The sequence below is a fragment of the Dermochelys coriacea genome, chromosome 16, assembly GCF_009764565.3.
Source record: "Dermochelys coriacea isolate rDerCor1 chromosome 16, rDerCor1.pri.v4, whole genome shotgun sequence".
Lineage (NCBI taxonomy): Eukaryota > Metazoa > Chordata > Testudines > Dermochelyidae > Dermochelys > Dermochelys coriacea.
Window position 1 is genome coordinate 492011 of NC_050083.1, and position 125814 is coordinate 617824.

The following is a 125814-nucleotide window of genomic DNA, read 5'->3' on the forward strand; positions in this document are numbered from 1 at the left end:
GGTAGTGCCCCATTCTGTGCTGAGAAACAGGCCCTGGGACCCCAATGACATGGCCCTTCTTCCAGCCCTCCTGGGTCCCCCAGATGGGAAGTGACCTCTTCCCCCCCAAGACCAGGGATGCTCATAATGCCACGTGACCATTGTGCACAGAGAGCACGTGGCTCCCCCAAGGCACGTCTTGCAGACTTGGGCCCATCAGCCTTCCCCTGTTTTGCCATCACTAATCATGGGGCTGGGGACAGAGAAGCAGCAAATGGGTCCCACCTTCTGGAGCCTTCCTTCCAGAGCTCAGCCGCTGAGGAGATCAGGGAGGGAACGGTCTAGTGCTGCTCTGGAGAGCCAGGCCTGGCATCAGCAGGTCTAGCTCCACCTGCCCCGAGTCCTACAGCCTCCGATTGCAGTCCTACACCGTGGCCATCCCCCCTCCCCGCAAGCTCTGCCCACCACTGGTCTCTGGGAGGGAGGTGAGCCAACACCACCAGCTCTGAGGAGCTGAGCCTCGCTGATGTAGACAGATGAGGATAACCAGTGAGATCCCAGAAGTCCCATTGCTACTGGCGACCAGGGCAGGCTTTGAACCTCGGCCCATGGAGGTAAAAGGCCAGTGCTCAACACTGAGTCACCCTTCAACTGCCCTCACACTTCTCGAGAGAAACGTGAGTAAACAGCCACCAGCACAAACTAGCTGCACCTGGGAGACAAGACAAGGTGGTTAAGCTTGTAGGTCAAGGTCTAGAGTGGGGACTTACTGAAATCGTTACTTACTAATTAAAATGGAGAAGCAATTAACCAAATGCCCTGCGCCCAACGCAAAGCAGCCAACAGCTACATCAAGAACACCACTCTCCCCCCTGCATGGCTAGCTCCAGCCCATAGCTTTGGCAAGAGTGCCTTGCTCTCCCCTGCACCGCTGGCTTGGGGCAGCAGTAGTGCCCCGAGGAAATCAGAGCCTTAGCTCAGAGACGCACATTTATTTTCAGCCAGGACCCGACAGGGCTGGACAAATGGCCCCAGCAGACCACTTGCAGCTGACCAGGCAGGCAGGATGGGGCTCACAAGTTCTCCAGTCACATCGCTGATGCATGCCACTTGGTTTGTCCCTCCCCAAACCCAGTGACAGGAGTGGGCCTTCCCGGACCATGCCTGACTTGCGCTATCAGCCTGCAGTCCAAGAAGCCAAGATTGGAGCAGCCACTTACATTCAGAACCAGCCCCCTCTATGTCTAGCTAGCAGATCCAACCTGACAAACAGCTCCTTGCCAGCAGACCCATGGGCCCTCCCCCTGCAATGGGAGCTGGGTTAAAGAGTGTGTGTGTGTGTGTGGGGGGGGGGGGTCGGGGGGGAGGCAATCATGGTTCTCCCAGCATGGTCAGCTGCTAAGGGTCAGATCTCTCTGGTGCATGGTGCAGGACGGTGAGGGCTTGGAGCAGTCTGGGTGTGAGGGGCTGGCAGGGTTCCCAGAGAATCACACGCTTGCTGCCAAATGCTTGTCCTTTCCCAGCAACAGCACCCCATGGAGGAGCTCTGGACTCCCAGGTGCACAGGTCCATGCCGAAAGGGAGCTACTCAGAGCACAAAAGGAAGCTACTGACTGAGCCAGTCTCTTCTGGCTCAGAGGAAACAGTGTAGTGAGATCACGTTGATGAAGGCAAAAATACATTAGACAGGCTGCGGATGGGCTTCAGCCCCACAGGTGTCTTGGGAGCACACAGACAGAGAGGGCCGCGCAAAGGCAAGGGAGGCAGAAATCCACCGACACTCAGGGGGACTTGAGACATCCCATGAGTCACTCAGCAGAGTCCGCTTCCATCTGCATAGCACAGGGGATGACTGCAGGGGTTACTGTGGGGGAAAGAGGGGTGTTGCTAGCCATGCCTACAGGAGCGTACAAGAACATTCAACCCCAGAGTTACCACCTGAGGACAGGAGGGGACTGCACATTCCAGTCCTCCCCAAAGCAGCCTCACAGGCTCTGAGCCAGTGCAAAGTGTACACATCACATTGGGAGAGGTGGTTGATATACTGCGGCATGGGGATGAGCAGATTTGACACCCACCCAGACCTCTGAGGAGCCTCGGGCAGCGGGCATTCCCAGCTGATGGCACCTCCAGCCCCAAGAGCCCAGCAGCTGCTCCCTGGCTATCTGCTGTGGAAGATGCGGACGCGCTGCACGATGTCTTTGCGGCAGAGGGGGCAGATGCGCAGGGCCTCGCAGCACGTCTGGCAGCAGCACACGTGGCCACAGTTCAGGAAGATCATCTGGGCCTGCAGAAAGGAGGCAGAGCAGATATGGGGTTCATACTGCTCCTGCCCCGTCCACCACACAGCAGAAAGACTGGCATACACAGTCACCCGCTAGGCCTCGCAGCACCCTCCAGGTAGAAGAGCAGTGTCATTCCCCTTTTACAGAGAGGAAACTGAGACACAGAGTGGGCCTGTGAATTGCCCAAGCTCACCCAGTGAGTCTATGACAGAGCTGGGACTAGAATTCAGGTGTCCTGATCTTTGGTCCCTTCCTCCAAGCACCGCACGTTCCTATTGAAGTAGATCCAGTGTCGGGCCCAGCTTTCACTCTCCTATGTTCCTGAATACACTGAGCAAAGCAGGGTTTGCAAAGCAGAGAGCTCAGGCATCGCCACTCTGGAGAGCTGGAGTTGGACAGAGCCAGTCTGCGGGGATCAGGGCTGCCGGCAACCCCTGCCTGACCCTGCATCTTGCTCTGTCCCATTTTCAGGGATAAACCCAGGTGAAAATTCAAATCTCTCCCCCACCCACCAGGTGACTGATCCTACTCCCCCGTCTCCTGCTTGTGAGCACCCCTTGGAAGGAAGCCAAGGCGAGCAGGGCCAGCATCTCCACTCACTGCTCTTCTCGGCAGTCTGCTTGGCAGCCCAGGGCTGTGCTTGCAGACATGATGAGGACACACTGGGCTCCTGGCAAGTGCCAAGGATCAGAAGTAGCTCCCTACAGCAGCCAGCTGTTGAGGCGGGAGGTGGGTGTCATGTCAGACTCCACAAAGGGAGTGATGAGAGGGCCCTGCCCCTGGGCTAGGAGGCTGATCCCAGCCAGTAGGTCAGCCTCCGGGAGCTCCCTGCTGAACACTGCTGCCCAGCTGCGGCATTCCAGCCAACAGTCCCTTCCCCGGCTCCAGGATCTCACCTCCTGATCCATGCAGACCACGCACTCGGACTTAATCTCGTCCAGCTCCAGCTGGGGTACAGAAGGGAGAACTTCCTCAGGGGGGGCGCTCGGTTCTGGGGCTGCAGGGACCTTGGTCTCAGTGCTCGTCAGCAGCTCTGCAGTCAGCAGGAGAAAGCATGAGTGCCAGCACTAGCCTCCTCTTAATACCAGCCCCCACGCCAAGCAGCATAGCACAGAGCCCGGCCATCTGACTGGCGGGAGGTTGCAGCGCTCCCTTCTCTAAACAACCGGCTCTGCAGCTCCTCCCTGGCCTGCCTCTTCTCCGGCTCCCACTCAGCCCTCCACATCCCCCCCTCCCCCTTGGGCTGTCCAGTGCCTGCACAGAGGTGCAGCCCTTCAGCCCAGAGGGCTAGGAGGCTGCTCCAGACTGAAGGGGACCAGGAATTTTACAGAATACCGACATCCAGCAATGAGGCAGAGGAATAAGTTGGTGGTACCTGGGATTGTTTTAGCCACAGCCAGGATCTCCTGGGCTCGCCTGAGGATCGCACGCTGCAGGCCAGTTTCTGTTATTCCAATCTGCAGCACAAGGAGAAGCCAGTTAGCTCTGAGAGGCCAGGGCTGAGAACAGGACACACGTCCTGGGCAAAGCTTGTTGGCTTCATGCCGCAATGCCTTGGGAAGCAGATGATGCCTTCTTGCATCTCCACTAGGCCCTGGAGCCAGAACCAAAGCGTTTCTTGGCATGGGCCAGCAAAAGGCCTGGAGTGCACTCAAGGGAGGATGAAGGTACCAAGCCAGCTGTACAGATTCCTTCCCAGGAGACGCTGCAGGAAGTGGCTTCTGAGCAGCAGCCGCCGTTTGGTAAGGCTCCCTGTGTCGGGGGACAGGCCCTTGGAAAAGCACCCAACCGGATCTGGCTCATGGGACTGCATGAGGCACTCCATCCAGCCCCCCCCCGCCCCCGCAGCGGTACACACAAAACCCAACAGGGCTTCCCCAGGCTGCCGAGGCCCAGGGCCATGGCAGGATCAGCTCCTGGAGTGCAGGGCAGAGGCAGGGAGTGGCACTACAGAGGCATTTACCATCATACCTTTGCCAGGTCGCTGAGGGTCATGGTGCTGAGCATTTCCAGCGACAGCCGATGATGGGCAAAGATTGGTACGTACTGTTCAGCTGACAGCTCAATTAGCAGGTTTATCAACTGACTCTCCAAGCCCTCCTCCTGCAAAAGACAAGGCAAGTCGCAGCCATCCCCCAGCCAGGAAGTGTGCAGGGTTCAGCCCCCGGGTCAGGGTGAGACCCCGTTCCAAAGCCACGTCAGAGGAACAGGCACTGCTCCCAAACCGGCTCTCTAGGCAGTTACTGATTAGAAGCCTTCCTCACAGGGTATGGCTGCTCCCCAAGAGATGCTGCACCCCTGGAAGCACCCAATGCATCTGAGCAGCATTTGCACCTTTCTAGTTTACCTGCCACAACCCAAATGTTCCATTTCTGGAAGAGTGAAACCAAGGGTTTGACAGTTCCCATTCTGGCAGGTACCTGCCCTCCCAAAGTGCTTTACAAATGCCAGTCGATATGCAAGCCAACAGGGATCAATTCAGCCATTGCTGAAATCAGGCACCTCTGCACCACTCCAGCAGTTATGTAATAGCGCATGACACAGGGCAAAAGTCATGGGCAGGAAGTGAAAAGACTCTTGCATTCAACTGAAATTGCAGGGGGATTTGGGGAAGCTGAATGCAGCTGCCTGAGCTGGAGTTTGGCTAAGACCAAAATTCCTATTCTTAAAATGGCTATCAGTGTAATCATCACCAGGAGCTAAAAATTCAGGGCAAGGCCCATACCTCTGGCCACCCAGCACCCCCCAATGCCATGCTGAGCTATTGGCTCACTGCAGGCTCAAAGGGAAGAGCATCTCCTCCTGACAGCTGCACTGGGATTTCTGTGGAGATGCTGAGCAGCCATAACCCTGCGCAGGGCAGGGAGGTCTAGCAATGCACTGCACAAGGGGATCAGAGGGGAGCAGATCTGGCAGCGTTTCAGCCTCTGTGATGACATTGCTAATGGAACTGCTCTCCAGCCGAGCACGTAGGCAGGGCAATGGAAAGTGCTTGTTTCCGGCTTAGATTTGGGACAGCGCCTAGTACCATGGCCCCCAGCACTACCGCAATCCCAGCAATACCCCTCAGTGACCTGGAGTTTCAGTGAGAGAGGTTTCTGGTTCAGCAGGCGCTGATACTGGATCAGCCAGTAGTTCTCCTGCTTCGTTTCACTTTTTGCCTCCATCTCGATCTGCAAGAAAAAGAAGGTGAATTAGAATCCGGACTTTAGGGGAGTTTGAATTACAGACCCAAAGGGGAAGCCAACAGCACAGTCAGCGTGGAACAAGCTCAGAGACACCAACGGTAGCTCACATTGCCATGGAGAGCCAGGGCTGGGCACAGTCAGACCTTAACGGCCTCTTGGGACTGACTGCTTTGATTCCCACCTCCCTCCTCTTGCGCACCCCCAGGACTCTCCATCTCCCTCTGTCTCCACCCTCCAGGCACCCTTGTCCCATGCGCTGGGACCAAACTGCTAAGGGGCTGCCAGTGGCTATGGCTCAAGAAGATGAAGCACATCGGCAGACCATGGATACTGCATAGGGTCTCTGTGTCCTCCTCCCCTCCTTCCCTACCTCTCCCCTTGAAACAACCACTGCAATGGTCGCCATTGCTCTGGCAAGGAGGGAGGATGCATGCTGACCTCTGCCAAACAGTGCCCACACTGGTCCAAGGACACTAAGATCCTGATCCAAAGCCCTCCAAAGTCACTGGCAAGGCTCCCATTGACACTAACGGGCCCTACGAGCACAGAACATCATGTCCCTCATCTCGGTCCCCTTTTCTCCCCATGGCCAAGCACACCCATGGTCACCCCCCACATGACTCTGCGTAGATCAGGAGCAGCAGGCAGTGCCATTAACAAGTCCCACCACATACCAAAATTTGTTGCAGTTCCTCTTCCCTTTGCTTCTTCTCCTTGAGCAGCTGTTGCAGCATATAGCTCAGGGCTCGGCGTTGCTCTGTGATCATCTCCTGCAACAGAAGCAGAGGCAGCCCTGTCTCCAGACCACATGGAGGCTATGGCAGGGGTGCAGCTGCAGAGCTTTGTCCCTCAACCACACCCCACAACCTCCAGTGGGCAGAGCATTTATTTTGCTCAAATACTCAACCCAAGTTTTTGAGCTGTGTCCAACTGAATCTCAGCAAAGTTGAGCAGACGCCCAATCCAGCTCTCAGGGAGATTTCTGCTGGGGCCCAGGGGTCGCTGCCATGCGCATTAGTCCCAGTAATGGCAGTTCCCCTGTTCTCAACGTAACCCTGAACTTGTCCATTACCCCAGTCCCACCACATGCTGTGCAGAGCAACCAGACTCACTGAGGCAGCCCTCCGCCCATAACCCACCTGCACACTCCAGCTGGAGACTCTGCCTCGATCTATAGCAATAGGAACATCCGTATTCCCCTTCCTTATCTGCAACAAGCCCACAGAGGCTGAGCTCTGCAAGCCTGCAGGTACCCAGGTGGAATGGGACGGGCCTAGGCAACAGCATCTCCACGACCTTGGAGATGGTTGGACTCCTCGAGATCTCATGAGTATCAGATAGAATCAGGCCCCAGGGCAGGGGGCTTGTTTGGTTTGATGGAGCTGTATGTCATGGGGCTGGGATTTGATCTTCATTCTGTTGTATAAAAGAAAAGGAGCGAATACAGACTAACACGGCTGCTACTCTGAAACCTGTTATTCTGTTGTATGCTGCCCTGAGCTTGTGGCTGTGGGGAAGGGGAGGATGCTGTGGAGGTGCAGTCATCATTGTAAACCATTATCAAGGACAGTGATGACAGCAGAACAGCTGGAACACCCGTTAGACATTCCAAATCACAGCGCCTCTCGCTGGCCACGACAGGTGCAGAGGTTTATCCCACATAGCTCTTTGTTAGTTTGGAGGAACGTACAGTACGGTGAAACCAACAGAACACTGGAGCTGGACATTTTAGATGGCTGGGACCAAGGTGCCAGCAACCTTATTTGGAGCCAACCCCCCAGAAGAGGCCCGGGTAGCAGAGAGAAGCTCTCATCGAGCATGGCATTGACAGAGCTCAGACACATTGCTGGCCGAAATTTCCTGTGACAGGAACAGAGGTGGGTTTTGATCTCTGCTCTTGTGTAACTCTTGAGGGGGTTATGTCTCAGCAGAGGATTTAGTAACAAGAGCCTCCTAACTGAGAGTGGTGCAGCAGCAGACTGTGAAATACCCGCTGACTTTGTCTCTCTCCCAAAGGGAGGTATTAGGCATGGGACACCAGCCACACAACCCCTCTGTCTTGTGCTGATCTCATTTGGAGAAGACATTTCCTTCGACACAGAACTGTTGTGTTCACGTTTGTTTGTAACTGTTGATTTCTTTCATTTCCACAGAGACACAGATCCAGGATTCTGTGAGCAAGAAAGGGCTGGTTTGGAGCACAGAACCAATCAGCTTCCCTGAAGGTCATAAGACAACTACCCTGGAGAAAGCCACCTGGAAAGCACTGCTGGAAACATACCTCTATGAGCAATCTGCTCCCACCCCCCCACCCCTGGCTGTCCCACTCTAAGTGGCTTGACTCTCTCCCCATTTTCTCAGGACAGGGTAAGTAAAAATTCTGGAGGCTTTAGCCATTGATGCACAGCTCAGAAGCAGCAGCTTAGCTCTCTCATGGCGAATCCAGCCTGGTGCTCCCCTCCCCACATGGCCAGCTCTCCTTGGCCAGTTATTCAGGCCTTCTCTTAGGTTCCCCACAGCCCCTAGGCATGCCCAGTGCACCCACTTCACGGAGGCCTAAGATCAAGCTGCTACCAGGGGAGAACATTCACACACAGTACTGATTCAGGGGGTTTAGCCCCTTGGTGCATGTGTGGCTGGAGTGCAACCACAGAGCTCTCCAATGTTGCTCTCCAACTACCCTGGCTGTTTGTGGCGTGCACAGACTGCAACTCGCAGCAGCTGGAAGGGTGCTCAGGCCAGTCACTGTATGATGGGACCTGGCATCTCTGCAGGCTGCACTTTGGTACTAAAGAAGGTGGCAGCTGCAGTCTGCTCCACTTGATGCACATCTAGTGCAACAGTTGGGCTTCAGGCGAGTTCCTGCTGCACCCCATTTTGGCAACTGATCCTGCATTAAGGGTTCAAGACAATGCATGAGACTACTGTGCTATGGGCTTGTTTATAACCACGCTGGCTAATGGGTTACCAGGGGAATGTGGCTCAGTTCTAGTTTCTAAGCAGTCGGTGCTAAGAGTAGCTGACAAATTAGGGTCTAGACACAGTCCCTGACACTTTACCACCATCCCTGGTACTGCCATAGTTTGCTTACACTCCAGCCCCATCTCATTCACTTGGCCACAGGACTGCCCACTCTTTCCCCTTGTAGCCGCTGCTTGGGACTAGCTGCGCCATGATTCTTGGGCTGCGTATCAGGGTGCATAGGACATGCCCAGCTCTTAACAATCTACTCTGAGCTATTTGGCAGCCTTCCAGAAGAGAGGGAATTGCGACTGGCTTGCTTCCCCCAGGTATAATGAGCATGGAGGGTTCCCTACCACCAGAGGTCAGTTACTGGGGTGTTTTATGACTAATAGCATTTACAGTCACACATACCGAGTAGGTGGCAATCAAATCTCATGCTTCAGGGTGTCAACTGATCAGTCCCAGGGTCAGGAAGGAACTCCCAACCCCACCCCACCACTTAGAGTATTACATGGCTGCTGGGTGTACTAAGCAAACTATATTCCTTTGACACATCAGCTACTGGCTACAGATACCAGACTTACTGGACCAGTGACCTGAACTGGCAAATCCTATGGGGTAATTCACATAGGAAGACAATTCCTGCAAAGGCACATGGAAGAAAACTAAAGCTAAGCTGCTTTAACCCAACTTGAGCTCCCTCTACAGCCGGATGAAAACTCCCCTTGGGATGGGAGGCTGGCTGGGCAGGGGGGATGCTGTCATGGCTTTGGAGACATGGCTTCGAAAGGAGGACGAGGGAGGTGTGGGTCATTTTTGGCAGATACTTAAATAAATTAAAATTCGAACAAAACAATGCAAGAAAACATGAGATGCTTGGCAGATGCGTGCTAGGAGAAGCTCCTTCCCTTCCCAATGAGCCTGCTTGTGCCAAGTTTTCAAACTGAAAATTACTTAAGATCTTCAGGAGCAGCAGCAATGTTTGCAGAAAGCAACAGGAGAGGGGGAATTTGGGGAACATCCCCTTCTGACTAAGCATGAAACTGCCTAGAAACTGCAAAGAGCACAGGAAGTGAGCAGAGCTTCTGAGACCCCCAGAGTGAAGGTAAAGGGTAGAAGAGGGGGCAGCCCAGAGCCCTACATACCTGCAGTGTCTCTGTGTCCAGTTCTTGCCTCTTTAACTCCAGCTGTGTCAGCTGCAATAACTCTGTTTCTATTAACTTAATCTAAACAGAAGATGAAATAGTTTTTTACTGACATTTGAAATGACTTTTATTTAGCTGCTTTAATGCTGGCCCTAACTGCACAGCTAACCTCGGGGAGACAGGGGACTGGACTGTGCTTTGGAAAGCCTGTTGTCTCCCTTCATTCTGTCAATTCTCCAGGGCCAAGTAAACAACCCACAAGCTAACTTGCACTGCCTGCATGACTGCGCTGCCAGCTGCTCGTGCTTAGTCGCTTGCCTGATGCTAACTAGCTGTGTTCCAGCCCCCAACAACAGAAGGCATTTTATGTGCCTGTCTCTAAGCACCTTCTAACCTACGGCCTGGAAGTGCTTTGCAGTCAGTTGGTTCATTCGAGCCTCTCAGCCAGCCTGGAAAGTAGGGACACATTAACTCTGTGTTAATTCAGCTCCTTAGATTGTAAGCTCCGTGGGGCAGGGCCCACCTCTTTGCTAGGTGTTTGTACAGTACACACAACACTTGGCTTCTAGGTGCTACTACAATACAAATAACAGATACTATTGATGGGAAAACTGAGGCACAGAAAGGCAAAGTGACTTGTCCACAGTCCCACAACAAATAAGTAGCAAAGCCAAGAACAGAGCCCAGATAGCCTGTAGCCCAGGCTTGTACTTGAACCATTATTTTATCTGCTGCTATACGTCCCATGACCATTCAGGAAGAACACCCTTGGCATGCAGCTGACTGCTCCGGAGGCATCCTAACTCTCCATTAGGTGTACAGCATGCCAATGGAATGCAGGGAAGTGGAGGCCCAGGAGCGAAGCGTTTAATAAAGAGGTGCCCAGCAGTGAGACCTGAAGGCCAGACGTCCCAAACACACCCTAGGACCGTAGACCAAAGATAAGCAAACTGACCATCCGCAAGGTTCTTGTTGCTGGTGAACTCCAGCAACGGAACCTTGCACGGAAAGTACAAGTTCAAGCAAAAAGCACATTTGTGTGATCTGATCACTGACTAGGTCCATATATATATATATGTGCAAATTAGGTGCAGCCTGTGGGCTTCCCACAAGTTGCAAAGACTGGCCCTGTTTAGCTCATTATAGCAAAGCAAAGCCATTCAACTTCTCCTCCCCGAGCTCCTTTCCTAGGGTCAGACGGGGGAAAGCCTGGAGCACTCCGCTGAGAAACTGGCCAGGTCCTCTCTGTCATTTAACCAGAGGGGCATCCCGGTGCCGTGCTCCCCAGAACTGTCTCCACTACCCACCCCCAGTAACATGCTTCATCTTTAACAAAATGGAGATCAAACAGCAGGTTGGCAACAGAAACAAATAATAATGAGCTCATGCCGCAATGTGCAAGTCTAATGGTCTGGATGGAGATGCAATGGATTCTTATGGAGACAGCAGCCCCGCTCACTATGCAGCCTGTCACATGGCAGAGGCCTGGCTCTCTCTCGCTCATCCCTAGAAGCCAGTGCAGGATTGCTCTCTATGACCCATTCTCACACGCTTTGGCCAGTCGAGTTTCAGATGACTCAAGTAATGGGGATTCCAGCATTTCCCTTGGATCTATTAGACCTCACTGCCACTCCATCATGGTGGAGAGAAGTGTTGTTAAATCAAATCAGTGCTGCCTGACACTTTGTGTTACACAGCCCTACAGAAACAGAAGGGTGCTTGGTTTTCCTCAGACCCTGCGCTACATACGCAGCACAGCAACTTTCCTTGCAGTGGTCTCACCACTCAGATGAACAAGCTGAATCTTTTGTTGCTTCTGTTCTGCCAGTGCCAACTCACCTGGTTCCTGATCTGCCGGTGCAAGAGATCCTTCTTCACCTGAAGGGCTTCAAAGGCCGCTTTCTGCATTTCACTCTACGAAACATTACATTCTGCTTAGCCCAGGATCAAGGCCCAATCATGGGGATGCAAACACACAAGCAACCCTCACTACACTGAAATGATCTGATTTACAAACACTTCCCTGGTGCTCACCCCTGCAGAACCTGCATGCCTTCTCACAATCCCAAGAAACACAATTGCCCCACTTTACAGCTGGTAAACTGAGGCACAGAGAAATTAAGACCAAACATTTTTAAAGCAGGTGTTAACAGCTGGGGTCTGATTTTCCAAATGCTATCAGCAATCTGCAATCAGTGAGAGCTGAAGGTGTTTAGCAGCTCTGACAGTCAGGCCCACAGCATCTCTCCTGGGCACCCAGAGTTAGTGGTTGCCTTGAAAACATTGGCCTGAGTCACTCGAGATCACCCGCCTCAGTCACCTGTCTTTGCTCCCCATGATCTCCACTGCCTGCCCTTCTCTCACAGATGCCTCAAAGCTTCCTGCTGGCTCTCTGGGTAGAGAGCAAGTCATTACATAGCTTCCCTTTAGCCACTGTAGCCATTTATCCAGATCGCCAGAGATTTCTGCACCCAACTAACTAGTTTTAACAAGGCTTTAGAACAGTCGATGTGCTTGTCATGTCAGCTCTGTTCCCCACTCCCATTACAACATGCACTTAGCTTCCCTGATCACAAGCCTACCTCCTGCAGGATCTGACTAGTGGCCTTGTTCTGATCTAGCTGTTGCCAAGCCAGGATTTGTTGGAACTTCTGATCCATCTCTGCCAGGCTGCAAGAGATACATCACCAAGGGATTATTACAGGGTCTCAGACTGCAATGCAAATAAGAGGACAAGCTGGCCATGGAAATGAACCCAGAGAAATCCAGGAATGGGGACTTCCTAAAACATGAGAGTTTATTAGTGAGCATGGACAGCCAGAGCTCTCATGCTGTGACATTAACCATCTCTTGGCAGGTGTGTAAACTCCTTCCTACCAACCAAACCTGGCCGATAAATGAAACAAAAACAGATGCACAACTTACTGGTGCACCTGCTGTGAGTGACTCAGTGTCCATGCCCAACAGCTCACAAACATCACAGCATGGGGATCATATTCCCCGGATGTAAAGTGTGGCCTCTGCTCCGAGAGAGGACTTTGTATAAATAGTCCCATGAAGTGCATTGCCTCAGTGATTGCAGAGGAAATGGTCTCAGATCTCAAGTACAAAAAGATGTCCCAGTGGGCCATTTGTACTGTCACTTTCAGAGCAGAACTGCGCTGTAAGTGCAATTGATTGAAGATCAATGAGAAAACTGCTCTGGCTGCTTTCAAGGGACAAGAATCAACATTCTGATTCTTTTCCTCTCCCCAAAGCGCCCCATGGATTCCAGGTAGCATGGAGGACCCCAAAGAGCATTGTGCAACTGCATAGCAGTGAAAGTGACTACTCAAAAATGAAATGACTGGTTTCATTTCACCCTCCAAACCAAGTGAAATGTAAGAAATAAAATAAATCATGTTTATACTGTTCTTTCAGTTCTTACTAATCCAGAGCATTCCTAACACTCGTATTACTTGTGTTTAAACCTAAGAGCTCTATCTTGGTGGCCCTTTTGTTCTTCAATCTTTAGTGTTGCTGTTTGCTGTTAAATAGCTGTCGTGCTCTGCTCCAGAAATGGCTGCAGAGATCCGTGTGTGTGTGTGTGTGTGTGTGTGTGTGTGTGTGTGTGTGTGTGTGTGTGTGTGTGTGTGTGTGTGTGAATTGTGCTGGGGCCCTTTGGCGTGAAAGGGGCTCTATAACATTGTTACCAGTCACATTGCTCTCTCAAGATACCTGGAGCAGGCCTGGTTCACAAGGTCTTGCCGGCGAGATTCGGAGGTCATGTAGATGAGCTTGTTCTTGTAGCTCTCAGCCAGCATTTGTTGCATGGCAGCTGGGAGACACAAAGAGGAGCCATTAGTGCTAGAAGCAAGTTAACTCTGTGTCAAGCATTGTTCCTGCTCCCCACTCAGCTACAAGAACTTGCTAATATTGGGGTCCCCCCTCCAATTTTTATTCCATCCCTGTTTCCATGTAAAGCTGTTTAGAGAGGAAAAGTAGCCAGCTGCACCCTCCCAATGGGCAACCACTGATCAGGGCTCGATGAGAGGCCTGCCAGGAGGGTGCCCTGCAGAGTCTGCTCTGCACAGACAACACGTTCTCAGCCTCTGCAGGGCACCACCCCAGTTTCAGCTCCCCAGTGGCTGCTTGCAGGAGCAGAGTCGCTAACTAGTGGTCTCACTGGGCTGCAGGTCTGACCTCCCCACTGCAGCCTGGGGCCTCCATGCAGCTGCTGAAGAGAAATAGAGAGATGGGTGAAAACTTTGCCATCCCACTAAAGCAGATTTAGTTCACTGCTTCGAGGATTGAAATACCCACAAATAGGGACTGAGGCAGGAGACTGACTCTGAGATAGCTTCAGCTCAGATGTCTCTGTCGCAGCAGTGCATGCGCTTGCTCCTGCACACGCACATTTTAATCCCAGCAGCAAATGCCAACAGCATACGCGAGACGTGTGTCTCTGTGTAACGAGTGCACACACTGGGCTGCTTTCCAAACCTCAAAATCAGTTTCTCCCCCCCCCCCCCCTACAGCAGAGTTGGCTCAGCTGAATCCAGGCAGCACCCCCAGCCCCACCCCCACAAGGTACAGTATTTACCCATGGTAACATTTATGCAGGTCTGAGCGCTGCCTCATTCACCTGGCTGGTTGCCAGTTGTAGCTGGTTTGAAAGTACAAAGTGCTATGTGTGTGCTGGGGATTGATCCCCTGCCAGATCTCTCACTGCTCTGGCCATGGCAGTGGCCAGAGGGATGTGTCTCCCTTGGGATTAGTGGTGCAGTGCAGGAGGGTAATGGATCAGCTGCCATCCAGGGATCCAGTGCTAGCTACATGCCTGCTCACACCACTATTTCAGGCAAGCTATAGCTGTAAGAGTCATGTGTAGCCAGGAGCCACTCCCAGGAGGATATGGCCCTCCCTGCCTTCTCTCTCCCAATCCCCCAGAGAATACAGCCCTCACAGCCCTCCCCCCAATGATACAGCCCTCTCAGTCCCCCCCATCCCCAGAGGATATGGCCCTCACAGCCCCAACCCGATTCCCAAGAGGATATGGCCCTCACAGCCCCCCCCATCGCCCAGAGGATATGGCCCTCTCAGCCCTCCCCATCGCCCAGAGGATATGGCCCTCTCAGCCCTCCCCATCGCCCAGATGACTACCACAGCCCCCTTCCCTTGGGCTTACAGGCCACTTCCTTTCTGTGTAGCTGCTCTGTCTCCTCCTGCGTTACTGCCATCAGTTGGTCCATCCTTATTCTAGGAAAGAAGCAGGTCCATTCAACCACTGCTTCCACCACAGCCACATTTCACTCTTGCCAGCGAGCCATGCCCTCTCCACCCTCCTCAAAGCTGCACCCTAGACATAAATGGCTGAGTGATTCCATCCGGTCACTCATCCGTGTAAGCGAGAAATGCCAGGAGGAGGCCTGGAGAGGCTCAGGAATCTCCAGCCGCAGGCAGGACGCTGCCTGTCCATTGAGGAGGGCGCATACGTTGCTCACAGCAGGGCCAAACCAGAGGGCATTGCCAGCGGGCTGGCTGCCCTTGGGAAAACCCAAGGGAGTAAGAAATAAGTGAAACAAAATACTTCTATGTACTTCTAGTTGCATCCGATGAAGTGAGCTGTAGCTCACGAAAGCTTATGCTCAGATAAATTTGTTAGTCTCTAAGGTGCCACAAGTCCTCCTTTTCTTTTTGCGAATACAGACTAATACGGCTGCTACTCTGAAACCTGTCAAAATACTTCTATGAAACCTCTATTCCTTTCCCTAAATTGTGAGCCCCTCCTTTTGCTTCCTGTTCTCTGGGGTCCTCCCATATACACACCCTGTCAAGGTTCCTTCCCCACTCTGAACTCTAAGGTGCAGATGTGGGGACCTGCATGAAAACCTCCTAAGCTTACTTTTACCAGCTTAGGTTAAAACTTCCCCAAGGTACAAACTATTTTACCTTTTGCCCTTGGACTTCCACTGCCACCACCAAACGTCTCACCGGGTTTATTTTTGAGAAAGAGTTGTTTGGAAACGTCTTTCCCCCCAAAATCCTCACCAAAACCTTGCACCCCCCTGCTTGGGGAAGGCTTGATAAAAATCCTCACCAATTTGCATAGGTGACCACAGACCCAAACCCTTGGATCTTAAGAACAATGAAAAAAACATTAAAATTCTTCTTGTAAGAAATTGAATTTAAGAAAAGGTAAAAAGAATCACCTCTGTGAAAACAGGATGGTAAATACCTTACAGGGTAATTAGATTCAAAACATAGAGAATCCCTCTAGGCAAAATCTTAAGTTACGAAAAGACACAAGACAGGAATATCAATTCCATTCAGCACAGTCTAATTTCTCAGCCATTTAAAGAAATCAGAATCTAACACATATCTAGCTAGATTACTTACTAAGTTCTAAGACTCCATTCCTGTTCTGTCCCCGGCAAAAGCATCACACAGACAGACTCAGACCCTTTGTTTCTCCCTCCCTCCAGCTTTGAAAGTATCTTGTCTCCTCATTGGTCATTGTGGTCAGGTGCCAGCGAGGTTATCTTAGCTTCTTAACCTTTTACCGGTGCAAGGGTTTTTCCTATGGCCAAGAGGGATTTTAAAGATGTTTACCCTTCCCTTTATATTTATGACACACCCTCAGCCTCTAGGTTGCCAAGGACTCTGTATCTCTGCCTTGCTATGCACATCCATGGCACTGCATAAACAAGGATGGAGGTGATCAATGTCCCTAAAGTGCTCCACCCAACGGCGCAGCACCTTCCCGGAAACCCTCTGCCCTACAACAGCCAGCAGATGTATCTGGGTCCTCTGAAGGGAGATGCCTCTGACCCACATTTTAGGGCTTCAGGAGATTGCATGGATCTCCTCTTTATGGGGGAGAGGTCAATTTTTGCATTGGAATTACAGACTGTAACAGACTGGGGCCATCTAGCTTGGTGTCAGGTCTCTGACAGCACCCAAAGCACATGCTTCAGAGAGAGATGTAAGGAATCAGTTCTGGTCTCCCATGTATAAAAAGGATGAATTCAAACTGGAGCAGGTACAGAGAAGGGCTACTAGGATGATCCGAGGAATGGAAAACTTGTCTTATGAAAGGAGACTTAAGGAGCTTGGCTTGTTTAGCCTAACTAAAAGAAGGTTGAGGGGAGATAGGATTGCTCTCTATAAATATATCAGAGGGATAAATACAGGAGAGGGAGAGGAATTATTTAAGCTCAGCACCAATGTGGACACAAGAACAAATGGGTATAAACTGGCCACCAGAAAGTTTAGACTTGAAATCAGACGAAGGTTTTTAACCATCAGAGGAGTGAAGTTTTGGAATAGCCTTCCAAGAGAAGCAGTGGGGGCAAAAGATCTATCTGGCTTTAAGATTCTACTCGATAAGTTTATGGAGGAGATGGTATGATGGGATAATGGGATTTTGGTAAGTAATTGATCTTTAAATATTCAGGGTAAATAGGCCTAATCCCCTGATATGGGATATTAGATGGATGGGATCTGAGTTACTACAGAAAATTCTTTCCTGGGTATCTGGCTGGTGAATCTTGCCCATATGCTCAGGGTTTAGCTGATCGCCAGATTTGGGGTCAGGAAGGAATTTTCCTCCAGGGCAGATTGGAGAGGCCCTGGAGGTTTTTTGCCTTCCTCTGTAGCATGGGGCATGGTTGACTTGAGGGAGGCTTCTCTGCTCCTTGAAGTCTTTGAACCATGATTTAAGGACTTCAATAGCTCAGACATGGGTGAGGTTTTTCATAGGAGTGGGTGGGTGAGATTCTGTGGCCTACGCTGTGCAGGAGGTCGGACTAGATGATCAGAATGGTCCCTTCTGACCTTAGTATCTATGAATCTATGAATCTTGCAGCAGGCAGACAAGGGATAATCTGCCCCCACATTACGTCTCATCCTGATCCTGAAGAGCGAGATACTGTTTCCCTGCCCTTCCCATACTGTTAGCTGTAACAACCGTGGGTATTCTGGTTATCCTCAGAAATGTTCACAGCCTGGTTAGACCCTGAACTTTCTGCTGAGCCTGCCAATTATTGCCAACTGTGGATCTGGTTCTTGTGGTGTGGATTCCTGCATCACCAGGAACCAGGCCGAGGCCCACCAAACTCATTGTACACAGGCCACCTAATGGCTACCAGATGCAAACAACTTTCCATCCCTGCTGTCTTGAGCTGGATTCAGATGCATGGCCTAGAGGTGAACGAGTCCATTCCTCCACCCCAGCCGCTCACCCTTGCCCAGAGGAGCCTAGGCAGGGCACTTACCTCTCGTTCTCCAGGGATTTCAAAAGTTCTGAACTTTGTTTCTGCCTAGAAAAATAAAGCAGAAGGTTTTTACTGCAGAGAAAGGCATCCTTAGAATCATAATCATAGAATATCAGGGTTGGAAGGGACCTCAGGAGATCTAGTCCAACCCTCTGCTCAAAGCAGGACCAATCCCCAACTAAATCCTTCTCCCCAGGGAGTGGAGTCCTCCCTGAGCAAGCCCCATGCCGCTACCACCAGCCCACTGACTTGGCCAGTGTCCCTGCCTCTGTGCTGGTGGAGCTGTCAGCTGCAGCCGGGGTGCAGTTCTGCTATGTGGAGGCAGGAGCTATATGAACTCCCCCGCCACTCCTCAGGGCATAGGCACGGAAAAGGCAAGGGGTGGGGGACACTGCCTCTGGGTAGATCTTCCCATCCTCAGCCCCGGGGGAGCCACTGGGAGGCCAATCCCATGACTGGGGGAGTGGGGGTGGAGCAGGATTCCTTCCTTGTACCTATTTTCCCAGGGCTTGGGCTAGGTGCTAGCCAGAGGATTTACCCCTTGGAGCATGGAAGAGCTTGGCAGCCTTCCTTGCTGTTGGCAGCCTCATCATATAACTCCATACACCACACACACTAGCTGGCGTTCCCCTCTCCTGCAAAGCAAGAGGACACAGAGTTCCTGGAGTACAGCGCCTCTGCGACATTTCCCTCCCCTCAGCGTCTGGGCTCAGCTCAGCACCAATCCGTCTGCAGCTCTGTGCTGAGCAGACTCAGGCCAGGCAGTGGAAGCTGGGACACTCAGAGTGCAGCAGCTTCCACGGTGGCCCAAACTCTTCTGTTCAGTTATTTGCACCAGGAATTTTGGGAGAAAGTTTAGGTTTGTCCCCCATTGGCTAAACACATGTGATCATGCCGCCCTCCAGTGGTCAGCCCCAGTGATAACAGCGGCCCGTGGCTGATTCGCACCTAATGGATTTCACAGAATTCAGACTTTGAATGACTACTATAGTCCTGTCGCCCGTCAGACCTCCAAAAACTTTGCTACAGCCAGAGAAGAAGCAGAGACTAGCAGGGCTGGGAAATGAACCCAAAGCTCAGGTCCCCGCCCGGTGTCTTAAGCCTAAGGCCAGCTCTCTGGGTACAAGGCCCAGAGACACCGTGTAACTGTGTCCACACTAGGAGCTTATACCTGTAGAAAGTAGGACATCTTGGATGTATGGACAAGGCCTTAGGCATGTTGTCATAAAAATAAAGGGAAGAGTAAACACCTTTTAAATCCCTCCTGGCCAGAGGAAAAACCCTTGCACCTGTAAAGGGTTAAGAAGCTAGGATCACCTCGCTGGCACCTGACCACAATGACCAATGAGGAGACAAGATACTTTCAAAGCTGGAGGGAGGGAGAAACAAAGGGTCTGTGTCTGTCTGTGTGATGCTTTTGCTGGGGACAGAACAGGAATGGAGTCTTAGAATTTAGTAAGTAATCTAGCTAGATATGCCTTAGATTCTGATTTCTTTAAATGGCTGAGAAATTAGACTGTGCTGAATAGAATGGATATTCCTGTCTTTGTGTCTTTTTGTAACTTAAGATTTTGCCTAGAGGGATTCCCTATGTTTTGAATCTAATTACCCTGTAAGGTATTTACCATCCTGATTTTACAGAGGTGATTCTTTTTACCTTTTCTTACATTAAAATTCTTCTTGTAAGAAATTGAATTTTTTTTTTCATTGTTCTTAAGATCCAAGGGTTTGGGTCTGTGGTCACCTATGCAAATTGGTGAGGATTTTTATCAAGCCTTCCCCAAGCAGGGGGGTGCAAGGTTTTGGTGAGGATTTTGGGGGGAAAGACGGGTGGGTTCCAAACAACTCTTTCTCAAAAATAAACCCGGTGAGACGTTTGGTGGTGGTAGTGGAAGTCCAAGGGCAAAAGGTAAAATAGTTTGTACCTTGGGGAAGTTTTAACCTAAGCTGGTAAAAGTAAGCTTAGGAGGTTTTCATGCAGGTCCCCACATCTGTACCCTAGAGTTCAGAGTGGGGAAGGAACCTTGAAACATGTTGACTAGTTTTACCCACAGTCTGTACCAGGAAGGCTGTGGGATAGAACGTGCCTGCAAACAAGGATTCGCAGCATGGAGGGTTTCCCTTGTGGTTGTTCTCCAGCCTCGTCCCTGCCCCACCACAGGGATTCACCCTCACTGCTCAGTCATTTCTGTGCTGCTTGGGGAGTTTGACTATGGAAAAACCTCAGAGAAATGGACAGGTCATGAACAGCGGGTCAGCGCAAAATGGGACACAGAGAAATAAACACGCAGAGCTGACTGCAAGGTGTCCAGGGAGGAGGCCAACCTCTGATTCTCCTCCAGCAGCTTCTGGATTCGGCTGGCAATGCCCTGCTCCATTTGCTTCAACTGCTCCAGCAGCTTCAGGTGCTCTCCTTCCAGGTTGCGTTGATGCTTCGTCAGACCTTTCTCCAGCCTCACCTGCTCCTGTGGCAAGAGGAAAAGGGAAACTAGCAGAAGAGAGAAGTGACAACTCTGCTGGGCTGTTCCCACAGCCCATGAGAATTACTGAGGATGGTGTTTTATTACAAGTAGCTGAAAGGTTCCAAGAGGGTGGATAGGGATCCTATCCAGAGCTTACACCGACACTGACAGAATCACATGAAAGCCAGAGACACTAGAGAGAGCAGAGACATGCTAGGCCACCCCTAGGCCAGTGCGAGGGGCCAGTGCAGGACTGTCCCTGCAGTCCCTGAAACGCCCTTTGGAGAGTCAAAAGGAGAGGAGAAACTGGAAATAAAAACAACAGAGCTGAGAGAACCCTGTCAGTGCTGCCTCTGGGGGGCCCCTCTGTATGGGTGGGGCCCACACGTCGATACATGAAATGCCTGTTCTGAAAGGGAGCAGGTGGGCAAGGGTCAAGTCTGTCCAGAGCCAGACAGATGGACAGCCCTGATCAAATGCACTCTTCAGCCACAGGCTGGGTGCCAGAGCCTCGGGCCCCAGCTGATGTACCTTCTTCACAGTCTGCAGAATCTCCTCCTTCTGACTGCTGCTCTGCTGAAGAAGCTGAGCATGCTCCCTCTGCCCCATGTCCAGGCGACGCTCGAACTCCAGCTTCTCCAGCATCTTCTCTTCCTGGCAGAGGAGCGAGAAGCAGAGTGAGGGTTGGGATCGGCAGCCTGCAGGCTATTCCCCTGTTCAAACCAAGACCCAGGCTGATAAAAACAGTATCAGGGAAATGAGATCCCAATTGTACATCCTGGCTAAACCAGGCAGGGAGCTGGAGTGCTTAACTAGAAAAATCTGGCGATTCCTACAAAGAAATCCAAATAGCATCAAGAGGAAAATGCCATGCTACTAACATTTCAGCATGGTCAGAAAGTCAGTTCACACTCCGTGAGCTCAGCCTCTCCTCCAGCCCCACAACAGGCTGTAGGGAAGAGAGAGCTGCAGCAAGGTACTGTTAGCCTGGCCAGGGAAATCCCTAGGAGCTCCAGAATGCCAGCTGAGAAGGCCGTCAGCAACAGAGTCAGCCAGTCAGAAAGTCTGAGCTGAGGGAGAGGGAACTGGGTGACACACAGAGTGAGTGACTAACAGAGGTCGGCAGTGCTGATGCAGAACATTCATGGAGTTGGCCTAGCAGCGAGGACAGGCAGAGGTTTGAGAAAGGGGCAGGAAATAAAGTGAGATTTCACTGGGGAAAACGAAGCCAGTCAATGCATCAGAGGAAAGAATCCCAGAGCCAGAGGCTCAATGAGAGGTGGAAGCCAGAGGCACAGTAATGTCAGTCCTGGGGTGACAACTGACAGCAAATCAGCCCTCTGGCTGCAGAAAAGATCACGGACATTTTAGCTGCATGTACAAAGGAGTGGAGCAGCAACAAGGGCTCTCACTACGGCTGCAGGTCCATTGGTAGAGCTATATGGTAGGAGGAAGGGGGTCAGGAACAGCAACTGCTGTGGGGCAGTACTGAGGTACCTCAGCAGAATGGGGCCTAGGGCTGGAGTAGCAGGGGGCTACAGGTCAGGACGCGGGTCCTCTGGCACAGCTGTGTGGATACATTTACACACTCTGTCTGGATCTAGCCAGGCACTAAAACTCCTGAAGCTTAGAGAGTAGAAAAGAAGTGAAGAAAGTGTCTGGAGAGCTCCAGAAAGCATAAGCACTAGAAGCAGCCCTGCTTCTTCCACATGGAGATGGACATATGCTTAACCTGAACTGGGATTTCTCACACAAAAATATGCCACGGCTGCCAAAACAAACTGATTTGAAAGGAAGACAACTAATGCATGTCAGGCAATTCCTGCCTTTAGAGACAGATGTGGAGTGTGTGTTCTGATGCCTCTCTCACTCAGAGAGTGGGGGGTTGCAGAGCTCCAGATTTCAAGGCATTCAGTGCTAGTTTGCTCAACTGGACAGAAAGAGAAACGAGCACACTCAGAACTCCCAGAAAAGGCCACTGCAGGGATTCTTCCTTACCTTCCTCTTCTCATAATCCAAGAATTTGTTCTGAAAAGTAAATTAAATTGTTAGGAGAGAGGAATTTAATCAGGGGAACCACATACTGTAGATAATGTTAGACCACTCCATTCCCTCTTCCTCAGCTGAGCTGTGTCTACACTACCACTTACATCAGTATAACTTATGTCACTCAGGGATGTGAATACTCTCCCCCCGAGTGACATAAGTGCCGGTATGGACAGCGCTATGTCAGCAGGAGAGCTTCTCCAACCAACATAGCTACCACTGCTTGTTGGAGGTGGCTTAATTATAGAGTGGCTACCCTGGAGATTTTACAGCGGCGCCATTGTAAGCTCTCTAGGGTCGACATGGCCTAAAGCCTGGTCTACACTTAAGTTAGGTTGACATAGCTACAGTGTTTCACACTTGTGAGCTCTGTAGTTACACCGACCTAACCCCTGGGATAGATGCAGCTAGGTTGATGGCAGAATGCTTCTGTCCACCTAGCTACTGCAGCTCAGGGGTGTGGATTACCCAAAGAGACAGAAAACCCCTTCCGTCACTGTCGGAGGAAGCAGCATAGCTACGGCACCATAATTGTGCTCCTGTAGCGCAGACATGGCCTAACAATCTGTTAAAGGGACAGCAAGATTAAAGAGGAAATGGTTCGACACACAGTTGCTGTTCTGAGAGCACGCTGCCCCTTCTCGGGCACACTTGGGAGAAGCACCCATCCCAGCCAGGTGCCACTGAGATTCAGAACCTGGTGGAAAGGAGTATGCTCTGGGGCCACTGAAGATTCAGGGCCAAGTCTGTAGGAGGTGCCTCAGTTCCCTCCACCAGTCCCCGGGGCCAGATTCTCTTCTCACACTGGTGTAAATCAGGAATAACTCCATGTATGTGAAAGGAGCTACACTTTGTGCTAAGAAGGAAATTCAGACCCTGAGTCACAGAAGAGCCCAACTCCACAGAAGAGGTGGGCAAGGGCTGTGAACATGCAGAGCTCCCCATCTATAAACCGGGGATAACAAGGCTCACCCCCCCTTTGTAAAGAGCCTGGCAACCTAAGAATGTAGATATACCATAGAGAAGCTTAGCATTATTGTTATATTTGTACAACTTGCAGCTGAGCAGCCAGCTTGTTACTTTCGGGTTCTCATGCCTTAGGACAAGGCTGCAATGTCGGGATTGTAGATGCCATTGAAGGAAAACTGAATACAAACAAATCTCTTCATTTATTACAAAAAAATAAATGAATATGAGGGTTTTACAGCTATCTACTTTCAAGCAGTAGTTTTCCCAGCTAAGCTCCCAGAGGGAACCTGTAACTGAAAAGGTATCTAGCCCTACCCAAATAGCTAAAGCTGGTCCAATGAAAAAGCTCTTCTACATGCAGTCCTGTACAGGGCTGACCTTGCATGCCCCATACTATATCTAGAAATCTGGGTCCTCAGTTTACAGTACCACGGCTCATCTAAAGCCAATGCCAATTAGTTACCATGGAAGGGTTTGAGATGTTAGAGGCAGAAGCTGATGGGCCAGGTTCTGCTCTCATGTAAATCTGTTGACCACAAGCAGTGATTCTGAATTTACATGGTGGTACACTGGGCCTAATTAGGCATGTTGCCCCCAAATGAGAAGCAAGCAGTGGGGCATGCTGGTTTGCACACAATACCCCAAGTGAGGAAAGAGTTCAAATAAAACACGGTATGGCTTATGGGAGAAGGATTCTCAACAGATTCTCCTGGCACACTTGCCACATGGCATCAGTAGCTAAGCAGTATCAAAATGAGACCTACAAGGGCTGACTCCACACTTCCTGGGTGGAGCTGCAGGACTTCCCATTCTAAAGCCTGACCTTCGAACAGGAAAGTCGCCTATATGGCGCCTTAATGCTTCCATTGAAGCCCCTTGGAGAAAACTCAGAATTCCCTGGTATTGCAATACTGGGCACACACCACATTACACTCTGTGCATCCCTCTAGCTATCCTGCCTCCTTGCTTTCAAGATGCTGACCTAAAATGAAGGTAGTGCAGGAAAATACTAACATGAACATGTGCTCTTTGCAACTGGCTTCCAGGGCGCTTTGCACACCCTGAGCAGCAGGGCCATGGTGATAGAGCTGTGTGCCAGGGCATCAGGGCTCCGCCATCGACTCACTCCATGACCCGAGTGCCTCTGTTTAGCCAAAGGATGTAAGGATGATGCTTCCATACCTCCCGCGGTGAGAGATCCTGACGGTTAGTGAACTAAGGGCATGGAAATCTGCAGATGGAAGGTGTTGCAGAAGTGCAAAGTGCTGGTATTCCGCTCTGTATGTGGCTGAGATCCTCACCTGCCACTCACTGTCTTCCTCCATGTATTTATGCACACGCCTGTTGACACCATCCACTGATGTTTCTCCTCCATCACTTTCCAGCACCGGAAGCAGATACTGGGAGGGAGGGCAGTATTTGATTCCAGACTCTAGGCAAAGCACACAGAGCCACCCAGTTACACAGCACATGGGTCAGGGCTGGCCCAGGGAGACTCTGCTTCCAATCACAGTCTCTCACTCCCCACCCTCTTAGAGTGCCTGAAGAAGCTCACTGATCCCTGAAGCCAGCTAGGAGCAGGCAATGACAGGCTCTGAAGGGAGTGATGTGACTTTGTTCTCACCTAGGAAGATTTCGGCTGTGATGAATGGTCTCAAGCACTGGGATGGGAGAAGCATTATTGTCCCCTTCACCTTAGGGACAAACAAGGCTACTAGGCATCACCAGACCCACTTTGGGCTGCATGGGGATCAGCCGAGGGGGAGATTACTGTAATTCCGACTGGGAGCAATGTTACAGTTCTGACTCTTGCCCTAATCGCTCTTATCGCAGGGAGTTTAGCTGAAAGTCTGACTGGGCACTTCCATTTAGCACCCCCCATATTGGCTATATAGCTTACATGCACAAGCAGCACTTCCTCCCTTGCCCTCTTCTCATCTAGCAGGCTTAAGTATTTGTGTTTTAATACCAGTCCCTTGTTCTTCTCCCAGGGCCTCCAAGCCCTTTGTGAAATAAGCCTGACATCCTCCCGTGGGGAAGAGAAGTCATATTGTCCCAATTTTATGGATGAGAAACAGAAGACATAGAGACTGTGGCTTGTCCACAGTCACACAGAGTCAGTAATGCAGCCTGGAATAGCTCTCTGGACTCCCTGCACCTTGATCTCTCTCAGGACGGACCACTACAGAGTCCTCGGGCAGGTGTAAAAAACCAAAAGGGTTTTATCGTGCTGTTGCCCCCTTCAGGCAAGGCAATACCTGCAGACACCGGCTTCTGCAACTGCAGGCAAGTCATCAGTAGCAAATCAGAAGAACCATCCTGCATTGGGCCCACCTTCCCGCAGGAAGGCTCTGGCAGCCAGCTGTCTCTCAAGCTGTCTGCAGCCCCAGCCAGGCACCTCTCAGAGTGAGAGCTGGAAGCCTGTTCTCCATCCCAGTCATCCCTCACTGAGCTGTGCTGTTCCCCTGGAAACCCTCCCTCCAAGACTGTCGCCTATTGTAGGTGGAGTGGAGCAGGGCTGACTGAGCCCACAGCAGCTCATTAACCCTTTCCTGGTCAGTGTGGGATCCACGTTCGCCATCACACTCCCACTCCTATGCTTTAACCACAAGACCAATCTTGCCCCTTTCAGAAATTGGTCAGCAATTTCAAGAAGCCAGTAAGAAGTCAATACCCATCCCGTAGCTCATACTCTGGCTGTCTGCCAGCTACGGCTTACATGCTATCTAATGTATCTGCCACATGAGCAAAATGCCAATCAAAAGCTCCCCGAGGTACCAGGTACAGCCCATGAAGTACCAACCCCCTTTGGAACATCACACCTTCACAGACACATTCCTGATTGGCATTTAGCCCCAGGTACGCTGTGCAGCAGACCCTTGACCTTTCACCCCCATCCACAGGCTGCTCCCCTTGCTTACCTTTGCACAGGAACTGCTGGACAGACTCTGTGCCAGCACTGCAAACATCATATGGCGGGTACGTCATGGACGAAGCATCCAGCGTCAGAGTCTCCAAAACAAAAAGCACAGAGCTCCAGCTTTCATTCACAATCTAACAACCTAGACAGAGTCCTGCTGGCTCAAAGCCAGGGGGTCAAAGCAGCAGAAAAGGAGGGTTTCACCCTAGAGATTGAACCGCCATACTTTCATTGCACCCCACTATAATTGAATGGCAGAATGTTTCTGCACTAGCAGGTATCACCCGCAGTCAGCATGATCTCACATTTCCTGCGTAGAGGATGCCATTCTGTAGAGAAAAATGGCATCATCCGCACAGGTAGGGTGTGTTCCAGCTCCGCTGCAACTGTGTTTGTCACCAGGGACAAGTAACAGAGTCACCTCACTGCCTCGGGGCCCCTTGCAGTTGCCTAGGTTGCGGGTGCCTAACACTGCCTCACGTGCGCAGGGGTTGCGTACCTCCAGTGTGCGGATGTGAGCCAGCGCCTGGGGCAACTTCCGCAGCAGGTTCTCACTGACATCAAGGGTGCGCAAGCTGCGCAGGTCACCCACGGTAGCAGGCAGCTCCTTCAGCTTATTTCCTAGGGAGAAAAGGTCCTCCCTCCATTACCTAGGCAGAAAAGGTCCACCCCCCCAAATTAGTCCACCCCGCAAACTGATCCTTCAGAGAATTCACTCCTCTGAACTGCAAACCCCTCAGCTGCCAGCTAGCTTGGTATTTTCAATACATTGACTTGAGATTACACTGGTCTGTGCATAAAAATCACTTTGTCCCTACATTATGTACCATACATGAAGGGATCTCAAAACTTGGTGCAGGCTCAGCACATTTTAACACAGAGACCAATATAGACTCCTCCCTCATAGTCAAGATCGCTCACCAACTGTGCCACATAACATCCCTGCGGTCACTACAGCAGTTGCTTCCCTGGGAAGGTAACAGTGGGACACAGCCAGCTGGAAGCCAACACCATGTGACCAGCCAGCCCCTTACAAAAGATATTAGGAGGATGGTTCCTGGCCTAAGAGGCTGACTAGCTACAACCCAGAACCCAAATGTACCAGGTTAAGGACTCAGTGGATTGAGTGCAAGGGGCTTCACAGAGAGGCAGGGCTTGACCCCTAAACAGAGGGAAGGGACTCCAGGCTTAAGGGGCAGCATGGAAGGAACAAAAGTGAAAGTGGGAGAAAAACCCACAAAGGGAATTCAGAAGGCAGGAAGGAACAAGAGGGGAGCTTGAGGAAGGGGGGGAGCTGGTCAGGGCCTGGGAGGGGAGAAGGAGAACAGGGCACTGGAGGGAAGTGGAAGCCAATCGAGGAATTCCAAGAGGGGAAGTGCCCAGGGCTGAGCAGCTAGGAGAGAGGAATTTTGGCAGCAGTGTCCAGACTGGAGAGAGGCCAGATGGGATGAGGGTGTGGGGCAGTGAGAATGTCACCACATGGGTAAGAGCAGGGGAGAGGCTGGGGTATTGAGACTATGGACAGCCACAAATGACAAGACTTGCCAACAGCCACAATGGGGGTGGGGAGCCTAATGTGACAGCGAGGCCACATGGGGAACAGATGGGGAGGAAGCCAGGAGCAGGCACAGATACCCCCAAATAGCCAAACTGCTGTTCTTGGTCATTTGAGTGATATCAGCCCTGACAGCTACCTAGTTCATAGAGAGACCTAGTGTTTGGGCTTGCGGGACCTCTTGGTTCCAGCCTGTTTATTAAACTGCACAAACTATACACATAGTCTGGTATGGCTAATGCTTTGTTGTATGCCTGAGCTGGCCACAGGTAGCTAGGTCATCAGGGCCTATCCTGACAGCCCCAGCCTGAGGCTTACCAAATCAGCTATTGCTAAGCACTACAACCTGCTGGGCAGTTCAGCATGCACAGAACCTCCTTCCTCATCACACTTTCTGAGACATTGAGTCTGTGAGTACATCTCTGCAAAGGGGGAGGGTCTCAGAATCCAGGCTCCAGCCCGAGCGGGAACATCTACACTGCTAGCTTTAGCCCTGCAGCATCAGCCTGAGTCAGTCAGTGGACCCACGCACTGAGACTTGCTGCCGTGGGTTTTTTTTTTTTTTTTTTGCAGTGTAGACATACTCTAAGAGGACTACACACGGTGCTGGAACATCTTAACTCCGCTGCAAAGACATGGGATGGGAGGGAAGGACACTGACTATTGGCCTGTGCATCTAAGGGGAAAGAGGCCAGGGTTTCAGCTGAACACAGCAATTACCTAAGCACACACACCCTCCAGTCCCTTCACAACGTTCCCTTTATCAGAGTGTTCTCGTGGGTTCTCTTAAGCCTGTGCTGCTCTGTAGGGACGTTGACCCACTGTGGCCAAGCCAGAGATACAGGCTGGCAAATCCAGGAGAATTACTTGGCTGCTGAGTTCTGGTGGGCCAACCTTAAAGCTTGGCTAATGCAAGCTATTTCCAGGCAACCACTTCTGTTTGTTACAATACCTGACTTACCCCTTTGCTGCTGCACACCCCTCTCATTATCTTGCTTCTATACATAGTGTCAGAGACAGGTTTTCTGAGAGCTTTCTATATTTATAGCCCCTCACTTCTCTTGTTGCAAGGAACTAGGCTCACAGCAGAGTCTAGCTCTTCCCATCCCCACACCAAAAACATTGTCACAACTAAACCAAAAAGGGGGGTATTTCAATAGCCTACAGCAGATCTGCCAATCCTACTGCTTCCTGGCCCTTTCTACTAGCCTAGAAGAAAACTGAACTGACATAGCGCCTGGTTCAGCACAGGGGGATTTCACAGGAGATCAAGCAGCAAGAGGTATGTCAACCTGTTTGAGAAACAACCCCAGCACTCAAATATTTAAGAGTCATCTTCTGTTTGCCTGACTTCTCCTGTCATGTCAGTCACCTGTATTCAGAGTTGCTACATGCGCTCCAAAACATAGCACTTAGTAGAGAAGAGTTTTATGCCTGAATTTACACAAAGGAAATTTCCACACAAAAACTTTGTTAACAAAGGGTTGAGTGTCAGTGGGCTTTGTACATAAATAACACGCACACAAAATCGAGGAAATGATCGGTTAAGGTGATAAATAGCACATGTGATCTACATCCCCTCATCCCTGAGAGACACCAGCATACACAGCATTCCCACTCCCCTGCCCTCCAGTCCTCCTCCTCCTCTGGCCTAGCACCGCTGGCATCTGCAGAGGCAAAGTCACCAGGCAGGTTGAGGTTACCTTTATTCTCTGACTGTATTTCCCTCCACAGATGCAGGATCCCTGCTCTCCTCCCCTCTGTGCTTGGGAGATTCAAGGGATGTATAATCTAAGCCAGGGTGCCCAAAGTGCAGCCAGCGTGCGAAATATAGACCGGGGAGCTCTAAAATGCAGATGCCCATTGCCCTCTCCCTATAATTACTGGTCTGAGCAGGCAAAGAACCATTATTTGTAATTGCTGGAGAGACTGAACTAGCAACAGTTTCTGGTCATCTAACGAGGAAGATACAAGGACAAGCAAGAGCCATAGGTGTGAGAGTTCAATATGGTTTTAAAATATGTAAATTACATGCAAATTAGGAATTGGGAAATTGTTACTGCTGTTCTTCTGGTGGCCAGCCTTAGAAAAGTTTGCCATACCTTTCAAATTGAGGGTCTGGAGCTGGGCGAGGTCCCCTATAGACCGTGGAATAAATTTTAAGAGATTCCTTTCAATGTTTAGGACCTAGGATATTGAGAGAGAGAAGATATTCAGGCGATTCATTCCGTAAGCCTCGGAACCTCTGTTTGCTTATGCTGTGTAAGGGTGCCCATGAGCCCAATGGGTTTAGGAACTGCTGTTCGGGTAACAAAGCTCTTGGAAAGAGCCATTGGCCAGTCACTCAGGGAGACTTGGGATTCTGCAGCTGACCAGAAGATAAGAGCACAGTTTTGGCCTAGCTGGGAAGAGCTGTTTTTGGAAGCTCCCACTGAGTCACTTTAAGAGGATTTATCAATTTGCAGTCCCTAAGGCCATGTCTACACGGACAGCATTGCAGTGGTGCAGCTATATCGATACAGCTTGCCTGCTGCAGCGCATCTGGTGAAGACATTTTATGCCGATGGGAGAGATCGCTCCTGTTGGCATAATAAAACCCCAAGAGCATCATAAGCTATATTGGTGAGAGAAGCTCTCCCGCTGACATAGTGCTGTGCATACAAATGCTTCTGTTGGTGTAACTTGTGTCACTCAGAGATGTGTGGAATATTCACACTGCGGAGAAAAACATAAATTTTGCGGACACAGGCTGTAGTGTAGACATGGCCTAAGGGTCTCGCTTTGCTAGTAAGAGACCCTGCAGAGCTATCCTTTAGGACCAAGACCCAGAGCATGTCCAGTTACTCAGAACAATGGTGATCCCCATTCATTGGTGAAAGCAGAACACAGAACTGAATCCAGATGCAGCAAGTGGAAAACAGGCTGACCTTCTGCCATGGCTCAATGCCCATCTTTTCCCTTTATTTGGACAGAAAAATAAGCCAGCTATGATCAGATGGGCGCTATATACTGACACATAGGCTGAGGACCCACTAACCCATAACAGTCCATGGCTGTCCCAGACTCCTCAGAGTTACTCTTGGGGGACAGACCAGTCCTCGCTTACAGACAGCCCCCCAACCTGAACCAAATACTCTCCAGCAACCACACACCACACAACAAAAACACTAACCCAGGAACCTATCCTTGCAACAAAGCCCGATGCCAACTCTGTCCACATATTTATTCAAGTGACACCATCACAGGACCTAATCACATTAGCCACGCCATCAGGGGCTCATTCACCTGCACATCTACCAATGTGATATATGCCATCATGTGCCAGCAATGCCCTTCTGCCATGAACATTGGCCAAACTAGACAGTCTCTACGCAAAACAATAAATGGACACAAATCTGACATCAGGAATCATAACATTCAAAAACTGGTAGGAGAACACTTCAACCACTCTGGCCACTCAGTAAAAGACTTAAGGGTGGCAATTCTGCAACAGAAAAGCTTCAAAAAACAGACTCCAACGAGAAACTGCTGAGCTTGAATTAATATACAAACTAGATACCAATAACTTGGGTTTGAATAGAGACTGGGATGGCTGGGTCATTACACATATTGAATCTATTTCCACATGTTAAGTATCCTCACACCTTCTTGTCAACTGTCTAAATGGGCCATCTTGATCATCACTACAAAAGTTTTTTTTCTCCCGCTGATAACAGCTCATCTTAATTAATTAACCTCTTACAGTTTGTATGGCAAATTCCACCTTCTCTGTACGGGTATATCTATATCTATATCTATATCTCTATCTATATATCTATATCTATCTTTCTATCTTCTTAAAAAGAAAAGGAGTACTTGTGGCACCTTAGAGACTAACAAATTTATTTGAGCATAAGCTTTCGTGAGCTACAGCTCTCTCGAAGTGAGCTGTAGCTCATGAAAGTTTATGCTCAAATAAATTTGTTAGTCTCTAAGGTGCCACAAGTCCTCCTGCTCTTTTTGCGAACACAGACTAACACAGTTGCTACTCTGAAATATATCTTCTTACTGTATGTTCCATTCAATGCATCCAATGAAGCGGGCTGTAACCCACGAAAGCTTATGCTCGAATAAATTTGTTAGTCTCTAAGGTGCCATAAGTACTCCCGGTTTTCTTTTCTTGGGGGAATTCATTGCTAGCTGTTCTGGTGCCACAACAGCCTCTGCTGGGCAAAGGTGGAACTGCAGTACTTCGGGACAAATGTATTTTCTGCTGGAAAAAAAAAAATTCTGTGGAACACATGACTTCTGTACATGCATAATACAGCAGAATTCCCCCAGGAGTATCAGGGCAGGGGTAGTCAATTTTTTTTTTTTTGTGTCAAGGTCCAAATTTCTTGGCCAGAGTATAGTCAAGGTCCAGACTCCAGAGAAACATTTTTCACACCACAAGTGACCCTGTTCAACACATACAATGCTGTGTAATACGCCCAGGGCCTATATTGTTAATGAACTGCATAACCTAAAAATAATCTCCAGGAAAGATGTAGTAAATTAGATCTGAGACTTTGAGAAAGTACATAGATAAAATATCAGCTGCAAATATTAGCACTAAAACATTTTCAGACAACGGTTTTAAATTTGAATTTGTTTTGAGTTTACAAGGAGTATTACATTTGGTTTGTCAAATGAAATTATTGTAGGCATATAACCCCCGATTGCTCCCCCAGCTTCTCTCTCCATACCCCCGATTAACCACACCCAGTTTAGGGTTACCATATTTCAAAGTTCCCAAAAAGAGGACATGGCCAGAAGGGGAGGGGGTGCTGGCAGTACAGTTGGGGGTGCTGGAGGGAATATTTGGGGAGATAAGGGAGGAGTGTGTGTACTAGAAGGGGGTAATTGGGGAGTGCTGGAGGGGTGTGTACTGAGGGGATATTTAGGGGTGCTGGAGGAGTTACCTGGTTGGTGCTGGAGGGTCTGTGTACTGGGAGAGGATTCGGGGGGGTGGGGGATGCAAAAGGGCTGTGTGTATTGGGAGGAGGTATTTGGGGTGTTGGAGGGGTGTGTGTGAACTGGGATGTGGTATTTGGGGGGGTACTGGAGGGAGTTCCTGAGCGATCTGGAAGGTCTCTGTACTGGGAGGGGTATTTGGGGGGGTGCTGGAGAGAGTATTTGGGGAGTGCTGGATGGGGCCCCTGGGGCCTCACTCTCAAGGTGGGAGGCAGTGTTGCTCCGTGTCATGGTGTCAGAGTGGCTGGTGCAGGCCTGGGACTCAGTGCCAGCCCATCAGTCAGTGCTTCCCTGCCTCTGCCCCTCTCCAGGGTGGGGAGCCGGGGCCTGGCTCTGAGGCCCTGTGGTTGAGCAGGTGACCTGGCTGAGAGATGTGTGGCAGCTCCGCTTACCTGGTGGGCTGGGTGACCCAGCTCCCCACAAGCCCCCAGATCGCCTGCCAGCTCCCTGCCCAGAGAGGCTCCCGCTGCTCCATTCACTGAGCCCAGATGCCAGTGCCTGCTCATTCACCCGTACGGCCACTCGCTACATCCCTCTGCTGCTGCCAGCTGGTGGAGGATGGAAACTGGTGAGGCTTCAGCTGCACCAAGCAGCCGGCTGGAGACACACCTTGTCCCGCAGCCTGGCCCAACCATCTGCCCCTGATGGGGAGGCCCCAGTAGCGTTGCTGGGGGGGGGAGCAGCTGCTCCCCCTCTGAGCACAAGTGGCGCCTTTTTAATTTATAGGCGTCTTTTTAAATTTTTACTCACCTGCACAGGCCTTCGCGTGCTCCAGCTCAGCAGGGGCCTTCGCGCGCTCCGGGTCCTCAGTGGCATTTCGGTGGCGGGGGCCTTCAGTGCCGCCGAGGACCCGGAGCACCGCCCAGTGAGTAAAAGCGGGTGGCACCTCCACCTAGCTACACCGCTGGGAGGCCCTGCTCCCCATGGATCCAGCCCTGCTTGGCTTCAGCCCATCTGACCTTTACAGTTCACTCAAAAGTGTCTGGATTTGGACCTTGGACCACCTTTTGACTACCCCGGTCTAGGGGCATGAAACCCAGCAAAATCCTCTATCAAAGCTGCTGTAATCAGAATTAATTTTGTTAGTTTATTCATACAGCACTCCTCACTTAAAGTCATTCCAGTTAACGTCGTTTTGTTAGTGCAGCAAAAATGATGAGGGGTCTGGAACGGCTTCCATACGAGGAGAGATTAATAAATCTGGGACTTTTCAGCTTGGCAGAGAGACGACAGAGGGATATGACTGAGGTTTATAAAATCATGACTGGTATAGAGAAAGTAGATCAGGAAGTGTTGTTTACTACTTCTCATAACACAAGACCTATGGGTCACCAAATAAAATTAATAGGCAGCAGGTTTAAAACAAACAAAAGGAAGTACTTCTTCACACAACACAGTCAACCTGTAGAACTCCTTGCTAGAGGATGTTGTGAAGGCTAAGACCATAACGGGGTTCAAAAAAGAACTAGATAGATTCATGGAGGACAGGTCCATCAATGGCTATTAGCCAGGATGGGAAGGAACGGTGTCCTTAGCCTCTGTTTGCCAGAAGCTGGGAATGGGTGACAGGGGATGGATCACTTGATGATTCCCTGTTCTGTTCATTCCCTCTGGGGCACTTGGCATTGGCCACTGTTGGAAGACAGGATACTGGGCTAGATGGACCTTTGGTCTGACTCAGTAGGGCCATTCTTATGTTCTTACATTGATGATCAACTAGAGAACATGCTTGTTTAAAGTTGTGCAATGCTCCCGGATAACATTGTTTGGCAGCTGCCTGCTTTGCAGAAAGAGCAGCTGGTTGGAGCAAGCTGGTGGGGGCTTGGAACCAGGGTGGACTGGCAGCCCCCCAGCAGGCTATCAATTGCTGGGCAGTTCAGGTTTCAGAGTAGCAGCCGTGTTAGTCTGTATTCGCAAAAAGAAAAGGAGGACTTGTGGCACCTTAGAGACTAACAAATTTATTTGAGCATAAGCTTTCGTGAGCTACAGCTCACGAATGCATCCGATGAAGTGAGCTGTAGCTCATGAAAGCTTATGCTCAAATAAATTTGTTAGTCTCTAAGATTCCACAAGCCCTCCTTTTCTTTTTGGGCAGTTCAGGTGTCCCTCCCCCCACTGCCGTGTGCTGCTGCTGCCCTCTGCCTGCTCCCCGGAGCCTCCTGCTTGCTATGCGAGGGTTGGGGGAAGAGGGGTGCTAGTGTCAGGGTGTCACTCTCCCCCCACTCCGCCCCCCATCTCCACAGAGTGGGGGAGAAGGGGAACATGACAGGGCTCGGAATGGAGGGAGCTTGCTGGCAGCAGCTGCCTCAACTTGCTGATCTACTTAAAAAGGCAGTGTACTTAGAGTGGGCCTCGTACTTAAAAGGGCAATGCGCAACTCTCTCTCTCTCTCTCTCTGCCATGCTGTTTCCCCTCCCTCCATTCGTGCTGCCTTGTAGAGTGTGAGGCTACATTAACAATGTGTTAACCCTTGAGGGCTCAGCCAAGTGCTAGTTCATCATTTAGCAGTAAGGCATTCCCTGGGACATATCCCACCCTCCGATTCCAATCACCTCAACCAAGCTTCACAATCATCATTGCTGTGTACAGTACTAAATTGTTTGTTTAAAACTTATACTGTGTATATGTGTGCGTGTATTATATTATATTATATTATATATTAATTAGTGTGTGACAGGGTCAGGCCAGATGACAGGAAAGTGATCCTTTTGGGATCCCGGAAGTGGGTGGGCAAATCCCGCCTACTGCTAAAGGATCGCCCTGCCAGCCTAAGAGGGGGATCCACAGGACCTGGACACCAAATAAATCTGGGGGACATCTAATGAAATAACAGGGACAGGAGTGTGGTCAAAGGGTCAAACGAAGGGAACTGGACGGACACCGAGCAGAGCACCCCGGACAGCGCCCACTGCTCCTCAAAGGCGTCAAGAGAGTCAGTGGACGCCATCCAGAGGAACTCTGCCTGGAAACATGAATGGACCGAGAATTGGAAATAGGCCCCACAGTCACAGGAGACTCCATCAGAAAACCTCCTCACTCTGGTTTTTATAGATGGCCATTTTAGCTAGGGCCAGGAGGAGGCTGACCAGCAGATCCCGTGACTTTGTGCAGCCGCGGATAGGGAGTGTATAAATAAGAAGGTGAGGGGAAAAGTGAAACCAAAAGCATAATAAAATATTGGTGAGGAGCCGGAATAGGGGCTGCAGCCTGGCACACTCCAACTATATGTGAGCCAGGGTTTCCCTCATGCCTCACGACAGGTGTCTGGGATGGGGTGAACTGCGCCAAGTACATGCCCATGCTCACGGATCCGTTAAGAAGCCGCCAACTGATATCCCCGGCAGGCCTCGGGCCCAAGGTGGAATATAAGCTGGCCCACCGGGGCTCCTCAGCCTCCAAAGGTGGCAGGAGGTCCTGCCATTTTGTATCGGGGCGGGACACGAGGACAAGGGCGGGAAGGGTATGGAGCATGAGCGTGTATAGATGTTTCCTTGGCGCGGTCTGGAAGCAGAGCAGCTCCAGCTTGTGGAGTCGGCTCACGGTGAAGGGGTGGGGTGGGGTGGGGGGGGTTGGTTGGGTCCACGAGGCTGGGGCCCAATGAAAAGGTCCGGCAGGCCTGGGGTGGAGGGTGGGCGGGGCGCGCCCTCGTGTAGGACCTGGTTGAGGTAAACCCGAGCAGCAGGCGGCAAAGCGGCCTTCATCTCCTGAAGTATGTGCCAGGGAGTACGAGGTCTGGAGAGCCCCATGCGCTTAGCGAGCGTCAGGGGATCCAGTCAGTCTCCCCGGTCGTAGTCCAGGAGGTCTCCGACTCTTGTGACTTCTGCCAGAACCAACCTCTGGCGCACCGAGGGGGACTCCGCCACCTGCACGCGAAGCTGGGAGTTGTGGAGTAGGGGCTCTGTGAGGAGATCTGCCCCCTTGGTGGTCGTTGAACGCAGTTTCCAGGTCTGGAGGAGATCCTGGTAAAAGACCGGCAGCCGGAGAGATCTCGCGGAAGTCCTCTCGGATGGAGATAAAGGAGCTGTCGTCGTATCGGAGCCCTTGGAAGTGGCGCAGGAAGGCATGCGCCAGTATGCTCTATGACAGACTACCTGCACCATAAAGGAGCCTCTGCAGGGCCAGGAGGCGGAAGACATGGACCTGAGTGTGCAGACACTTCAGGCCCTGCCCTCCCTCCTCCTCCAGGGGTAGATGGAGAACCCCTATAGGGACCCAGTGCAGTCCTGACCAAAAGAACTCCAGAATCGACATCCGGAGGTTGGCCAGAAAACCTGAGGCCGGGACCAGGGTGTTGAACCGGTTCCAGAGCATGGACAGGACTAGTTGATTAAGCACCAGCGCCCTCCCTCGAAGGGAGTGGCACCGGAGTAGTCCTGTCTAGTTCCGGAGCCGCTCTATGAGCCCGCCCTCTAAATTGTGCCACTCCGGCGGAGAGGGAAGCGTGGCAGAAAGGTAAACGCCGAGATGGAGCGCGGGTCCACTGCTCTACCAGATGGCCTGAAGTGCGGATGGGAGGGAACTCGCCTGCCAGCCGTCCCGAACCACCAGGCCAGAGCTCTTGACCCAGTTGACCCGGGTGGAGAAGGTTGCCGAATAGATGGCCTGGCAAGCCGCCACCTGCGCCAAGTTGCCCGAGTCCTGGACCACGAGGAGCATGTCGTCAGTGTGCGCCGACAGGACCAGCAGCAACTCTGGCTCCCACAGCACCAACCCTGTCAACCTCCTGCGGAGGAGACAAAAGAAGGGCTTGATCGCCAGAGCATATAGCTGGCCCGAGAGGAGGCACCCCTGCTGTACTACTCGCCCGAAGCGGACCGATTTGGTCAGGGTCCAGTTGAGCCTGACCACTCTGCGGAGGCATACAGCGCCCAGAAAAAACCCACAAACTGGCCAAACGCTTGCAGAGTGCTTAGGAGATACCCGTGATCCACCCTGTCGAATGCCTTCTCCTGATCCAAGGACAGGAGGACGAACGACAGGCCATCCCAACACCCGAGTTCCAAAAGGTCCCAGACCAGATATAGGTTGTCAAAGATGCTGCGGCCCGGGATGGTGTAGGTCTGGTCTGGGTGGACCATGTCCGCCAGCACGGATCCTAGCCGCAGCGAGATGGCTTTTGCCATGACTTTGTAGTCTGTACTGAGGAGCGAGACGGGACGCCAGTTTCGTAAATCGTTGAGGTCCCTCTTCTTCGGCAATCAGGCAAGCACGGCTCGCCTGCACGAAAGAGGGAGGACCACGCTCTGCAAAGACTCGGCCCAGACGGTGACTAGGTCTGGGCCGAGGATGTCCCAGAACACACGGTAGAACTCCACAGTCAGCCCGTCCATGCCCGGAGATTTATTGATGGGCATGTGATGGAGGGATTCCAAAAACTTGGCCAGAGTGAGAGGCAGCTCTAGGTGGTCTTGGTCGCCCGCGCTGACTGTAGGGAGCTTCTCCCAGAGCACTCTGCAAGCGTTAGGATCGGTCGGATCTGGGGAGAAAAGGCTTGCATAGAAGGCTCTCGCCCTCCCACACATCTCCACCGGAGCCATGAAGGGGGTGCCGTCTTCTGCCCGAAGGCAGGTGACGTGTTTCTTGCCCCCCTCCTTTTCTCCAGGGTGTAGAAGAAGCGGGAGCCGCGATCCATCTCCCGAAGGAGACGGATGCGGGATCGAACAAAAGCACCCCAGGCCCGATGGTCCTCGAGGGCCCGGAGCTCCTCCCGCTTCTCCCGGCACGCTCTGCAGAGGGGTAGATCCTCGGGGCTGGCGACCAGATGCCTCTCCAGCTCTAAGACCTCCCGTTCCAACTGTTCTATCACCGCATCTGTCGGCTGGCGCCCTGGGTGTAGTCACAGCAGAAGAGCCAGGTGTGCACCTTCCCTAGGTCCCACCACCGCCGCGCGAGGGAAAGGCACGCCGCTGCCCTCGCCAGGCCAGCCAGAACTCCCAGAAGGACGTCACGAAGCCCGCATCCTCCAGCAAGCTGTTGTTGAAATGCCAATAGGCCGGCTCTGGCCTCTCCGCGCAGAGGGAGGCCGTCACGGTGGCTAAATGATAGTCAGAAAATGGGGCCGGCCGGATGCTGGAAGAGTGGGCTCGTGAAAGATGGAAGAATGATAAATAAATGCGGTCCAACCGGGAGTGGCTCGACCGATGGGCCTCCACCCGGACAAAGGTGAACGTGGAAGTGTCATCCGGGTGGTGGTTGCGCCAGACGTCCACCAGGGAATGGAGTTCGACTATCTCCTGGAGGACGGTGACGGCAGCCGGGCTCTGCTTGGTCCCGCTTCTCGAGGGTGATGTTAAAGTCCCCTCCCAGGACCAGGCACTCATGAGGATCCAAGGTGCCGAGGAAGGCAGACGCCTGCTGATAGAATTGCAGCCGCTCCTGGCTCGATGTCAGGGCACAGACGTTAACAAGGTTGACTCTGAGCCCCTCCATGCGGACCCGGAGGTGCAGCAGGTGGCCTGGCACAGCCTCGGCGACCCCCAGCACCTCGGGCCGTAGGTCGGGGGAGAACAGGGTCACCACTCCAGCCGTACGAACTGTGAGATGGCTAAAGTAGACCCTGTCCCCCCAATCCAGCCACCAGCTGTCTTCAGTGGTTGGATCCGGATCCGTCTACTGCAGGAAAACCACAGAGTACCCCCCCTCCCAAAGGAAGGAGAGCACCTGGGACCTGCGGAGACCCATCCTACAGCCGCAGGTGTTCAATGTTGCGATGGTAAGAGGTGCCATGAGGAGGGCTGGGGGGGATCCTCGCTGACAGGGACGCTCGCGGCTCCCAACGGGCCACGCAACAGTCCGTTACCTACCCCGTAGGCGAGTAAGGAGTCACGGAAGAGGCGGACCCGCTCGTAGGCCGCGGCGCCCTGCTTCCCAGTCCTTTTACCCTCCCCCATGAGGGCCCTCGTGGCTCGAAGGATTTGATGAAAGTCCCCCCCATCGCTGGAGAGCAAGCTGTACCTTGTTGCAGGAGCCACGGACATCTTCTAAAAACTCCCGCAACTCCTCTCGCAGCGCAAGAGGGTGTGGGGTTACGGTATCCTGGTTACTCCCCAACAGGGCCCTTGGTACAGCCCCGTGGCCCACCGAGATGGGCAGACAGGGTGCGGACCCCCAACGGGGCTCCTGATGGGCTGGAGCCACTAGGCCCACCTCAAACCCCAGGGCGATAGGGGGCGGCGGAGGGAGGATAGCTGGGGCTGCTGGAGGGGCCCCACCCCTAGGAGGGATGGGTAAACACAAAGGCCACTCCCTGGAGGTCATCTATTGGAAAAGGGAAGGAGACAGCCCCAGGGGCGGCAATAACATCACGGGAGGTGGACGGGATAAGGGCAGGGGCAGAGGCGAGATTCTGGGCTTCAGAAGCCAAGCAGCTGGATGGTGGCACCTCCCGATCAGGCTCAAGGGTTGAGGGGGCGGGGAGGAGGCTCTCAGCGGGGCACAGGCTCTATGGTGGATTCGGCAGCCACAGCACCAGAAGGTGGACTATCTTCTGTAGGGCCCCCGCCCAGGAAGGAAGTCGATTGCTCCACACCAATGAGGGGAGGAGAGACGTGGCAGCAATAGAGGTCACCCAGGTGCCCGTCGCTGCTGGTGCCCCAGCGGGGGTGGTGACAGGTGATTCGGCAGCAGCAGCGGAGGTAGAGGATTGGGGGGGTGACGGAGGGGCAGGCGGGGGAGGAGTAGCTGGGGCTGCGGGAGGGGCCCCACCTGTCTCGTCCCCCAGCATCGTGAGCGGGGAGGGAAGGGGAGACAGCAGAAGTAGGAGGGGAAAGGGGAAGCAGGTCGACCACTCCTCCCCGCTAGGCTGCAGGCACGGGAGAAGGGTGCCAAAAGGGGTGGGCTGGATGGGGCGCAATCAGGGGTTGGGGTTAAAAACCAACAGCAGGTAAAATTCCGGCTCCTCTAGCTGCACTAGGGTGGGGGGGGATACAACAGCATTGGGGGTGCAGCAAAGAGGGTTGAAACTAAAATGGGGAGTGGCACAAGCGCATGGGAGGGGGCATGGGCGCACGGAGCAAGGGGCTAAGCGGCCTGGCGTTAGGGTAGGGAAACCAAGGGGCTAGCTTCACAGGCTGGGTTGGGGCAAACAAAGGCTGCAGAGGGAAAACGGGTGGGGCAAGCAAACAAACTGAAGTTAGTAAGTGGGGCTGGGGCAAAATGGGGGGTAAAGCTGCAAATGGGGCAGGTTGCAAGGGGAAAAGCAGTGAGGTGGGTAGTCCAGGCGGGGCATGTGCGCCCACATGTGCTTGCACAAAGTCTGTTTAGGTTGGCTGCTGCTTCAGGCCCAAATGGTGGAATCAGGGCGTGGCAAGCCAAGCAAGCAGCTGAGACCAGAGGCAGGAGCCGAGACAGATGGTAAACAGCCAGTGGGAGTGGTGGAGGGGCCAGCAGTGGTGGTACTGGTGGGGATTGGGGGGGGGACACAGATGGATTGGGAGGCAGCTCCATGCCACACCCCCTGTGTCCCTACAAACACAGTCAAGACCCCCACCACAAGAGCACAGTTCAGAAGTTACTCAGTCTTAAGGTCCCCTCCACGGTGGTCTGCAAAGTCTCTAGGTGTTCCCCCACTGGTAGATGGTCCTCTCCTTCTCCACGGGGCTTCAGCAGACTCTGCAGCAGCAGCTACAGGAACTCCAGGTGGTGGTCCAGGCAGGCAGAAAGGACCCCTCTCAGGGGGTGGTGGCGGTAGTGTCCACAACAACAACGGCTGGGGCTGGGGCCCCTCACTTCCCCCCGCTGGGGAGCGGGCTAGCGGGCTCTCCCCCCCAAGGGACTGCAGTTGGAGCAGTAGCAGCACCTGAGGGTGGGGAGTCCAGCAGCCGGCCAGCAACCAGGTAGCAGAGAAAGGGGGGAGGGGGTGTCTGGCCTAGCCAGGGGAGCAGCTGGAGCAGCAGCAGGGAGAGCCCAGGACTTAACAGCAGCAGCCTTCTCCCTTCTTCTCCCTCCAGGCCTGTGGGCTATAGGAGAGTGTTAGAAGGCAGATACATTAGCCCCAGGCTAAGTAGGTCCCTTTTCCCTGGCAAGGAAACAGGGAAGGTTCCAGAACAATCAGGAACTTTCTGGAAACAATTAAGGCAGACAGGCTGATTAGAACACCTGCAGCCAATCAAGAAGCTGCTAGTATCAATTAAGGCAGGCTAATCAGGGCACCTGTGTTTAAAAAGGAGCTCACTTCAGTTTGTGGTGCATGCAAGGAGCTGGGAGCAAGAGGCGCAAGGAGCTGAGAGTGAGAGGCGTACTACTGGAAGACTGAGAAGTAGAAGCATTATCAAACATCAGGAGGAAGGTCCTGTAGTGAGAATAAAGAAGATGTTGGGAGGAGGCCATGGGGAAGTAGCCCAGGGAGTTGTAGCTGTCAGGCAGCTGTTCCAGGAGGCTCTCTAGACAGCTGCATTCCACAGGGCCCTGGGCTGGAACCTGGAGTAGAGGGTGGGCCTGGGTTCCCTCCATTCCCCCCAACTCCCTACTGGATACTGGAGGAGTTGAACTGGACTGTGGGTTCCACCAGAGGGGAAGGTCTCTGGCCTGTTCCCCGATCCACTAGGTGGATCATCAGAGACTGCGGGGATTGTTCTTCCTTTCCCCATGCTGGCCAGTGATGAGGCTAACTGAGTGAAAGGCAGATTTGAGCCACGAAAGTGGCCACACTGAGGGCTGCCGTGAACCTCTGAGGCAAGAAAATCTGCCATTAAGCGCAGGACCCACCAAGGCAGAGGAGGAGCCAACATATAAAAATATAGTCTTTTGTCTGGTGAAAAAAATTCCCTGGAACCTAACCCCCTCTATTTACATTAATTCTTACGGGGAAATTGGATGCACTTAACACTGTTTTGCTTAAAGTAGCATTTTTCAGGAACATAAATACAATGTTAAGTGAGGAGTTTTATCTGGCATCTCGCAATAATAGAACTAAGTCCACATACCAGGCAGAGGGGACCTACAGATCAGTCAGTAACTTCCAAGAGGGCCGGTCTATCATCATTAGCATCTACACATTAGTCAGTCACTGCTTAGTCTATTTTTCATTAGACACTGCAACCATTATTCCTTGCCTGGACTACTGTGCGATCTCAGTGTTTACTAGGGGAGGCTCTTATCTAGCCCCCCAGTCAAAGCACAGAGCAAATTCCCATCCCCTCTCAGACTGGCAGATGCCAATTTAGTTCTTCCCCATCTGGAAGATATATCCCAGCCTGCATTGCTAGAGTGCCACTTTCCCAACAGAAGGGCAGAGCATACGACCCAATCAGAGCATGCTTCTGGGGTCTCAGTTTGTTTACATAATGGTCCAATCCTACCCTACCCATGGAGACCATCTCCCTCCTCCACAATGCACAGGTTCCCATGGTCTATGAAACAGGGCTCCCAAAGTCACTGCAGAGGTCAGGTCTCTCACAGGCTGCACAGGACATGTGTCCCCTCCATATGTACAATACACACATACATTAAGTCTTGTAATGCTCTTCCTCATTTCTCAGGAGACAAGATCCCTGTGCTCCAGTGGGTTCCCATCGTGGAATGTCCTAGAGCAACAGGGAGTAATGAACTCCAGTGCTCTCCATGGCAAGGGCGCAGAGCTGGAGGGGAGGACTAATCTTCTTTCACCAGTGGCAACAGGATGTCAGAGTTACAATAGGCACACTAGAACTGTCGCTCCCGACTCATTCCTGTCAATAGGAGCTGCAGAACCTGAGTATTTCAGGAAGGAATTGGACTGGAAACTGCAGCCTCTCTATGCCTCTGGCACATGCTTGGTGACCTGCTGTGAGTGGTTTGCCAGCCGTTGCCCTAGCCTGAAGGCCAGTTATAGCAGAGTGGTGTAAACTGGCACCAAGGAATGCAACGGGCCTGCTATGCCCCAAACTGCCATTTTCAATGCTATTAACTTGGCTCTTGGGGAAAGACAAGTGAGTGATAAGGATCCAGCAACTGACAACTGTCATTTAAAATATTAGTTAGCTATTTAATAGCAATACAAATCAACCACGCTGTCCTAGAACAGATCTTAAAGCAGGTACCCAGGACACAACCCACAAACCCTTTACCTGGAGATGTGTCAGCTGGCCAATATCATCAGGAAGTGATGTCAGCTGGTTGTCATGGAGATCTAAAACCTAGGACAGGAGGAGAAGATTCTGTCATCAATCAAGCTTGTGGTGAGGTGTCACATCATAAGCATAGAGAGGAGTTACCCACTGGTGAAAGTCAAACTGCCAGGCTGCAACTTTCAAAGGGCCCTAAGAACATCAGGCATCCAATTCCTATTGACTTCCGGTAGGGGTTGGGCACCCAACTCCTGTCAGTAATCCATTGTTCTGCATGTCCAGCAAAGGAAGGACAAGAAGTAATGGGATCAGGTTGGACCTAGGGATACTTAGGTTAGATATTAGGAAATGCTTTCTAACTCTACAGATAGTTCAGCACTGGAACAGGTCATCAAGGAAGCTTGTAGAGAATCTCTGTCACTGGAGGCTTTTAAGAACAGCTTGGACAAAAAGCTGTGAGGGATGGTCTAAGTTTACTTGGTCCTGCCTCAGTGCAGGGGGCTGGACTTGATGAACTCTCCTGATCCCATCCAGCCCTGCATTTCTATGACTCTACACTATGAGTTTATGTTGGAGTCCACACAACGAAGCCATTTTTTCGGACATAAAGGGCTCTTAAAACCAATTTCTATACTCCTTCCCAATGAGGGGATTAGCGCTGAACTCGACATCGCCATTTCGAATTAGGGTTAGCGTGGATGCAATTCAAAGGTATTGGCCTCCGAGAGCTATCACGCAGTGCACCATTGTGACCGCTCTGGACAGCACACTGAACTCAGATGCACTGACCAGGTGTACAGGAAAAGCCCCGGGAACTTTTGAATCTCATTTCCTGTTTGGCCAAGTGAGCTCATCAGCACAGGTGACCATGCAGTCCCAGAATCGAAAAAGAGCTCCAGCATGGACCAAACGGGAGGTGCTGGATCTGATCGTTGTATGGGGAGAAGAATCCATGTTATCAGAACTATGTTCCAAAAGACGAAATGCCAAAACATTTCAAAAAAAATCTCAGAGGCCACGAGGGACAGAGGCTACATCAGGGACGCAACACAGTGCTACATGAAACTTAAGGAGCTCAGACAAGCGTACCAGAAAACGCTCCAGGACAGAGCCCCAGACATGCCGCTTCTACACTGAGCTGCATGCAATTCTAGGGGAGGCCACAACCACTACCCCACCCCTGTCCATGATGGGACACTCTCCGCCGTGGCTGAGGATTTTGCAGATGGGGAAGATGAGGAGGACGATAAGTTTGGGGAGAGCACACAATACTCCTCAACAGCCAGGATCTTTTTATCACCCTGACTGAAATACCCTCCCAACCCAACCAAGCCAGAGAAGGGACCTCTGGTGAGTGTACCTTTTAAAAAATAATACGTTATAAAAGCAAGCGTTTAATGATTAAGTAACCCTGAGGACTTGGGATGCATTCGTGGCCAGTACTGCTACTGAAAAAGTCTGTTAATGTGTCAGGGGATGGAGCGGAAATCCTCCAGGGACATCTCCATGAAGCTCTCCTGGAGGTTCTCTAAAAGCCTTTGCAGGAGGTTTCTGGGGACAGCAGCCTTATTCCCTCCTCCATGGTAGGACACTTTACCATGCCATGCTAGTAGCAAGTAATCTGATATCATTACATGACAAAGCTTGGCAGCGTATGGTCCCGGTGTTTACTGGCATTCAAGCAACATCCGTTCCTTCTCTCTCTGTGCTCTCCTCAGGAGAGTGATATCGTTCATAGTAACCTGGTTGAAATAGGGGAATTTAATTAAGGGGACATTCAGAGGTGGCCATTCCTACTGGGCTATTTGCCTGTGGGTGAAAAGAAATCCTCCCCGCAGTTAGCCATGCGGTGGGGGGGGGCGCACTGGTGCTGAGATGTTCACGTTTGGCTAACAGGGATCTTCCTTGATACCAGCCATGCGGTGGAGTGAGGGGTAAAGCGATCATCCCAGAGAACTGGATGGGAGGGGAGGGGGGCTAGTGTGGTTTCTGCTGCTGCACGTTAACAGGAAAACCGCAGCACTAAATGGTCAACTCAACGTGCTTTGCTTGGTATGGGAGAGGAGGACACTGCTGTTATGAAGACTGCAGACGTCGAAATACTATGGCTTACCATGGCCACCTGCAAGCCGAATTCCGTTGCCCGGAACTGCGTGTGTGATCTCTAACACCAAAGCCACAGGCACTCAATATTTTAAGATGCAAAATGCGACCTTGTACCAAAATCACATGTGCTACGTAATGTGAATAGCGTTGTCCACTGTGGAAGAGTATAGCCATTGTTCTGTAAAATGTATCTTAAAATACTTCACTCCCTTTTTTCCCCTCCAGCAGCTGCAAACGTTTCAAGCCTCCCTCCTCTGTCCCAAAGGCTACCTCAAATAAGGCGGCGAAAAAAACGCACACATGATGAAATGTTCTCTGAGCTCATGCAGTTGTCCGGCACTGTCAGAGCTCAGTAGAATGTGTGGAGGGACACAATAGCAGAGTACAGGACAGTGGCCGATGAGACTGCCGCTGCAGCCCGTTTAACCGCCCTCCATCCTCCCCAAGTTCCATAGCCTCCCCACCCAGATGCCCAAGAACGAGGTGGGGGAGGCTCCACCCCTGTGGACCACTCCACCCCTGTGGACAGCCCAAGCAACAGAAGGCTGTCATTCAACAAGTTTTGAAGTGGCCTTTTCCTTCCCTCCTCTCCCCCCGGTCTACCTTGTGAGTTATCTCCCTACTTTTATAATCAATTAATAAAGAATACATGTTTTTTTAAACGATAGTGACTTTATTTCCTTTGCAAGCAAACTGTGATTGAAGGGGGGAGGGTGGGTGGCTTACAGGGAATTTAGAGGCAACCAAGCGGGGGAGGAAGTTCATCAAGGAGAAACAAACAGAAGTGTCACACAGTACTCTGGCCAGTCATGAAACTGGTTTTCAAAGCTTCTCTGATGCGCAGCACTTCCTGCTGTGCTCTTCTGACCGCCCTGGTGTCTGGCTGAGCGTATTCAGCAGCCAGGCGATTTGCCTCAACCTCCCACCCCACCACAAACGTCTTCCCCCTTATTCTCACAGAGACTGTGGAGCAGACAGCAAGAAGCAATAACAGTAGGAATATTGGTTTCACTGAGGTCTGAGAGAGAGTCAGTAAACTGCGCCAGCTACCCTTTAAACGTCCAAATGCACACTCTACCACCATTCTGCACTTGCTCAGCATATAGTTCAACAGCTCCTGCCTACTGTCCAGAGTGCCTGTGTACGGCTTCATGAGCCAGGGCATTAAGGGGTAGGCTGGGTCCCCAAGGATAACTATAGGCATTTCAACATCCCCAACAGTTATTTTCTGGTCTGGGAAGTAAATCCCTTCCTGCAGCCGTTTAAACAGACCAGAGTTCCTGAAGATGTGAGCGTCATGAATCTTTCACCAACATCAACGTGGAATGGCCGGGAAACGTCCCTTGTGATCCACCAGTGATTGCAGCACCATTGAAAAAGTACCCCTTGCAGTTTATGTACTGGCTGCCCTGGTAGTCTGGTCCCAAGATATGCGTTCTGTCTATAGCCCCATCACAGTTAGGGAATCCCACTGCAGCAAAGCCATCAACTATAACCTGCACATTTCCCAGAGTCACTACCTTTGATAGCAGCAGCTCAATGATTGCGTTGGCTACTTGCATCACAGCAACCCCCACAGTAGATTTGTCCACTCCAAATTGATTACCGACTGACCAGTAGCTGTCTGGTGTTGCAAGCTTCCACAGGGCTATTGCCACTCGGTTGTGAACTGTGAGGGCTGCTCTCATCTTGGTATTCTTGTGCTTCAGGGCAGGGGAAAGCAAGTCAAAGTTCCATGAAAGTGCCCTTACGCATGCAAAAGTTTTAGAGCCACTGGGAATCATCCCAAACCTGCAACACTATGCAGTCCCACCACTCTGTGCTTGTTTCCTGGGTCCTGAATCGGTGTTCCCTGGCATAAGCCTGGCCCAGTAACACCATGATCTCCAAATTGTCAGGGACCGAGGTTTTAGAGAAATCTGTGTTCATGTCCTCATCACGGTGCTGCCGTCGCCTCCTCGCCTGTTTTTTCAGGTGCTGGTTCTGTATAAACTGCACGATAATGCGCGAGGTGTTTACAATGGTCATAACTGCTGCGGTGAGCTGAACGGGCTCCATGCTTGCCGTGCTATGGCATCTGCTCGGGCAATCCAGGGAAAAGGGCGCAAAATGATTGTCTGCTGTTGCTTTCACAGAGGGTTGACTGATGACATTTACCCATAACCACCTGCAACAAATTTTTGGCCCCATCAGGCATTGGGAGCTCAGCCCAGAATTCCAATGGGCAGTGGGGACTGCAGGAACTGTGGGATAGCTACCCACAGTGCACCACTCGGAATGTTGACGCTTGCCACGGTATTGTGGACACACACCGCTGAATTAATGTGCTTAGCGTGGACGCATGCACGCACTCTACTTTATACAATCTGTTCCCAAAAATCGACTTCTGTAAAATCAGAGTGCTTTCGTAGTGTAGACATGGCCAAGAAAATCCCAGCCACTACAAACAAATGGATTCACAGTAGTGCCAGTGACAGGAGCTCAACAGCCCCCAGATGGTAAAGACTTCCTGCCACTGCCTCCCGGGGATGAAACTGAAGGGGTGAGGGTCAGTGAAGAAGCCTTTACACTTAGCTGCCAGTCCCTAGAGGTGAGAATCAGTTTGATGGGTAGAGGGTTTATTTGGTTTACTCTGCATTTTAACCCTGAGCGAATGCGAACAGAGACATTGTTACAGGCTCACAGATTACCTTCACAGTTATGAGATTCAGGAGACTGCAGGACTTTGGAACCAGAGATGTTAGATTATTTGTATGAACAATCAGCACCTGAAGAGAAAAATAATATTGGAACAACATCACAGGAGATATTACAGCCTGAACAACCACATCCCTGTGGATTTCATTCTGCATTCAATTGTTTTATTTCTGTAAGGGGTTCAGACCTGATTAGATTAAATATTAAATAAAATATTTATTTGCATGAGTGGAACTGGCTGCCACAGGAGGCCAGAGTCAAATATCACAGCTGAATTTAAACAGCGATCTGGATAATTTTCTGATCAATAATACTTGAGGTCATGCAGGCTAAGACAGCAGGAAATTTGATTCTTTCTAAGTTAACTCCTGTAGGGAATCAGCAAGAATTCCTACACAGATTCTCCTGTGACAAAGAGGCTCACTGGTGGTTCATTACTCTCTGACAGCAACTCCTATCAGGCTTGACAAACTCACTACACCCAACATATTGCTATCATAGTATTTGTCTGTAAAGAAGGTCTGTCATAAACATGGAGGGATTTTATGCTACCCTTAGCTCTTTTACCTGTAAAGGGTTAAGAAGCTCAGATAACCTGGTTGGCACCTGACCAAAAGGCCCAATAAGGGGAGAAGATATTTTCAAATCTGTGGGGGAAGATTTTTGTTTTGGGTTTTGTGTGTTCTCTCCGGAGACAAAAGAGAGACCAAGGAAGTAATCCAGCTCCTACTGAATGATACATTTAAACTTACAGAAATAGTAAGTAATAGCAAGGAGTATTTTTTGTTTTAGCTTGTGAATTTTCCCTGTGCTAAGAGGAAGGTTTATTCCTGTTTTTTTTGTAACTTTAAAGTTTTGCCTAGAGGGGAATCCTCTATGTTTTAAATCTTATTAGCCTGTAAAATTATCTTCCATCCTGATTTTACCGAGTTGTTTCTTTGACTTTCTTCTTTATAATAAAAGTTCTGTTTTCAGGAATCTGACTGGGGTTTTTAGTGTCCTAAAAACCCGAAGGTCTAGTCTGTGCTCACCTTGTTTACTTTCAAGCCTCCCAAGGAAAGGAGTGAAGGGCTTTGGGGGATATTTTGGGGAAACAGGAATTCCAAGTGGTCCTTTTCCTAAATCTTTGTCTAACTCATTTGGTGGTGGCAGCGATACCGTTCCAAGGACAAGGAAGGATTTGTGCCTTGGGGAAGTTTTTAACCTAAGCTGGTAGAAATAAGCTTAGGGGGTCTTTCATGAGGGTCCCCCAATCTGTACCCTAGAGATCAGAGTGAGGAGGGAACCCTGACAAGGTCATTGCCTTCTATGACGAGATAACTGGCTCTGTGGATAAGGGGAAAGCAGCAGATGTGTTATTTCTTGACTTTAGCAAAGCTTTTGATACGGTCTCTCACAGTATTCTTGCCAGCAAGTTAAAGACGTATGGACAGGATGAATGGACTATAAGGTGGATAGAAAGCTGGCTAGATCGTCGGGCTCAACGGGTAGTGATCAATGGCTCCATGTCTAGTTGGCAGCCAGTATCAAGCAGATACTCAAGATGCCTCAAGGATCGGTCCTGGGGCTGGTTTTGTTCAATATCTTCATTAATGATCTTGAGGATTGCGTGGATTGCACCCTCAGCAAGTTTGCAGATGACACTAAACTGGGAGGAATGGCAGATACGCTGTAGGGTAGGATAGGATACAGAGGGCCCTAGACAAATTAGAGGATTGGGTCAAAAGAAATCTGATGAGGTTCAACAAGGACAAGTGCAGAGTCCTGCACTTAGGAAGGAAGAATCCCATGCACTGCTATACACTAGGGACCGAATGGCTAGGCAGCAGTTCTGCAGAAAAGGACCTAGGGGTTATGGTGGACTAGAAACTGGATACGAGTCAACAGTGTGTCCTTGTTGCCAAGAAGGCTAACGGTATTTTGGGCTGTATAAGTAGGGGCATTGCCAGCAGATGGAGGGACGTGATCATTCCCCTCTATTCAACATTGACGAGGCCTCATCTGGAGTACTGTGTCCAGTTTTGGGCCCCACACTACAAGAAAGGGAGTACTTGTAGCACCTTAGAGACTAACAAATTTATTTGAGCATAAGCTTTCGTGAGCTACAGCTCACTTCATCGAATGCATCCGATGAAGTGAGCTGTAGCTCACGAAAGCTTATGCTCAAATAAATTTGTTAGTCTCTAAGGTGCCACAAGTACTCCCTTTCTTTTTTGCGAATACAGACTAACACGGCTGCTACTCTGAAACACTACAAGAAGGATGTGGAAAAATTGGAAAGAGTCCAGCGGAGGTCAACAAAAATGATTAGGGGACTGGAGCACATGATTTATGAGGAGAGGCTGAGGGAACTGGGATTATTTAGTCTGCAGAAGAGAAGAATGAGGGGGGATTTGATAGCTCCTTTCAACTACCTGAAAGGGGTTTCCAAAGAGGATGGATCTAGACTGTTCTCAGTGGTAGCAGATGACAGAACAAGGAGTAATGGTCTCAAGTTGCAGTGGGGGAGGTTTAGATTGAATATTAGGAAAAACTTTTTCCCTAGGAGAGTAGTGAAGCACTTGGAATGCATTACCTAGGGAGATAGTTGAATCTCCTTCCGTAGAGGTTTTCAAGGTCAGGCTTGAGAAAGCCCTGGCTGGGATGATTTAGTTGGGGATTGGTCCTGCTTTGAGCAGGGGGTTGGACCAGATGACCTCCCGAGGTCCCTTCCAACCCTGATATTCTATGATTCTACGTGAGGTGTTAAATGAAAGCTTATAGCAGCAGTCCCCAAACGAGGGACTGCAAAACAGCTCGGAGAGGAGGGATGTGGACAGGGGTAAAGGTGCCAAGGCTGCAGCCAGGGGTGAGTCTGGAGCTGAGAGCAGGTCCGCAGCCCAGCTGCGGTGGGGGTACCAAGGTTGGGGACTGGTGTGGGGCCGTGAGTTGAGCCACGCCAAGGCTGAGGCCAGGGCCAGGCGTGGGTCTGGGAGCCGGGGACGCCTGGGGGCGGGACGGCATTCCCTCCCTGACCCCATGGCAGCTGGCCCAGGCTCCACAGCACCTCCCGGACGTTTCTCCATGCCCCCATAAGGGGATGCACCCCACACTTTGGGGACCTCTGGCTTATGGTATACTGGTCATCATAAGCGTTGTGAGATGTATATATGGATGATAACTAAGAAGCTGTATGTATGTGCTACAAATGTGTTCACCACGTGACCAGGCAGGGCTGATGAACAAATGTGTCCCAGAAACAGAATGTTGGTTTACATCAGAGACCTTGGCAGGCAGGTAAATCAAGCAATTCAAAAGCCAACATGATGGGAGCTGCATTTGCATGTAAGACAACAGGAAAAGCCAGGCTGACCGGGGAAGCAGGGAGTGTGAAATCAGCCTGGGAAAGCACCGAAAACTAAAACCACTGGGAGGCTGTCTTGGCTCTGGGGTCAAAACAATGAGTTTTGAGGAAATATAAGGAGAAACAAAAAGACGTTTTGTTATCCATGTCCCTGGCAGAGGGGAGTGATTCATGACCATTTTGGATCCTGGTTTTGACTGAAAACCAGCAAGCTCTGCAGACAGACTTTGAGAGTGAGAAAACTGCTTTAGCCAAAGGACGGTAGCCTGCTAAAGTTTAGTCTCTTAGAAGTGTGTTATACTTTTAACCAATTCTGTTTTCATTACCTTTATGCAGTACCACTTAAATCTCTATCTTTGTTAATAAACTTCTCTTTATTTTATCGTAAGTACATCTCAGTGCTGTAATATTAAGCAAACTGTGAATCCTTCGTTGAATCAAACAGGCTGGTGTCTGCAGTGTCCCTTTGGAGATAGCGAACTTGGTAATTTCAGTGAGTGTCCAGTGACGGGCTGGATACTGCAGGGAATGCCTTCAAGGGGGATGGGAGTGCACCTAAAGTTAACCGGCAAGGCAAAGCAAGGCAGAGCTTCTGAGGAGATTGAGTGGCTACCAGACTAGAGTGACAGGAAGCTGACACCATGTTTAGCACCAGCAAGTCTCTCTCTTGCTAAGGCAGGGCAGTAACAAGATAACAGAATCCTGGGTGCCTCAAGAAAACATCAGAACACCCTCTATGTATAGCATTGCACAACTGGTCAAGTGCATTAGGGACAGAGATTTCACCTTCCTCTGAAGCATCATGTAAGCCCATATACGCTACATAGGCACTTCACATACTGTAATAACGCTTAGTATTTAGACTTCTCTTACCTCTTTTTGCAAAACTTTACATGTTGCAAAAGTGCCATAAGGAATCTGAAATCAAGCACAAAAATAGCCCAATATATCACAACAATACATTGCAACGTGCCATTACTTTAAGCACTTCTAAAGTATCCATCCACAGGACTCAACAATCTGCTTTCATTAAAAACCAAACTGATACTAAGATTACTGTCTCTGTCATTAGTCAATAGCTGGTCCCAGGACCCAGCACTTCACTGCACTGCTGTAAACATCAACCAGTGGCTCTGGGCAGCACGACAGGGACTTCAGGCTAACAGAGAATATGCTGCTAGGTCTGGACAGCTGTCCAGGACTTGGGTAGCTTAACAGGCAGCGCACAGATCCCTCACAAGGCCAGGCACATTCTCAATGAGTCACTATACAAATGGGGAATCCCAGCAGGTCTTTGTAACTCCCAGCACACACCCTGGCCAAATGGGAAAGGGGAGAGGACAGATGCCTTTACATATGTTGGTGTTCCTAGTATGGAAAAGGTGCAGAACTACCGTCTTAGGCCACAGAGAAGACTTCCCAAGAAAGGGGCAGAAGCCCCACACTTCAAGAGATGAACTAGACTGAACAAAGAAGGAATAATTCTGCACGGATAAAGCGATGACAGATAAAGTGATTCATCTCTGTCTCCAGACCAGCAGTCTCCAACCTTTTTACACCCAAGATCACTTTTTGAATTTAAGGGCAACCCAGGATCTATCCCACCCCTTCCCCGAGGCCCCTCCCCTTCCCCAAAGCCCAACTCCACTCACTCCATCCCCACCCCCAATCACTCACTCTCCCCCACACTCACTACCACTTTCACCGGGCTGGCGTAGGGGGTTGGGACTCTGGCTCTGGGCTGGGGCTGAGGGGTTCGCAGTGTGGGAGGGGGCTCTGGGCTGAGCCTGGGACAGGAGGTTGAGGTGCAGGAGGGGGTGAGGGGTGCAAGCTCTGAGAGGGAGTTTGGGTGCAGGAGGGGGCTCCGGGCTGGGGCAGAGTGTTGGGGTGCAAGAGGGGGTTCAGGTGCTGGCTCTGGGAGGGGGGGTCAGGGCTGGGGGTGCAGGAGGAGGGTCAGAGTGCAGGAGGGGGTATGGGGTGCTGGCTCTGGGAGGGGGGTCAGGGCTGGGGTATGGCCTCCCTCCAGGCAGCACTTACCTCCAGTGGCTCAGCGGTGCAGCGTGGTTGCCACTAAGGCAATCTCCCTGCCTACCTCAGCCCCATGCCACTCCTGGAAAGTGCCAACACGCCCCTGCTGCCCGGGGGTGGGGGAGCGGGTGGCACGTGGCTCTGTGCATTGCCCCTCTCTGCAAGCATGGCCCCCACAGCTCCCATTAGGCACAGCTCCCCATTCCTGGCCAATGGGTGCTCTGGGGGTGGTACTTACAGGCAGGAGCAGTGTGTGGCGGGAGACCCTCGCCCCCGGGGCCATGGTAGCCGCATCTGGGAGCAGCCAGGGAGCCTGTCTTAGCAGCAGCTCCGTTGCACAGCCAGAGATCGCAATCGACTGATTGCGGGATCAATCGGTTGGTGACCACTACTCTAGTCTCAGAGTTATAACGACTGGCGTTCTATACTGGGAAGGAAATGAGAGAGCTGGACAGGTCCCCTCACTCTGCAAATCACATACCTCAGAGAGTTCACATTTAGATATATCAAGAACGTCATCAGCACCAGCTTCTTTTGCCTAGAGAGAGAGAGAGAGAAATATATGTGCTGCACCTTTAGAATGCTAAGAGAGAAAAGTGGCCCTCTTGCTGCATGCTGGCTAAACTACCCTGCTGACCTCTCTTTAGAAATGTAATCACAGCTCTTTGCTATGGCCACCCCAATCAAAGGCCAGTATTAGATGCAAAGTATATTCCATAGCTATACTTGCAGCCCTGTTCATGCAACCAAGAAACTAAATTCTACAATACAAACATTGTTTGTGCAGAAAAAGTGAATTTCTGCATCAAGAGCAGAGATGTCACTTAATTGTGCGAGAAGATTTTAACAGAGAGCATATGAAAGTGTTTTAGTGACATAATTCCCAGTTCTCTAGGACTGGAGATAAATAGATCATGCCATGAATGAGAGGGAGGCTCTACTACATAAAGGGACTACTGTAAAAATGGCACCTCTTACTCCCTTTGTGCATTCAGAATCAGATCTGCTATCTATGGGAACAAAAGTAATTGCTGCTGCTCTCTATTCCTGCTACAGGGCTAACTCAGTTGCAGAAAGGGGAGCTGGGGTTCATTCCTTCTTGCGTAAAGCAGTTATGTTCCAGCTTGTAGCACTTGTGCAACCTGTTGCTACCACTAAAGGCGATAATTAGGTTGCACCAGGGAGCGTAACTTGGCCTCCCGAAATTGTTATTATTAGTGAAGCTCATAAGATGGAAAAAGTCTGGCTTGACTTGGAGCCCAGACTGAGTCTGCAGGGCTGGCAGTTAGAAAAAAAAAAAAATCCTTTCACTTGGAGACTAAGCACAGCCCCTATGGCAATAATCCTGGGACAACAAACACCAGACCCCACAGTGCTAGTTTTACAGACACTCTTCCAGAGCAGACACACACTTTGGGCCTGACCCTGCACCACTGCAAGCAATGGGAGTTTCACCATTCACTTCGAAGGGGGCTGGATCAGGGTCTTCAAGTGCATAAGCACCTAGGCCCTGATCCAGAAGGATATTTAAGTACATGTCTAATTTTAAGCTTGTGAATAGTTCAACCGACTCAAAAGCTCTATTGTGCTTATGCACCTTGCTGAATTGGGGCCCTCAGACAAGTTTCAAGGAGCAAAAAGTCAATTCTAAACACCTATGCTTTATCCGTGAAGGTGGAAGTTTGAATGAATTTTAGGGTTGGTGGATTGACAGACTGATAGCCCTGGAGACCAAAGTTCCTATTTATTTCCAGAACAGGTACAGCCCCAGCAAGGAAGGGAAAGCTTCCCCTTTACTGCCCCACCAATGTGCCAATCCTGACATGGTGCGACCATATCTGGGGCAAAAGGGTAAGTTCACTGTCCTTGGCCTCTCTGCTGAGATTGTCAACAAGGGGGCCAATAAGTGACCATTTTTGTGTATTTTGTGACATGTACACCTGTCCCACCAGGAACTAGCCAGAGACGCCTTCCCTGCAAATTCATTTCACACAGTCTACTGAAATGAAGGCAACTTACATGAACTTAAAAGTGAAAGGGAGTTATGATGGGGAACCCGACAGAGGCTAACAACAACTGCCAAGCCAGTCCAATTAGTTGATTGGACTCTGAACACATGAATCACTGTAACGTTCAGACTCAAAAGAAAACCATCACTTTCACTGGTCAGGCCGCTGGGGTTACTAGGAAGAATTAGAAGCAGCTGCAAGTCACAAGGGCAATTCTTCATAACACTCAGCATCCTCATCTCTGAGCTATTAAAAGATACAATGACTAGTTGGAAGAAGAGTTCTTCTAGTCCTCCGCAGCTTCTAAGGTAAATTACATTTTGGGGGTCTAATCATTTCCACAGTAACGACTTCAGGGAGTAGTATCATTAATACATATTTATTCATTCCTGTTTTCACCAGACAATTAGGTGTAACTACTGTTATTAACCCGGGTAGTGAAACTGATGTCATGCAAATACATGTCAGAAAATACAGGGGCCAAATTCAGCTTTAAATGAAGTTTTAGTGCAGAGCAAGATGTCAGGAAGAGCTTAGAGAAGTGGAGCTTATGCATCATATTAGTTTAAAATACACGCATTGGATGCAGGCATCCAAAGCAACATTTGATCCTTTGGCTAGATAGTGTCTCTAAACTATTAAAATTATGAATAGGGAAAAAAGTCTAAAACCACTCATCTCTTCTCAGTTACACCAGCTACTTACATATATTCATACAGTGCATAAGGCCTTTCATCTTGAAGCACTTTGCTGTCTGCTTAAATAGGAATCTATCTCCCACTAGCGAAATGTGGCTGCCTCTGGGGTAGAACATGGCAGCCACCCTATGCCAGCACCACTCCACAACTACTTTTAGAAGTGGTGAAAAAACTACTCGGGGATGGTTTTAAGGAGGCAGAATATAAACCAGGGGACAGACCCTCAGGTGGTATAAAGCAACGTAGTTTCATTACTTCAATGTAGCTATGACAACTTATACCAGTTGAGGATCTACCCCAGCTGTCCTAGCCAAATCACAGTGCAGGTAAACACCTGGACTTTTATTCATTATTATTTGCACTGCAGTAGCACCTAGTAGTGAAAGTGCCATAGGATCTGTAGTTACCAGTGGTAGGGAGTTCATCTTAGCATCCTTATCCAAAACAAGGATACAGAAAAGGGAAAAGCACCATCCCAAAGCTTACCAGGCACATTTGGTATTCAAGGCGCTTCCGGGCCGCATCACTGGGTTTCCTTTTACGGAAAAACAGCAGCATCTTTCACTTTTCACTCCAGATCTGTCTCAGTGGCAGAAAGCGATCAGCGTAAACAAAGGCAGAAGAGGCAGGGAGTGTACCTAACAGGTGTTGACAGGGAGCCTGGGTTAAGGAATTGCACTCTAAGTAAAAAGAAGAGAAAATCACCATCCCTGAGATTGTCCTTGTTTAGGCTCTGATTCTGCCAGATAATCCCCAGAAGTCATCGGGTCTCCATGTTGGCACAAGGATTAGAGTGCCCAATTGGGTGCTTATTTTGCATCCAGGTAGTACCTGCCATTACGTAGATTATTTTATGCTTTTAAACCCCACCTTTGCCTTGTGCTAATGTAATACTTTTCAAGCACTTGCTTTTTAGACAGAAATACAGAATACTTCTCCAATTTTAATCACCTAATACTTTTGCTTAAAGCATCTAGCAGTTTAAAGCCCATTTTCAGTTGGCAGACTTTTCAAGATATAATCACTTACATTCGGACCTATGTTAACACAAATGAACCTAAACTTTGCCCATAAAATAAGAGTTGATTGTCACCGCATTAGTCATATGCGGTGGCATGAGCTGCATAGACGATAAATTCCAAACTGCAGTGCCTGGAGCACAAGCCTCTCAGCTTAAGCTGGAGCATTGATGCTGCGACCTGTAGTTTTTGCAGCACAAACCTTGCCATATTAAACACTAGGGTGGCCTTGTTACACCGAATTATGGACTCTGTGGGACACATTTGGCCAATCCTGAATTAACCAGCAACCATGCAAATAATACTGCAGTCATGTAGTACAAATAGCAATAAGATGAGAGTGCTGTTAGCACACCAAGACCATTCCTATCTTCAGAAATGAGGCCTGCATGAACTAACCTGCACTAGGGGTTACTATTGTTTGGAGATAATGTACCAAAAACCTCAAAGAGCTTTGGGACACAGGGTTGCAAAGCGTAACTGAATGGTTCTTTCTCAGATGAGCTGTGACTAGGACTATATATTACTGAGGTATTACTATCTGCTATACTGACAGGTTTTAGAGTAGCAGCCGTGTTAGTCTGTATTTGCAAAAAGAACAGGAGGACTTGTGGCACCGTAGAGATTAACAAATTTATTTGAGCATAAGCTTTCGTGAGCTACAGCTCACTTCATCGGATGCATTCAGTGGAAAATACAGTGGGGAGATTTATATACATAGAGAACCACACTGTATTTTCCACTGAATGCATCCGATGAAGTGAGCTGTAGCTCACGAAAGCTTATGCTCAAATAAATTTGTTAGTCTCTAAGGTACCACACGTACTCCTTTTCTATCTGCTATACATGACCATGGCAGATGCTCCCTCTGATGGGACTGTATCACAGCAGCAGACATTATTAAGATTTATAATATGAAAAACAAAATAATGACATTAAGTTCATGAAAAATATGGCAGCTTTCATTCCCTCAGAATAATATTAAAATGGAACAGTCCAGCAGCCATAACGAAACTAAAAGCAGCTTGCACTAGCTGCAGAATGAGAGAATTAGGAATATTCAGCCAATCTAGATCTGGCTGTTTGAATGGCCCCTAGTGCTTTATAATAGGATACTCTACGTAGAAATTCACACACACACACACACAAAATGGTACAGGTCCATTACAAAGGTTTAATTGGCTGATGTTGGGGTAGCTGCATAACTCACAAGAAGTGAAGGCATAAGTAAGTCAGGGAAGGCAGGGTTTCTTTATGCCTACAGTATCTCCACGTATATTTTGTATATATCAAACACTGTAAAAGTGTTTGCAAGATTTTAGATTTCTAAAAAGATACAATTTTCAAGGCCTTTCACCTACAAAGGTAGGCTACTGTAGATTATATGCGCCCAAACACGCAGAGCGTGTTCAGTGAGTGAGGACACTTGTGAATAATACATTGTAAAGACCTCTAAACATTAAAATAGTTTTCTGACATAACAATGAGGGAAGTGGAAGGTCTGATATCTCAGATCCTTCCAGGGCTAGAACTGGGTGCTAGGCATCCCAGTAGAAAGTGAAGACCTGGTTCTATCCCCAATCATTTCTGAGACATGGACCCTTAACTATGCCACTGCTCCAAGACTGAAGATTGTTGTGAAGGGCAGGATCAGCAGTTTAGAAGGAGAAATTTCAACTGGTTGTCTGGCAAATTAGGTCCTTTAAATGGCAGCTGCTTGGAAACTGCTTGGAAATTCAGGAAGTCATCTAGCAGATGTGGGTTAGCTGGCACACAGCACATGACCTGGGTGCATGATAAAAGGAGCGTATTACATGGCTATCATTTTTCAGGTGCTGTGTACATGAAAGCTATCTCATCACTATACTATAGGTGGAGTTGGTAGTACTGTCTATTAATGTTGCCTAACACATCCCATTATAACACTCTATTTTCAGTTGCTTATAGTTTTGACAGATTTCAACCATTTAAGGTAAAGTTCTCCATGCCAGGTGTCTGTCTCAGACTGAATTATTTTTGAAAATTTCAGCCAAAATGGTTCAGCCATTTCCGAGAACACCACTAGGGAAAAATAAGTCCTTCTGCAATGTTTAAAACAAAATATCTGGCAATCTTTTGATATGCTCTAGTGCTTTGGAGCTGGTGACATTCAGCAGGGAGATGGCACATTGCTGACACAAAGGTATTTTGTCTTCCGTATGAAAACCCACCCAAACATGACTGAGTTATTCGCCTTTGGGGAAAAAAAAAAAAAAAAAAAAAAAATCATCACAGTTCACACAGGCTGAGCATGCTCCATCCTCTCGCAACTTCTACCCATGACCAGATTGCGCTTGTGCCATCCCCACAAAGTGACTGCATGCATCACTGCAGGGCTACAAAGGAAAAGCTGGACTTTACCTGTAATTACTGCTCCAGACTGGGGCAGAACAGGTCAATGGAACTGAAAAACAGGGAGCCGTCTCTCCTGTGTTCTCAGAGACGCCACCACCACCACCCCCCCTCGCTGGCACCCAGGCCGTGTGGAGGACGAAGCTGCTTGATCCAAATACAGAAGGGACAAAAGCTGGATCCTGGGGATGGGAAAGGAGTTGACTGGGGCAAGAAGTCTAGTGAGACTGGGAGGGGAACAGATTGTGACAGGAAGTTAGGGAGAGAGTAGAACTGTCTGGGCAAGAAGCTAGACTGACAATCAGGAAGGAAGGGGAGGCTAGGACTGGTTGCGCAGGGAGGCTGGTTGGGCAAGAAGGCTTGCAGCTGGGGTGGGGAGCATAGGCTGGAACAGCATGGAGAGGAGGTGACCAGCCCTCTGTGAAGAAAGTGGTTCAGAACTATTCAGAAAAGCTGGATGAGCACAAGTCCATGGGGCCGGATGCGCTGCATCCGAGAGTGCTAAAGGAGTTGGTGGATGTGATTGCAGAGCCACTGGCCATTATCTTTGAAAACTCATGAAGATAGGCGGAGGTGCCGGACGACTGGAAAAAGGTTAATGTAGTGCCCATCTTCAAAAAAGGGAAAAAGGAGGATCCTGGGACTACAGGCCAGTCAGCCTCACCTCAGTCCCTGGAAAGATCATGGAGCAGGTCCTCAAGGAATCAATTCTGAAGAACTTAGAGGAGAGGAAAATGATCAGGAACAGTCAGCATGGATTCACCAAGGGCAAGTCATGACTGACTAATCTAATTGCCGTCTGTGACGAAATAACTGGCTCTGTGGATGAGGGGAAAGCAGGGGATGTGTTGTTCCTTGACTTTAGCAAAGCTTTTGACACGGTTTCCCACAGTATTCTTGCCAGCAAGTTAAAGTAATATGGGCTGGATGAATGGACTACAAGATGGACAGAAAGCTGGCTAGATTGTCAGGCTCAACGGGTAGCGATCAATGGCTCCATGTCTAGTTGGCAGCTGGTATCAAGTGGAGTGCCCCAAGGGTCGGTCCTCAGGCAGGTTTTGTTCAATATCTTCATTAATGATCTGGAGAATAGTGTGAATTGCACCCTCAGCAGGTTTGCAGATGACACTAAACTGGGAGGAGAGGTAGATACGCTGGAGGGTAAGGATAGGATACAGAGGGACCTAGACAAATTAGAGGATTGGGCCAAAAGAAATCTGAGGAGGTTCAACAAGGACAAGTGCAGAGTCCTGCACTTAGGATGATAGAATCCCATGCACCGCTACAGACTAGGGACCAAATGGCTAGGCAGCAGTTCTGCAGAAAAGGACCTAGGGGTTATGGTGGACGAGAAGCTGGATATGAGTCAACGGTGTGCCCTTGTTGCCAAGAAGGCCAATGGCATTTTGGGATGTACAAGTAGGGGCATTGCCAGCAGATCGAGGGACGTGATCGTTCCCCTCTATTCGACATTGGTGAGGCCTCATCTGGAGTACTATGTCCAGTTTTGGGCCCCACACTACAAGAAGGATGTGGAAAAATTGGAACACATTCAGCGGAGGGCAACAAAAATGATTAGGGGACTGGAATACATGACTTATAAGGAGAGGCTAAGAAGACTTTGTTTAGTCTGCGGAAAAGAAGAATGAGGGGGGATTTGATAGCTGCTTTCAACTACCTGAAAGGGGGTTCTAAAGAGGATGGATCTAGACTGTTCTCAGTGGTAGCAGATGAGAGAACGAGGAGTAATGGTCTCAAGTTGCAGTGTGGGAGGTTTAGGTTGAATATTAGGAAAAACTTTTTCATTAGGAGGGTGGTGAAACACTGGAATGTGTTACCTAGGGAGGTAGTGGAATCTCCTTCCTTAGAAGTTTTTAAGGTCAGGCTTGACAAAGCCCTGGCTGGGATGATTTAGTTGGGGATTGGTCCTGCTTTGAGCAGGGGGTTGGACTAGAACCTCCTGAGGTCCCTTCCAACCCTGATATTCTATGATTCTATGAACTGGATGCACAAGGAGACTGTGACTGAGAGCCAGGGGATGGAGAAGGAATTGGAACTAAGAGCCAGTGAAGAAAATAGAGGGTGGAAAGGCTGGGAGCCAGCTGGATGGGTGGAACACTCAGATCACATGAGGACCACTAACTGTGGTAACCTATCATTTAAATCAGCTTCTGTACCAGATGACTGGAGGATAGCTAATGTGACGCCAATTTTTTAAAAAAGGCTCCAGAGGCAATCCCAGCAATTACAGGCCAGTAAGCCTAGCTTCAGTAGCAGGCAACTTGGTTGAAACGATAGTAAAGAACAGAATGATCAGACACATAGGTGAATACAATTTCTTGGAGAAGAGTTACTGTGGCTTTTATAAAGAGAAATCATGCCTCCCCAATCTATTAGAATTCTCTGAGGGGGACAACAAACATGTGGAAAAGGGTAAGCCAGTGGATATAGTGTACTTGGACTTTCAGAAAGCCTTTGACAAAGTCCCTCACCAAAGGCCCTTACACAAAGTAAGCAGACATGGGATAAGAGGGAACATCATCTCATGCATCAGTAACTGGTTAAAACATAGAAAACAATGGGTAGGAATAAATGGTCAGTTTTCACAATAGAGAGAGGTAAATAGCGGGGTTCCTCAGGAGTCTGTACTGGGACCAGTGCTGTTCAACATATTCAGAAATGATCTAGGAAAGGGGTAAACGGTGATGCGGCAAAATTTGCAGACGATATAAAATTTCTCAGGATACTTAAGTCCAAAGCAGACTATGAAGAATTACAAAGCGATCTCACAAAACTGGATGACTGGGCAACAAATGGCAGATTAAATTCAATGTTGATAAAAGCAAAGTAATGCACATTAGAAAATATAATCCCAATTACACATACAAAATGATGGGATCTAAATTAGCTGTTACCACTCAAGAAAGAGATCTTGGAGTCGTCGTGGACAGTTCTCTGAAAAAATCTGCTCAATGTGTAGCAGCAGTCAAAAAAGCAAACAGAATATTAGGAATCATTAGGAAAGGAATAGATAATAAGGCAGAAACTATCATAATGCCTCTACACAAATCCATGGTACGCTTACATTTTGACTACTGTGTGCAGATCCGGTTGCCCCATCTCAAAAAAGATATATTAGAATGGGAAAAGGCACAGAGGAGGGCAACAAAAATGATTAGGGGTATGGAACAGCTTCCATATGAGGAAAGATTAAAAAGACTGGGACTTTTCAACTTGGAAAAAAGACTAGAAGGGGATATGATAGAGGTCTATAAAATCTTGACTGAATAAGGAAGTGTTATTTACTCCTTCACATAACATAAGAACCAGGACTCATCCAATAAAATTAATAAGCAGCAGGTTTAAAACAAACAAAAGAAAGTATTCCTTCACACAACATACAGTCAACCTGTGGAATTTGTTGCCAGGGGATGTTGTGAAGGCCAAAACCACAACAGGATTCAAAAAGAACTAGATAAGTTCATGGAGGATAGGCCCATTAATGGCTATTACCCAGGATGGTAAGAGATGCAACCCCATGCTCTGAGTGTGTCTACCCTCTGCCAGAAGTTGGGAGTGGACGACAGGGGATGGATCACTTGATTGCCCAATCTGTTCATTCCTTCTGAAGCTCCTGGCACTGGCTACTCTTGGAAGACAGGATAGTAGACTGGATAGACCATTGGTCTGACCCAGTATGTCCATTCTTATGTTCTTATTCCCCTCCAGCGCACAAGCTGCTATCAGTTACTCCATTAGCTCAAGTGGCAGAGGTCTATGTGGTGGATCTAAAGGTTCCAACCACACTGATGACGCATATGGGTGTCAATATGTCTTATACCATATAACCATGTCATAACAAGACTGTATCATGCATACACGCAAGGAGGCTGATTTAAGGTTGCACAAGCACTCTGTCATACAGTCCAAGGCCAGAAGGGACCATTGTGATTACCTAGCCTGACTGTCCGTACAACACAGAGCAGATACCTGCCCCAAAATAATTCCTATAGCAGATCTTTCCAAAAAAAGCCAATCTTGATTTTAAAGTGGTCAGCGATGGAGAATCCACCACAATCCTTGATAAACGGTTCCAATGGTTAATTACCGTCCCTCACTGTTAAACATTTACGCCTTATTTCCAGTTTGAATACTGTCATTTCCTAACTTTGAGTCATGCCTGAACTTCAAACCTTAATCATGTCCTTGTAACCGTTTTCTGGGCATATCTGCACATCACACCTGCGACCTCACTAGGCTGCACAGCCTTGGGACGCTCTTCTTTCATCACGCTCCTCGTATCGCCTGCGACGTGCAGGCGGGGGCCGGCCAGCCTGGCTCCGAAGACGCTGACGAGCCCCGAGCGGCCAGACTCGCCCCCGGGCGCGGAACCCCTCGGCGGCCGGAAGCGGCCTCGCGCCAGGACGGGAGGCCGACGGGCCGTTGGGGCAACGTCAGGGCCCCCAGCCGCCCCCCTCCCAGCTCAGGCCGCCGCCGCCCCCCCCGCAGCCTATCACGGAAACCCCTGGGCAGGGGGAGCCCCACGGGACCGGCAACCGGCGCGGCGGCCCCGCAAACAGCCCCCGGCGGGCTCCCCTCACGCCCGACCGAGCTCCCTTACTCACCGCTCCCGGCTGTTATCAGAGGCGCTTCCGGGCTCCCCGCCCCGCGGCTGCGGGGTCACGTGACCTGACCACGCCGCCACGGAGACGAGGCCGGAGCGCCCCAGTCTCCAGGCGAGGGGCGGAGCGGGCGGTGCTCGCACAACGAGCCGCCCCGCGATGCGGAGTCGCAGGGACCTGCAGCTGGACGGCGATTTGTTACCGTGCGACCCAGGCCGCGGGGCCTTGCCCACACACAACATGGCGGCTAGCTCGCCTCTGGGGGCCTTGCCCACACACAACATGGCGGCTAGCTCGCCTCTGGGGGCCTTGCCCACACACAACATGGCGGCTAGCTCGCCTCTGGGGGCCTTGCCCACACCTAGCATGGCGGCTAGCTCGCCTCTGGGGGCCTTGCCCACACACAACATGGCGGCCGAGATCCCCCGCCCTCCTGAGGGCTCCTGCCCAGCGCTCGCATGGCGGCCGGGTGTGGCTTGCATGTGTCTCGCGAGATCTCGGCTAGTATATGTTGGGCGATCAGAGGCCGTTGCGGTCTCTTGTGCGCGCTGCCCTAGGCCGGGAGGTGGCGGGAAGCTGCCTGAGTCTCGCGCCCCGGATCCGGCTCCATCATGCCGCCCAAGTTCGACCCCAACGAGATCAAAGTCGGTACGTTGGTGGGGGGCGGCCCGTGAGGTGCTGGGGCCGCGGGCGGGGCGGGGCGGGGCGGGGCGCGGGGCGGCCTGGCGCGCTCTGCCTGCGGGCGCCCGCAAAGCCTGGCGGCCGGGCCGGGGCTGTGCGGCCTCGCAGCCGCTCTCCTCCCGCGCGGCTACAGCCCCCGGCGGAGCCTGGCAAGGAGCGCGGGCTGCGGGAGCGCCCTGACCCCTCTCGCTTCCCCCGCAGTGTTCCTGAGATGCACCGGCGGGGAGGTCGGCGCCACTTCCGCTCTGGCACCTAAAATCGGCCCTTTGGGTTTGGTAAGTGGTGCTGGGAGAGCTGTTGCTCTGTGGAGCTCCTGCTACTAACATATACTTAACAGATGCTGCTGAAACTCTCCGTAAGCGATGCCTGCGTGGCTAATCTATTAAAGGGGCATAATTAGGGGTAAGCTACTTTAGTCTAAACCAGAGATTTTGTGCCAACGTGAACCTCTAAAACCCCCCTCCGGAATAGCGATGAGCTGAAATCTAACCGTGTCTCCTGAGACTGCGCCTCGAACGACAGGAATCCAGTGAACCCACTTCCCTTTGACATAGGAGCGCTGTCTACAGCCGTAGCCGACTCTGTAAAGTGTTCAGTTGCTCAACATAAAAGGGGTTCGCTCTTCTTAAATGCTGTAGGTTTTGCCATGGGTGTGAGTTTGCTACTTCTGCCTGGGCAGAGAGCAATGCAAGAACTCGAATTTAGCATTGCTTTTGTATAACCTAGGCAGTTGTATCTCTTTGGGTGTGGTGTGTGAACGTGTTAGTGCACCTCCCTGGGTGCGAGGGGGCCCTGGTTCCGAGATGGGGGGGTTTTGAAAAGGGAGCGGGGGGGGAGGGGGAAACCTAGCAAAATAGAAGGGCCATTGAAGGGAGTGAAGTGGGATAGGGCATGGGAAATGACTGAGGGTGGGAGTGGACTGGCACAAATAGCCAGTTAGGGCAGAGGGAAAGCTGTTTAATGTGTGTCTAGCAGTCCTCGCTGCCACTAACTCTGGGTTTGTGGCTTGCTCTACTGAGGCATTGCTCTCTCGATGAGATTGCAGAGATACACAAATGGGTTTGCATTTGCTCACATCAGTGGATTTAGCTGTTTGGCAAGAGGGGAATCTTTCAAATAGAGCAATAAAAATAACTCCAGGTACAGGGCATGAAGTGTACAGCATAATACAGGAGTTCAAACGAATAAGTGTTGGAAAATCTCTCTGAAGAGAAAATAATCAATTAAATGCTTGTTCTTGCCTTTAGTCTCCCAAAAAGGTAGGTGATGACATCGCCAAGGCAACAGGTGACTGGAAGGGGCTGAGGATCACTGTGAAACTCACTATCCAGAACAGGCAAGCTCAGGTATTAAACGCCAGAAGGGATGGCTTGGTGGGAAAAGCGCCAGGTTTGAAACACCTGGGTTTGCTGGAACCACAAGTGTCAATCCCGGCAGGGTTGACTCAGCCCTTCATCCTTCCGAGGTAGATAAAATGAGTTCCATGCAGTGTACTGTATGGGGGTCTCTTGGACGAGACCTTAAAAACAAAGTCCTTCCTAATCTCTTCTAAAAAGAAAAGGAGTACTTGTGGCCCCTTAGAGACTAACAACTTTATTAGAGCATAAGCTTTCGTGAGCTACAGCTCACTTCATCGGATGCTCACGAAAGCTTATGCTCAAATAAATTTGTTAGTCTCTAAGGTGCCACAAGTACTCCTTTTCTTTTTGTGAATACAGACTAACACGGCTGCTACTCTGAAACTAATCTCTTGTGGCTCTGAAGAGCTGGGATGTATCCAATGCCAGAACCGTCTCTGGTCCACCATCCAGAGGCAGCTGCATTTCAGTGTATAATTTAGAGCTGTCCAGGCTAAAGATGCTGTGTGTGCCACTGTGTTCAGAAACAGTGGAGTGTGTCTGAATCAAGAGCAGGCATCAAACTGACTGTCAGGGTTAATGACAATAGAATGGAGAGGAACAAATGGGTTCAGCGGTCTGCCAGGGTTGGTATCATATTGATCTTGGAACCATGACAACACTCAATTGAGAGACTACTATAGAAGGAACCTTTGGCTGATACTGGAGATGGGGTGGAGAGCAAGTTTTTAGGCCAGGGGAACATTGTGCCAAACTGGAATATTCCAACTACTCTTCAGTATACTTGTAGCCACCCGCCACCATACCTGTCTTGTACTGAAGTGACTGGTGTACTCCAGTGGTGTGCTGAGAGGAATCCCCAGCTTAGGAAGCAGAGCTATTCTGTGTGTGGAGAGCTCTGTGCCGAAAGGCTGGGAACATTGAATCTCACGTCTTCCCATAGAGAAGAATAGTAACAAGCATGTCGAGTACACACAGGTGGGAGGGTGATCGCAATTATTTTCTAGTAAATACAATGCATTTAGGTTAATCACAATTCTGTGTGAGTTGACGGCTGTGTTAGCTCTCTCAAAGACTGATTTCTGTCAAGCATTCTGGATTTGCTTTCTGACCTCAGTATCTCCTAAAGAAAATATGTGCCTCTCCCCCATTCAGATTGAGGTTGTCCCTTCTGCCTCTGCCCTGATCATCAAAGCCCTCAAGGAGCCTCCTCGTGACAGGAAGAAGCAGAAGAACAGTAAGCTTTCTTTTTTGCTAACTTCCATTGGTCACTGGTGCTAAGTGGTACATCCAACCAGCCTAGATCTAGCTGGCTGTCACTTAATTTGCCTGCCTCCAGTTTACTCCTCTGCAAAATGGGAATATTTGCCAACCTTGTAGGGGATTGTGGGGCTTCATTAATGTTGTGAAGCACTTCACGATTCCAACCTGCAAGGCACAGAAGTACAATCCAAGATCTATCTGAAGGGGAAATTACTCCCGAGGATGCAGGGAATTGAAATGATTTGCCTGTGGATCATTGTACTTTTATGACCAGCTCCATGGTTCTCAAACTTTTGTATTGATGACTGCTTTCACACAGCAAGCCTCTTGAGGGCGAACCCCCTTTACAAATTAAAAACACACTTTTTATATTTAATGCTATCATAAATGCTGTAGGCAAAGTGGGGTTTGGAGCTGACGGCTTGTGACCCCATGAGGTGTCACAACACCCAGTTTGAGAACCCCTGGACTAATTGGAGTTTGTCAGGTCTAAAACTTCGGTAAAACAGCCACCTGCCACTGTACCTGTCTCGTATGAAGTGGCGGGTACAATCCAGTGGTGAGCTGATAGAAAACACCAGCTTAGGAAACAGGGTTATTCTCTTTGTGGGTAACTCTGTGCCAAAGTCTGGGAACACCAGATGATAAACCAAGGAATGAGTGTGCTGCTATACTGTCCCCCTACCCTCTTCACTCCCAGGGCTGAGATGTTGAACTGATTTGTTTGTTGACCTTTAGAGGACTCACTGACTGTTTGATTTTGTTCACAGTTAAACACAGTGGCAGTGTCGGCTTTGATGAGATAGTAAACATTGCACGCCAGATGCGGCACAGGTCCTTGGCCCGGGAGCTCTCTGGTAAGAGCAGTAAGCTGCTCGGGGGTTACTAACGTGGCTGCCATAGGCTGGTCCTGAGTGCTTGAACCAGCTCTGCCTTCTGAATTCAGACGGGCTGCAGAGCCCCTCATCCTGCTTGTCTACCCTACTCTGCAGCTCTGGGCTCCATACCAGCAACTTCAGCCTCTGCTGTAGGTTTTCACTTGTATTTCCTGCTGTGAATGGGTAGATTCATGAGCATGGACAGTGAAGCTGGCAGAGGCGGCACATGGCGGGACTTTTTTTTCCCATACTGCTGACCCTGTCACAGTGCAGTCTGTTTCCAAAGGGGACTAGCCAGTCCCCTGCTGACAGATACCTGGGCATTAGCTAGCTTCCTAAACTACAATATAAATCCTCTTGAGTAGCTTCCATATCTGATTCAATTTCTCAAGATGCCTTAGTCTTTAGAAATTGGTCTGACCTGCTTAGTAACAGGCCTGTCTTACTGAGATACATTCAGCCAAGTCAGCTCCGAAAGGGGATACAAAGGGAACTTGTGAATGTCCTTCTGGAAGGTCACATGTACCTTCCTGTCTGTCCTGAAACATTGGTGACCTTTGTCTCCTGGGTATGTCAATCTAGAATGTGCTGCACTGATGCAGGATACCCAGGTTCCAGGATATGCTCATTATGCCCTCAGCAGTGAATCCTGCTAATGCACCTTGCAGACCTCTGGAGATGGAGTTTATGGCTTGTATAGGTAGAAATATGGCATAGGGCAGTGACTTTCAACCTATGATCCATGGATCCCTGGGGGCCCCCCAGAGTATGCCTAAGATTTCCAAAGGAGTCTGCACCTCCATTAGAAATTTTTTTTAGTGGTCACTGGACCCCAGGAGAGAAGCCTCCCATATAACACATGTCAAGCCTCCTAGCACCCATTCATCAAACACTTCAGTATTTAACAGATTTCCACCAGGAGGGAGACGTGCACAGGAATTAACATGCTGTTGCAAGTCACTGACCTGCTGCTAGCAAGGACACTTTTTTTTTCCCCTCCAATGGAAAAATCTGAACTCTGAAAACAAGTCAGGCTTGGTCTGTGTCACACCACTGTGTTGTCAGGGGCAGTCTAAGATGCAGTCTCTCTGTTACAGGAACTATTAAGGAGATTCTAGGAACTGCTCAGTCTGTTGGCTGCAATATTGATGGCAGACATCCTCATGATGTCATTGATGACATCAACAGTGGCACAATAGAGTGCCCAGCTGTAAGTCTCAAACTTCACTTGAAATTGACTAGCATTGTCTGTGAACAAAATAGCTCTTTACTAATGGGAGGCTTGTTTGTTTGTTTTTTTCAACAGAGCTAAGACAGAATCCAAGAAGAACTCTCAACATGAAAGCTGATCAAGATTTTTTTTGTGACAATTAGGAACCTCAATAAAACCTGCAGTTGACTGAGAATGGTCTGGTAATTTTAAATACAGGATCCAGGTTTCAGAGTAGCAGCCATGTTAGTCTGTATTTGCAAAAAAGAAAAAGGACGACTTGTGGCACCTTAGACTAAAATTTATTTGAGCATAAGCTTTCGTGAGCTACAGCTCACTGCATCCGATGAAGTGAGCTGTAGCTCATGAAAGCTTATGCTCAAATAAATTTTAGTCTCTAAGGTGCCACAAGTCGTCCTTTTTCTTTTTTGAGGATCCAGATTGTCATCTGAAGGTGCAAAATGCTGGAATCTAAACACATGGTTGATTCCAGACAATCTGTATTCTGCCACATCAAGATGACAGGATTTTTTTCTGGTCACACACTGAACTAATATCTAGTACCTACACTAACACGTTGTCCTTGAGACACCCGCTGCATTTTGGAATGGAGAAAACATGCTATAGAAATGTTACAAAGGTTAAAAGTGGAGATTGCCTCTCCACTCCTATCCCTCTTAAAACTTGCCATCATAAATAGATGTATTCCTTGTGAGCAGGTGGTTTATTCAGAATAGTAAATCTGTGCAAATCTTAATTTATGCTAGTGCTATGTGTACCTAGCAGCTAGAAGGGCGTAAATAACTGATATCTTTGCATGTGTAGGCTATGGAGAACTGCAGTCATGTAGTAAAATGTAACACAGCCTGCAGGCAGATTATTCAGGTGGCTAGCTTAAGCTAATGCATTTAAATTACGAACCTTTCACCTGTGGTAGCGATGAAACAGGATACAGTATGATCCTTGACATTACATGACTTTACAGTCTTAAATGGAAATTTACTCCTAAACACCCAGCCATGTTAAATATACTTAGACAAATCCGTTTTAATAACAGGTAAAAAGTGAGTGCTCCCAAAGTCCTCTACCTGAGTGTCTGTGAAGGCAGGCACCCTAATTCTTAGTGTGTAATAGGTACCTAGTCCAATTCAAATCTTCAATTTTCAAGGTTTATTACTAGTAAATGTGTGTCTGGTCAACATTGGCATCCTCAATTTCTAAGAGCAAAAGCTACCCATTATTACAGTATAGCTCCAAGCTTTGTAGATGTCCTGGGCTTGTACTTCTCTCTCTGAATAAACTGGTTGTTTCAGATCAGAATCTGTATAGGGAGGTGACTGTGTAATAGAGTACATAGCATAATGAATCTTAGTCTGTGTTAACTTTGAGCCTCTTTAGATGAACACGTTACATGGGCTGCTGTTAAGTAGATGGAAATTGAGCAAAGTTATTTGGTCTTTGCAGCTCCTGTTCAGAGAGTTGTGAAGGGCCCGGTTTCATGTCTCTTGGGTCTCCTGATGCCCTGGATGATGACACTTGGGCAGCTGGGTAAACGAGCTATGTGCCCCTTCTCAACATCATATGATCCTGGTCCTGGTGTGCTTCCTGAAAGGAAGAGAACCCAGCAGCTGGTACATCTTAAATTTGTGGACTATCTGCCCTTCTCTTGGTACTAAAAGGCTCCCTCTAGGAGTCTGTTCAGCATTTCATGTGGGGATAGACATTAGGACCCCACCACCCATGGCTTTCCCTAACTACATGAAAACAGGATCTTAGTGCTGTGTCCATGAATTCATTACTAGCAGGAGAAATGCATCCTGTGAGCTTTAGGATTTCACCTACTGCTTAAAAATCAACTCCATAGTTGCTTCTGCTCCCCTTGATGTGTCTGTCAGGGTGGTTTTGATGTATACAGACCTAATGAAATTCAGATGCTGTAGCCTGAATGTTTTGATTTAAATATTCCAGCTACAAAGATATCCTGGTGCAGGAGCTGAAGCGCTAGAATATGCGAATTACCACTTCAGTGGAAAAGTACTAATTCAAACTGAACATCTGAAGGGTTAGATTTCCACAGAGTTTAAAATTGCCATTCTACAATTAGGCTGGGTAACTGCAAATGACAATAGACCCATACATGAATGGCAGGAACAGCAGTGGTTATAAAACTTCTGAAGCTGAGCATGCTCTCGGTGAGTTTTGCCCTTTACACCAGTAACTTTACAAAGGGCCATTTTCACTTACACTGGACAAGGGCAGTTTTACCAGCATAGGATTTATTCCTTTAAAATATTTAGCCCATGTGTAAGAACCATATTCTGCACATGATCTTTGTCCTGGCTTCCTCTTGGTGTAACATCCACTCCTATCAGGGCCATTATACAGTCTAACTATCTGAACCAGGCTACAACTTGTAACTGAAAACACAATGCAGCCTTTGCTGGGTAACTTCTGAGCTAGAACAGCCTCCTCTCTCTGTAGTATGAAAGTGAGGGATATGCCTCTGGAAGGATTTATAAGTGTGTGCGCAGTGCTATCGTGATCTCCTAAATATGAACACTAGTCAACTATGCAGCTCAAAATGTTTTGTAGCTGTAACCTAGCATGTGCTACCTCCCCCTCGGCTCACCTCTTCAGTTTACAAGGGGAAACTGAGTCAGACAGCTCAAGTGACTTATCCAAGCTGGCTGCTGAGGTCGCGTCAGCTGGGATTGGAACAGAGCAGTCCCTATTTCTATCTCAGTTCCCCTTTTCAGGAGAGAAATTCCTGTGTTTGGTCAGATTTTTCAAGGGGATGCTGAGCAATCCTAAAAACCTGACTACTTCTTGAGGTACCTAAAGGGGAGCTAAACTCTTTTGAAAACCTTGTAAATCTGAAAATTCTCTGGTCCTAATGCCAACCAAGGTCAGATCTACACTTCACTTTAGATACTATAGTAATGGGGGGTGATTTTGTTTTTAAACCAGCACAGAACTAGCCCTAGTGCAGAAAAATTGGTCATGACCCATAATGAGAACCACTGGACTATGCCAAAGCTGCTTTTTTTGCTGTGGGTCCTTTCCCACATTGAATGGAACAATGTTTCCCAATTCATACTGAGCTTTGACAAAATATGTGGCCCCCAAGTTGGCTGCTGCTACCTGTTTTATCCTCATAACTTCTACTTGATCAGTTTTTTCTGTCAGTGGCGTTTCACTATCACCTATGAGTGTGAAATTATCAGTGTCCAGCTTGACATAACCTACTCCCATGTTTTCAAGAATGGCACCTGTCTGCTCTATCCTTTCTTCTGAAAAATCTCAGAGGGGAAGAGAAATGGGAATATGGTAAGAAGAATAGGGGAGACAATTGCAATAATGCAGGGACTATGCAGGAAGTTAGTTGCTCTGTAGCAAACTGCTGCTTAGCTTGCATGGTGAAGTGAGTATACAGCTAGAGAGTAATAGATTTAATTGCACAGGGCTTTGATGTTTCTTTACCTGAAGTGCCCCATTGATGAGTCCCTTGTGGCCGGTTTCTTATAGAGTAATAAGGTGAGGTCTGTAACACCTGGAAATATGCTGGTGTTGTGTCATATTTATTTGGTGCTGGATCAATTTGAGCATCTGGAAAAAGAAATGGGAAAGTATGATAGCAAACTCAGGACTAATACAAAACCTGGAGACACTTTGAAGAGACAGTAGTGTTGGGGTGTGCCCTATCATCTTGCTAACAGCATAGAATCAGGACCTAGGACTGTAGCTCCCATAATATACAGGTGTTGTGACGTTACAGCAACAAAGTGCTGTGTTTGAGCAAACAGATTTTTGGTTCGATGTGTATTTTACCTGCCTTGTCAAGTCACCCCTAGTTGAGTGGGTGAAATTTTACAAGGCTGAGCAATGGTGAAGGAAAAAAAATACTTTGACCATGTCCTTTTAAGAGGTAAAATGCCAGCTCTTCTCTGTGTAGATGGGGGACAGCTAGAGAGTTACAGAAGGATATAAACTATTAGAGGACAGTGCTGGGAAGCAGGCTTCATAGAATATCAGGGTTGGAAGGGACCTCAGCAGGTCATCTAGCCCAATCCCCTGCTCAAAGCAGGACCAATCCCCAACTAAATCCCTAAATCCCAGGGCTTTGTCAAGCCAGGCCTTAAAAACCTCGAAGGAGATTCCACCTTAAATGAGGCCTTGAACAACAGAGTACTGCTAATGCTGAGAGCTGCACTGAGATCAGCTAGACAGAAGAGAGGGACCCACCCATAGCAGTAAAGTGTAGGCCCTTAGCTGCCCCAAGAAGGGCACATGCAGGTCTGACAGCAGCCCAGAGAGCTGTGCTGGGGAAGATGGTCAGAGAGCTAAGAGGAGACTACCTTACTGGGCACAGGAACTTGGGAGGAGTCAGTGTTAATAGCAGAGCCATAAATAGGCATTTTAGCATCCAGGGTGAGAGCATATTTATACCCCATACTGTTTTTTTTTTTGTCATTTTTCTGCTCCCATGGCTTTGTGGGCAGCTGCCCTGCTCGCCCCACCTGGTTATGCTCCTGATCAGAGCACTCACCTTTGCTGACCAGGCTGAATTTCCCCTTTCTCCCAATGCTGTAGCTCGGGTACCCTGGTCTGCTGGCCTGCCGGGGGCCCAGGGTCGAGGCCTGCGTGTAGTGGAATGGAGACGGCCACTACCAGAACAGAGTTAGTCTTATCAAAGCACAGTGCTAAGTAAAGCAACAGCCATTACTGTGAAGGGCAGATCCCACTGCAGGAGCATCAGGGAGACTCATGCACTGTAGGTCTGCGGGGAAAGAGGGTCTGGAACACTCAGGGACCCCTCAGTTACCAGAAAGGGTGAGGTCATGGGTGGCTAAAGTGATGGCCAGCGTGATCATTAGTGAAGAGGAGCAGTCTGGCTCCAGGTCCAGGGCCATGGGACATGCAATAATCTTTTTTCTCCACAATGGAAGCTCTTTGCACACAGAGGGGTGAGAAACACAGTCTATGCCATGGCGGCTCATTCGGTCTCAGATGCCTGGGCTGGTGGAGGACTGAGCGTGGGAGAATACCACCTCCTGTTTTTTCCTGTCTGAGCTCTGGGAGGGGGAGAGAGGAATTTGTAAAGATTCAACTAAAGAGAAATAAACAAGCATCACCTACATTGCTCTCAGTGTTAAAATCCGCCTTCCTGGTAAAGGGGCTTTTGCTCTGGAACCAGGACTTCTGCCAGGATCTGCGGCCTCCACCCTCTGGAGAAAACAAACAGCAAAGGGTAAGTTTGGGGAGCTGCTCCCTTCACCCAGGAGCCCTTTGCTCCACCTATACAAGCACTTGGTAGGACTTAGGGAGAGCTGACTGAAATAACACGTCCACCAGACAGACAGACACCTGAAAAGCCACAACTGTGCAATTCACTACTCCCCGTCCCAGGGCAAAAAGTTAAACATACCAGTATTGTTTGGATTGGGGTAGGACATAGCAGGCCCAGTCCTGGACCAGGACACCATGGTGCTAGGTGCTGTTCAGGCACACACAGGGAGACATCTGGTCAGTGACTGAAAGCAGATCATCCCGCTGAGTACCTCTAGGGGGCGTCTTCCTCCCAAAGGTATAGGCTGGAGCACTGGTCTCCCTGCAGCTCCTGGTGGGTGGCGAGTAGGCAGCTGGCCCAGGGCTATCTACATTGATGACCAGAGGTGGCCGGCTCTCCATTGCCTCTCTATAGCCTAGGAAAACAGCACAACACGGTGAAGGAGCCAAGCTCATTGGGGTAAAGGCTGCTTGGTCCATGCCCCATCTATAAGTTACACGCTCCAGGGCTGGTCCGGAGCTGGCTGGGCTTTCAGGGGAAGCGCAGCTGCCAGCAGCCCTCATTTGTTAAGCACTGTCCCAGGTTCTCACAATCGCCCCTGGGTGGTTCAGCCCAAGCTAGTGCCCTGGCATGTGGGAGGTGGTTCTAGCACAGCAATGCTATGCCCTTCTAAGCACTATAGACCCACTCATGGCTACAGGAGCCCCCAAGCCCCTCTGCCAGCTGCCCTCAGCTGGTCTCGGCAGCAGCACAAGGCGCTGGAGCACAGTGCTAGCAAGAAGAGGCCAGCCCTGGCACTGGCTGGGAGAAGTCTGATCCAACGGTTGGTAAATACCCAGAACTAGAGCCCGTTCCAGTGGGGTGGAGAGGAGAATGGGAGTAGATAACGTGGGGAGAGGGAGTGGAAGGGTGGGAGAAGAGGAGAGGCCTGTGGGGAAAGCGGGGGTATGGTTCGGTGAGGAGAGGGGTCCCCTGTGAGGAGAGGCGGGTGAAGATGGAGCTTGGCAGATCCTGGAGGAAGCAGGAGCTGGGCCAGGAAGGCAAAGGCTGGAATAGCCAGGCCTTCGGGTGTTTGCTGGGACATCCTCAAGCTGAGCAGCTGCTCCGGTAGATGTGCAGTGGATGACTGGCGTAGGTTGGCCTTGCATGACAGAGCTTGTGCTCTGGGCACCCTCTGCTCTGGCACAGTGGGGTGGGCTCCTGGCACAGCTGTCTGCTGCCAGGTGCAGACATCTCCCTTGTGACCTCAGTGTATGTTTGGGCTGCTGGATCCTAGACCCAAACCACTGGGGCCTCCCCCACCCTGACATCCTTCCTCTCCAGGGCTTGGGCTCTGTGCTCAAACATCAGGGACTCTTCTGTAGTGGAGGCCATGGGCCACCATGTCAGAGCCCGCTTCAGAGTGTTTTAGTGTGTGACTGTGGTTGCATTGAGCAGGTCTGGACTGTTGGGAGAAGTTTCCTCCCCACATGTGGGCTGGCTAATCCAGGGCTTTAGGAATCTAGCAATGCTTCCTCCTGGGACTTGGCCTGGAAAAGATGGGCATGCAAATGGGGAGCCTGGCTGCTTGTGCTGCTGCCAACCTTCCTCCCTCCCCTGCAACTGTGTGCTGCCATGTGCTGCTCCCCAGAGCCTAGCGAAAGCCCCCTTGGCGCACCTGCTCCTGGAGACCAGTAGGAACCGGAGATGAGCTTGGGGTGCTCAGATCCTGCATTTTGCCCTGTAGCCGTATCGAGTAGGGACCAAAATCTCAGCAGGGAAGGAGCCAGTCTCCATTGTCTCTTGAGGCCTGACTAATGTAGCCACCGACAGACCATGGCCAACCAGCACAGTGTACTCCTGCCTCCCTGGTATCCCAACAGGAGTAGGGCAGGGGATACATGGTTGGCAGCAGGAGAGAGACGGGTCACAGAAGGACGGGGGCTTTTGCCAGCCTGGCTGAGGGAAGGGAGGGCCCCGCTTTCCTGCAGCAGCCATTTATTAATAAATAAAAAGGAGCAGTTGCTGTCCATAGTGTAAAGCATTTCACTGGGAAAACTCCCGGGAAAGCTTGTGCTGAAGAGAGTATTGACATCCCTGCTGAGATTCTCGTCCCTACTAAATATGGCTACGGGGAAAAATGCCGGATCTGAGCACCCCAAGCTCAGCTGAGCTAAGCAGTTTGAGCTCATTTCTGGTCAACAGCCCTGTCCAAGGCAGGATTCCCCTAGCCTAGGCCATCTGAGGCACTTGTACTTACTGCTGCCCTTCAGCACACTGATCTGCGGTAACAGAAGCGTGCTGGGTTCTCTATTCAGGCAACCCCTGCAAACAAGACACACACTGAGCATCAGTCCCTCCCCACAGCCTTGGGCAGTGCTGAGCCCTCTCTGGGAGGAGCTGCCCCCATGACACACAGAAGTGGCAAGGTGGGTATTAAGGTACGGAGCTGACGCCAGCTTCAAATACAGATAAAATAGAATTGCACCAGCTGTGTTCAAAGAGTGCACCTTTGAGCATGTGGGGAGTGGCACAAACAGACTATAACAGGAATCAACAGGGACAGCACAAGAAACAGTAAAGAACTGGGTCTGTGCCCAGGCCCTGTGCACAGGGCCTGGCCTGGGATGTCAAGCTGGGGAGTGACAGAGCATGCAGTGCTGGTTTCAGGCAGTGGTAATCTTCCCCGCACCAGCCCTGAGATGAATCATGGAGCTCAGTCACCGGGGATGCTGCTGGGATTGCAGACAAGGGTGCCCATTGGGGTGGAAATAGCAGATTGAGGGAATATCATGACTGGAGGCCACCAACCTCACTGCTGCCCAGCCACTGAACAGCTGTCAGGTCGTGATGATGTTTGGTTGCTATCTGTCTGGACTTACTAAATCTGTGACCTGACTGTGGATGGCACAATGTCCCCGTGACATTCCCCTGAGCTCCTGGTGAACCAAAGGGAAGGGGGCTCTAACACTGCCATGGAGTTGTCCTGTTAGCAAATAGCTCAAACCCGACACATGTGTGAACTCTTCAAACCTGAGCTCAGCATCAGAATCTCATGATTCTGTGGGCAGAATGAAAACCCTCAGATGGGGACCTCCGGAGCGTGTGACCAACCCTAAGGGCAGAAACCCTGGGCACACAGGAGCTGCCCCAGCAGATGGGAGGGCACTGAGAAAATCCCCCTTCTTTAAACATGCTTGCCCAGTGTTACCAGTGATACTGTGAGTACTGCTTGTTGAGCAATGGTTTCCCATGTGGTTTCCAGTGTTGGTTGCCGTTCATGTAGTATTGGGCCAAAAACTTGGTGAGTTTTTGCTGATATTCCATTTCTGCAACAGATTGCCCTTCTGTGTTGGGGTGAGGGGGGAGTTGTCCTCCAACCATTGGATGGAACAATAGCTCCCCTCTGTGTGACATCAGCAAGTCCCTGTATTCTGAAGATTTGTAGGTTCCATTTGCTCTTGTTGCAGCGGTCTTGGGGAGCTGGAACCACTCTGCTAGCCTTCCCTGTGTGACCAGTGACTTCCCCGCTCTGCCTTGGAGCCTGGCTAGACTAGGTTTCAGAGTAGCAGCCGTGTTAGTCTGTATTCGCAAAAAGAAAAGGAGTACTTGTGGCACCTTAGAGACTAACAAATTTATTAGAGCATAAGCTTTCGTGAGCTACAGCTCACTTCATCGGGGACTCTGCCCCAGCAGTTATATCAGTTCAAACCTCTAGTGTAGAGACATGTCACTAGTGCAAAGCAGGGCTCCCGCCAGAGCGACTTAGGGTACATACACTTGCAATGTAAGCCCTGGCTCAGACCCAGAGGCAAGCCCAAACCCCTGTTAGTTTATACACAAATCTGTCTGACTTGGGACTGGGCCCAGAACTCCACAGGGGTGGAAGGGTCAAGTCTGGTTCCCCTGGGGGCTCGGGTCCAAATACCATAATTTTCCAGTGTGGACACAGCTTGGGCCTGGGCCAAGGCCCCCCAGACTCAGTCCCTGAGAGTGTGCTGACACTGTTGTATTGTTTAGCCTCTCTATCCCAAAAGCGGTAAATGACTCCCAAGAAACGGAAGTGGCCCCTCTTGTTCTAGTACAGCAGCTCGGTGTTTAACCCTTTCATTTTATTCTGACTGATAAGCTGCAAACACATTGAATCTTCTCCTGTATTTGTAATGGCCACCACCAGAAAAAGTCCTTTGCCAAGCACATTGCTTCCAGGTCATGGGCGCACAGCCAGATTTTGGTGACTTTCTGGTGTGAGATGAGCAAAAAGCATGCTTTTAACAAGGAATGACCATGTGTACCAAGAAACAGCGAAGGAGCTGGCAGCATTCTGGCAGGAATCAGGAGTTTGGAGGCAGGCAGGGACAGACTCTAGAGGAGTAGAGAAGGATGGGAGCAAGGGCTGGACAGGAAGCGGGTCTGGTGCAGCTGTGGGGATGGAATGCATTGAATATCCATCAGGGTGTTGTTACTACCAGGCTTAAATAGTGATCTGTTGGCTCTGCTATCCAATCAGGGAGCACAGTCACTGAGGCCATGTCTACCCTAGAAACTCATGTTGACGCAAGTTATGCTGACAAAAAGCCACCACAGTTATTATGCATGCATACTTGGCTCCTTGTGTCGGTGGTATGTGTGCGTTTGTGTGTACTCACCAGTGATCTCTGTATCAATGCAGAGTGAGGTGAACCATGAGGAGGTATCCCACTGTGCAACCTACCACCATCCAGTGCACTGCCTTTTGGGAAGTTTTGGCAATGCATGGTGGCAATGAAATGAGTCACATGAGTGACTGGAAGCATGGGCATCAACTTCCCAGTTTTCAACTGTTGCCATCCCATAACGTCATCTGTATCCCACAATTTTTGCATCTTTTTAAAAAATCCCACAAACCCGTATGGCCCTCCTTACTGTCTGCCAGCTCTAACAAAAGCATGGAGCTTGTACAACTCTGCAATATTGTCCTAAGCATTGCAAGCACTGGGTGCAGGATCCTGGAGTATTTGCAGAGCAAATCAAACCAAATGACAATTCCTTGCAGGAAAGATTGCTGTGGGACAGCAAAAAACAATTCATGATTGTTTGTGACATTCATGGAGCAGCTGCAGATGGTGGAGCGCCACTTCTAAACCTGAGAAAAGAGCACTGACTGGTGGGATTGGACCTCAGTGGGAAAAATATCCCCATGGTTATAGCTGCCTGCTGTGCCCTGCATAATATCTGTGAAGCAAAAGGGGGAAAACTTTCTGTTGGGGGGTGGAGGTGGCGCAGCTGTCTGCTGCGTTTGAACAGCCAGACACAAGGGCAATTAGAAGAGCTCAATGTGAAGCTGTATAGCTCAGGGAGGCTTTGAAAGGCCATTTTAACAGTGAGCCATAGTAATGCATTTTGTTATACTGTGCTCTACCTGGTCCTGCTCTTTTGTGGCCTCTTAGGAATTGGGTGGTGATTGCTATACAGGTAGGAGTATAAGATTGTCAATACATCTGTTACTTTTGTTTATGAATGATCCTATGAATTGTGTTACACTGTGCAGTAACAAGCAATTGATTGCTTTCAGACCTGTTAAGCAATTGTTTGCAGGTGCTGCAAATTAAAAGATGAGTTACGTTTTAAATAGACCATTTGTAACAGAATTCAGCGCAAAAAAGAAACTATGACATTACATTTTAAAACAAATATATTTTAAACTTACTAAAATTTATTAAATAAAAAGAACAGAACCTATGAAGGGGAAAGAACATTCCAGTCCATTTTAGCTACACCTACACCTACACCATCCGTGGATTTCACAGGTCAGTGTACATGAAGCTGTGATAGTCTTTAATGTTCCCCAGGATGGAGTTGAAGGGATAGTGCAGCGGCCCCTGATGCCATGTGGAATGCTGGAGGGGATAGAGAGAGGTCCTGATATTGAGCTCTCAATGGGCTGCAGCGGAAGGCGAGCCTGAATCAAGCACAGTCTACAGCAGAGGTCAGCAACCTATGGCACGCTTGCTAAAGGTGGCACGCGAGCTGATTTTCAGTGGCATTCTGTTGCCGGCCTGGGGTCCCGGCTGCCGGCCCCGCTCAGCACGCTGCTGGCATGAGGTACCAGTAGGGTGACCAGACGTCCCAATAAAATCGGGACTGTCCCGATATTTAGGTCTTTGTCCCGCGTCCCGACCAATGCACGGTCAGGACGCCATTTGTCCTGAAATTGCGGCTTTGGGTGTTCCAGCCACTTTTTTTTTTTTGCTTCCCCCATATGTCCCGATATTTTCTCCATTTCATCTGGTCACCCTAGGTACCAGCTGTCAGCCCCTACCAGCCGGGGTTCCCGCTCAGCCCGCTGCTGGTCCCGGCCACCAGTCCGGGGGTCTCCGCTGTTGGCTCTGCTCCTGGCCTCAGCCTGGTGCTCTGCAGCCGTCCCCAGCTGTGGCCCACTGGCCCCAGCCTGAGACAGTGAGGGGTGCAGACAGGGGCAAGAGGGGGCACAGTTTAGCACCCCCACCTTAAAAATGGCTCCAGCACCACTGGGATATTTTTAAGTCCTGATCTGCTGCTTATATCAGGCCACGTGGAACAGCGCACTGTGAGTTGAGGGGTACATTTGACAAAATGTCAGGTCCTAAAAAAGCAAAGTTAGATGTCTGTTCATTTCAGCCTTCTTGGACAGACAATTGGATTTATTCAAAAGAAGGACCGTGCTGTTTGCACTATCTGTTGTGAAAGTGTTGTTTGTCACACATCAAGTATTTAATGACATTTTGAAATGAAGAACGCAAAAACCTTTCTTGACGAAGCAGACAATACTGAATCGATCAAAAAGGCAGTAGCAGGATATGAGAAGCAAAGCAGTGTTTAAATGCTTAAATGTAAGTAAAAATCAAGCTATAGAAGGAAGTTACAAGATTGCACAGTGCATTGCAAAAAACGGAAAGCCGTTTACAGATGGGGAATATATAAAATGTTTTTCTCAGCAGTTCGGAGGTTTTGTTCAATGATTTGCCAAATAAAAATACGATCATATCTAGAATAAAAGAACTTCCTGTCTCTGCCAGAACAGTTGAGAGACGCATAAGGGAAATGGCAGAAAACATTAACGAAAAGCAGACGATTGCATTAAAAGATACAGCAGTGTTTAGTGTTGCAGCTGATGAGAGCGTGGATATAAATGACATTCCACAATTGGCAGTTGTTGCAAGATATTGTGCTTCCAATGAAATCCAAGAGGAATTTTGTTGTCTAAAACCCCTGCATGGCACAACAAAGGGGAAAGATATAGTGGAAAGTTTTGTAAACCATTTTGAAGAACGAGGAGTTGACATCAGAAAAATATCTTGTGTGACAACAGATGGTGCTCCTGCCATGGTCAGAAAACAGAAGGGATTTGTAAAGTTACTTGAAGATCAAATTGGTCACCTGACAGTCAAATTTCACTGTATCATCCATTAAGAAAACCTGTGTGCTAAAATTTCTAATTCAGAGCTTAATAATGTGATGAATACAGTGGCGTGAATTGTGAATTTCCTTGTTGCTCGATCTGCTTTAACTGACAGACAATTTCAAGCACTGCTAGAAGAGATGGACAGTGCATATAACGACATTCCACTTCACAGCAACATTCGGTGGCTAAGTCATGGCAAGATTTTGGTGCACTTTGTAAACTGTTTTGATGCAATCAAGGCCTTTTTGTCAGAAAAAGGACAAAACTACCCTGAAGTGGATGATGACAAAAAGCTGTGTAAGCTCATGTTTCTAACTGACATCATCGCTCACCCAAATGAACTCAACCTCTGTCTCTAGGGTGCAGGGCAAATGGTTCTGGATCTTTATGAAGCCTGGAAGGCATTTGTTGTAAAACTAGCAGTTTTTTCTCAGGATATTTGAACTTCGACTTTCTGCTACTTCCAACACATAAAAGAGCTATCCACACATTGCACTGTCAGTGTTGATGAGATTGGAATGCACATGCAAGAACTGGAATCAGAATTTTCTGACAGATTTCAAGATTTCCAGTGATTTGGCCTAAAGCTTTCTTTTCTAATTAAACCTGAAAAGTTCAATGAAAGTGACTTGGATCTGTCTGTATTTCAGTGGACGGGTGTTGAAGATTTTGAAATAGCAGCTCATTCATTTAAAAAGCTCAGAATTGTGGGCAAAGTTTGGAGATCTGCGGAGTGCACTTGAAGCTACCGAGAGAGATCGGGGCCTCTATTCTGACCTGCTGGACGTCCCTGCCAGTGAAATTTAACTGTTTGAAGAAAATTGTATTTCCAATGCTTTCAGCATTTGGATCCACATACCAGAGTGAACAGATATTTTCCACACATGAAATCTGTCCTCTGTCCCTCTTGGAGCCAGTTAACAACTGATCACTCAGAAGCCTATGTGCAGCTTAAAATATCCAAATACGTTCCAGACATTGGAAAACTCAGCAAGGAAGAGCAAGGGGAAAGGATCACACTAAACTGATAAGATATGCATTTAAAATTTAATTTTAAATGAAGCTTCTTAAACATTTTAAAAACCTTATTTACTTTCTAGATTATATAACTAAACTATTGTTATATGTACTGTGACAAAGCTCTGTCCTTGCCTCCGTGGGTCCCGCATTTCCTGGCGGATGTTGCTAGCCTCGGAGGCTCACTGTGACCCTCCACGTAACCCTTCTTTCTCTAGAGACAAGGGTCACAGTCTACTGAGCCATTTTCGTCATAAGCCAGCGAGGGAGATGAGGAGAAGTTATCCTTCCTTGCACAGTCTCTGTTGTCTCCCAGTCTCAGTGATTAAACAGGGGGCAAAGGTGGGGGGGGAGCCCAGGCCCATCCTCTACTCCAGGCTCCAGCCCAGGGACCCTAATAGTATCAGCTATGGTAGCTGACTTTTTAGAAACATGACATGTACAATTCTCTGGGCTACTTCCCCCACAGCAGCCCTCACTTCCTCAAGCTCCACTTCACCCTTACTTCAGGGCCTCCTTCCCTGTGCCTGACATGGTGTGTACTACTCAGCCTCTCCAACCGCGCAACTTCTTCCCACAGCTCCTGACATACACACACACCTGACTGACTGGGAGGCTTTTAACTAGTTTCAGCCAGCCCCTGATTGGCTTCAGGTGTCCCAATCAACCTAGCCTTCTTCCTGCCTTCTGGAAAGTTCTTAATTGGCCCCTGGGTGTCTTAATTGACCTGGAGCAGCTGCCATTTCACTTATCCTGGTACCAGGGATTTGTTTAGCCTGGAGCTAATATATCTATCTCCCACTACTCTTCCATAGCCATCTGGCCTTGGTCCGTCACAGTACTTATAGAGAGAGACCTTCTAAAAATGTTTAAATGTATTACTGGCATTCAAAACCTTAAATTACAGTGAATAAATGAAGACTTGGCGGCACACCACTTCTGAAAGGTTGCCGACTCCTGGTCTACAGTCTCCGTGTCTGCTGCCTGAGAAGTGCCGTTATGTCATGTTGCATTTTCCTCTCCTTTTCCAGCTGGGCATCCTGGGCCTCTCTCTATGCTGTCCACTCTCCACTCATGGAATGGGGGCGGGGAATGGGTCAGGGAAGGGGCGGGGACTCTGGAGGAAGGGGTGGGAATGGGGCAGGGAAGGGGCGGAGTTGGGGCGGGGACTTTGGGGGAAGGGGTTGGAATGGGGGTGGGGAACGGGGCGGGGAAGGGGTGGGGGAGTTGGGGCGCTGCCGGGGGTCGCAAGCACCCATTGGCACCAGGGGAAGTTGGCGCCTCTGGCTGCTGTTATAAATTTGTCAGCCTAGGCGATAATACACCGTCTCCCGGTTGCCGTCCTCTATGCCCCTCCTACTCCTCCTTGCTGTACGTGGCAAAGGCCTGTAACTTGGGCTTCTCAGAAGTATTGATAGTGTTGTGTGTGCGCGCAAAGTATGACAAGCAACTCATTGCAGCAGGTCCCCCGCTTGCCCCCAGACCAATTGCTGGCCTTCTGGCATGCAGCTCCTTGGCTCTCATGTGGCACTGCTGCTGGCCCCTGACGTGCCCCTTTTCCTGCATCCCCCAAACAAGCTGCTCATAGATATCCTCATTTCTACAGCTCGTAGGATCTTTTCCCCACAGGCCCAGAGATCCAATACCTCTTGTCTACCTCAGGCAGGAGCACGTCTGGAACACATAGCTGGGCAATGGAGAGTTGCTAAGTGTACTCACCAAGCCAGGCAATCAAGAACAGGAATTTCAAAAATTCACAGGGTTTTAAAGTGGGGCAGGATAAGCGTGGCAGAGAGCGTCCAGAGTCTGTGACCCCTGGGCAGTGGAGTTCATAATGGTCACCCTGGAGAACTCAGCGTGGGGCATTGTGGGACAGCTGCTGGAGGACTGTTACAGTTGACATTAAGTACTTTGTCAATCTCCGTACATCATCTTTGGCTCAGTGCCTCTCAGGGTAGTGGTGTTACTATGTAAGTGGCCTGTTATGCTAGCATAGGTGGGAGACAAATTTACATGTAGACACATGCACAACTAGGTCAACCCAAGGTAATAATGTAACTTTGTAGTGAGGACCATGCCTTTGTGAGGGTTTATTGGGCCCAGTTAAGCACTTCGGGTTGCTGGGCAGCCATGCCCAGAGTTACCTGAGTTCCTGACCGTAACCTCCTAGAGGGCTCCTCCTGCTGCCCTTGGCTCTGGATTGTCAGAGTATCTTTGGTGAAATTTACTCAGGAGATCAGGAACATGAACATTTTCTTCTGGTTCCCAGGATCGCTCCTCTGGCTTGCACCCCTTAGGGTTGCCAACTCTCCCAGTTTCACCAGGAGTCTTCCGGAATCAGGCTCTATCTCCCAGAGCCTACTGAAGCCAAACTGGGAGATTTTAGGTGCTAAAAGTCTGGCAGCACAACAGGATTACTTACCTGCCCTGGCCCTGCGCCACTCTCAGAAGTGACCAGCACATCTCTGCAGCCCCTGGGAGGGGCAGGGGGTCTCTGCAAGCTGCCGCCACCACCCCCAAGGCCAACTCCCCAGCTTCCATTGGCCTGGAACTTATGAGGCCGGGAGCTAACTCTGAGCATGCCAGAGGGGCAGGGATAGGGCGCTCCGGCTCCCCTGGCCTCTGTCCCCAGAAGCTGAGTCTGGGCAGGGGGCAGCCTGCTGCTGCCACAGCCAGGTGCTCTCCTAGCCAGCTGCTGCACTGCACCAGGCAATGTCCCATTGTGGCTGGAAAAGGTTCTGGCCCTGGCTCTTCCATTCTGGCTCTGGCTCTGGCCCTGCCCCTTCTGCTCCCTGCCTGGGCCAGCTGCTCAGGGAGCACTTGACTCTTTAGTGATCAATGGCTCCATGTCTAGTTGGCAGCCGGTGTCAAGTGGAGTGCCCCAGGGGTCGGTCCTGGGGCCCGTTTTGTTCAATATCTTCATAAATGATCTGGAGGATGGTGTGGATTGCACTCTCAGCAAATTTGCGGATGATACTAAACTGGGAGGAGTGGTAGATACGCTGGAGGGGAGGGATAGGATACAGAAGGACCTAGACAAATTGGAGGATTGGGCCAAAAGAAATCTAATGAGGTTCAATAAGGATAAATGCAGGGTCCTGCACTTAGGATGGAAGAATCCAATGCACCGCTACAGACTAGGGACCGAATGGCTCGGCAGCAGTTCTGCGGAAAAGGACCTAGGGGTGACAGTGGACGAGAAGCTGGATATGAGTCAGCAGTGTGCCCTTGTTGCCAAGAAGGCCAATGGCATTTTGGGATGTATAAGTAGGGGCATAGCGAGCAGATCGAGGGACGTGATCGTTCCCCTCTATTCGACACTGGTGAGGCCTCATCTGGAGTACTGTGTCCAGTTTTGGGCCCCACACTACAGGAAGGATGTGGATAAATTGGAAAGAGTACAGCGAAGGGCAACAAAAATGATTAGGGGTCTAGAGCACATGACTTATGAGGAGAGGCTGAGGGAGCTGGGATTGTTTAGTCTGCAGAAGAGAAGAATGAGGGGGGATTTGATAGCTGCTTTCAACTACCTGAAAGGGGGTTTCAAAGAGGATGGCTCTAGACTGTTCTCATTGGTAGCAGATGACAGAACGAGGAGTAATGGTCTCAAGTTGCAATGGGGGAGGTTTAGATTGGATATTAGGAAAAACTTTTTCACTAAGAGGGTGGTGAAACACTGGAATGCGTTACCTAGGGAGGTGGTAGAATCTCCTTCCTTAGAGGTTTTTAAGGTCAGGCTTGACAAAGCCCTGGCTGGGATGATTTAACTGGGACTTGGTCCTGCTTTGAGCAGGGGGTTGGACTAGATGACCTTCTGGGGTCCCTTCCAACCCTGATATTCTATGATTCTATGATTCTATGATGATTCCCCTGCCCCCACTCCCCCAATGAGTTGCCTCTGCAAGTATGACCATCAGTCTGCAGATGGTAGGCTGTGAAGGAGAGGAGCTTTGTGCCTAGGTGAGGAAATTCCTGCCAGAAATGAGAAATTAATTGCGGGCCTTGATCCGAAATGATGCATATCTGCATGCCATGGTACCGAAAGACATGCCAGGAAAGCTTGGGTGGTTTCATGGGCAAATGGCACAGCATGGCAGGGAATGAAATGGGCCATCTTATCCAGGAAGTCCACTACAGTCAGGATAAATGGGTGCTTTTGAAAGCATGGTAACTCCAAAATAAAGTCCATTGAGAGGGTGCAACCAAGGATGCAGAGGTGTGGAGAAGGGCTGAAGGAGTCCCACAAGCTTGGCTCAAGGGTTATTTGTATGGGCACAGCAATCACAGGCCATTACAGTTTTTAACAGCAGTTCTTAGGGTCAGCTGCCAGCAGCATCTCAAGATTGGTTACCAGGTTTTAAATTGGCCAAAGTGTCCTGCCATGGGTAGGTCATGGCACAACCTTAGCACCTAAAGGCAGGAGCTACTCTCAGAAATGTAGAGGTGATCCCTGTGATAAAGGAGATTTTGTTGCAGATGAAACCTTGAATCCGGGGAAGCACTGTTGGTTCTTGGTGTCTGGCATATTGGGGCCGCAACTGGGTTGCTTGGCAGCAAAGATTGGAAAGTGGCAGTCAAGAGACCAGGGAAATTCCCAAGATTCCATTTTTCCTTGTATAAAGGTTAGCGTGCCAGTGGGCAGCAGACATTGCTGACAAGGAATAGGAGTTGAGGTCAGCAGAGTGAAGATGAGCTGATGAGAGTGAAGCAAGGCGAAGGAAAGAAAGGAGACCTGAAGAAGCAAGCAAGAAGGCAGAAGCACCAGAAGAAGTCTGGCGTCAGCAGAGTCAGCTTGTCAGTTAATACTATAGTATATAGTATAGTATAGTATAGTATAGTAGTGTGTGTGTGTGTGTGTGTGTGTGTGTATTAATAAAGATGTATATATTGACAGTGAAAGAAATGTATAAGATTCAAAGCATTTAGCAATTACTGGCAGCAACCTGTGACAGACTGTCCGTCTGTGACAAGGTACAGCCACTTAGAATCATTTCAACTGTCTGGAATATGCTTTAACTTGTTGTCATAAATATAAAGGGAAGGGTAACCACCTTTCTGTATACAGAACTATAAAATCCCTCCTGGCCAGAGGAAAAACCCTTGCATCTGTAAAGGGTTAAGAAGCTAAGATAACCTCACTGGAACCTGACCAAAATAACCACTGAGGAGACAAGATACTTTCAAAGCTGGAGGGGGTGAGGGGGACGAAGGATCTGTCTGTCTGTGGGATGCTTTTGCCGGGAACAGATCAGGAATGCTCTTCATAACTCCTTAAGTTAGTAAGTAATCTAGCTAGAAATGCGTTAGATTTCCTTTTGTTTAATGACTGGTAAAATAGCTGTGCTGAATGGAATGTATATTCCTGTTTTTGTGTCTTTTTGTAACTTAAGATTTTACCTAGAGGGATTCTCTATGTTTTGAATCTGATTACTCTATAAGGTATTTACCATCCTGATTTTACAGAGGTGATTCTTATACTTTTTCTTCAATTAAAATTCTTCTTTTAAGAACCTGATTGATTTTTCATTGTTCTTAAGATCCAAGGGTTTGGGTCTGTGTTCACTTAGGCATATTGGTAAGGATTTTTATCAAGCCTTCCCCAGGAAAGGGGATGTAGGGCTTGGGGAGGATTTTTGGGGGAAAGACATTTCCAAGCGGGCTCTTTCCCTTATATATTTGTTAGATGCTTGGTGTTGGCAGCAATAAAGTCCAGGGACAAAAGGTAAAATAGTTTGTACCTTTGGAAAGTTTTAATTTAAGCTGGTAAAAATAAGCTTAGGAGGTTTTCATGAAGGTCCCCACATCTGTACCCTAGAGTTCAGAGTGGGGAAGAAACCTTGACATGGTGGCAGAGCGGTGGGATTAACTTGAAATCATTTTGAGATCAATTTGAGATTTTTTGAACCAGAAGCCCAGATTTTAATAGGAAATATTTTTTTTTCCTTTGGGCTGCTGGAAAGCAGGTTTTAAGCTGAAAGCAGTTAGAGTTTTCTTTGTCTCTGCTTGGGGGCCAGAGCAGAGGCAAAAGGGAATTGTCTTTTGTGAGCTGGAATTTTCTCTACCTAAAGGCAGGGTAGTTAACCTGCTGCAGGGAAATTCACAAGTCTTCACACACTTGAAGTTGTTTTTTAACCTTAGAGCAACTAGAGGGGTTTTCTGTCTATTTGCCTGGAGACAAAGGTGTTAGTTTTTTTTTTAAAAAAGGATTTTTCTGTCGGCTGACAATCACTATCAGAGAACATAGGTATCTGGTTACAGGCCAACCTATTTTTGTTTTGACAAGCCAAGTTTTTTGTTTGTTTGTTTTAGTTCTAACTCTCGGATGTAAAGTTAGTTAAAGACAGAGAAGCAAAGATGACAGAAACCAAGGAAACGGCCAAAGAGGCTGCCCACAGGAGAGCTATGGAGGCAAGGGAAAAAGAAATGGAGGAAAAGAAAAAGAGAGGAAGCATGCTGAGGCAGAGAAGGAAAAAGAGAGGAAGCATGTACTGGAGATGGAGAAGGCAAAGGCTGAGCGGAATCTACTGAATAACCCTAACCATCCTGCCCCAACAATCCACAAATGGGAGCGACTATGTCCACAGTATGATGAATCCAGTGATATTGCTGAATATTTTCTCACCTTTGAGAGACTGTGCACTCTTCATAAAATTCCTGAAGCTCACAAGATGACCACATTGGTCGCAAAATTAACTGGAAGAGCTCTGGACATATTCAATAAGATGCCTATTGATGAGGCTTCTGACTATAATAAGTTCAAGGATTTGGTTTTAAAGCAATTTCAAATTACATCTGAAATGTACAGAGTAAAATTTCCAACCCTTAAGAGAGGGCCTGGACTAAGTAATGTGGCTTATCTAAACCAGATGAAGAATCTGTTAGCCCTGGTCTACACTAGGCGTTGAGGTCGAATTTAGCAGCGTTAAATCGATGTAACCCTGCACCCGTCCACATGACAAAGCCCCTTTTTTCGACTTAAAGGGCTCTTAAAATCGATTTCCTTACTCCACCCCTGACAAGGGGATTAGTGCTGAAATCAGTTTTGCTGGGTAGAATTTGGGGTACTGTGGACGCAATTAGATGGTATTGGCCTCCAGGAGCTATCCCAGAGTGCTCCATTGTGACCGCTCTGGACAGCACTCTCAACTCAGATGCACTGACCAGGCAGACAGGAAAAGGCCTGCGAACTTTTGAATTTCAATTTCCTGTTTGGCCAGTGTGGCAAGCTGCAGGTGATCATGCAGAGCTCATTAGCAGAGGTGACCATGATGGAGTCCCAGAATCAGAAAAGAGCTCCAGCATGGACCAAACGGGAGGTACAGGATCTGATTACTGTATGGGGAGAGGAATCTGTGCTATCAGAACTACGTTCCAATTTTTGAAATGCCAAAACATTTGTGAAAATCTCCCAGGGCATGAAGGACAAAGGCCATAACAGGGACCTGAAGCAGAGCCGCGTGAAACTTAAGGAGCTGAGGCAAGCCTACCAGAAAACCAGAGAGGCCAACGGCCGCTCCGGGTCAGAGCCCCAAACATGCCGCTTCTATGATGAGCTGCATGCCATTTTAGGGGGTTCAGCCACCACTACCCCAGCCATGTTGTTTGACTCCTTCAATGGAGATGGAGGCAACACGGAAGCAGGTTTTGGGGATGAGGAAGATGATGATGAGGAGGCGGTTGCAGATAGCTCACAGCAAACAAGCGGAGAAACCAGTTTTCCCTTCAGCCAGGAACTGTTTCTCACCCTGGACCTGGAGCCAGTACCCCCCGAACTCACCCAAGGCTGCCTCCCAGACTCGCCAGGCGGAGAAGGGACCTCTGGTGAGCGTACCTTTTAAAATACTGTACAAGGTTTAAAAGCCAGCATGTTTAATGATTAATATGCCCTGGCATTCATGGCTCTCCTGGATATACTCCCAAAGCCTTTGCAAAAGGTTTCTGGGAGGGCAGCCTTATTCCATCCACCATGATAGGACACTTTACCACTCCAGGCCAGTACTCGGGAATCATTGTAGAACAAAGCATTGCAGTGTATGTTTGCTGGCGTTCAAACAACATCCGTTCTTTATCTCTCTGTATTATCCTCAGGAGAGTGATATCATTCATGGTCACCTGGTTGAAATAGGGTGCTTTTCTTAAGGGGACATTCAGAGGTGCCCGTTCCTGCTGGGCTGTTTGCCTATGGCTGAACAGAAATGTTCCCCGCTGTTAGCCACGCGGTGGGGGGAGGCAAAAAGGGACCTTGTAATGAAAGCACATGTGCTATGTATGTAATGTTAGCAGCAAGGTTTACCATGAAAGAGAGTACCCATTGTTCTATAAAATGTGTCTTTTCAAATACCACTGTCCCTTTTTTTTTTCCCCTCCACCAGCTGCATGTGTTTCAAGGATCACACGATCTTCTCCTTCCTAGAGGCTAGCGAAGATTAGAAGGCGAAAAAAAAACGCACTCGCGATGAAATGTTCTCTGAGCTCATGCTGTCCTCCCACACTGACAGAGCAGAGACGAATGCATGGAGGCAGACAATGTCAGAGTGCAGGAAAGCACAAAACGACCAGGAGGAGAGGTGGCGGGCTGAAGAGAGTAAGTGGCGGGCTGAAGAGAGGGCTGAAGCTGAAAGGTGGCAGCAGCGTGATGAGAGGAGGCAGGATTCAATGCTGAGGCTGCTGGAGGATCAAACTAATATGCTCCAGTGTATGGTTGAGCTGCAGGAAAGGCAGCAGGAGCACAGACCGCCGCTACAGCCCGTGTAACCAACCGCCCTCCTCCCCAAGTTCCATAGCCTCCTCACCCAGACGCCCAAGAACGCCGTGGGGGGGCCTCCAGCCACCCATCCACTCCACCCCAGAGGATTGCCCAAGTAACAGAAGGCTGGCATTCAATAAGTTTTAAACTTTTAAAGTGCAGTGTGGCCTTGTCATTCCCTCCTCCACCACCCCTCCTGCGCTACCTTGGTAATTATCCCCCTATTTGCATGATGAATTAATAAAGAATGCATGAATGTGAAGCAACAATGACTTTATTGCCTCTGCAAGCGGTGATCGAAGGGAGGTGGGGAGGGTGGTTAACTTACAGGGAAGTAGAGTGAACCAAGGGGCGGGGGGTTTCATCAAGGAGAAACAAACAGAACTTTCACACTGTAGCCTGGCCAGTCATGAAACTGGTTTTCAAAGCTTCTCTGATGCGCACCGTGCCCTCCTGGGCTCTTCTAACCGCCCTGGTGTCTGGCTGTGCGTAACCAGCAGCCAGGCAATTTGCCTGAACCTCCCACCCCACCATAAACATCTCCTCCTTACTCTTACAGATATTGTGGAGCGCACAGGAAGCAGTAATAACAGTGGGAATATTGGTTTCGCTGAGGTCTAACTGAGTCAGTAAACTGTTAAGGACATTGAAGTCAATGGTAAATGGGACAAAATACAACATGGTTTTACAAAAGGTAGATTGTGCCAAACCAACCTAATCTCCTTTTTTGAAAAAGTAACAGATTTTTTAGATAAAGGAAATGCAGTGGATCTAATTTACCTAGATTTCAGTAAGGCGTTTGATACCGTGCCACATGGGGAATTATTAGTTAAATTGGAGAAGATGGGGATCAATATGAACATCAAAAGGTAGCTAAGGAATTGGTTAAAGGGGAGACTGCAACGGGTCCTACTGAAAGGAGAACGGTCAGGTTGGAGGGAGGTTACCAATGGAGTTCCTCAGGGATCAGTTTTGGGACCAATCTTATTTAATCGTTTTATTACTGACCTTGGCACAAAAAGTGGGAGTGTGCTAATAAAGTTTGCAGATGATACAAAGCTGGGAGGTATTGCCAATTCAGAGAAGTATAGGGATATTATACAGGAGGATCTGGATGACCTTGTAAACTAGAGTAATAGTAATAGTAATAGGATGAAATTTAATAGTGAGAAGTGTAAGGTTATGCATTTAGGGATTAATAACAAGAATTTTAGTTATAAGTTGGGGACGCATCAATTAGAAGTAACGGAAGAGGAGAAGGACCTTGAAGTATTGGTTGATTATAGGATGACTATGAGCTGCCAATGTGATATGGCTGTGAAAAAAGCTAATGCGGTTTTGGGATGCATCAGGAGAGGCATTTCCAGTAGGGATAAGGAGGTTTTAGTACCGTTATACAAGGCACTGGTGAGACCTCACCTAGAATACTGTGTGCAGTTCTGGTCTCCCATGTTTAAAAAGGATGAATTCAAACTGGAGCAGGTACAGAGAAAGGCTACTACGATGATCCGAGGAATGGAAAACTTGTCTTATGAAAGGAGACTTAAGGAGCTTGGCTTGTTTAGCCTAACTAAAAGAAGGTTGAGGGGAGATATGATTGCCCTTTACAAATATATCAGAGGGATAAATACAGGAGAGGGAGAGGAATTATTTCAGCTCAGCACCAATGTGGACACAAGAACAAATGGGTATAAACTGGCCACCAGGAAGTTTAGACTTGAAATCAGATGAAGGTTTCTAACCATCAGAGGAGTGAAGTTTTGGAATAGCCTTCCAAGGGAAACAGTGGGGGCAAAAGATCAATCTGGTTTTCAGATTCTACTCTGTAAGTTTATGGAGGAGATGGTATGATGGGATAATGGGATTTTGGTAATTAATTGATCTTTAAATATTCAGGGTAAATAGGCCTAATCCCCTGAGATGGGATATTAAATGGATGGGATCTGAGTTACTACAGAAAATTCTTTCCTGGGTATCTGGCTGGTGAATCTTGCCCATATGCTCAGGGTTTAGCTGATCGCCAGATTTGGGGTCAGGAAGGAATTTTCCTCCAGGGCAGATTGGAGAGGCCCTGGAGGTTTTTCGCCTTCCTCTGTAGCATGGGGCATGGTTGACTTGAGGGAGGCTTCTCTGCTCCTTGAAGTCTTTCAACCATGATTTGAGGACTTCAATAGCTCAGACATAGGTGAGGATTTTCATAGGAGTGGGTGGGTGAGATTCTGTGGCCTGCGCTGTGCAGGAAGTCAGACTAGATGATCAGAATGGTCCCTTCTGACCTTAGTATCTATGAATCTATGAAACTGTGCCAGCGCGCTTTTAAACATCCAAATGCACATTCTACCACCATTCTGCACTTGCTCAGCCTGTAGTTGAACGACTCCTGACTACTCTCCAGGCTGCCTATGTATGGCTTCATGAGCCATGGCATTAAAGGGTAGGCTGGGTCACCAAGGATAACTATAGGCATTTCAACATCCCCAACAGTTATTTTCTCGTCTGGGAAGAAAGTCCCTTCCTGCAGCTTTTAAAACAGATCAGAGTTCCTGAAGATGCAAGCGTCATGTACCTTTCCCGACCATCCCACGTTGATGTTGGTGAAACGTCCCTTGTGATCCACCAGTGCTTGCAGCACTATTGAAAAGTACCTCTTGTGGTTTATGTACTCGCTGGCTTGGTGCTCCAGTGCCAAGATAGGGATATGGGTTCCGTCTATGGCCCCACCACAATTAGGGAATCCCATTGCAGCAAAGCCATCTACTATGACGTGCACATTTCCCAGGGTCACTACCCTTGATATCAGCAGATCTTTGATTGCATTGGCTACTTGCATCACAGCAGCCCCCACAGTAGACTTGCCCACTCCAAATTGATTCCCGACTGACCGGTAGCTGTCTGGCGTTGCAAGCTTCCACAGGGCTATTGTCACTCGCTTGTGAACTGTGAGGGCTGCTCTCATCTTGGTATTCTTGCGCTTCAGGGCAGGGGAAAGCAAGTCACAAAAGTTCTATGAAAGTTTCGCAGCCACTGGGAATAGTCCCAGACCTGCAACACTATGCGGTCCCACCAGTCTGTGCTTGTTTCCTGGGCCCAGAATCGGCGTTCCACTGCATCAGCCTGCCGCATTAGCACCATGATGCCCACATTGCCAGGGCATGTGCTTTGAGAGAAGTCTGTGTCCATGTCCTCATCACTCTCATAACTGCGCTGACGTCGCCTACTCACCCGGTTTCGCTTTGCCAGGTTCTGGGGCTGCATATACTGCTGGATAACGCGTGGGGTGTTTAATGTGCTCCTAATTGCCAAAGTGATCGGAACGGGCTCCATGCTTGCTGTGGTATGGTGTCTGTACAGAAAAAAAGCACGGAACAATTGTCTGCTGTTGCCCTGATGGAGGGAGGGGCGACTGACGACATGGCTTACAGGGTTGGCTTACAAGGAATTAAAATCAACAAAGAGGGAGGCTTTGCGAGAAACTGAATGGCTGCCGCAAGGATAGAACTCAAAACCTCAACAATAGAACTCAAAACTGGGTTTAACAGGCCATTGATTTCACAGAGGGAGGGAGGGAGGGAGGAGAAAATGAATACAGAACAAATCTGGTCTATTTCTTGTTTTGAGCCACTTCATCTAACTTTATACATCTTGCTGGCAGCAGACTATGCAGTACGATCACTAGCCATCCACCTTCTGGGTGCTCGGCAGAAGACGGTGCAGTATGACTGCTGGCCATTGTCTTCTGCTAGCTGCAGATTAAAATACAGTGCACTGCCGGTAGGACTCAATCGCCATGAGATGAAACAAGGGAAATGACCTGGCTGAGTCACTCCCATGTTTGCCCTGGCGCCTGGTTAAGAGAGCGCCCAGGACTACGTCAACAACGGCTACCAGTCATACTGCACCGTCTGCTGCCAAAAGGCAATAAACTGCTGCTGTGTAGCAATGCAGTACCACATCCACCAGCACCCAGGAGACATACGGTGATGGTTAGCTGAGTGGGCTTCATGCTTGCCATGGTATGGTGTCTACACACGTAACTCAAGAAAAAAGGCGCAAAACGATTGTCTGCCCTTGCTTTTACGGAGGGAGGGAACGGGAGCCTGATGATATGTACCCAGAACCACCCGCGACAATGTTTTAGCCTCATCAGGCACTGGGATTTCTACCCAGAATTCAAATGGGCGGTGGAGACTGCGGGAACTGTGGGATAGCTACCCACAGTGCAAAGCTCCAGAAGTCGACGGTTGCCTCGGTACTGTGGACACAGTCCGCTTACTACATGCACTTAGAGCTTTTGTGTGGGGACACACATACTCGACTGTATAAAAATGCTTTCTACAAGACCGACTTCTATAAATTCGACCTAATTTCATAGTGTAGATATACCCTTAGATAAATGAGTCCAAGGAAAGGGTGTCACTAGCTTTGATGGAATGTGTGATTTGATAGCTCAGGAGCAATTCCTAAATATGTCCAAGGAGGAAATAAAACAGTGTTTATGGAATAAGGAAATGGACTCAGCAGAAAGTTTTGCTTCTTATGCTGATCGATACGAGCAGTCCCAGACCGCCAGAGAGGCGGGACAAGCTGGAACAAAATGGGTGGAGGAAGGAGAGAGGAACAACCCTGGTTGCAGTTGGAGCGGATACAAGAACGGACACCCTCAGACCACACTCTACTACCGGGGGCAGCCCAAGGCCCCAACTACACACCAAGGAATACTCCAGACATCTTATTGTCCTGCCACACCTTTCTCCAGCAACCCACCTCGCCCCAGTGACCCGTCAGCTGGACGATGTTTTAAATGTAATGAGCTGGGGCATGTAAAGGCCAACTGCCCCAAGAACCCCAACCGATTACAGTTCATTGCACCGGAATCACACAAGAGGTCCTCAGGCCCAGATACTTCCCAGATACCCTTGGAACGGAGGGAAACTGAGTGTGGGCGGGAAGAAGGTCACCACGTGGAGGGACACTGGAGCACAAGTGTCGGCTATCCATGCTTCCTTAGTGGACCCCAATTTAATTGACCCAGAGATCCAAGTGACAATTCAACCCTTCAAGTCCAACTCTTTCAGTTTGCCTACAGCCAAGTTGCCTGTCCAGTACAAGGGCTGGTCAGGAACGTGGACTTTTGCAGTCTATGATGATTATCCCATCCCCATGCTGTTGGGGGAAGACTTGGCCAATCATGTGAAGCTAGCCGAGAGGGTGGGGAATGGTCACCCGCAGCCAGGCTAAGCAAGACGTCCCACCTAGCTCTGTTCTGGAAACTTCTACCAGGACCCGTTCAGAGGTGATGGACCCAGACCCCAGGCCAATGTCTGCAACAGCAGTAGTGGATCCAGTCCCAGAGACCCAGACAGAGCCAGTCCCAGAACTGGAACCGGCAGCAGCCCATAACCCTACACAAGAGGCTCAGCCGGAGCCTGAACCCCAACATAGTGCACCAGCGGAGAGTGGTTCACAGTCAACGGAAACAGCCCCATCCCCTACATCGCTTCCAGAGGGATCAAGCCTAGGTCCACAATCCAATGAGGAATTGATGTCTCCAGCATCAAGAGAACAGTTCCAGTCCGAACAGGAAGCAGATGAAAGCCTCCAGAGAGCTTGGACAGTGGCACGAAGCAACCCACCGTCTCTCAGCTCTTCTAATTGATCTTGGTTTGTTTTATAAAGAGGACTTTTATACAAGGAAACTCTTTCTGGTGGACACCAGGAAGACTGGCCTTTTCAGAAACAGTTGATAGTTTCAACTAAGTACCGGGTAAAGCTCTTGAGCTTGGCCCACAATCATACTAGTGGCTATGCTGGGGTGAACAGGACCAAAGACCGTTTGGGGAGGTCATTCCACTGGGAGGGAATGGGAAAGGATGTTTCTACCTATGTCCGGTCTTGTGAGGTATGCCAAAGAGTGGGAAAACCCTAAGACCAGGTCAAAGCCCCTCTCCAGCCACTGCCCATAACTGAGGTTCCATTTCAGCAAATAGCTGTGGATATTCTGGGTCCTTTCCCAAAAAAGACACCTAGAGAAAAGCAGTACATACTGACTTTCATGGATTTTGCCACCTGATGGCTGGAAGCAATAGCTCTAAGCAACACCAGGGCTAAAAGCGTGTGCCAGGCACTAGCAGACTTTTTTGCCAGGGTAGGTTGGCCCTCCGACATCCTCACAGATGCAGGAACTAATTTCCTGGCAGGAACTATGGAAAGCCTTTGGGAGGCTCATGGGGTGAATCACTTGGTTGCCACCCCTTACCATCATCAAACAAATGGCCTGGGGAGAAATTTAATGGGACTTTGGGGGCCATCATATGTAAATTCATAAATGAGCACTCCAATGATTGGGACCTAGTGTTGCAGCCTACAGAGCTGTACCACATCCCAGTTTAGGGTTTTCACCATTTCAACTTGTATATGGCCGCAAGGTTAAGGGGCCATTACAGTTGGTGAAGCAGCAATAGGAGGGGTTTACACGTTCTCCAGGAACTAACATTCTGGACTTTGTAATCAACCTAAAAACACCCTCCGAACTTCTTTAGCCCTTGCTAAAGAAAACCTAAAGGATGCTCAAAAAAAGAGCAAAAAGCCTGGTATGATAAACATGCCAGAGAGTGTTCCTTCAAAGTAGGGGACCAGGTCATGGTCTTAAAGGCGTTCCAGGACATAAAATGGAAGCGTCGTGGGAAGGGCCATTCACGATCCAGGAGCACCTGGGAGCTTTTAATTATCTCATAGCATTCCCCACCTCCAACCAAAAGCCTAAGGTGTACCATATTAATTCTCTAAAGCCCCTTTTATTCCAGAGAATTAAAGGTTTGTCAGTTTACAGCCCAGGGAGGAGATGACGCTGAGTGGCCTGAAGGTGTCTACTACAAAGGGAAAAGTGCTGGTGGCGTGGAAGTGGTAAACCTTTCCATGACCCTTGGGCGTATGCAGCGACAGCAGATCAAGAAGCTGTGCACTAGCTACGTGCCGACGTTCTCAGCCATTCCAGGACTGACTGAACGGGCATACCACTCCACTGACACAGGTAATGCTCAACCAATTAAAGTCCAACCTTACCAGGTGTCTCCTCAAGCTAAAACTGCTATAGAAAGGGAGATCCAGGATATGCTACAGATGGGTGTAATCTGCCCCCTGGCAGTGCATGGGCATCTCCAGTGGTTCTAGTTCCCAAACCAGATAGAGAGATACGTTTTTGCGTGGACTACCGTAAGCTGAATGCTGTAACTCGCCCCGACAACTATCCAATGCCACGCACAGATGAACTATTAGAGTAACTGGGACGGGCCCAATTCATCTCTACCTTGGACTTAACCAAGGGGTACTGGCAGTACCGTCAGATGAATCCGCCAAGGAAAGGTCAGCCTTCACCACACATGTCTGGCTGTATGAATTTAATGTGCTCCCTTTCGGGCTGCGGAATGCACCCGCCACTTTCCAAAGACTTGTAGATGGTCTCCTAACGGGATAGGAGAATCTGCAGTCACCTACCTTGACAATGTGGCCATATTTTCGGATTCCTGGGCAGAACACCTGGAACATCTACAAAAAGTCTTTGAGTGCATAAGGGAGGCAGGACTAACTATTAAGGCTAAGAAGTGTCACACAGGCCTAATCAGAGTGACTAACCTTGGACACCAGGTGGGTCAAGAATCTATCAACCCCCTACAGGCCAAAGTGGATGCTATCCAAATGTGACCTGTCCCCAAGTCAAAGAAACAGGTCCAATCCTTGTTAGTTGTGGCCGGTTATTACAGACGATTTGTACTGCAATACAGCCAAATCGCCGCCCCACTGACAGACCTAACCAAAAAGAAACAGCCAAATGCTGTTCAGTGGACCGAAGAGTGTCAGAAGACCTTTAACCACGTCTGACCCTGTTCTAAGGGCCCCAGACTTTGACAAACCATTCCTAGTAATCACAGATGGGTTGAGCATGGTGTGGGAGCAGTTTTAATGCAGGAAGGACCAGATCAGGAATTCCACCCTGTAGTGTTTCTCAGGAAGAAGCTGTCTGAGAGGGAAAGCAATTGGTCAGTCAGTGAAAAAGAATGTTACGCCATTGTCTATGTTCTGGAAAAGCTACGCCCATACGTTTGGGAATGGCGTTTCCACCTGGAAACTGACCATGCTGCGCTACAGTGGCTTCATACCACCATGGGAAATAACAAAAAACATATTTGGTGGAGTTTAGCTCTCCAAGATTTTGATTTCAACATACAACACATCTCAGGAGCTTCTAACAAAATGGCTGATACACTCTCCTGTGAAAGTTTCCCAGAATCAACTGGTTAAAATCATCCTTGAGATGTGGAAAATATTGTTAGTCTTTATATACTTGGTAGTATATTTAGAGGTGCATGTGTCTTATTAATTCCGTTTTCTCCTAGAGCCCCAGGAAGTAATCACAGCCAGCGTTTCACCCTACCTACCTACCTACCTTTAAATCCCTCATGGCCAGAGGAAAAACCCTTGCACCTGTAAAGAGTTAAGAAGCTAGGATCGCTGGCACCTGACCAAAATGACCAATGAGGAGACAAGATACTTTCAAAGCTGGAGGTGGGGAGAAACAAAGGGTTCTCTCTGTCTGTGTGTTGCTTTTGCCAGGAACAGAGCAGGAATGCAGGTCAGAACTCCTGTAAAGGGCTAATAAGCAATCTAGTTAGATATGCGTTAGATTCTGTTTTGTTTAAATGGCTGATAAAATAAGTTGTGCTGGATGGAATGGATATTCCTGTTTTTGTGTCTTTTTGTAACTTAAGGTTTTGCCTAGAGGGATTCTCTATGTTTTGAATCTGATTACCCTTTAAGGTATTTATCATCCTGATTTTACAGAGGTGATTCTTTTTACTTTTTCTTCTATTAAAATTGTTTTAAGAACCTGATTGATTTTTCATTGTTCTTAAGATCCAAGGGTTTGGGTCTGTGTTCACCTATGCAAATTGGCATTCAAAAATTAAAAAAACATAGAGAATCTCTCTAGGCAAAACAGCAGGTTTCTATTCCCTGAGTGACCAGAGCAGGGGCTGCTCCAAGCTAGGGTGGACAGCTGACTCTTTGCAGGTTAATTGGAGTGCATGTGCCTACACTCTCTCTCTCTCTGTTTGTGGTGGGTCTTTGGTGAGTCAGGCCTCTGGTCAAATCACACACAGTCTGAGAGATAAACGCAAACCCCTTTTGGGCTACAAGTTCAACAGTGGCCTCTCTTGGTGCCCCCTGTGATGTCTCTCTCAGTTTGTCCCTGATCCAGACTACAGCAGTGCCCCAGTGGCTGGTTGTGGGGAGTGGGGGAGAGCATCTACTCCAGGTTCCAGCCCAGGGACCCTATAGATAGCAGCAATTTGCAATGTCCCTTTAAATAAACTGTATTGCTGCTATAATTCCCTAGGCCACTTCCCCATGGCTCCCACATATTCTTCACCCTTAGCTCAGGGCTTTGTACTTGTGGAGTCCCAGCAGCCAGCCTGGAGGACCATCCACTCTCCTCCAGCTCTAGCAAGGAACTGAACTTACTCTGGCCCTGCAGCTTTTTTATATTGACCTGCTGGACCCTGATTAGCTGCTTCCCAGACAGCCACTATAGGCAGCTTGGAGGACCTCTCTACTGCTCTTTTCTGGGGCAGGGTGTAGAGTCCTGGAGAGGAGTCCTTGTGGATGCATCTACATGTACACCCTTCAGGCCAGCTGGGTACAGCAGAGTAGTCCTGCTGGTATCCAGGAAGTGGGGGGAGGGGGGCGGAGCAGACCTCCCGTTCCAACTGCTCTATTGTTGCATCCCTCCGCCGGCTGGCGCCCAGGGTGTAGTCACGGCAGAAAAGCCGGGCGCACATCTTCCCCACGTGCCACCACTGTTGTACTGAGGGAAAGGCACGCCTCTGCCCTCACCAGGCCAGCCAGAACTCTCGGAAGAACTCCATAAAGCCCACATCCTCCAACAAGCTGTCATTAAAGTACCTCCGCACAGAGAGAGGCCGTCACGGTCACTAGGTGGTGATCTGAGAACGGGGCCAGCTGGATGCTGGAGGAGAGGGCCTGTGAAAGGTGACAGCATGAGAAGTAAATGAGGTCCAACTGGGAGTGGCACGACTGATGGGCTTCCACCTGGACGAAGGTGAACGTCGAGACATCGTCCGGGTGGTGGTCGCGCCAGACGTCCACTAGGGAGTGAAGGTCGACAATCTCCTGGAGAACGTCCACAGCAGCTGGGCACTGCTCAGCCCCCGAGTGGTCCTGCTCCTCGAGGGTCGTGTTAAAGTCCCTGCCCAGGACCAGGCTCTTGCGAGGATCCAAAGAGACGGGGAAGCGGACACCTGCTGATAAAAGCACAGTTGCTCTGGGCCTGATGTCGGGGCATAGATGTTGACGAGGTTAACCACCAGCCCGACCTAGAGGCAACCCACAGCACCTCGGGCCATAGGTCGGGGGAGAACAGGGTCGCCACTCCAGCCGTATGAATTGTAAGGTGGCTAAAATAGACCCTGTCCCCCCACTCCAGCTGCCAACTTGCTTCAGAGGCTGGATCTGTATGGGTCTCAAACAGGAAAACCACACAGTACCCCTCCCCCATCAAAAGGAAGGAGAGCACCTGGCACCTGAGGAGACCCATCCTACAGCCCTGGGTGTTTAATGTTGTGAAGATGATGGGTGCCATGGGGAGGGCTGGGGGGATCCTTACTGGCAAGGATGCTCACAGCCCCCATTGGGCCACGCAGCAAACCGTTACCTACCCTGTAGGTGAGAAAGAGTCACGGAAGCCGCAGACCCACTGATAGGCCAAAGCGGCCTGCCTCCTGGTCCCTTTACCCTCTCCCAGAATGGCCCATACAGCCCAGAGGATTTGATAAAAGTCATCCCAGAGCTGGAGAGCAAGCTGCACCTTGTTCTGGGACAAACGGGTGTCCTGGAGAAACTCACCCAGCTCTTGTAAACTGGAGTAATAGTAATAGGATGAAATTTAATAGTGAGAAGTGTAAGGTTATGCATTTAGGGATTAATAAGAATTTTAGTTATAAGTTGGGGACGCATCAATTAGAAGTAATGGAAGAGAAGGACCTTGGAGTATTGGTTGATCACAGGATCACTATGAGCCGCCAATGTGATATGGCTGTGGAAAAAACTAATGCGGCTTTGGGATGCATCAGGAGAGGTATTTCCAGTAGGGATAAGGAGGTTTTAGTACCATTAGACAAGGCACTGGTGAGACCTCACCTAGAATACTGTGTGCAGTTCTGGTCTCCCATGTTTAAAAAGGATGAATTCAAACTGGAGCAGGTACAGAGAAGGGCTACTACGATGATCTGAGGAATGGAAAACTTGTCTTATGAAAGGAGACTTAAGAGCTTGGCTTGTTTAGCCTAACTAAAAGAGGGTTGAGGGGAGATATGATTGCTCTCTATAAATATATCAGAGGGATAAATACAGGAGAGGGAGAGGAATTATTTCAGCTCAGCACCAATGTGGACACAAGAACAAAGGGATATAAACTGGCCACCAGGAAGTTTAGACTTGAAATTAGACGAAGGTTTCTAACCATCAGAGGAGTGAAGTTTTGGAATAGCCTTCCAAGGGAAGCAGTGGGGGCAAAAGATCTATCTGGTTTTAAGATTCTACTCGATAAGTTTATGGAGGAGATGGTATGATGGGATAATGGGATTTTGGTAATTAATTGATCTTTAAATATTCAGGGTAAATAGGACTAATCCCCTGAGATGGGATATTAGATGGATGGGATCTGAGTTACCCAGGAAAGAATTTTCTGTAGTATCTGGCTGGTGAATCTTGCCCATATGCTCAGGGTTTAGCTGATTGCCATATTTGGGGTCGTGAAGGAATTTTCCTCCAGGGCAGATTGGAGAGGCTCTGGAGGTTTTTCGCCTTCCTCTGTAGCATGGGGCATGGTTGACTTGAGGGAGGCTTCTCTGCTCCTTTAAACCATGATTTAAGGACTTCAATAGCTCAGACATAGGTGAGGATTTTCATAGGAGTGGGTGGGTGAGATTCTGTGGCCTACTCTGTGCAGGAAGTTGGACTAGATGATCAGAATGGTCCCTTCTGACCTTAGTATCTATGAATCTATTAATCCTCTCGCAGCCTATCGGGGGCAGGGTTACAGGCCCCTGGCCATCCTCTAGTGCAGTGCTACTCAAAGTGGTGGTCCATGGACCAGTGCCGGTCCGCGAGACATTTGCTGCCAGTCTGTGCGCTCATTGTAAAAAAAATTGCCAGTCCCCCACATCCGATGGCTTGAGAAGCACTGCTCTAATGGGGCCCCTGTCGAAGCCCCGTGGCCTACTGAGACAGGCAGGGAGGGGGCGGACCCCCGGCGTGGTGCCCGATGTGCTGGTGCCATGCAGCCCGCCTCAGACCCCGGCTCAGTATGGGGCGGGGGAGGGAAAATAGCAGCCCCTAGGGGTCGGGACAGGGAACATGAAGGCCACTCCCTGAGGTCATCTTCCGGGAAGGGGAAGGAGATGGCTGCAGGGGTGGCAGTAGCAGCATAGGAGGTGGAGGGGAGGTGGCTGGGGTCGGCATCAGGGGCAAGGCAGAGGTCAGGAGCAGGGTTGGAGAGAGGGGCGGGTGTAGGATCGTGGGCCCCAGCAGCTGAGCCACTGGGGGGCGGCACTTCTCAGCCGGGCTCAGGGGTCTGTGGAGTGGGAAGGGGGACCTCAACGATACCAGGCTCCTGCTCCAAGGCAGCTGTTGTGGCCACGGCATCGATAGGTGGAGAAGCAGCAGTGGGGCCCCCTCCCAGAAAGGAGGTCGGCTGCCCCGCATCAACGAGCGATGCCCCTGGTGACTCAGGTCCCGGCCGCGTGGCACTGGCTGTCGCATCAGTAGGCTCGGCGGCTGTTAGCCGGGGGCCATCTGCGGCAGGGCTGGTGGAAGAGTCCAGGGTTCCTCGGAGGTGGGAGCAGAAGCAGCGGTTAGGGGGATGGAGCACGGGGAGAAGGGGGCCGGGATGAGATCACCCAGATCGAGGCCTGCTGGCAGAGGGTCATCCTCCCCCTGAGTGACTGGGGTCAGACCTAGGATCTCGATCTCCGCGAAGATGGACGGAAAACTACCACCCACCACCCCAGGGACCTCCTTGCTGGTGCCCGAAGCGACGCTCGCCTTGGAGCATGCAGGGAGTTCAGGTGGCAAGGAGGGGTTCCCCTAGGGAGGGACTCGGGAGGAGGGGCAGTGCTACCTTCCATTGCTGCCATGCCATCCCCAGCCAGCACGAGCATATGGGATGCACCCGGCGGCAAGGCAGAAGGCTCGATGTCGGTGGCCCCCTTCCTGGTCTTTCAGGGGGGCCTCCGCATCAGATGGAAGGAGCAGAGCTCAAGCCTTCCACTCGCCCCACTTTCCCTGTACTTGGACCCAGCCCTCCATGGCATCATCTGTGAGCTGGCCAGAAGGGGTCGGGTCAGGGAGCAAGGGTAATGGCACAAGAACACGGGGAGGTAGTGGTGCGGTGGCACAAGGGAGGGAAGATTCCCTCTGGGGCGGGCTTGCTCCCATGCCCAGCGGTATCCGTGCTGCACCTTCCTCCATAGGCCCCACCAGATTGCAAGCAGCAGGGGCGGGGCTCTCCTGCTCATCTGGGCGTACTGGGGGAGGTGCCTCTTGGTCCCGAGCGGGAGCAGTGGTGGACTGGGAAGGAGCAGGAGCAGCTCCGGGCAGCCAGGGGTGCCAGTGATGATGGGACCGATGCCCTGCTGGGGCTTGGGAGTCCCGGATGCTCCTCTGTGCTGTGCCAAGGAGCAATCCCTCCAGACGAGCCACATCACCCAGCAGAGATAGCACCGGGCCTCCCCCATAGAATAATGCATGTAACGGGCCCCCTGGTAGGAGACCAGGAATGACCTCGCGAGTGCCTCTCCCTCATGCGACGCCGGCGGCAGTTGAAGCTGCACTTGCCGGCGGACCAAGAGGACGTGATGGAGGGCGGGGTCTTTGCAGCCCAATTGGAGAGGGCTGATGACAGAGATGGGTTCCCCAGGGTAGAGAGGGCGGGTAACAGGGCGGTATTGGGAAGAAAGGGAAGGATGGAGGTCAGGACCAGGCAGACGCCAAGGTCCTCTAGCGGCTGCAGGGGGACAAACACGCCCCCTACTGCTAGGCCTTTCTCCACCGCCTCCTGGGCGGCACCTCCGATGCGAAGAAGAAGATGACCTTGCCATACATTTCGGCCGGTGGCAGGAACATGGCAGTGGGGCAGCCCCTGTCATGGAGGGCCTGGTCTTTTCAGCAGGGCCCTTCCCCTTCTTCTTACCCTGGTTTTTCCCGCCAGTGGGGAGGCTCCCCCAGAATCTGGGGGGGGGGGAAGGACATAGCAGCAGTGGAGGACACCCCAGTACCCGTCACTGCTAGTGCCCCAGCGGGGGCAGTGGCAGCGGAGGTAGAGGCTTAGGGGTGGGGGTGACGGAGCGGCAAGTGGGGGAGGGGTAGCTGGAGGGGCCCCATCCGTCTCGTCCTCCGCCATCGTGAGCAGAGAGGGAAGGGGAGACACTAGAAGAATGAGGGGAAAGGGTTTTTACTCTGGCCAGGAGGGATTTTAAAGGTGTTTACCCTTCCCTTTATATTTATGACAGCGGAGGTCCCCCTTCTTCAGCAATAAGGTGAGCACGGCTCGCCTGCACGAAAAAGGGAGGACCCCGCTCTGCAAAGACTCGGCCCAGATGGTGACTAGGTCTGGGCCGAGGACGTCCCAGAACACATGGTAGAACTCCATGGTCAGCCCGTCCATGCCCGGAGATTTACTGGTGGGCATGCGACGGAGGGCTTCCGAGAACTCGGCCAGAGTGAGAGGCAGCTTTAGCCAGTCTCCATCGCCCACACTGACCGTTGGGAGTTCCTCCTAGAGCACTCTGCAAGCGTTAGGATTGGTCGGATCCGGGGAGAAAAGGCTTGCGTAGAAGGCTCTCGCCCTCCCGCACATCTCCACCGGATCCGTGACGGGTGCCATCTTCTGCTAGAAGGCATGTGACATGTTTCTTGGCCCCTCTCTTTTTCTCCAGGGCGTAGAAGAAGTGTGAGCCGCGATCCATCTCCCGAAGGAGACGGATGCGGGATCAAACAAAGGCACCCCGGGCCCAATGGTCCTCGAGGGCCCGGAGCTCCTCCTGCTTCTCCCGGCATGCTCCGCAGAGGGGCGGATCCTTGGGGCTGGCGGCCAGATGCCTTTCCAGGTCTAAGACCTCCCGTTCCAACTGCTCTATCACCGCATCCCCCCGTCGGCTGGCGCCCCGGGTGTAGTCACGGCAGAAGAGCTGGGCACGCACCTTCCCTAGGTCCCACCACCGCCGCGCCGAGGGAAAGGCACGGCACTGCCCTCCCCAGACCAGCCAGAACTCCCAGAAGGACACCACAAAGCCTGCATCCTCCAGCAAGCTGTTGTTGAAATGCCAATAGGCCGGCCCTGGCCTCTCCGCGCAGAGGGAGGCCGTCACAGTGGCTAAATGATGGTCAGAAAATGGGGCTGGCCGGATGCTGGAGGAGTGGGCTCGTGAAAGATGGAAGCGTGATAAATAAATGCGGTCCAACTGGGAGCGGCGTGACCGATGGGCCTCCACCCGGAACAAAGGTGAATGTGGAAGTGTCATCCGGGTGGTGGTCGCGCCAGACGTCCACCAGGGAGTGGTGTTCGACTATCTCCTGGAGGACAGCGGTGGCAGCCGGGTTCTGCTCGGTCTCCGAGCGGTCCTGCTCCTCAAGGGTGATGTTAAAGTCCCCTCCCAGGACCAGGCACTCATGAGGATCCAAGGTGCCGAGGAAGGCGGACGCCTGCTGATAGAATTGCAGCCGCTCTGGGCTCGCTGCCGGGGCATAGACGTTAACGAGATTGACCACGAGCCCCTCCATGCGGACCCGGAGGTGCAGCAGGCGGCCTGGCACAGCCTCGGCAACCCCCAGCACCTCGGGCCATAGGTCGGGGGAGAACAGGGTCGCCACTCCAGCCGTACGAGCTGTGAGGTGGCTAAAGTAGATCCTGTCTCCCCAATCCAGCTGTCTTTGGCGGTCAGATCCGTATGGATCTCCTGCAGGAAAACCACAGAGTATCCCCCCCCCCCCCGAAGGAAGGAGAGCACCTGGGACCTGCGGAGACCCATCCTACAGCCACGGGTTCAACGTTGCGATGGTAAGAGGTGCCATGAGGAGGGCTGGGGGGATCCTTGCTGGCAGGGATTCTCGCGGCTCCTGACGGGCCACGCAGCAGTCCGTGACCCACCCTGTAGGTGAATAAGGAGTCACGGAAGAGGCGGACCCGCTGGTAGGCTGCAGCGCCCTGCCTCCCGGTCCTTTTACCCTCCCCTATGAGGGCCCTTGCGGCCTGGAGGATTTGATGAAAGTCCCCCCCTCGCTGGAGAGCAAGCTGTACTTTGTTGCAGGAGCCATGGACGTCTTCTAAAAACTTCCGCAACTCCTCTCGCAGCGCATGGGGGGTGGGGTTATGGTCGCCTGGTTACTCCCTGACGGGACCCTTGGTACAGCCCCGTGGCCCACCGAGACGGGCAGACAGGGTGCGGACCCCCGACGGGGCTCCTGATGGGTTGGCGCCACTAGGCCCGCCTTGAACCCTGGGGCGATAGGGGGCGGCGGAGGGAGGATAGCGGCCCTTGGTGGGTTGGGACGGGTAAACACAAAGGCTGCTCCCTGGGGGTCATCGATTGGAAAAGGGAAGGAGACAGACCCAGGGGCGGCAATAACATCTCGGGAGATTGACGGGACAGGGACAGGGGTAGAGTTAGAGGCGAGATTCTGGGTGGGGAGAGGGCTCACAGTGATGCCGGGCGCAGGCTCTATGGTGGATTTGGCAGCCACAGCATCAGGAGGTGGATTCTTTTCTGTAGGGCCCCCTCCCGGGAAGGAGGTAGATTGTTGCTCACCAATGAGGGGTGCCCCTGATGGCTCGGGTCCCAGCCGCGTGGCACTGGCCGTCACCTCAACAGGCTTGGTGGCCCTCAGCGGGGTGCTATTTGCAGCTGGGGTGATGGAGGAGTCCAGGGGCTCCTCAGAGGTGGGAGCGGAAGCAACAGTTAGGGGGAGGGAGCATAGGGAAAGGGGGGCTGGAGTGAAGTTGCCCAGATCGAGGCCCGCTGGCATAGGGTCGTTCTCCCCCTGGGTGACTGGGGTCAGACCCAGGGCCTCCATCTCCTCATATATATGGATGGGAAATCATTTTCCACCACCCCGGGATTCTCCCCGCCAGCACCTGACATGACTGTCGCCTTGGGGCACACTAAGGTTTCAGATGGCGCCAGGGCAGGGCTGGCTCCCTCGGGGGCCTCGGAGGGGAGGGTCTCCCATGGAGGGGAGATGCTGCCTTCCAATGCTGCCTCGTCTTCCCCAGCCGGCACCGGTGGATGGAGCACACCCGTGGGTAGAGCGGAAGGCTCGGCATCGGTGCCCCCCTTCCTGGTCTTCCGGGGGCCTCCGCATCAGATGGGAGGAGCGGAGCTCGAGCCTTCCGCTTGCCCCGCTTCCCCTGGACTCGGGCCCAGCCCTCAATGGCATCATCCGGGGGCTGGCTAGAAGGGGTCGTGTCAGGGAGCAGAGGCGATGGCTCAGGGACTCGAGGGGATAACGGTGGGCAGCACAAGGAAGGGAAGATTCCTCACCCTCCTCCACAGGCCCTGCCAGATTGCAAGCAGCAGGGGCGGGGCTCTCCCGCTCGACTGGGCATAGTTGGGGAGGTGCCCCTCGGGCCTGAGCAGGAGCAATGGTGGACTGGGAAGGAGGAGGGTAGTTTCGGGCGCCGGGCAGCCAGGGGCGCCGGTGCCCTGCTGGGGCTCGGGGGTCCCCGATGCTCCTCCTTGCCGGGCCAGGGGGCAGTCCCTCCGGACGTGCCCCATTGCCCGGCAGAGGTAGCACTGGGTCTCCCCCGTGGAATAATGCACCCGGTAATGGGCCCCCTGGTAGGGGACTAGGAAGGACCCCTCTAGCGCCTCTCTGTCACGCGCCGCTGGTGGCAGTTGAAGCTGCACTTGCCGGCGGAAGGAGAGGACGTGACGGAGGGCGGGGTCTTTGCAGCCCAACGGGAGAGGGCTGAGGACAGAGATGGGCTTCCCCAGGGTAGAGAGGGCGGGTAACAGGGCGGCATTGGGGAGAAAGGGAGGGACGGAGGTCAGGACCAGGCGGACGCCCAGATCCTCTAGCGGCTCCAAGGGGACGAACACGCCCCCCACCGCCAGGCCTTTCTCCACCGCCTCCTGGGCGGCGGCCTCCGATGCTAAAAAGAAGACGACCTTGCCATACGTTTTGGAGGCCATCACAATGGCTGTGGGCCCCACCACCCTCGCCAATGCCCGCACATAGGTCTCCACGTGGGGCGAGGCGGGCACCAGGAGGCAACGGACGCCGTGCTTCCTGGTCATGGTGGGAAAGGGGCCCCGGCCGCTATAGATGGTAGTGGAGGCGGTGGGTGGGAGAGATGCTGTAGCGGCAGGTGGGGGGGCTGCCGCCACCTGGGCATACGCCTTGGGGGCCGGGGGAGGGACACCTGCAGAGCTGGTGGAGGGAACAGCGGGGAGGGACGCCCCAGCTGGTGGTGGGGCTGGGGCATTGGGGGCAGCCCCTGCCATGGAGGGCCTGGTCTTTTTAGCGGGGCCCTTCCTGCCGGCTGAGGGGGCTCCCCCCAAATATGAGGGGGTGAGAGACGTGGCAGCAGTGGAGGTCACCCCGGTGCCCATCGCTGCTGGTGCCCCAGCAGGGGCAGTGGCAGATGGTTCGGCAGCAGAGGTAGAGGCTTGCGGGTGTGACGGAGGGGCAGGGGTAGCTGGGGCCGCTGGGGGGGCCCTGCATCTCGCCCCCCAGCATCATGAGCAGGGAGGGAAGGGGAGATACCAGAAAAAGGAGGGGAGAGGGGAAGTAGGTCGACCACTCCTCCCTGCTAGGCTGCAGGCAGGGGAGGAGGGCGCCAAAAAGGGTGGGCTGGACTGGGGGGCAATCAGGGGTTAGGGGTCAGTCGCTGACATGGGGTGGAATTCCGGCTCCTCTAGCTGCACTAGGGGAGGGGGGGATACAACAACATTGGGGGTGCAGTGAAGAGGGTTGAAACTAAAATGGCGAGTTGCACAAGCGCATGGGAGGGGGCATGGGCACATGGAGCAAGGGGCTAAGCAGGCTGGAGGTAGGGCAGGGAAACCAAGGGGCTAGCTTCAGAGGCTGGGGCAGGGCAAACAAACAGAGGCTGCAGGAGGAAATGGGCGGGGCAGGCAAACAAACTGAAGGTAGTAAGCAGGGGCTGGGGCATAAGGGGGGCAAAAGCTGCAAAGGGCAAATGGGGCAGGTTGCAAGGGCAAAGCTGTGAGGTAGGCAGTCCGGGGGGGGGGGGCACGTGCACTCACATGCGCTTGCACAAAGTCAATCTGGGCTGGTAACTGCTTCTGGGCCAAAGGGTGGAATCAGGGCATGGCAAGCCAAGCAAGCAGCTGAGTCCAGAGGCAGGAGCTGAGGCAGATGGTATACAGCCAGTGGGGGTGGTGGAGGGGGCAGTGGTGGTAGTCGTGGGGGTTGGGGGGGACACAGATGGATCAGGGGGCAGCTCCACAGTACACCCCATGTCCCTGGAAACACGGTCAAGACATCCACCACAAGAGCACAGTTCAGAAGTTACTCAGTCTTAGGGCTCCCTCCACAGTGGTCAGCAAAGTCTCTAGGTGCTCTCCCACTGGTAGATGGTCCTCTCCTTCTCCTCCTCGGGGCGTCAGCAGCTCCAGGCAGCAGACTCCGCAGCAGCAGCAGCTCCAGGAAGTCCAGGTGATGGTCCAGGCAGGCAGAAAAGACCCCTCTCAGGTGGTGGTGGTGTCCACAGCAACGGCTGGGGTCCCTCAATCCCCCTTTCTAGGGAGTGGGCCAGCAGCCCCCCCCCCCCAAGGGTCTGCAGTTGTAGCAGTAGCAATACCCAAGGGTGGAGGGTCCAGCAGCCAGCCAGCAACCAGGTAGTAGAGAAGGGGGGGGTGGTATCTGGCCCAGCCAGGGGAGCAGCTAGAGCAGTAACAGCAATAGGAGCAGGCAGAGCCCAGCAGCAGCAGCCCTCTTCCTCCCAGCCAGAGGAATGCAGGAGTGAAATAGAAGGGAGAGCTGTAGGTCCCAGGTTAAGCAGGTCCCTTTTCCCTGGATAAGAGAACAGGGAAGATTCCAGAACAATCAATTCTGGAGACAATTAAAACAGGCTGATTAGAACACCTGCAGCCAATCAAGAAGCTGCTAGAATCAATTAAGGCAGGCTAATCAGGGCACCTGGGTTTTAAAAAGGAGCTCACTTCAGTTTGTGGTGTGTGTGTGAGGAGCTGGGAGCAAGAGGCACTAGGAGCTGGCAGTGAGAACACGGACTGTTGGAGAACTGAGGTGTACAAGCATTATCAGACACCAGGAGGAAGGTCCTATGGTAAGGATAAAGAAGGTCTTCCGAGGAGGCCATGGGGAAGTACCCAGGGAGTTGTAGCTGTTGCATAGCTGTTCCAGGAGGTGCTGGACAGCTGCTTTTCACAGGGCCCTGGGCTGGAACCTGGAATAGAGGGCACTGAATGGCATTTGGCTGTTTTTTTGTTTGTTTTTGGTTAAGTCTGTCAGTGAGGTGTCAATTTGGCTGTAGTATAAATGCCTGTAATATCTGGCCAAGTTTAAGAAGGATTGGACTTGTTTTTTTGACTTTGGGACAGGCCCCTTTTGGATAGCATTTACTTTGGCCTGTAGGGGGTTGATAGTTCCTTGACCCACCTGGTGTCCAAGGTAACTCACTCTGTTTAGGCCTATTTGACACTTTTTAGCCTTAATAGTTAGTCCTGCCTCCCTTATCCGCTCGAAGACTTTTTACAGATGCTCCGGTTTCTGCCCATGAATCAGAAAAGATGGCCACATCATTAAGGTAGGCGACTGCAGATTCTCCCAGTTCTGCTAGGAGACCCATCTACAAGTTTTTGGAAAGTGACAGGTGCATTTTTCAGCCTGAAAGGGAGCACATTAAATTCATACAGCCCTACATGGGTGATGAAGGCTGACCTTTCCTTGGCAGATTCATCCAGTGGTACTTGTCAGTACCCCTTGGTTAAGTCAAAGGTAGAGATGAACTGGGCATGTCCCCATTTCTCCAATAGCTCACCTGTGTGTGGCATTGGATAGTTGTCTGGGCGAGTTACAGCATTTAGCTTACGGTAGTCCACGCAAAAGCATATCTTCCCATTCGCTTTGGGAACTAGAACCACTGGAGAGGCCCATGCACTTTTAGAGGGGCAGATTACACCTATCTGTAGCCTGTCCTGGATCTCCTGTTCTATAGCAGTTTTTGGCTTGAGGAGACACCTGGTAAGGTTGGGCTCTAATTGGGTGAGCTTTACCTGTGTCAATGGAAGGGTATGCCCATTCGGTCACCTGGGGTGGCTGAGAACATAGGCGCGAAGCTAGTGCACAGCTCCTTGATCTGCTGGTGCTGCATACGTCCGAGGGTCATTGACCCTCTTCCATGCCACTGTCACTTTTTCCTTCATAGTAGACACCTTCAGGCCATTCAGCGTCATCTTCTCCCTGGGCTGTAAACTGACAAACTTTTAATTCTCTGGAATAAAAGAGCTTTAGAGAATTAACATGGTACACTTTTGGCTTTAGGTTTGAGGTAGGGGATGCTATGAGGTAGTTTACAGCTCCCAGGTTGTCTTGGACTGCTAATGGCCCTTCCCACAATGCTTCTATCTTATGGGCCTGGAGCGCCTTCAAGACCATGACCTGGTCCCCTACTTTCAAGGAACGCTGTCTGACATGTTTATCATACCAGGCTTTTTGCTCTTCCTGAGCATCTTTTAGGTTTTTTCTAGCAAGGGCTAATGAGGTTCGGAGGGTGTTTTGTAGGTTGTTTACAAAGTCCAGAATGTTAGTTTCTGGAGAAGGCATAAACCCCTCTGATTGCTGCTTCACCAACTGTAATGGCCCCTTAACCTCGTGGCCATACACAAATTCAAATGGTGAAAACCCTAAACTTGGATACAGGTACCCTAAACTTGGGTACAGTCCTGTAGGCAATGAGCAACTGCTGTAACACTAGGTCCCAATCACTGGAGTGCTCATTTACAAATTTACATATCATGGCCCCCAAAGTTCCATTAAACTTCTCCACCAGGCCATTTCTTTGATGGTGGTAAGGGGTGGCAACCAAGTGGCTCACCCCATGAGCTTCCCACAGGCTTTCCATGCTCCCTGCCAGGAAATTAGTTCCTGCATCTGTGAGGATGTTGGAGGCCAACCTACCCTGGCAAAAATGTCTGTTAGTGTTTGGCAAACACTTTTAGCCCTGATGTTGCTTAGTGCTACTGCTTCTGGCCATGGGGTAGCAAAATCCTCTAAGTAGTATGTACCTCTGGGTGTCCTTTTTTGGGAAAGGGACCCCGAATATTCACAGCTACTTGCAGAAATGGAACCTCAATGATGGGGAGTGGCTGGAGAGGGGCTTTACCTGGTCTTGGGGTTTTTCCCACTCTTTGGCACACCTCACAAGACTGGACATAAGTAGAAACATCCATGCCCATTCCCTCCCAGTGGAATGACCTCCCCAAATGGTCCTTGGTCCTGTTCACCCCAGCATGGCCACTAGGATGATTGTGGGCTAAGCTGATGAGCTTTAACTGGTACTTAGTTGGAACTACCAACTGTCTCTGAGGATGCCAGTTTCCTGGTGCCCACCAGAAAGAGTTTTTTTTTTTTGTATAAAAGTCCTCTTTCTACAACAAACCAGGATCGGTTGGAAGAGCTGAGAGGAGGTGGGTTGCTCCGTGCTGCCGTTCAAGCTCCCTGGAAGCTTTCATCTGCTTCTTGTTTGGTCTGGAACTGTTCCCTTGATGCTGGAGACATCAGTTCCTCATTGGATTGTGGACCTGGGCTTGGTCCCTCTGGAAGCGACGCAGGTGATGGGGCTGTTTCTGTTGACTGTGAACTGCTCTCCGCTGGTGCACTGTGTGGTATTGCAGGCTCTGGCTCAGCCTCTGTTGTAGGTTATTTGTTGCTGCTGCCAGGGCGGGCTCGGTGGTGCTCTCTTGGGTGTTGAAGTTGTAGATGGGTTGCAAGCGCTGGACTCAGTACTGGCAATGGTTCTGGTGCTGGTTGCTTTGCCAGTTTCGGTTCGGGGATTGGCTTTGGCCTGGTCCCTGGGATTGGATCCACTATGGCTGTTGCAGTTGTTGGCAGGGGATCCAGTTCAACCACCTCTGTTTGGGTCTCTGGTAACACAGATGGGACCCTGGTAGAAGGCTCAGGAACAGAGCTAGGTGGGAAGGCTTGCTTAGCCTGGCTGCAGGTGACCATTCCCACCCTCTTGACTAGCTTCACATGGTTGGTCAAATCTTCCCCCAGCAGCATGGGAATGGGATAATTATCATAGACTGCAAAAGTCCACATTCCTGACCAGCCTTGTACTGGACAGGCAACTCAGCTGTGGGTAAGTTTAAAGATTTTGACATGAATGATTGAATCGTCATTTGGGCCTCTGGGTTGATGAATTTGGGATCCACTAAGGATTGGTGGATAGCTGACATCTGTGTTCCAGTGTCCCTCCATGTGATAACCTTCTTTCCACCCACACTCACAGTTCCCCTTCGTTCTGAGGGTACCTGGGAGGCATCTGGGCCTGAGGACCTTGGGTGTGACTTTGGTGTAATAAACTGCAGTTTGTTGGGGTTCTTGGGGCAGTTGGCCTTCACATTCCCTAGCTCATTACATTTAAAACATCACCCAGCTGACGGGTCACTGGGGTGAGGTGTTACTGGAGACTGGTGTGGTGGGATGATAAGGTGTCTGGGTTTTTCCTTAGGATGTAGGTGGGGCCTTGGGTTGCCCCCGGTGATAGGGTTTTGTTTTGGTTGCCCCTTCTAATATTCGCTCCAACTGCTACTAGTTTTTTTTTTCTTTTCTGCCACCTCCACCCATTGGGCTCCAATTTTCCCCTCCTCCATTTGCATTAGGAAGGGCAAATCTTCTGGAGATTTAACACTTGCTCCTGATATCCAGGCATCCCAATGTTTCACAATGTGGTAGGCATGTAGGGTAAATGACACATCTGGTTTCCATCTTAGGGCTCTGAACTGCTGATGGGCATGCTCAGGTGTTAGCCCAATTCTGATTCTGGCCTTGTTTTTAAAAAGTTAGGCATTTCAGCTGCCACCTCTGCTAAGGCTCCACTGAGCTGTGGCTTCAACTCTACCATGTACTGGTCTGTAGAGATGCTGTACCCAAGGCAGGCCCTTCAAAGTTTTCTAAGAAGGCCTCAGTATCATCGCCTGCCTTGTAGGTGGGGAACTTTCTGGGATGGGAAGCGGTACCTGGAGAAGAATTGCTAGGGTTGTCTGGTATATTCTGCTTAGCCCTTGCCACCTCTAATGCCAGTGCATACTTCCTGTCTCTTTCTTTCTCCTCCATAGCTCTCTTGTGGGCAGCCTCTTCTGCTTCCACTTTGGCTTTCTCTGCCTTCATAGCTTCTTGTGGGCAGCCTCTTTGGCTTCTCTCTCAGCAGCTTCTTTCTTGAATTGTTTTAATTTGATCAGTCTCTTATGTTCCTTTTCTTTCTCTTGTGCTTCCAGTCTGGCTAGATCCAGTTTTTTTTGGATGCCACTTTCGGTCATCCTAGCCTTTCTGTGTTTAACCTATCTATACCCGAGAGTTAGAAAGAAAAAAACCAACCCAGCTTGTGAATTCCTTTGCTACTGTAACTTGACCCCTCTGCCTTCAGGCAGAGAAAAAAACATCTCTAACTGCTCTCAGCAAAAACCTGTTTCCAGGCAGCCAAAAGGAAAGAAAAATGTGTCCTTTTAAAATCCGGCTGTGCTTTTGGATCAAAAATGATTCCACCGCTCTGTCCCCATGCCAGGGTTCCTTCCTACTCTGAACTCTAGGGTAAAGTCGTGGGGACCCGCATGAAAGACCCTTAAGCTGGTAAGAATAAGCTTAGGGGGTCTTTCATGAGCGTCCCCATGTCTGTACCCTAGCATTCAGAGTGGGGAGGGAACCCTGACAAGCCCTGTGACCTCACTCCCATCCCTGTTATCTCATTCATTGTCCCCCACAATTATTTGAAATCCTGGACCTATGGATCCTCCCTTTAGGCTGGGGGAGGTCCTTGAGTAGTGGGCGGGCTCCGCCCACCTACTTCCTGGATCCCAACAGGACTACTCTGCTGTACCCAGCTGGCCTGAGTCTATCACAGTGGGAAACACTTCGAAAGTGACCACACCGTATCTCACCTCTCAGTCCTTAGTCTCAGAGAAGACCTGCACAACACCTTCAAAAGTGAGCCTGGGAGCTTAAATTCATAGCTTTGCTAGACACTAAAACTCTTTTAAGACACTTGGGCCCTGTCTACACTTGCACGTTTCTGGGCAGCAAAGCAGCATTCTGCGCTGTATCTCCCAAGGGGAGCACACAGCCAAGCCACTGAGCGTGCAGAAACTGCGCAATTGTCGCGCTGTAAAAAACCCATCCCAACAAGCGGTGTCGAGCTTCCTGTGCCGAGGGTACGGCGCCGCGGTGCCAGTGTAGACACCACGGTCGATGACAACGCTGCAATTGGCCTCTGGGAGGTGTCCCACAATGCCTGTTCTCTCCCCTCTGGTCATCGGTTTGAACTCCACTGCCCTGCCCTCAGGCGACCAACCGTCAGGCCCACCCCGGACATTCCTTGGGAATTTTGAAAGTCCCCTTCCTGTCCGCTCGGTGACGCGTGCAGTGGTCTCAGCGCATCTTTCCAGGTGGCCAGGCCTGCTCCACGCACCAGGCGATTCCCCGCTTGGAGCAGTGCCGAGCTGCTGGACCTCATCAGCATCTGGGGAGACAAGGCTGTCCAGTTCCAGCTGCGCTCCAGCCATAGGAATTAGAATACCTATGGACAAAGGCGCCGACTTCCCCTGTGCCTGGTGGGTGCCTATTCCTACCCCTGCACCACCCTTGCCCACTCCGATTCCACCTCTTCCCCAAAGTCCCTACCCCACCCAGCCTTTTCCCACCCCAGTCGCCCCCTTCCCCCAAGTCCCCGCCCCTGCCCTGCCTCTTCTCCGCTTCCTCCCGTGAGCCCGCCATGTCCCCCGTGCTCCCCCTCCCTCTGGAAAGTCTTAAGCGCTGCCAAACAGCTGTTAGGCGGCAGGGGGGGGTGGGAAGTGCTGGGAGGGAAGGGGAGCAGCGGGAACACGGTGCACTCAGTGGGGGGGGGAGAAGGAGAGAGGAGCTTGGGTACCAGAAGGTGCAGAGCACCAGCTAATTTTTCCCTGTGGGTGCTCCAGCTCCAGAGCATCCACTGAGTCGGCGCCTATACCTATGGACAGATTTCACAATGCATGACAGAAAGGGGCCATGACCAGGACACTTTGCAGTGCAGGGTCAAAATGAAGGAGCTGTGGAACATCTACCACGAGGCATGGGAGGCAAACCGACGCTCCAGTGCTGCGCCCACAAGCTTCCGGTTCTACAAAGAGCTGGACGCGATACTCTGCGGCAACCCACCTCCACTGCAAAGACCATTGTGGATACTTTGATGGCTCGTGTGCCGGTTGATAGTGGACCATGCCAGGAGGAGGAAATCTTGGATGAGGATGTGGAGGGGAAGGAGGACCTACAGGCAGAGGATGACTCAGAAGTCAGAGTTTCATGCAGCCAGAAGTTCTTTTCTACCCCAGAGGAGGCTAGCCAGTCACAGCTATCAGATGCTGGAGAAGCACAAACAGGAGAGGAGGCCCTGGTAAGTGGATTTGATTTTGGGAATCGCTGAAGCAAGTTGTTGGGGGCAGGAGGGTTGCAGAAAGCAGGCTTGTCTCCAACCGCATGCCTAGTGTGGAGATACTGGGCAATCCTCTGCCCCAGGTTCTTCAGCAGAGCTGCTTTGTTTCTTGCCCCATTAACAGTAACTTTCCCACTCCACTTTTCATGGGGGAGACAGTGGACCATTGCTGCACACAGGTGAGCCACACAGGGGCCAGGGTGGAAGCTGCAGTCTTGGAGAAGACCCTCCCTTGATTCCCTGCTCACCCTCAGCAGCGAGATATTTTCCATAATGATCACATCCTGTGGAAAGTGTGGGGACAGGAATGATTATCAGGCCCCCCTACAATGCTGGTTCTCCCCAAGAGCCACATGCCCAGTGTACAGAAGGGTCCAGGAAGAGTGATTTACCCTGCCCCTGCGGCTATTCACCATTTTGGGGGTCTTGTGGCTCGTGTGCTTTCCTGGGGTCAGCAAGTTAGTGATAGGTGTGTGAGTACAGGCTGTGTTTAAATCACTGAATCGATGTTGTCTGTATTGAAAACAATACTGCTTCGGTAAAATGTTGCTTTTAAACTTCAGAGATAACCTTGGGAGCCCAGCCTCCGTCTTTGTTATCCGTGGATGAACAGCTGCGCAGAATTAGAAAGCCAAGAAGAACCAAGGAGGACTTTCTGTGAGATGTTATGATGCACTCCATGGCCGAGAAACAGGAATTGGAGTGGCGGGACTAGGGTGACCAGATGTCCCAATTTTATAGGGACAGTCCTGATATTTGGGGCTTTTTCTTAAATAGGCTCCTATTACCCCCATCCCGATTTTCACACTTGCTGTCTGTCACCCTAGGCAGGACAACGAGAAGAGGGACAGAAAGGAGAACGCGGCACACCAGAATGAAGCCACGGAGTAGCTCTTAAAGGTTATGGAACACCAAGTGGACATGCTCCAGGCAATACTAGTTCTGCAAACCGAGCAGCTCTGTGCCCATCCTCCCCTGCAACTGCTGTCACAAAACTCTTTCCTATGCACCCCCCCAGACACCGCCAATTCACTTATCAACCTCCAGACTCCAGTCTATACCCCCAGCATTCCACTCCTCCCCGCTCACAGTCCAGAACTGTGGACTCCCACTGCACTGAACACCCATCCCTCTGCAGTTTGGCCCCTGCTGAAGTACAGTACCTGCTGCATTGTACTCTAAAGGAGAGGGTTGGATATGTTCCCTGGACATACACAAATCTTTAGCTGTCCTGGGACCCCACCTCCTCCTGGGACCTTCCCTTTCCCCATCCCCCTCATTGCTGATGTTTTCTTTGTTTGACTCTCTCCTCCGGTTGTTTGGTTTTTTTTAATAAAAGAATTGTGTTGGTTTGAAAGCAATCTTTATTCTATTAACTGAAAGCAACAGAGCCCTCAAAGCAACTGACAATTATGTTAAACCTTCCTATTGCATCATCTGCACCAATCACAATCACCTTCTAGCATTACAAGCACTGCACTCCCGAGCATAGCAACAAATATTAGTGGCTTTCAGCTTCAAATTGCTGCCTCAAGTCGTCCCTGATAGTTATAGCCCCGCACTGTGTCCCTCTAATAGCCCTGGTCTCTGGCTGTTCAAACTCAGCCTCCGTGTGCTGAGCCTCTGCGGTCCAGTTCTGAGTGAAGCTTTCACCCTTCCCTTCACAAATATTATGAAGCATACAGTACACAGCTATAAGCCTAGGAATATTGTCATCGGTCAGGTCCAGCTTCCCATAAAGGCAGCACCAGCAGACCTTTAAATGGCCAAAACCACTCTCAACAGTCATTCGGCACTTGCTCAGCCTGTTGTTGAACTGCTCCTTGTTGTTGTCAAGTTGCCCTATGTATAGCTTCATAAGCCACAGCATTAAGGGGTTGGTGGGGTCTCCCAGGATCACAATGGGCATTTCGACTTCCCCTATGATGATCGTCTGGTCCAGGAAGAAAGTCCTTCCTTGCAGCTTCTTGAACAAGCCAGTGTTCCAAAAGATGCATGTGTCATGCACCTTTCCAGACCAGCCTGCATTAATGTCTGTGAAATGCCCACGGTGATCCACAAGTACCTGGAAAACCATTGAGAAATACCCCCTTGCGATTAATGTACTCTGTGGCTATGGGGTCTGGTGCCAGAATTGGAATAGTGTGCCGTTTATCGTCCCTCTGCAGTTAGAGAAACCCATTTGTGCAAAGCCATCCATAATGTCACTCACGTTGCCCAGAGTCACGGTCTTTCGGAGCAGGATGCGATTAATGGCCCTGCACACTTCCGTTAACTCGCATCCAACAGTGGACTTTCCCACTCCAAACTCGTTAGCAATCAGTCAGTAGCAGTCTGGAGTAGCCAACTTCCACAGTGCAACAGCCACGTGCTTCTCCAGCATGGCTGGAGTGAGCTCATCACATAGTCCCATGAATGCCGTTTTCATCATCCAAAAGTTCTGCAGCCCAGAACTTCTGCAGCCCAGTTCTCGTCATCCCAGACATGCATCACGATGCGATCCCATCACTCAGTGCTTGTTTCCTGAGCCCAAAAGCGGCGTTCCATTGTGGTCAGCACCTCTATGAATGCCACAAGCAATCTTGTGTCATAGCTAGTACATGTGGCAAGATCAATGCCATACTCCTCTTGTCTTTGTAGTTTAAGGAATAACTCGTTATGTGCTGGTCAGAGTGAGCAGCATCCTGGTCAACAGTTTGAAATCCATTCCTGAAGCCCAAAGAGGCAGGACACGCAGTACACAAACCGTTGAGAGATGGCACCAAATAGGGACGGAAGCACAGGGATCGCTGGGATGCGAAGCAATGCAGCATGGGGCATTGGGACAGGACCCCGGATGCCCCGCAACCTCCTCTGCCTTCCCACAAGTCTTAGCGGTGGAAGAGGAAGAGATGTTTTGTGGGATAGTTGCCCGGAGTGCACCGCTCCGAATACCACTGTAAGTACCGCAAGTGTGAATATGCTATTGTGCGGGCAGCTGACAGTGTGAACACACAACAGTGGTTTCCCTTCAGAGCTCTCTGAATGGCGCTGTAACTCCCAGTTCTGTAACTCTGCCAGTGTAGACATGCCCTTGATTTATGGCTCATTACAACAATTTGTAATCCCTACCTCCGCTCCTTTTATCCTATGACTGCATAGGTGTTCACGAGCCACTTCGCTTTTGAATGGTCTCTTACAAGTGTTAACTACTTATGCTAAACAATCTTTTCCACCTTGTGTTTAGCTGTGACACTCTAGGTACAGGTGGAAAAGCAGCATCACTTGCCCCATAACCTCAGCCATGCAGAACACAATGCCATCCACAGACTCAGAAACAACTCTGACATCATGATCAAAAAGGCTGATAAAGGAGGTGCTGTCGTCATGATGAATAGGTTGGAGTATGAACAAGAGGCTACTAGGCAGCTCTCCAACACCACTTTCAACAAGCCATTACCCTCTGATCCCACTGAGAGTTACCAAAAGAAACTACAGCATTTGCTCAAGAAACTCCCTGAAAAAGCACAAGAACAAATCCGCACAGACACACCCCTAGAACCCCGACCTGGGGTATTCTATCTGCTACTCAAGATCCATAAACCTGGAAATCCTGGACACCCCATCATCTCAGGCATTGGCACCCTGACAGCAGGATTGTCCGGCTATGTAGACTCCCTCCTCAGGCCCTACGTTACCAGCACTCCCAGCTATCTTCGAGACACCACTGACTTCCTGAGGAAACTACAATCCATTGGTGATCTTCCTAAAAACACCATCCTAGCCACTATGGATGTAGAAGCCTCTACACCAACATTCCACACAAAGATGGACTACAAGCCGTCAGGAACAGTATCCCCGATACTGTCACGGCTAACCTGGTGGCTGAACTTTGTGACTTTGTCCTCACACATAACTGTTTCACATTTGGGGACAATGTATACCTTCAAGTCAGCGGCACTGCGATGGGTACCCGCATGGCCCCACAGTATGTCAACATTTTTATGGCTGACTTAGAACAACACTTCCACAGCTCTCGTCCCCTAATGCCCCTACTCTACTTGCTCTACATTGATGACATCATCATCATCTGGACCCATGGAAAAGAAGCCCTTGAGGAATTCCACCATGATTTCAACAATTTCCATCCCACCATCAACCTCAGCCTGGACCAGTCCACACAAGAGATCCACTTCCTGGACACTACGGTGCTAATAAGCGATGGTCACATAAACACCACCCTATATCGGAAACCTACTGACCGCTATTCCTACCTACATGCCTCTAGCTTTCATCCAGATCATACCACATGATCCATTGTCTACAGCCAAGCTCTACGATACAACCGCATTTGCTCCAACCCCTCAGACAGAGACAAACACCTACAAGATCTCTATCATGCATTCCTACAACTACAATACCCACCTGCTGAAGTGAAGAAACAGATTGACAGAGCCAGAAGAGTACCCAGAAGTCACCTACTACAGGACAGGCCCAACGAAGAAAATAACAGAAAACCACTAGCCATCACCTTCAGCCCCCAACTAAAACCTCTCCAACGCATCATCAAGGATCTACAACCTATCCTGAAGGATGACCCATCACTCTCACAGATCTTGGGAGATAGACCAGTCCTTGCTTACAGACAGTCCCGCAACCTGAAGCAAATAGTCACCAGCAACCACACACCACACAACAGAACCACTAACCCAGGAACCTATCCTTGCAACAAAGCCCGTTGCCAACTCTGTCCACATATCTATTCAGGGGACACCATCATAGGGCCTAATCACATCAGCCACACTATCAGAGGCTCGTTCACCTGCGCATCTAGCAATATGATATATGCCATCAGGTGCCAGCAATGCCCCTCTGCCATGTACATTGGTCAAACTGGACAGTCTCTACGGAAAAGAATAAATGGACACAAATCAGACATCAAGAATTATAACATTCAAAAACCAGTTGGAGAACACTTCAATCTCGCCGGTCACTCGATTACAGACCTGAGGGTGGCTATCCTTCAACAAAAAAACTTCAAAACCAGACTCCAACGAGAGACTGCTGAATTGGAATTAATTTGCAAACTGGATACAATTAATTTAGGCTTCAATAGAGACTGGGAATGGATGAGTCATTACGCAAAGTAAAACTATTTCCCCATGTTATTTCTTCCCCCCACCCCACCCCCCACTGTTCCTCAGATGTTCTTGTTAACTGCTGGAAATAGCCTACCTTGCTTGTCACCATGAAAGGTTTTCCTCCTTCCCCCCCTCCCCCCCGCTGCTGGTGATGGCTTATCTTAAGTGATCACTCTCCTTACAGTGTGTATGATAAAATCCATTGTTTCATGTTCTCTGTGTGTGTATATAAATCTCCCCACTGTATTTTCCACCAAATGCATCCGATGAAGTGAGCTGTAGCTCACGAAAGCTTATGCTCAAATAAATTTGTTAGTCTCTAAGGTGCCACACGTACTCCTTTTCTTTTTGCGAATACAGACTAACACGGCTGCTACTCTGAAACTCTAGGTATGTTCACACTGCGAGAAAAAACCTGCAGATCTGATTCTCAGAGCCTGGGTCTGCTGGCTTGGACTCACAGGGATTGGACTGCAGGCAGGGCCGTCCTTACCCATATGCAAAGTACGCAGCTGTGTAGGGCACCAGAAAATGTGGAGCACCACTTTTCCTGGTGCCCTATGCATCTGTATGCTGCTCCAGCCCCTGCTCTGCCTCTTCCCCATGGCCCCTGCCCCTGCCCCTCCCCAGCCCCGCCTCTTCCCATCCCTGCTCCGCCCCAGCCCTGTCCCCATTCCATCCCTTCCCCAAAGCCCTCACCCCTGCTCTGTCCCAGCCCCGCCTCTTCCCACCCCTGTTCTGCCCCCTGCTCTGCCCCAACCCTGCCCCCACTCCACCCCTTCCCCTGAGGACTGCAGCAGGGGTTGGGCCCGCCCTGCACTCACCGGGCGGTGGGACGTGGAGTGACCTGGCCCCAGCCTGCTCCGCCCTGCCGGCTCCCAGCCATGCCAGCGGTGAGTGCTGGGGGGTAATTCCCCCTTGTCCCCCAAGTCCCAAGGCTGGGATCCAGGGGAGCAGAATGGATCAGGCTGGGTCTGGGTCATGCCACTTCCCGCTGCCCCGTGAGTGTGGGGTTGGGAGTGCCCTGCACTCATCGAGTGGTAGGAAGTGGAGCGATCCGGCCCCAACCCGCTCCACTCTGCCGGCTTGTGCTGGGGGGTGGTTTCCCTCCTGCCTCCCAAGCCTGCTCCTCCCACCTTACAGAGGCCTGAGGCCAGCACCCCATGCACAGGCCTGGGACCATCCGGAGGGGGGCTATGTAGGGCACCAAAATGACTAGGGACAGCCCTGACTGCTGGGCTAAGAATGGTGGAGGCATTAGGGCTTGGGCTGGAGCCTGGGTTTTGATACCCTCCCCACTCAGGCCTGAGTGCCTTTGCTGTGATTTGATGGCCTCAGGAGCCTGAATCAGCTGACTTGGGCTGGCTGTGCCCTGGCTCTCTGATCACAGTGTA

At 50.4% G+C, this 125814-nt stretch overlaps 3 protein-coding genes and 2 non-coding genes across 15 annotated transcripts; 3 read left to right on the top strand and 2 right to left on the bottom strand.

The window, feature by feature from the left end:
* Positions 1 to 1640: 1640 nt before the first annotated feature.
* On the bottom strand, positions 1641 to 64988 carry LRSAM1 (leucine rich repeat and sterile alpha motif containing 1). 11 transcript variants are annotated; one of them, XM_038374330.2, is made up of 25 exons: positions 64722 to 64988; positions 57173 to 57366; positions 54461 to 54517; positions 52825 to 52869; positions 48602 to 48679; positions 43806 to 43874; positions 29871 to 29955; positions 26713 to 26834; positions 26215 to 26305; positions 24595 to 24725; positions 22277 to 22306; positions 20810 to 20932; positions 20142 to 20281; positions 17817 to 17861; positions 14729 to 14799; positions 13279 to 13378; positions 12144 to 12231; positions 11401 to 11475; positions 9562 to 9642; positions 6127 to 6222; positions 5339 to 5437; positions 4236 to 4367; positions 3640 to 3721; positions 3161 to 3297; positions 1641 to 2266 (listed from the first exon to the last, which is right to left on the bottom strand). In XM_038374330.2, exons 2-25 carry the CDS (start codon positions 57242 to 57244, stop codon positions 2141 to 2143), a joined length of 2175 nt encoding a protein of 724 aa, XP_038230258.1. In that variant the 5' UTR covers positions 57245 to 57366; positions 64722 to 64988; the 3' UTR covers positions 1641 to 2140. The 11 variants fall into 11 exon arrangements, with proteins under 11 accessions (XP_038230258.1, XP_038230254.1, XP_038230256.1 ...); XM_038374326.2 differs by having other exon boundaries at positions 57173 to 57324; positions 64722 to 64944; XM_038374328.2 differs by lacking the exon at positions 64722 to 64988 and adding an exon at positions 64339 to 64488 and having other exon boundaries at positions 57173 to 57324.
* Positions 64989 to 65203: 215 nt separating this feature from the next.
* RPL12 (ribosomal protein L12) lies at positions 65204 to 70304 on the top strand. Its single transcript, XM_038374602.2, has 7 exons — positions 65204 to 65366; positions 65601 to 65674; positions 66647 to 66745; positions 67913 to 67994; positions 68791 to 68877; positions 69996 to 70108; positions 70205 to 70304. Exons 1-7 carry the CDS (start codon positions 65330 to 65332, stop codon positions 70208 to 70210), a joined length of 498 nt encoding a protein of 165 aa, XP_038230530.1. The 5' UTR covers positions 65204 to 65329; the 3' UTR covers positions 70211 to 70304.
* On the top strand, positions 67551 to 67680 carry LOC119844427. Its single transcript, XR_005289257.1, has one exon. It is a non-coding gene; the product is annotated as a small nucleolar RNA SNORA65 (small nucleolar RNA).
* Positions 68533 to 68660, top strand: LOC119844426. Its single transcript, XR_005289256.1, has one exon. It is a non-coding gene; the product is annotated as a small nucleolar RNA SNORA65 (small nucleolar RNA).
* Positions 70305 to 71579: 1275 nt separating the features above from the next.
* STPG3 (sperm-tail PG-rich repeat containing 3) lies at positions 71580 to 78701 on the bottom strand. Its single transcript, XM_043499149.1, has 7 exons — positions 78586 to 78701; positions 77635 to 77699; positions 75667 to 75810; positions 75245 to 75333; positions 74655 to 74772; positions 73589 to 73714; positions 71580 to 71713 (listed from the first exon to the last, which is right to left on the bottom strand). The coding sequence occupies exons 1-7, from the start codon at positions 78699 to 78701 to the stop codon at positions 71580 to 71582; spliced, it is 792 nt and encodes a 263-aa protein (XP_043355084.1).
* Between the last annotated feature and the right edge of the window lie 47113 nt (positions 78702 to 125814).

What these genes read in the sequence shown, in the direction of transcription:
- LRSAM1 (XM_038374330.2), bottom strand. Translation starts at nt 57,244, where the DNA reads ATGCTGCTGTTTTTCCGTAAAAGGAAACCCAGTGATGCGGCCCGGAAG. An exon ending in AGGAAGACAGTGAGTGGCAG is followed by an intron (nt 22,307 to 24,594) that starts GTGAGGATCTCA and finishes TTTACTTTTCAG; the next exon opens with AACAAATTCTTGGATTATGA. An exon ending in CTAGTCAGATCCTGCAGGAG is followed by an intron (nt 11,476 to 12,143) that starts GTAGGCTTGTGA and finishes AATGTTTCGTAG; the next exon opens with AGTGAAATGCAGAAAGCGGC.
- STPG3 (XM_043499149.1), bottom strand. Translation starts at nt 78,701, where the DNA reads ATGGAATATCAGCAAAAACTCACCAAGTTTTTGGCCCAATACTACATG. An exon ending in CAGTACTCACAGTATCACTG is followed by an intron (nt 77,700 to 78,585) that starts GTAACACTGGGC and finishes TCTTGTTTGCAG; the next exon opens with GGGTTGCCTGAATAGAGAAC. An exon ending in ATTTTAACACTGAGAGCAAT is followed by an intron (nt 74,773 to 75,244) that starts GTAGGTGATGCT and finishes CTGTTCTGGTAG; the next exon opens with TGGCCGTCTCCATTCCACTA.
- RPL12 (XM_038374602.2), top strand. Translation starts at nt 65,330, where the DNA reads ATGCCGCCCAAGTTCGACCCCAACGAGATCAAAGTCG. An exon ending in CCCCAACGAGATCAAAGTCG is followed by an intron (nt 65,367 to 65,600) that starts GTACGTTGGTGG and finishes CTTCCCCCGCAG; the next exon opens with TGTTCCTGAGATGCACCGGC. An exon ending in CTTGGCCCGGGAGCTCTCTG is followed by an intron (nt 68,878 to 69,995) that starts GTAAGAGCAGTA and finishes TCTCTGTTACAG; the next exon opens with GAACTATTAAGGAGATTCTA.